General features: G+C 46.4%; 1 protein-coding gene across 2 annotated transcripts; it reads left to right on the forward strand.

Annotated features, from left to right (window-relative positions):
• Positions 1–26,798: 26,798 nt before the first annotated feature.
• Positions 26,799–107,751, forward strand: PYGM (glycogen phosphorylase, muscle associated). 2 transcript variants are annotated; one of them, XM_088442538.1, is made up of 20 exons: positions 26,799–27,246; positions 32,450–32,551; positions 34,189–34,267; positions 38,872–38,975; positions 66,194–66,325; positions 69,445–69,556; positions 79,654–79,736; positions 80,555–80,698; positions 80,787–80,879; positions 89,418–89,564; positions 89,755–89,918; positions 90,004–90,118; positions 93,580–93,681; positions 95,119–95,266; positions 97,260–97,318; positions 102,351–102,492; positions 103,092–103,299; positions 106,040–106,174; positions 106,313–106,379; positions 106,734–107,751. In XM_088442538.1, exons 1-20 carry the CDS (start codon positions 27,004–27,006, stop codon positions 106,884–106,886), a joined length of 2,532 nt encoding a protein of 843 aa, XP_088298664.1. In that variant the 5' UTR covers positions 26,799–27,003; the 3' UTR covers positions 106,887–107,751. The 2 variants fall into 2 exon arrangements, with proteins under 2 accessions (XP_088298664.1, XP_088298665.1); XM_088442539.1 differs by lacking the exon at positions 26,799–27,246 and adding an exon at positions 30,154–30,269.
• Positions 107,752–144,179: the final 36,428 nt, after the last annotated feature.

The following is a 144,179-nucleotide window of genomic DNA, read 5'->3' on the forward strand; positions in this document are numbered from 1 at the left end:
AGCCCCGCTAGTCCCCCAGCCCCACAGGTGTAAGGTAGACCGCAGTAAGAGAGGTCTGCCCTACACAGTAACAAACACACACAGTCGCTAGCGGTTATGGTGTGTTTTTTATAGCAGTCAGCCAATGAGAGTCAGACAGACTCTCATTGGCTGCTGCATCCACGGAGGGAGCCGGCAGGAGCTCACTCATGAGCTCCGCCTTTCGCAGCGGGTAATGGGAGAGACGTCATTGTGTCTCTCCCATCCCATAGTGCAGAACGAGAGCGGGCCCAGAGGATTGGACAGAGGCAGACATCGGCAGGAGTGGGGATCAGGTAAGTTGCTATTTTTTTTTTCTGTGTGTGTGTGTTTTAATTTCTGGCACAGCACAGGGGGGGAGTGTGACTATTAGGGGGCACTGTATAGGGGGTGGCCACTACTGGGGGCACTGTACAGGCGGGGCCGCTACTAGGGGCATGTTAAGGGGTGTGGTGGCCGCTACTGGGGGCACTGTATAGGGGGGCCTCTACTGGTGGCATGTTATAGAGGGGCTGGCCGCCATTGGGAGCACTGTATAGGGGGGGCTGCCACTGAGGGCACATTATGGGGGGGTGGCCGCTACTGGGGGCAATGCATAAGGGGGACTACTATTGGGGGCAATGTATAGGGGGGACTACTACTGGGGGCAATGCATAAGGGGGACTACTATTGGGGGCACTGCATAGAGGCGACTACTACTGGGGGCACTGCATAGAGGGGACTACTACTGGGGGCACTTCCTGAAACTATGGGGGGAGGGGGGCACTAGTCCATTAACTTGCCAGGGGCACTCGGATCCTTAGATACACCCCTGGTAATTCTATACCAAGAACCCATGTTCATCCTTGTTCCTGCTACACCAAGTAACCTAGAAGAGAGCGTGGGGCCCTCAAGCAGTGGGGCTCACTGGGGATTCCCCATGTACAGGGCCGCAACTAGGGGGGGGCTGCATGTACATGTGCACCGGGTGCGCCGCTGTGCCCGGTGCCAGTGACCTCCAGCCCGGCGCTGCAGAGAGGCTCCAAGCCGGACGACCACTGGTAATATTTATTACCAGCAGGCGCCCGGCTCCTTCTCTGCAGTGACGCAGTGCAGCCGGAGCCGGAGGCTGGAGTTCTCTCCCGAACTCCAGGTTCCGGCTCTGCCCACGGGCACTATGGGAGAGACGTTATGACATCTCCCCCATAGTTCCAAGGAGCAGCCGGCGGACCGGGCGTGACGCTGGATGCAGGAGCAGGGTTCAAGGTAAGTATTTTTTTTTAATAAGCTGCACTACAGGGCAGGGCCGGACTGGGACTAAAAATAGGCCCTGGCATTTTAAAGCACACAGGCCCATCTTGGGGGTCAAGCTTATTAGCTGCGATGATCTCGCCATTGCGAGTACTCACGGCAGTGGCCGCACTTTACGGCAGCCCGGATTCACTTAATATTGCTCGGAGCCCAATATTGCTCGCAGCCCCATAGGGCTCTGAGCAAAATTATGGGAATCCTGGCTTGGGTAGCGAAGGGTGCAAGCTGCAGTGTCATTTACACGCCGTTGCAATGGCACATCGCACCTAATAGGATTGACCCCTTGGTGTCAGCATCTGGTTCCTGTCACAGACTCCTTCCCTTGCTATTCCTGACTCCTCCCACTGCTTAGTCTATGCTCTTACACATATAATTTGTATTAGAACAACATAAAAGTGTACATAAAAGTATACATTAAAACACACACAACAGTGCACATCCTGCAAGGGATTTAAATATGTGTCATGGTCAGACATTTGGGGCCAAATGTAATAGGGTGAGAGTTCAGAAAATGTGAGAGTTTAGCAGTAAAACTCTCACACTATGGGGCATATGTATCAAAGCTTGATGTGAGATAAAATTGTGAAATATATATCACCAACTAATCAGCTCCAAACTATCATAAGTCACCCATAGTTTTATTATTTTACCATACTTAACTTAAACTTATCCAACTAAAATAAAGACACTGACAACGATATAGATTTGCAAAAAAGAGGTCGCAGCCAAATTTATTGAAATCAGATTAGGAATTGAAATTGTAATGATCGAGCATGGTGGCGAAAAAGCAGTGCTAACTCGACTACAGCCCGTTTAAGAGTATTACTAAGAAGGAGGTGGAGAATCCACCACCCGATGTGAGCTGCCTTGAGTAGTACCATCCCCCCTTAATCTAGCACAGTGCTGATCCCTCCATAAGATGGAGACCTGGTCCTCCCCTAAGGCAGCAACCGACTCACCTCTCTCAAAGGGGGGATGCTAGCCAAGTTCAGCTGCACTAAATTGAGCCGCCGAGGAGCTCTGCTTTCCGCCAAAATGAGGTCCCTAGACAACGAACCGCCACCAGCTAACAGGACCACTAACTTCTACCCATGCCCGACAAAAGAGCCGAAACAAACAATGCCAAACCTTCTCCTGCCAAATGCACTCCATCCTCTCTGTAGAAGTCAACCTCCTCGAAACGTATACGGGGGTGTTTAATGACACGCCCTCCCAGACCCTCTACATGACGAGACACTGCGGCATTCGATTTCCTCCTCACCCTATCCAAAGCCGCGCCACCTTGCTCCCCTCACCAAAACCTACGAGGAATAACCTCCGACCACACCAAATGCACCTGCGGCCAACGATTGGCTATTATTTGAAAATCCCTTTTAATGGCCAGGATAACCTCAACACCCTTACAAGTGCCCAAATCATTGCCGCCTAAATGGATGATCAAGCAATCCGGGGCACCCCATTTCTTCTCTGATTCCCAAAGAAGAGGCAACAGACCACTCCAACGAAAGCCTCGCACCCCAATCCAGCGTACATTACCGGGGCTATCACGAGCAAGGGGGTGCCTGCAAGCCCAAAACACATATGAATGGTCTACAATCCACACCCTATCAAACACCCTACCACAACCTGTAAGGGGAAATTATTTAAAAGAACGTTAGTGTTTAATTCGAATTTCAAGTAACCAACAACAAGGTCGGGGAAACTGAGTTATTTGAGTGACCCAGATGGAGGTGAACAACACCAAAACCTCAATGGAGGGCAAAAGGTGAAAAGAACTCCAACCCCCCCTAGCGGCGGGTAGCTTAAGGCACTGGGTTTCCTAAAAAACAAACTCGCCAGATGCGCTGTCTAATTAGGCAGCATGTCGCCTCTCACGTAACCTTTATAAGCGGAAGACCTCCAACGACCCAACCGTTTGATTGCGTCACTGGAAGAGCCCCCTGCTGCCGCACAAGTAGCTGCGCCAATCCTAAACGAATGTGTGCCGCAAAGCTCAACCGGCAAATCAAGCGCTACCAAACACCGCTTAAAAATTGCAGAAAACTGAAAACGTGTCAGTGGCGAAAGGTCCTCATGAACTCGTCATTGCAAACCGCCTTGCGGACGCTGAGAATTGTAATGCCTAGCTATGCTTACTGGACATATGCTCGGGTCCGGATGCGCAGGGATCGACAGCCAATGCCCCCTACCTAATTGGTCGGTCTTTGATCTTTGAATTTTGAGCAAGATCAAATCCGACTTAACCATCACGTTATTCAAAAGAATCCCCGAGCTTGTTGCTCTCTTGCTAGCGGCCGCCAACTCGCCTACCCGCAGCACTCCGAAAAATGCCAACACAAAAGCTAATTGAAACAAAAAGGCTTCATACTGCCCCAAGGCTACTCCTGCTACTGCCACCAGATTTCTCAACAAACCGGTGTCAACCGGCCTCCGAGAGTCACCTGGCCCTGCCTGCTCTCTAGCCCAACCTTTTAAAGCCTTGGCCAGAAGGAACGACTTGGTTGGGTCTACCAAGCCACGCAAGTGCGAAAAATACGAGATGCCGGACATTGCGGCCTTAGACCGGCCCCACTCGTGCCACATCCAAACAAATTGCAACATGCTATCTTCAATATTCTTACCCCGATCTACTTCAGCTAAGAAAGCCAGCCACGAATCCCACGCTGCCGTATATGACTTTAAGGTGCTCGGTGCCAAAGCTCTCAACGCGAGTCCATCGATGCCGGCCCGATGATCTGCCAGACATGAGCGGGACAAGGTAAGCCCTGGGCGCTGGCTGCAGGCGCCAATGCCCTGAACCTAGTCCATTGAAAACGAGACAAAGCATCCGCTATCTCGTTCTCAACGCCAGGGACGTGCCGAGCCCTGAAATCAATGTTCCCCTTTAGACACAAAAGTATCAGATGCCTCAGTAAACTGAGAGCCTGAGGGCAGACTGACCTTTGATTGTTAATGGCCTGGACTACCCCCAAGTTATCGCACCAGAAACCTATGCTACGATTGCTAAGCTGCGTAGCCCAAATCTCTACTGCCACCACAATCGGGAAAAGCTCCAAAAGGAGCATATTAGATGTCAAACCGGCGTCCTGCCAGCTTTTCGGCCATGGCTCCGCACACCACTGCCCCTCGAAAAAGACCCCAAAACCGCAAGCTCCGGACGCATCCTTATAAAGCTGGAGTTCAGAGTTGGCCACCAATTCGGGTAACCAAATCCTCACACCATTGAAATCCCGTAAAAAAGCACACCACAAACGCACGTCCTCCTTAAGCTCACTAGTCAAACGAATTAAATGGTGCGCCTTTTTAACGCCCGCCGTGGCCCTCTCCAACCGACGGCAGAAGATCCTACCCATAGGAATCACTCGGCAAGAAAAATTAAGTAGGCCGAGTAACGATTGCAACTGCCTCAATGAAATTTTCTTTGCAGAGAGGCAGAGCCCTAAATACTCCCGCATCTTACCGACTTTATCCTGGGGCAATCGACATAAACCATCACGGTATCAATCTCGATACCTAAATAGGACAAAACTGTGGTAGGCCCTTCTGTCTTCTTCGTCGCAATGGGCACGCCCATAACGCGAAAAAGAGCCTGCACTGATAAAAGCAGCTCGCTGCAGACACCGCTATCAGCTGGACCAACTAATAAAAAATCATCTAAGTAATGGGCTATCCCAGTTTTTCCCGAACCCACTCGAATGCACCATTGCAAAAATGAGCTAAAGCACTCGAAAAAGGCACAGGAAATGGAACAACCCATTGGCAAACATTTGTCCACGAAATATGAACCCTCGAACTTAAAACCCATGAACCGAAAAGAGTCGGGGTGCAATGGAAGTAACCTGAAAGCCGACTCTATGTCTATTTTTGCCAATAGCGCTCCCCTACCAAACCCCTGCACTATCCGGAGGGCGTCCTCAAAAGATTGGTAAGTGACGCTGCAGTCCCTCGGGTCCAGAGCGTCGTTAACTGATCCTCCCTCCGGGTAGGACAGGTGCTGAATCAACCGAAATTTACCCACCTCCTTCTTGGGCACAACTCCCAAGGGAGCAATGCACAAATCCACTAAAGGAGGAGATGAGAAAGGGCCAACCATGCGGCCCAATTCCACCTCCACCATTACTTTGGCCCTCACAATATCAGGATAATCCCTAGCCGATTTAAGGTTCCTTTTTGCTAACGCCGCAACTGACCTAACTATTGGCAAACGAAAACCCTCCTGAAAACCTTGCAATAAAAAGGCTGCTTCCGCCCTAAACGGATAGCGGCCCAACCACCGCTCCAACACATCTAACTGTATTGGTGAAGCGGCTCTATTTAGCAGTTCGCTGCTCGCCCTGTCCCGCTGCCTGCCCGCCTGTGCACTTGCACTCTTTAACTGCGTGATTGCCTCCACACGACAGACAGACATGCTTAAAACGGCAGCTTGCTCCTCTGCTACACTGCCCGTTATTAAAGGCAAAGCACTTTCCCTTTCCTGCCGTGTTGAAACCTGGGCGGGCAACAAAGGGCTGCTTACGGCCCACTGGTGCTTCCGTGGTGGGTTTGTTCTGCTGAGTGACCTCAAGCCAGACCTCCACGTCCTTATAGCCGAAGCTAAGAATTTTCTGGCCATCCTGCTTCTTACGGAAAGCCTCGTCATATTGCCGCCACACATTATGCCTAGCGGACAACTGAATGCTGTGAACGAGGTGTAAGTACTTCAGGATGTTCAGAAACTCGGCAGGCCTAGTCTCAGTGTAGCAAGCCGCAAATATATACATCCCGCAAAGCCAATTGGCGTAGCTGCGCCGCGCCTCCTCCGCCGCTGCCCCCCCAGATTTAGCTGTATCCAAAGCTTTTTTGGCATCATGAGTAATGGCAAACATGTCTACGTATTTGCCCTTTCTAATACGCTCCCTCACCTTCGACCTAACGCCTCTTAAAATGGCAGTGTTAGAGCAGTGTACGGTATCACCCGTCGCATCCGGAACCGAGCTGCCTGCAGAACTACGCGCTCTATTCGGGCTTTTACGCTTCCCTTTCAATTGCTGAACGAAATAGCGCATTAGCTTACGCGGTTTATCTACTGAACTGGAAGAGTCGGAGGAATCCTCCGAGTGTGACAAATCAATGTGGCTGTGGTGCAATGGTATCTCACCTGCTCCGGAAGTCGACGGGGTAGCTGACGCCACGGCGGAAACCGCCTCCTGACTTGCGCCGCGTGGCATGTCCATCACGTTCGGGGTTGACGACGGCTGGGCATCCTCTGTAGACACAGCATCACCAGCAATGACGGCCGAAGTAGATGGACCCTGTGGACTTGTAACAACAGTGTTAGACACAATCTCGTGTGCAACAGAGGCCGCTGCGGGGGCTTGGGTCGGGACCACTGCGGACGGGGAAGCCCTCGCCTGCGCATGGCTTGAGCATGGGGGGGTGGGTGGCCTAACCGGAGGAGGGGCCGCCGGCAGAGGGTTTGCTGAATTGGGTCCTGCCTGACAACATAGTCTGGCGCCTGGTGGGAAACCGGATGCTGCAAGCGGAACCATGAAGGGGCAGAATAAAATTGCTGTCCCGCATAGGGCGGCATCACCTGGTGCATGAACTGACCCGCCGCCTGAGACAGCCGCGGGTCGAAGCACTGCTGCGGAAACGCTGGAGGGATGGTTGGGAGAACCTGCTGCGCTAAGCCCTGAGCAAAATAAGGGGACCACTGCGCCCCCAATGCCGGGCTGTGCAAAGGCAAATTATGCTGTGCAGGGCCATAAAACGCAACGCTGGGCGCCTGCGGCAATGGCGCCGCGAGAGGTAGCACATACTGCGGCATAATGGGGGTGCTACGAGCGGAGACACTGCCGTGTCCATCCGCAGCAGCACTACGCCTAATAGGGGAAGCCTGCAACCCTGCCGGGCTGGAGAAAAGCACATTATCCGAGGGGGTTTGCGCTCTGCTAGGGGTGTTGCACCCCGTACTCCCTGCCCCTAAAGCAGTGGAGGTAGTTGAAAAAGGGCTGCGCAAACGCTGTGGCTCTGCAGGCGCCTGGGTATCAATGCATGCGGGGCCGGGTACTGGGGTCAGCGAACCCGCCCTCCCCAAGTCCCGACAGCCGGCGGCCATTAACGCAGGGCTCTGCAAGCCCTGCACATCTAAAATGGCCGCTGCCGTAATGTGGGCGGGGCCAACGACGGGAGCCGCGACTACCGCAGCGATGCTCCCGCCGCCAGCCCTTGTTATATTAAAGGTATGGGGGGAAGGGCCCCCCCGGCAGGCCAGCCAGACCTGGGGGCCCGGCGGTGAGGGCGCAAAGCCTCTTATCCCCGCGCTGCCAGCCGAGTCCTGGCGGCCGGCGGCCATTAACGCAGGGCTCTGCAGGCCCTGCGCACCTAAAATGGCCGCCGCCATCTGAGCGGGGCCAGCGACGGGAGCCGCGATTGCCGTGGCAACGCTCCCGCCGCCAACACCTGGTGACTGTGATGGGCTCGGGGAAGGGCCCCCACCGCGGGCCAGCCAGACTTGCAGGCCCGACGGTGAGGGCGCGAGGACGCCGGTGCCCGTGCTGGAAGCGGGCGCCGCCCGCGCCCGTGATGACACACGCACGGGCGCAGTGCGCGCACCGCGCATGTAAGGGGAAGCGGCGGCCACTGCAAGCGGCCTGGCTGCATCGGCCAACCGCTGGGGGGGGGCATTGCGGCGCGGGCGCGGCATGATGGATTGGCAAAAGATGGTGGGGGGGTGTAATAAGAGCAGACAGGGAGGTGAGGAGCGTGTAGGAAGGGGGGGGGTACACTATGAGACAGATAAATGAAGGAGAAACAATAGAGAAGAGGAAGGAATTATATGGTAGAAAATTGTAGGTAAAACAACAATAGCAGGAATAATAGATTAGTCTTATGACACTGAGGTACTTATCCAGAGGAGATCACAACTGGAAAAGAGAAAGCTGACTCCTCCCAGCGCCCTAATATTCATAAACAGAGCCCGCCCAAACAGGTCCCTGACAGGCTGTCACTACTGATTGACCCACTAACCTAACCTATGACGAGACTGCAACCCCCAAACCAGTTTTAACCAGTATTAGCACAATAAAAAACAGGGTGCTTATGTCCTCTCATGCTTATTCTAGCATTCGCGTGCTTTTTCTTGAACACAGCCTGCAAAATGTAAGTTAGAAACTGATTGGTTGGTGATATATATCTCACAATTTTATCTCACATCAAGCTTTGATACATAAGCCCCAAAGTGAAATAAGATAAGGTACCAGCCAATCAGCTACCAACTGTCATTTTATAAACACAGCCTGTGACATGGCAGTGAGGAGCTGATTGGCTGGTACCTTATATCATTTCACTTGATCACCTAACACTACTTAGTAAATAGACCCCTAAATCTTGAGAGTTGTTTGAGTCTGAAACACATGCTAGTTTGCATGTTCTGTGACTTTAATACATCGGCTGAGTTTAGATAATGTGAAAGAAAACTCTAAAATTTTTGAACTCTCACCCCATTACATTTAGCCCATGGCATTTGGTTGGTTCGGTTAGGTAAAGCTGGCACCACATTGGTGTAAATCAGACCCAAAGAAAAGGGAAGGCATTTTCCCAATTGACCAAGCAGTAGTATAGCAGTTGTAGAGCATTAGTGATCACTGTACATTTTTTTAGGACAGGGGTGCTGAGAAGGACACATCTGTGTACACCAATGCAGAGCTGTTACTACTCATTTTGGTGACCTGTGTACATAAAGAGCATTGGTGCCGCTCCCCATAATAGAAGCACGGAGGGTGCGCACCAAAGGCGAGCACTGAAAAAAAAAACAGGTGTTTGCTCGCTGGGAAGGGGCATGACCACACAATAGTACCCCCAATCCAAATTATGCCACACAGTAGTTGTCTCATTACAACCGACAGTGGTGCCCTTATAGGAAGGTAAAAGGAGGGTGAGGACGGGGACACTGATTTGGGGTTACAGGGAGGGTGAGGGAAAGCACACTGAGGGGGAGTTACAGGCAGTGGGGGCTGGGACACTGATTCAGTGATCGTGCTGAGCAAAAAAAAATGTGGGTCCCAGGGACCCCTCACTGGGTAAAAATGGGATCCTACTTCGTTTCTGGGTCCCATTGCAATTTATGCTTTTGAGCACCCATATGCCTCCCCACATCACAACAGACCACTCCACATTGCCTGCACATACACTGCTTATAAAAACAGTTCTGTAGTAGTGCTGGTGGTTGAGACAGGGATCAGTTGGGGTAAAGGAGGGTGCAGGCAGTGCTAGAGAGGGGGGTAAGGTAAGGTAAGCATTACTGTGCTGGCGGTAGGTAAGGGCAGCTAGCAGTTTGGAATACATATATACAGTAGTAAAATGGAGTGCAATTTGTGCTGGCGCCCCCAGATATGCAGCCTATACATTCTCACGTTGGTTCCCTGCCACCAGAAATACACAATGATAACAATAAAAGGGAGAAAACGTTCTTTGGTGCTTCTGGTAGTCCCACCCAGAATATAAAAGAAAACTTCCCTTAGGGATCGTATCATTCAAAAGGTCTCATTCACATGGATAAGTCCACTTTTTCTTTCTTAGTTTGATGTGCAGTACCCACACCATTGTTCTCTTTTTTTCGGGGGCTAAAATCCAACAAATGAATCACCGCAAGATTTTTACCCAAAAGAAAATAAAAAATATATATATGCTGCAGAGTGTTCCTAACATGTAAAAGTATTTATTCATAAAACAAAATCTCATATACTGTATGTAAAAATGATGACATACATAAAACAAATAATGCAGTAACACTTGTAGCACCCCGAGTACAGATAATTGTGTGGAACCGTACAGTGATAGCTTCTGTATAAGGAGTGAAGAAGTAGGGGTGAGCGGGTTCGGATTTCTGAAATCCGAAGCCCCCCGAGCCCCCCCGATCTGAGGCAGATCCGAGTCAGGCTCGACATTTCCCGCCTGACTCGGATCTGAAATCGAGGCAAAACGTCATCATCCCGCCTTCCGAGTCTCGCGGGTTTTGGAACCTATATAAGGTACCCGCGTCGGCGCCATTTTCTCACTCGGCTGTGGACAGTAAAGAGGGAGGGTGGGAGTTAGGGCTGGCTGGGCTGTGTAGTGTAGTGTAGTGCAGAGTAGTGTTGTGCTGTGCTGCGCTGTGCTGCTGTTGTCCACTACTTCAAAGTCCATAGGGGCTGGCTGTGTTGTGCTGTGCTGCTGTTGTTAATAGGGGCTGTGTCCACTACTTCAAAGTCCATAGGGGCTGGCTGGACTGTGTTGTGCAGTCAGTTCTCCATAGGGGCTGTGTCCACTCCAAAGTCCTGTGCAGTGTCCCACTCCTAAAGGGGTGCTGTAGTGTTGTCCAGGGGGTGCTCTGTCCATCAGGGGTGCTCCCCCCAAGTGCTAAAAAAATTATATTTTTTGTGTGTTTGTGAATTGTGTGCGCAGTAGCCGCACGTGCATCAACAAAGTAGTGCCAAGCGTACGCCTGTGTCATAAGTAAAGGGCCGGCTGGCTTGACCGTTAAAGGGTGCTGTAACCCCCAAAGTACACTCCAGTCCAAACCAAAAAAAAAATTATTTTCTGTGTTTGTGAATTGTGGCCCTCATTCAGACCCACTCGCAAGCGGGCGCACGTACGTTAGGCGTACGTACAAAAATATTTAAATTCAATGGCTCGCTCGTATTTTCGTTCGCATCTAAAATTCCTCCCTAAACTCTGACGACCCCTCCTCTAACTAACGAGCGTACGAAATAGCGAGCGTACATCCCCGAAATGGCTTGAAAGGAACGCACGCACAAGTAAAAACAGGAAGTGGCCTTGTCAGATGTCGATTACCTGCTCCTTTATTCTGCCTACCTCCATCAATCGTATCATGCCAATCAATGTATCAATTAGCTTAATTGTTTGTTTTTTTTCAACACAATGCAAGAAACTTTACTCTTGTCCGTGTTTGTGTTTACCCGCAGAATACGTACGGATGAAACATTCGCTTTTATTGTTCAAAAAACATGTGAACCACAATTAAACAATTGTTCTATTGCTGTGGATCCCCGCATATTTCCCTGGGTTCATTTCTTTATTTAAATTTGCTTACGCATGTCACTGCATCAAGCCTATCATAACTCTCCAGAGATTTCTGGCCCTGTCGAACACATGACTCATACACTAACCAATAAAATTGCTCCTGTTAATTTCCAAAATACATTAGCCAATCAGAAAATTTTTACACACTTTATCAAAAATGATTTTTAAGAAAAACACCATTGCCATCATGAGAGCCTCCGCATTCACCAGGCGCGAGCTGCTGGTGCTTACGGAGGTCATGGATCGCCGGATCACCAGCCAACCTCAACCCATCACCAACCGGCAGAAGCGCTCCGCGTATGCGGAGGCACGGTCCCGCCTGCGGTCCTTCGGCTCACGCCGCAACATCGGGCAGCTGGAGCGCAGGTGGTCCGACCTGCAATGGCGAACGCCCCGCTTGCTGGCATGCTTTCGCATGGAGATCCTGGAAAGTAAGTGTTATGTATTGTGGTTTTAATGTTTGTGTTTGTGGGGCAAACTGCGTGTGCATGTTTTCCTGTCTGTCCTATTTATTATTTGTACTCATATCTGCGTGTGCATGTTTTCCTGTCTGTCCTATTTATTATTTGTACTCATATCTGCGTGTGCATGTTTTCCTGTCTGTCCTATTTATTATTTGTACTCATATCTGCGTGTGCCTGTTTTCCTGTCTGTCCTATTTATTATTTGTACTCATATCTGCGTGTGCATGTTTTCCTGTCTGTCCTATTTATTATTTGTACTCATATCTGCGTGTGCATGTTTTCCTGTCTGTCCTATTTATTATTTGTACTCATATCTGCGTGTGCATGTTTTCCTGTCTGTCCTATTTATTATTTGTACTCATATCTGCGTGTGCATGTTTTCCTGTCTGTCCTATTTATTATTTGTACTCATATCTGCGTGTGCCTGTTTTCCTGTCTGTCCTATTTATTATTTGTACTCATATCTGCGTGTGCATGTTTTCCCTCTATTTCAGATTTATTCATTCTACTCCTATTTGGCTTATTTTTTGGGTTGTTTTTTTTTTTAGTTTTGGTCCCCGGATTTGTCCATAAACTAACCGCAATTTCTTTGACATATTTTAGGGGGACAGCCAAGACTCCGCCGTCACCGTCCGTCCAGACGGCGTTCCCGGCCACTATCCCCAACCCCCAGCCAACACTCCACCCCAAATCTTTCCCCTATTCCCCACTCCTCCCCATCCTTCCCAGACCCTCTCCCGGAAATGTCGGGCCTCCTTCCCCTCCGTCCCACTTCCCCCTCTCCTCCACCCACCCCTCTTCCAATTACCCCCTCCCCGGAGTCCATCATAACTCCTCCCCATTCTTTGGGGAATGACGGATCCTCCGAGGAGGATCATGGAGGCATTTCCGGAGCTCCCGTTTTGGCTCCCGGTATGTTTTTATTTTGTTTTTTTTTAAAGCACAAACTGTTTGTATGTAATCATGTGTCGTGCCTTTCTTCGTGTTTTTGTGGCTTGACTTTTGGTGATTTTGCAGTTTGCCTTTACCTCTTCCTGGTGATTTCAACATACACATATCACACCTGTGGGAATTTGTACATAGGCCTTGTATTTTTGGCAGCACCCCCTTTTTTTTTTTTTTGGCGGTTTAGGAGTGATTTCGTTGTGTTTTTGTTTTTTTAATGTGGATTCCCTATTGTTGTATTAACCCACACACTTTTCTCACCCACAGAGGAACAGAGGCGTCGGCAAGAGGTGGCGGATTGTGTTGGCCAGATGCGCCAACATGTAATTGGCATTCTGGTGGCCCTCGACCGGCTGTCTGGCCTCCTTCGCCAGTAGTTTTTTTATTTTTGTTAACGTTTCAAAATAAATTTATTCAGACAAATATACGTTCTGGCTCATTTTTTAAATCCAAAACCAAGATAGTTTAGCATGACATAAGTAGACTGTTCCTGCAAGGATTTCCCTTTTTTAAAAGTTAGATTGTGTTTTGTCTTTGTATGTCAAACAGACACAAGAAACACATAACAGTAACAATGTCATTTCCCTTTTTGGGTGTAGTGTCAATTACATATTTCTACATTTTACAGGTTCCTAGTTGGTGCGCAAGCTGCTTAGGCCAATCTTACAAATCCCAAGGTTGGGCCAGGCTTCCTTTTGGTGTGGGTTGGGAAGCTGAAAACATATTTCAGTTTAGCTCAACTGGCGTCAGTACTGGATTACCCCTTAGTCAAATGTAACTTGTGTTAACCTGGTTACACTTGCTGTTAACGTCCCAAAAAAGGAAGACCATTTCACTCTCCAAACATTTATTCACAACATAACAGAGAAAACAAAGTGGTCACTCCCAAAAAAAGAACACAGTGATAAATTCAAATACAACACATACCAAGAAATAATTAAATAAAAACAAAAAATCAAGAACTGGTTGACGAAGGACCATGCCAACATGATTCCACAAACATGGCGTTGCAATATGGGTTCCAGAATATATGCCCAAAAGGACCAGATCCAGGTTTGGTAAGGGTAGCAGGAAGTAGTGAGCGTTGGAGTGCCAAAGATTATGTGAACAAACAGAAGATGGTGAGAAAAAAAACACAAAATTAGATGTTCGCAAACAAACACAAACACATTAGGTATAAACACTGTAGTTTTGTTACAACTTACCTAAAAAATCTGGCCACCACATCATCGCGTATGGCCCCCCCACATACTGACCTCCGACCAACCTCGGGGGGGCCATCCTCAGGTAAGGCATCCTCTGGCTGCATTGGGACACCACTCCTTATGGCAATGTTGTGAAATATCCCACACAGGACCACAATTTTAGACACCATATCCGGCACATACATGAGCTCGCCACCAGAGCGGTGGAGGCATCTGAATCGGCCTTTTAAAAGGCCGATACAGCGCTCCACCACTTGCCTGGTGGCTGTAAGTGCGGAATTATACGCACTTTGTGGCCCTGGTGTGGGAGCCAAATAAGGAGTGAGCAGCCAGGACATGCAAGGGTATCCACTGTCTCCTGTGAAAAAAAATAGACAACATCAGGAACACTGTGTATCAAGCTTAACATTGTTATGTACTAAAGGTCTCCACTTACCCAGAAGCCACGCATCACCAGCTTGTAGGTTGGTTAATTTCTGCCATATCCCTGATTGCCGGATGACGAAGGAGTCATGAGCACTTCCTGGTAATTTAGCATTCAGGGACAGGATCTGGAGGGAGGCATCACATACCACCATTACATTCAGGGAGTGATAGTGTTTCCTGTTTCTAAATATTGCCTCCAGCCGTGCTGGAGGCTGAAGTGGTATGTGAGTACCATCCACAACCCCTATGATGTGTGGGAAGCCAGCTATTTGGTAAAAATTGGCCTTGGCCACACTAAGGGCACCCATATCCAAAGGCATTTTAATAAAATGATGGAGGTGCTTGAAAAGTGCCTCCATCACTGCCCTCAGGATCCGGGAAAAGGAGGATTGGGAGATGCCCGCCACTATTCCCACCGTTGTTTGAAACGATCCTGAGGCACAGAAATGTAACACCGCCATAAATTGCGTCAGTGGTGGTATTGCTGTTGGACTGTCAATTTGCCGCTCAAGATCACTTTCTATTAATGAGAGAGTGTCTATGATGATTTTGGGAGGTAGACGGTAGCGTCTTAAAACCTCATCATCGGGCATTCCAAAAAGGGTGACACGTGTTCGAAATATCTGGGGCCTTGCATGCCTACGATGCCTACGCCTGGGACGAGTTTGAGGTTGGTCGTCTTCCGGGAGCAGGGCCAGAACAATTCGCCCCAGATCTACCTGAAATTCAAAGTTTACAATGTAAGGCTTTTGAGCCACCCCAAAAGTAACATAAAACAACTTAGCTTTATGATACCATCCATAGCTGCTTACATGCCGGGGTATTGTCATGATACGTAGAAACTGTAAAAAAGCCAAAAATGAGACATCAAAAATTTAGAGGGTGATTTTATGTTTGTCAAATTGGTGCAAGCCAACACATAAAATAGGCGAAACACACATTTGGCCATCGATGAAAACGACATTGCACACCGTACGTCAAATAGGGGTCAAATGGACTCCAAAAATGGAAAAGGGAAAAGCAAAACTGGTTTACATGATGAATAAGCCTCGAAAAATGCGTTAATTAGTTCGCAAATGCAAGTCACTACACCAACAGTCAAAAATGCGTTAATTAGTTCGCAAATGCAAGTCACTACACCAACAGTCAAAAATGCGTTAATTAGTTCGCAAATGCAAGTCACTACACCAACAGTCAAAAATGCGTTAATTAGTTCGCAAATGCAAGAAAAATAATGGACTTACCAAAATCCAATATATAAGATTTCCAACAAAAAGGTCTTTGGGTCCGAAAGCCAAAACAAACTAAAATATATGAAATTAGTGTTAAAAAAAATATATAAAACAAAAAACCAGAAGTAGACACCAATTGGCCACAAATTAGACTGCACAAAACTTACCAAATCAGGAAACGATGGCAAAAAATAAACCAAAAAAATGCGAACGGAAAACCAAAACAACTGTAGCAAAACAAAAAAAATACAAACACCGCCAAATCCTCCAACCGCAAACAACCAAATCCAACCAACTTAACCGCCAACAATCCAACAACGCAACCTCGACTCCACACACACCAAGCCATAAATAGTGTTTATTTTCCCGCACAAATTAAGGATGAATCATAGGGACGCACAATCAATGATGCGGCCGCAAACTAAGGACGCATGTATAAATAAATACGTCACGAAATCACATTTAATTTCTGGTTGATTTCATTCTGGAAGCAGAGACATGGCTTCAGACCAGGGAAACAATGGCCAAAATTCCGGCGGTAAGGCCTTCATGCATTTTGTCTCAATGATTCTTTTAAAACATAATATTGTGCAAGTTGTGAAGTGGCTAAATCTGCATATTTACCCAAATAGGTGAGGAGAATGACATGGAAGAGACTGCTGGCCCCAGTCAACCCGCCAAAGCTGCCAAAAAAAAAAGGCAGCCACATTTCACAAGCAAGGAGATGGAGGTTTTGATCCAGAAGTGCGTTGACATCCTGCCCCAGGCAGCCAGGAATATGAGCCAAAGCCAGAAGTGGAGAATGTGGGAGGAGGTCGCCGTTGCTGTCAATAGGGTGGGTGATTATGTCCGTCTAGCCCGGGATGTCAAACGGCGGTAAGTAAACACTTTCCCATCCTATAAACAAACCCCATTGTAAAAAAAGGATAATGGTTCCAATTTCATTCCACAGATGGGCAGACTTCAAATATCGTCTCAAGCAAAAACTTGCCGACAGGGCTAGGCATGCAAGGGGGACAGGTGGGGGTCCCACCCCTGTGTCATTGGAGTTGACAGACTTAGAAGAGCTGGCACAGGGGTGTGTGCAGGCTGTGGAGGTGTTTGGCGTGTCCAACATGGATACGGACATGCCAGACTTTGCGGCTCCTCATGTTGGCCAAGGTAAGTCTTGTGATGTCACCAACTCTGAAATGCTATTGTGCCAATATGTAGATTCTAATGTGAGTCTTTTCGCATTTTTCCTAACAGAGACAGAGGCGGATGAGTCTGCTCCAGAGGGGAGCCTTGGCCGCAGAATTTCTGCTGGCTCTGCAGGGGAGGAACCAGTACATCCGGCTGAGGACCCTGCAGAAGCCAGTCCAGGGCGTGCCCCCTCGCAGGCAGTGGGCCTCCTCACAGAACTCAATTTTAAATCGGATTTCCATACGGAGATTCTGCAGAGGATGGACGCCAGTCTGATACGGGTGGCTGAGGCCCTGGAGCAAAATGCTGCGGCCAACGTGACCATTGCTCAGGCCCTGGCGGAAAATACCAGGGCCAACATCCGCATCGCCCATGCCCTGGAGCAGCTCGTTCGCCAGCACATGGTGGAGCCGACCTCCCTTCCTGCCGGAACATCCGGATCCTCCACCTCTGGCACAACATCAGCCAATCCTCCAAATGTGCCTAGCCCTGTGCCTAGTCCAGAGGCCACAACATCTGCCTCTGGACAGGCCAGCCCGATGGCATCCCGGACCCGGTCTGGCGCCCACCCTCACCCAGCCAAACGGGCGAGAAAACGGTGACAGCAATGGCGACTTTTCCCACACTCCTTCTGTGCTTGGCTCATATTCCTTTCTGGTCAAAACTTCCCTCTCCTTTCTTGTGAAATTTTTTTAAATTTGGTATTTACGTTTATGTTACCAGTTATGGCTTTTTTTTTTTTTTTAACAAATATCTTTGCCACAAAAAAAAGCCAACCAAATATTAGGCCAATTTGTTTGTGTTTAAACAATAAATTTAAAACAAAAAACTGACATTGTATTGTGACATTATTGTACAAATGGGTTACATTTAATCCTGGCCCTAAAGGCAAAAACTGACCCTCTTAAAAAAAAAAAAAGGCCTCTTTAAGGAACGTTTAAAAAATCACATAGCGATGCAAATTCCACAGTAAACCAAAAAAAAGGGGAGCTAATTAAAACATGATGACATTATTGTTACAATAGGCCATAACCAACAAATTGTGGCCAAAATAAAACACCAAAAATGAACGCTAATTGATTGTGTAATCATGACATTAGCAGCTCTGATTTCCACCTGCGTACGCTTTTGTGCTATCCCAATAAACTGCTTTCCAAACACATACCAAGCCGGTTTTCAATCCAACACTAATTACTTTACTGACCAGCCGCGATTAATCGCAGCACCATCCTTGAGTCCCGGGACGGAGGAGAAGGCCATCGCCAATGTGGTCGAGTAATCCTGACCCTAAGCTGTGCGAGCATTTTGAAGGGAAAGCGGATGTTCCAGTGACGTATGAGACGGTCCGAACACATTTGACGTTCGCATCTGCTAATGTATGTACGCCCCAAAAACGCCTCGCCACGCCTGCGTTTTTTCATCTCCACCCCCGTCAACACCCAAAAACGCCCTGTTCTGTCAATCACATTTGACATGTCACTTCCTGTACGCTATTTTAGGAACGAGAGAAAAAAAACTCGCAATCTGCCGTACGCACATGCGCAGTGTAACACCGACGCATGCGCGGTTAGTCAACATCGGAACGCAACGAGCGTACTGTTGTTAACGTGCGGCTCTGAATGAGGGCCTGTGTGCGCAGTAGCCGCACGTGCATCAACAAAGTAGTGCCAAGTATGCGCCTGTGTCATAAGTAAAGGGCCGGCTGGCTTGACCGTTAAAGGGAGCTGTAACCCCCAAAGTACACTCCAGTCCAAACCAAAAAAAAATATATTTTCTGTGTTTGTGAATTGTGTGCGCAGTAGCCGCACGTGCATCAACAAAGTAGTGCCAAGCGTGCGCCTGTGTCATAAGTAAAGGGCCAGCTGGCTTTACCGTTAAAGGGTGCTGTAACCCCCAAAGTACACTCCAAACCAAAAAAATATATATTTTCTGTGTTTGTGAATTGTGTGCGCAGTAGCCGCACTTGCATCCTCAAAGCAGCAGCGACAAGCGTGCATCTGTCTGTTAAAGGGTGGTGACACCCTCAAAGTGTGCTACACAAACAATAAAAATATTCTTCTTTTTTCTATCTTTGTGAATTGTGTGGGCTGTAGCCGCACTTGCATCCTCAAAGCAGCAGCGACAAGCGTGCGTCTGTCTGTTAAAGGGTGGTGTAACCCTCAAAGTGCTCCAAAAAATAAAAAACTATTTTTTTAATGTGTTTGTGACTTGTGTACGATGTAGCCGCACGTGCATCAACATAGTAGCAGCGCCAAGCGTGCGCCTGTGTCATAAGTCAAGGGCTGGTTTGGACATCTGGTCCGGACTGAAGGACGTGCCAACAATTTCTGACAAGTCTACTGTCACTGCATATGATACTGTCCTCAAAGCAGCAGCGACAAGCGTGCGTCTGTCTGTTAAAGGGTGGTGACACCCTCAAAGTGTGCTACACAAACAATAAAAATATTGTTCCTTTTTTTTCTGTCTTTGTGAATTGTGTGGGCTGTAGCCGCACTTGCATCCTCAAAGTAGCAGCGACAAGCATGCGTCTGTCTGTTAAAGGGTGGTGTAACTCTCAAAGTGCTCCAAAAAATAAAAAACTAGTTTTTTAATGTGTTTGTGACTTGTGTGCGATGTAGCCGCACTTGCATCTTCAAAGCAGCAGCGACAAGCGTGCGTCTGTCTGTTAAAGGGTGGTGACACCCTCAAAGTGTGCTACACAAACAATAAAAATATTCTTCTTTTTTCTGTCTTTGTGAATTGTGTGGGCTGTAGCCGCACTTGCATCCTCAAAGCAGCAGCGACAAGCGTGCGTCTGTCTGTTAAAGGGTGGTGTAACCCTCAAAGTGCTCCAAAAAATAAAAAACTATTTTGTTAATGTGTTTGTGACTTGTGTGCGATGTAGCCGCACGTGCATCAACATAGTAGCAGCGCCAAGCGTGCGCCTGTGTCAAAAGTCAAGGGCTGGTTTGGACATCTGGTCCGGACTGAAGGACGTGCCAACAATTTCTGACAAGTCTACTGTCACTGCATATGATACTGTCCTCAAAGCTGCAGCGACAAGCGTGCGTCTGTCTATTAAAGGGTGGTGACACCCTCAAAGTGTGCTACACAAACAATAAAAATATTGTTCTTTTTTCTGTCTTTGTGAATTGTGTGGGCTGTAGCCGCACTTGCATCCTCAAAGCAGCAGCGACAAGCGTGCGTCTGTCTGTTAAAGGGTGGTGTAACTCTCAAAGTGCTCCAAAAAATAAAAAACTATTTTTTTAATGTGTTTGTGACTTGTGTGCGATGTAGCCGCACTTGCATCTTCAAAGCAGCAGCGACAAGCGTGCGTCTGTCTGTTAAAGGGTGGTGACACCCTCAAAGTGTGCTACACAAACAATAAAAATATTCTTCTTTTTTTTTCTGTCTTTGTGAATTGTGTGGGCTGTAGCTGCACTTGCATCCTCAAAGCAGCAGCGACAAGCGTGCGTCTGTCTGTTAAAGGATTACATCGGTGACAGCATCCAAGTAGGCATGTCAGACAGTCCGTACCTGTACTGGCAGGAAAAAGAAGCAATTTGGAGGTCCCTGTACAAACTGGCTCTATTTTACCTGAGTTGCCCCCCTCCAGTGTGTACTCCGAAAGAGTGTTTAGTGCAGCCGGGAACCTTGTCAGCGAAAGGCGTAGGAGGTTGCTTCCACAAAATGTGGAGAAGATGATGTTCATAAAAGAATGATCAACTCTTCCAGGGAGACCAGCCTCCAGAACATACAGAGGGACCTGTGGTTGTGGATTCCAGCGGGGACGAATTAATACTCTGTGAGGATGAGGATGTACACACTGAAGAGGGTGAGGAATCGGTGGATGAGGAGGATGAGGACGACATCTTGCCTCCGTAGAGCCAGTTTGTGCAGGGACAGATTAATTGCCAGCTTGTTTTGTGGGGGCCCAAACGAACCAATCATTTCAGCCACAGTTGTGTGGCAGACCCTGGCGCTGAAATGATTGGTTTGTTAAAGTGTGCATGTCCTGTTTATACAACATAAGGGTGGGTGCGAGGGCCCAAGGACAATTCCATCTTGCACCTCTTTTTTTTCTTTGCATTATGTACAGTTTGGGGCCTAGTTTTTCAAACTGCCATCCTGTCTGCCACTGCAGTTTCACGCCTAGATGGGTCACGTGTTTGTGCCGCCCACTCGTGTCGCTTAGCATAGTAATCCAGCTACCTCGGTGCAACCTTTTGGACATAAAAACACTATTGTGAGGTGTGAGGTGTTCAGAATAGACTGGAAATGAGTGGAAATTAAGGTTATTGAGGTTAATAATAGCATAGGAGCAGAAAAACCTACAAATTCTGTGATTTTAGCTGTTTTTATGCTTTTTTTCAAAAAAATACAGATCCAAAACACAAAACCCAGAACCCAAAACACGGAAGGGTGGTTTTGGCAAAACCAATCCAGATCCAAAACACGAAGAAAGATCCAGATCCAAAACCAAAACACGAAAAGTGGCCGGTGCACACCCCTATGAAGAAGTGCGCTCAAATGTGGGAGTACCAAAATCTCCCTCCCTACCATATCTTAGTGCACTTCTTCGCTCCTTTTACAGAAGCTATCACGATACGGTTCCGCACAATTATCTGTACACTAAGTGCTACAAGTGTTACTGCGTTATTTCTTTTTATGTCATCATTTTTACAGATGAGATTTTTTTATGAATAAATACCTTTTGCATGTTTGGAATGTTCTGCACCATATATATATATTTTCTTCTCTTTTGGGTAAAAATCTTGCGGAGATTCATTTGTTGGATCAGATCTGGAAATAAAAGAGAACACTGGTGTGGTCACTGCAGATAAATACATCAAACTTGGAGTAAGACAATGTGGACTTCTCCATGTGAATTTGACTTTTCAGCAGTTTGGGCAATGCTTGGGGCAGACACCAGTTGAGGTAGAGTTAGGGGTTGAGCCCGGTCAGCAGTGATAGCGGTTAGACAGCCTTGGTTCCCAGCTACTCTTTGCTCTGCAGCAGCTCAAGTGACAGAGCACACGCTGCTTGTAACTGTGTGATGTCGGCGGCTGAAGGTGTGCCGCATGGGGCTGCCCTATTTCCCAGTCTGAGATCATGGAGAGGAGATCACAAGGCGACAAGGGCAGCCGAGGGAGGTGTCACTTGGAGGGTTACCCTGGCCGGAAGCACTGTAGTCCCGTATTGTGCCCTTGAACCTCGGGGCCTGGGACGGAGGTATCCTTTGTACCCCCTGTCACTGGGCCTGGCTCCTCGAAGCTGTATACGAAGCTCTCTCCTTGCCACTGGAGCCACCTTCTTCAATCCACTGGGTACCGCAGGCTCATTCCAGAAGTGAAGGCACCAACGGGAGGCTGGCTCCTCCCTAAAATCTTATAGGTATCGTAGCAGAACCCAGGAGACCTCAGAGGCGCCACAGGATTGGCCGCGCGGCCCGGCATGGATACAGAAGCCTCAGGATTGGCTGCAGAAGACCGTGTCCCCAGGGACCCACACACTTTGTAATAGCGAGTCCCCAGTCCTCAATTTAGGGTAAAATACGCGCTATAGCGCGTATTTGCGATCACTGCTGATTGGGGGTTAAAGAGAGGGTGAGGACCCCCGGGGACACTGAGGTGAGTTACAGGGAGGACGGGGACACTGAGGTGAGTTACAGGGAGGATAGGGACACTGAGGGGGAGATACAGGGAGGGTCAGGGCTGGGACACTGATTGGGGGTTACAGGGAGGGTGGGAGGTGGGACACTGATCGGGGTTTAAAGGGAGGCAGGGGCTGGGACACTAGGGGAAAAAGGGAGGGTGATGACAGGGACATTGAAGGGAGTTACAGTGGGGGAGAAGGCAGGGACACTGAGGGGGTGAGGATGGGGACACTGGGGGTTAAAGGGATAGTGAGGACGGGGACACTGAAGGGAGTTACAGTTGGGTAAGGGCTGTGACACTGAGGGGGAGATACAGGGAGGGTGTGGGGGCTGTGACACTCAGGGGGGTTACAGGGAGGGTGTGGGGGCTGTGACACTGAGGGGGGTTACAGGGAGGGTATGGGGGCTGTGACACTGAGGGGGGTTACAGGGAAGGTGGGGGCTGTGACACTGAGGGGGGTTACAGGGAGGGGGGCTGGGACACTGAGGGGGGCTACAGGGAGGGTAAGGGAAAGGACACTGAGGAGGAGATACAGGGAGGGTGGGGCTGTAACAGGGAGGGGGGTTACAGAGAGAGTGAGGGAAAGGACATTGATTGGGAGTTACAGAGAGGGTGATGGCTGAGACACTGAGGGGAGTTTACAGGGAGGGTGAGAGAAGGGACACTGAGGGGCAGATACAAAGAGTGTAAGGGCTGGGATACTGAGGGGGAGATACAGTGATTATACATTTAAGTAAATAAGGTGCACTCACTTACCTGATAGTGTTTGTAGTGCCCCCTCTCCTCTTCAGGGTCCAGGAGATGCAGCTGTCGCATTGGGTCTCCTCCTGCGCTGCTGCTCCTCTTCAGCACTTCCAGGTATTCCCTTCAGGTTGCTGCTATTTCCAAGTTGGAGAAAGGACCTTTGTGACGTAGACACCACGTGACCGCTGCAGGAGGCTGGACCGCTCCTGCGTTACCATCCACTAGGGCATAGAGGGGGAATATATATTTGTGGCGAGCGCAGCGAGCCACCGTGCCCGAAGCGTGGCGAGCGTAGCGAGCCCACAAGGGGACACTTTTGGTCCCCCGTTACCATCCCCGCCCCTCCCCCTTTCAGGCCGAGTCACGTGGGTGTGACGTCACAGGGCCATCAGCCCTGTACAGTCTAGACCTAACCATTCCCTTCACACACAGCAGGCAGGCAGGGGGGCGTGTCAGACAGTAGCTGTTACTAGAGGTCCCGTTGGTCCTCTAGTGTCTGCTGGCAGAACATGGCCAGTGGACACTAGAGGACAAGGAAGACCTCTAGTAGCATTACTTTTCTTAATGTGAAAATGTCTTCTCTCTGGCGGCGGCCATTTTGGGAAAGACATTTTGTACACTAGCATCCAAACGGACGGCCAGACCAGCCCACTTAACCATCGGCCCTTCTGGCATTTGTCAGAAATGCCCGATGGCCAGTCCGGCCCTGCTACAGGGGCATTATTATGGGGGCATGGACATTACCACAGGGGCATTACTATGGGGGCATGGACAATAAGCGGAATTACTAATGGGGCATGAGCACTACAGGGGCATTACTATTGGGGCATGGGCATTACAGAGGCATTACCACAGGGGCATTACTTTGGGGCATACTTGCCGACATCTCGGCAGGGGAATCCGGGAGGGGGCTGGCAGGTCCGTCCAGCAGGGAGGATGGGGGCGGGTCAAAGAGGCGGAGCAGGGGCGTGCCGACGTGTCATAGTGGCCCCGCCCCCGCGTTATAATGCCAATATTACTGGCATTATAAGGCAGGGGGCGGGGCTACGATGATGCGATTCGCGCTGAATCGTGTCATCACACCCCCGCACCGCCCACTTTTGCGGTTGGTGCGGGGGTTAGTGGGGAGCCGGCATCTATTCCGGGGGACTTGCCTAGTCTTGCGGGGTGTCGGGAGCGGCACCCGATTTTCGGGAGGCTCCCGACAGTCCCGGGAGAGTAGGCAAGTATGCTGTGGGGGCATGAGCACTACAGGGGCATTACTGTATGGGCACTACAGGGATATTACTATGGGGGCATGGGCACTACAGGGGCATTACTATGAAAGTATGGGCACTACAGAGGCATTACCACAAGGGTATTAATATGGGAGCATGGGCACTACAGGGGCATTACTGTATGGTGGGCACTATAGGGGCATTACTATGGGGGTATTAACATATGGGCATTACTATGGGGGCAATACAATATGGGCACTACTACAGGGGTATTACTATATGGGCACTACTACAGGGGCATTGCTATGGGGGCATTATCATATGGGCACTACTACAGGGGCATTACCTCAGGGGGCATTACTATAGGGGCACTGCTGCAGGGGGGGCGCCAAATTACTGTCTTGCCCCCTGGTGACAAAAATCCTAGTTTCGGCCCTGCCATGTACCCCTGTAGGCCAGTCCTACCCTGGCTGTGGATTTGTTGTGGACGTGTACAATGAACTGCAGGTTATTCAGAGGTGAGCGTACACAAAGATACTGTAATATCAGATGGGTCTTTTACACCATGGCTATTGCTGGTGCACATGCTGATAATGATGACGGCTATTCTCACAAGTAAACATAACTGTTGTACAGCCACATAGCTGTCATTGATTCTGAATACACTACAGGAGGAATTCCGCAGTTATTGCGGCTGCTTTGTTTGCGACTCTCAGCCCAAATACTTGTACGCTCCCATCATAGCCGTCTCTAGACTTCTTGGTGCCCTGCGCCAGAGAGAGCATTGGCGCCCCCCTCCCCCACCCATTTTTTAAATAGGGATATAAGATAGTGCACCTTAGAAAGGACCATGGCCTCATGGGGAAGGGCCAGGGAAGAGATAAGGAAGGCCAGGAGATGCTGGGGATAAAAGAAGAGGAAGCTACAAGTAAGAATGAAATTAACCAAGAAAATTTACAGCCCGAACAGCGCCCCCTGCCCTGCGGTGCCCTGTGCCATGGCACAGGTCGCACTACCCTAGTTACGGCCATGGCTCCCATTTACCTTTAACAGAAAGTATGTTCTGCTTATAATAGAAACAGAGAACAGTTGGTGAAGTTAGTATGTACCTTTATAATGTATTTTTGCATTATTATTCATAAATCATCAAATATTTTCCTAATATCTAATTTGTCTGATCTGATCTGTCTCTCTAATGATAATACATCAGAAACCCTGGTGGGGGCTAGTTGTGTTGTCCCAGGAGTCATCTCTGACCTTTCCTGAGTAGCAGCTTTACCTGTCAGTCACCAGCTCCCCAATCTCTCACTCCCATCCATGGGAGGTATTTATAGTCCCCTCCACGTAGGCCAGAGCAGCTGTCATGACATGTACTGTATGTCTACTACACTCACAGTAATCTAACACACATATAGTATCTGTCTGTAAATGTTTTTTCCTTGTCCTTGGTTTTGCTCTATCCTCCTCTTTCTTGCACCTTAAATCACCTTACGGTCTCTCATCAGTCTGTCCATTCTTATACACAGTATTACTTCCTAGTATATCTCTGAGCTTCTTCCCATCTCCGACAACAGCTGTAGTATCCTGATTCCATGGCCCCCTCCTTCCCACAGAAGGTGTCACTTCTCTGCTCTCAGTGACCTTTGGGTAGGCAAGTGTTCTACATACCGTGTCGGTCACTGCAACCTCTACCTAAATATGGAAGCTAGAATTTAGGCAAAAGAAGGGTTAAGCTTTTTAATAGATGGCAATAGGAGAGTACTGATGTCAGACAGAGAGGGAAACAAGCCGAGCTATGCAATGCTCTGCAGGATTCTCAATAATAAAAGTAATTTAGTTTTAGTGTTGCTGGTGTGAACCTGGGTGATGCTGTGAATACACCTGATTGCAAAAGTACAAAGGCTTCTATTGCTATACTGACAGGTTACAAGGGATAGTAATGTTTTATTGTCCACGTAAATTAACTTATCTGTTTTTTTGTCACGGTCAAAAAATAGTGTCCTTGGCGTTTGAGAGTTACATGGGGATGTATCACCCCTGCTCTCTGCCCTGTAATACATATATCCTACTGCTTGAAGGTCACCGCTATATTTAAACAGCAGAGGGACAGACTAAATATGATCTGCAGAATCTGAATTAACCCCTCTGTTGCTCATTACTACAGGACCACTGATCTCTCGTAGTCTGGGTCACTAAGCAATCTGCACATCAATCTTCCGTCGAAGCAATAATTCTGTTCAACTTTTCTGCTGTGATACTGCCTCAGAGGACTACTATAACCTTCACAGACCCATGTCAGAGTATTGAGTTGCATTAGGGGGACTAGTACATTTTGGCTTGTCTTACAGTCCCAATCCGCTCAACTCCCACCTTCTGCATAACCTGCCTCCTGTGGCCCTGCCCTTTGACTATGTTGTTATGTAAGAGGGGCAGAAGCAATGTGTGCCTTCTGGAACAGATGAGTTGAGTTAGTGAGACACTCAGAGGTCTCTGCTCCACACTCTGGTCCACACCAGCGCAGCATTCCTACTTTCCTCACTCACTCTCTTCTGTATTCCACCTTTCAAAGTTTTACCTCTACCATGTCTCGCCCACTTACTGACCAGGAGAAGCGAAAGCAGATCAGTGTCCGGGGTTTGGCCGGAGCAGAAAATGTCTCTGACCTGAAGAAAAACTTCAACCGTCATTTACATTTCACACTTGTGAAGGATCGTAACGTTGCCAATCCCCGTGACTACTACTTTGCCCTCGCACACACAGTGCGTGATCACCTGGTGGGGCGATGGATCCGAACCCAGCAGCATTACTATGAGCATGACCCTAAGGTAAGTTGTATAGTGAGTGATCAATTCAAACATTCAAAAATATCCTACACAAAGTTACAAGAGGATAGTAGTTTGGTCTCCTGCATACACATTTACATAGGCATGCAATTTACATTATGTTTTGTGTAGAATTGTTGGCAGATTCATGTTTAAGGTTAAACTATATTAGTATTACATTTTACATGCATGTTTTACCAAGGTTCTCAGTGTGCAAAATCTGGGCCTGATTCAGAGATGGACGGAATGGCGATGTTTATGCACCTGAGCGATTATCTGTGATCTGCGCATGCGTAGGAGTCGCACTTTATTCGCAAAGTTATTGACAGGCAGACACCGATTGTGGGTGGCGTATCTCTGCCTGCGACTGCGATCCCAGACACACTGAAAATGGCTCCAGCGTCTCAGTTCCTGCAGCCATTCTGATTCTAAGCCTTTCCATGTGGCTGTGAATGCTTACTACATTATACTAATATATGAATCCTGCTGTGTATACTAAAGAGTCATGCGAATGCATATGTCCGCCTATCGCGCTGTGTTCTTATGTCCGCACCCATCATCATTACTATCAGGACTTACACCTGCCCCATGCTGGGTGCAAAAGATCCACCTGAAACAGACGTCCCCACTCTCTCACTGCGAATGAGCACTGAAGTCGCCTGGCAGATTGGTCCATGTCATTGCATAGTCGCTGCCCAGAATCACCCATTTCAGGGATTGTGTGGTCCGCCGATAGATGGATCAGTTCATATGCACTTCCAAACTCCTTCTGTGCGCTCAAGTCTGATTGGTGCATGTGCAGTCGCTGACTTATTTCTTTGGTACATGTGCAGTCGCTGACTTATTTCTTTGGTACATGTGCAGTCGCTGACTTATTTCTTTGGTACATGTGCAGTCGCTGACTTATTTCTTTGGTACATGTGCAGTCGCTGACTTATTTCTTTGGTACATGTGCAGTCGCTGACTTATTTCTTTGGTACATGTGCAGTCGCTGACTTATTTCTTTGGTACATGTGCAGTCGCTGACTTATTTCTTTGGTGCATGTGCAGTCACTGACTTATTTCTTTGGTACATGTGCAATCGCTGACTTATTTCTTTGGCACATGTGCAGTCGCTGACTTATTTCTTTGGTACATGTGCAGTCGCTGACTTATTTCTTTGGCACATGTGCAGACGCTGACTTATTTCTTTGGTACATGTGCAGTCGCTGACTTATTTTTTTGGTACATGTGCAATCGCTGACTTATTTCTTTGGTGCATGTGCAGTCGCTGACTTATTTCTTTGGCACATGTGCAGACGCTGACTTATTTCTTTGGTACATGTGCAGTCGCTGACTTATTTCTTTGGTACATGTGCAATCGCTGACTTATTTCTTTGGTGCATGTGCAGTCGCTGACTTATTTCTTTGGCACATGTGCAGACGCTGACTTATTTCTTTGGTACATGTGCAATCGCTGACTTATTTCTTTGGCGCATGTGCAGTCGCTGACTTATTTCTTTGGTGCATGTGCCGTGAGCTGAAATCCGCGTAATCTGTGTGCATTGTGATATACGTCCGTCTCAGGACCCTGACTTATGTTTATCATTTGAACTGCCTGTACAGAAGCATTGCCAAACTCACTCAATGTTCACAAAATGTTAAATAAGTGTGAATGACTAAATTGTTTACCATATTCTGTCAGAGCAAAGATTCCTGGAGATTGGTCAATAATTTGATAATGTATCAAAATGTCTCCTCAAAGGAGAAAGTGTTTTATATGCAACTACCTGTGAATAAATGATCTGACGTGTGTTGTGGTAGGATACAACCTTTACTGGCAATGATATTGCAATCAAGTAATATTAGTTGGGTTGTTACTAGAAGATGCCAGAAGAATCCTACATGTGTAATAAAGAACAATCTACAAGACAAGTATTAGGGTAATATTTAATAAAGTGGTGGTGTTGCCCATAACAACCAATCAGATGATGTCTATAATTTTCTAGGATACAAGAGAAATGATGGCTACAATGTGATTGGTTGCTATGAGCACACTTTTAGAAGCTTTAGTAATTTTCCCCTTAGACTCTAATACGCATGGTGATGCTGCTGGACGTTTTACTAGAAATCTGTGTAACGCACAACTGACAAGCGTACTTCCATTATAGTTTATCACCAAGACCTCAGATCCTGAGATTTGCTGTGACTGAATTAAGTGAATCTTACAAGTGTTTTTAGAAGTCTTAGCTCTCTAGATGACTTGTCAGGGTAATTCATCATTTTCACACTAGAGTTTGATCAGAGCTTTGTATGTGATGGCGAACAGAGAACTGGGATTAAGCAGTGACTACTTAAGCCAGGCAAAGGTTCATTCGAAGAAAATAATTTGTGTTATCACAGCTTAGTGTTTAGGAATCAGGGTTTATTTTACTTCAAAATGACAGTCACCATTTTTTCTTTTTTTAATGATTAATGACATACCACATCAAATAATGGACATTTAAGAGGGGCGTATCTTCCTATTGGCCAGGATGGCACTCGCCAGGAGCGCTGGCTGGTTGGGGGGCGCCGGCGCCTCCCGGCAGTGCCACCCGTGGCCAGTTCTGTCTGCAGGACCATAACTAAGGGTGGCCCCACAGCCGGAACCCACCGATCTCACCCCCCGCTGCTGCAAACTATATTGCCGGAGCCTGCTGCGATGTTATGCTAGCCAATTATCTCCAGGCTCCTCACAGTGGGACAGCTATCCAGCAAGCAGCAGGGCCCCTCGGGATTTGTAGTTGCTGAGGCTGTCATGCTTCCTAGTGCAGTGCTCCAGCAGACTACAATTCCCAGTATGCAGTGCACCACAAGCTCCTGGGCACCCAGGGTGAGGAAAGTAGTGGTGCAGCTGACAGTCCTTCCCCCCAGCAATCTGTCTTGCAAAGAGTCCTGCCACAGCCAGTGTGTTGCCCAGGGATGGGGCATTCTGTGGCAGATACATCTAATTCTCATTGGACCCCAGCGCTCCCCATTATCTCAGCTACCTGCTGCTGTTCATTCTGGTAAGGGGCTAACCTGTCATATACATACAGTATATGGTGAAATAAATAAATATATAGTATGTATATATAAATATGGGGGGCAGGCTATATGTGGCAGTGCAAGGGAGAGGAAGGCTCTATAAGGGGGATACAGGGGGCAGTAATGCTGTGGATGGGGGTGTGGATGGCAGAGTGATATCAGTGTCTCCTGTGCTAGGCTGTATTTGGGGGTATGGGGTGAGATGCAGGCTGTGTATGGGGTACAGGTGGGATTCAGGCTATAGAGAGTGGTACAGGGGAGATGATGGCTGTATAGAGGGATTATTGCGGGTGAGAGCCTGGTGCGCATCTATGGAACGTGACTAATGTCCCTTTTTAAAAAAAATGGGGAGGGGAGAGCGCTGATACTTTATCTGGCATATGGCACCAAAATCTAGTTACGGCTCGGTCTGTTAAAAGTCTGTGCTGCTGATCTCTAAAGGTGCCCACACACATACCGATGAGCTCACAATCCAACGATGTGTCCAATTTCCCTTGAAACTCTCCCCGTCAGCTGTGAACACGATATGCATACGATATGCTGTCCAATCTTCATCCGATCTCCTGCAGCCAGAGCTTTTAACAGTGCGTTTGTGTCTAGATTGTCAGATTTGCCGTACTGCATGGCAGATCTGAAGATGCGATGTGCGACCTGCGTGGTAGCGCATCGTGATCCTGAGTGTGGACTCACGATTTGGGCATTTTTTACCTGATCTGTCGTTCCAATGTGTCGGAATCGGCCAGATCGGGAAAAAAATCGCTATGTGTGTGGGCACCTTTAGTCAGAAATATCAGCGCCGGACGACAAGGGAGGAGAGGGGAGAGGAGGTGAGAGGGCGATCGCCGTCTGTACAGTCACCACGTTGTCTGTTTACTAACTGCCAATAGGGGGGGCGCCAGTCCCTTACTTGCCAGGGGCGCTTGGACCCCTAGATCACCCCTGCGTTTAAGTCTGATTGGTCCTATAGGGATCTGTAGCGGCCTTTTGTAACCTGCAGACCGTAGTAATTTCTGTAAAAAACTGTTTCACAGAGAGCTTGGTGACTAGTGCTGTTTATTTGTCACTGTCCCCCCACCTGGCGATAACTAACACTAGCTATAGCAGGTACAGTAGTAGCCTTCACTGGGGCTTCACCTGGCACAGCCTCAAACTCGTGCAAGGGCCAAACATGTTCATTACATTTTTCTCAGGCATCAGATAATGATGAAACCCTGAAAAAAAATATTTTATTTTACTATTGAAACTCTGAAAATTAAATTAGTTATTGACTTCTACAACTGGCAAAAAGCTTTATTTAGTGTAGTGTATCTCAGTTATGTCTTCACACCCCAGACTAGTGTTTATGAGAATGTCATATTGAGAACAGATGAAATGATTAGTTTATCTGTGCTATAACAGAAGCCTAGTTACATAGGTGCTAGCTCTGTGGGTGTTGTAGCTCCCCCAATATATGTGTTGTAGCCAGGGTCAGACTGGCCAACAGGGGTACAGGGGAAACCCCTGTACTGAGGGCCCACCCCCCTCTATCGATCAGGTCTCAGACTGTGCACTTTAATTATACATATGTTACACTATACTGCACAGGACTATGGTGTATTATCTATAATGCAGTGCTGTTATTATTAGTATCTGGTACATTACCATGCATGCACTAGTAGTATTAAAATAAATATATTTTTAAAGTGGTCCAGACTATGTCCTCTCTAATGGTTAGCCAAGCCTTTGTGGATGCTCGCCACACCCCCTCTGGAAGGTGGCCACACCCCTAAGTATGGGCCTCTATCACTGCATTCCCCCGGTGAGCCCGTCATGCCCCAGTCCAACACTTGTTGTAGCACCCCTATCATTTGGCTCCTATGTCTGGTAAAGTAAACATTGGAAGAAACAGAGGATTAGTTGTCATCTTTGCTCATAGGTACAAACTTGCACTAGAACTATAGCAGTCGTTCAGCAATTAACTATCTGTCTAATGCAAATTAGACATTGTCTGATTAGATGCTATATTTTGAATGTAGATTTGCACCCTACTAAATAACCTTTAGATACTGAATGTGTACACAGCAGATCTCATGTACACAGTGTCATGCTTGGCACCTGTGTGGTTGTTGTAACATGTTCAATAATTATATGTCTCTTAATGACAGTTCTTTTTTACTTACAGAGGATTTATTACCTCTCCCTGGAGTTCTATATGGGCCGGACACTCCAGAACACCATGGTAAATCTGGGTCTTCAAAACGCTTGTGATGAGGCTATATACCAGGTAATTATCATGATTAAATCAAACGTACATTCTTGCTCTACATCATAACAATATACAGTAGTGTCATATAATATTATATAGTAGCACTATGCCATGGGTGTTGCAAATTCACACCATGCATTGCCCAGAAAGTGAACACAGACGAAGGCATGCTTGCAGAACATGGAGGAATCCTTACATCATGATCTAGAAAGGTAGAACGGGGACGGTATATTCTCACATAGACTGAGTACAATAAAGGTGTGTTCATGCAAATGCAAATACTTGGATACTGTGGAAATTATGCAAATACCCCTGAGAAAGCCATATTATTTATTTGTGGGTGATCAAGGCAGGTGCAAATAGTAGATGATGATTGCAATCTCCACTTGTGATTACCTGTTGGGAACACTCCCTTGATACTAAATAACAAATAAGTAGAATACCACCCTGGGATTGGCGCTGGACATATATATAAACATAGGGAAATTTTCAAATCAAAAGAAAAAATGGCAAATTTTCATACATAAAATATGAAGACACAGAGAATAATCTCCTCCACAATAATAAATAGTATATACTTAGTCCTTTATCAGTCCAATATACGCAAATTTCCACAGATTAAATATCTAGTGAAGTTCCTCCACTCTTTATTCTTCTGAGTCGTATTCCTCAAACATGGATAACCGAAAAAGAAAAGCCAGAAGATATATTCATAGTGCAGTATGGAGCCCGTCCTTGTGATGTGTAAGAAAAAGTACCAGGAGAGGGATCCCTCCCCATCACTCTCCACTCGCACATGTGTGGTCAGCAGACTACGCATGCGCAGTAGTGCGCATGGCATCTGAAGAAATAGTGAAGGGATAGCATTTGCAATCACTTTAGTTCCACTTCAATCGCCATGCGCACTGCTGGGCATGCGTAGTCTGCTGACCACACATGGGGAGGGATCCTGCGAATCTATTTCCCAGAATTTTTTGCAATATGTAGCCCATAGGTTACAATAGCTAATGCCATCTTCAGATGGTGTTAGGTATAGGGGCCGCTCTGTATTTTTGAGCAAAAACTGGAGACTCTACATACATTTGGGGGATATTCATTATTTTCAAAACACACGCCAAAAATTGGGGTTTTGGGTGATATCCTGCACATAATAATTGATAAATAGGCCCCATAATAGCGAATGCATTTGTTGATCATGAGAAAAATGGTTTACATGGGTACAAGTGGGTTGTTGTCAGTGTCAGTGATGTGTATCCAGCGTAAACCAGACAAATATGCTCTTGAGGACTGGAACGCAGATTTACTAAAGCTTCTAAAATAGTCAAGTGGAGTATTTTTTCCTATAGCAACCAGATTCTGTCTAGAATGCAATAGAGAAATAAAATAATAGCTAAAATCTGATTGCAACCCCTCTACTTTTCATTTTTAGAAACTTTAGTAAATCTACCCCATTCAGTTATCCACATATCCACATGGAAATAGAGTCAATCCTCAATGGTCCCCATATCTGATTCCCAGATAGACTTGATGTTATACCTATTGTAAAGTACTTACAATAATATTTTCCCATGGCTTACTGTGATCTCCTGTGTAGACATATCAGAAATGATTTCATGCTGCAGTAACAGTTATCTTAATCCCATTACATCTCTTAGCTTGGACTAGACATGGAAGACCTAGAGGAGATTGAAGAAGATGCTGGTCTGGGAAACGGTGGTCTGGGAAGACTAGCAGGTATGTCTGGGCATAGAGATCTGTGTTTCCATTAATAACATTTCTGTTTCTGTGGGGCCTATTTATTAAACGTGTACATATGGCGACAATCATTTTTATATTGCCACTTATAAATTCTCAGTTGCCGTGGCAAAACCTCTCCAGAGCCATAAGAATTCCTTATTACTGTGGGGGCCCCCTGTCCATACTAGGGCCCTGATTCAGACCCACTCGCAAGCGGCTGTGCGCTCGCAAGTGGGTCGATGGTGCGCATGCGCCAGATGCGACGAGTGAAGGACTTTCCTTCGCTCGTTGTGTCTGATCAAAGGGGGCGTGCTGTGGATGTTGATTGACAGCACGCCCCCTTTGGTGGGCGTGCCGGGGGCGTTCCTCCCAGACAGGGGCGTTCCCAAGGGAACGCCTACCGTCAGAAGCCGGCCCACTGACATCACTAGTGATGTCAGTGGGAGTGATTTTGGCTCAACCGCAGGCTCCGGCTCGCAGTGGCGATGGTCGCGATGGTCAAGACCATCGCGGTCATCAACCTGCACGCTCGTATAGGCTGTGGGTGGTGACCCACAGCTATACGAGCGTCCAGGAGGACACTCCATAATTATGGAGGACGGCCCTCATTCAGAGCGTGCGCTCTGCTCAGAGCGTCCGGCTCTGAATGAGGGCCTAGGTTCATTGGAAAGAGCAACAGTGGTAATACAATGATGGTAACAGTGGTAATACAATGATGGTAACAGTGGTAATACAATGATGGTAACAGAGGTACACAGTGGTACACAGCAGTGGTAGTACAATGATGGTAACAGAGGTACTCAGTGGTACACAGCAGTGGTAATATAATGATGGTAACAGAGGTACACAGTGGTAGACAGCAGTGGTAATACAATGATGGTAACAGTGGTAATACAATGATGGTAACAGAGGTACACAGTGGTAGACAGCAGTGGTAGTACAATGATGGTAACAGTGGTAATACAATGATGGTAACAGAGGTACACAGCGGTAGACAGCAGTGGTAATACAATGATGGTAACAGAGGTACACAGTGGTAGACAGCAGTGGTAGTACAATGATGGTAACAGTGGTAATACAATGATGGTAACAGAGGTACACAGTGGTACACAGCAGTGGTAATACAATGATGGTTACAGTGGTAATACAATGATGGTAACAGTGGTAATACAATGATGGTAACAGTGGTAATACAATGATGGTAACAATGGTAATACAATGATGGTAACAGAGGTACTCAGTGGTACACAGCAGTGGTAATACAATGATGGTAACAGAGGTACTCAATGGTACACAGCAGTGGTAATACAATGATGGTAATAGAGGTACACAGGAGTGGTTACAACAGCAGTAATTGCAAGTAATCGGGGTCTTACACCTGGGAGCTAAGTACTGTACGTCCGTACAGTAATGTGACACTCTACACAGTGGCACACACTAGACTGCGCAATTATGTCACTGAGTCAGGGTTCGGTCCTCCTGGTGACTCTGAGTCCTAGCCTGGATGTATGCAGGAGACAGTGCCGGAAGGAACTTTTCTCTAAGAAGAGAGCTGCACTATTTTTGGTTTCTCAATGTACCTAGGGAAGTCATCTATATGCAGAACAGACTATTGCTGTGTGACATTGTGATAGCATTACACCACCTGCAGATTTCCCTATTACAGCCTAGTGCCTATAGCCAGTGCCGATGTAAGGCTCTGTGCTGACCGCCAAACATGTCACGTCATGATGTCATGCGTAGGTAGGGGGGGGTCGGGCGCTATCAGGAAAGGGTGTTTGCAGAGCTGCAGGGATCAGTTTCAGCGATGGTGCCCTGAAAGGGATCCCTGCAGCTCCGTTTCAGGGCACCATCGCTGAAACAAGGTCCCCTTGCTGTTCATCTCCATGCAAGTGCCACTTCCAGTCCAGGCTTTGGTTGGTACTGGGAGCAGTTTTCAAGAGGGCAACCCCAATTATTTCTAAATACAACGCACAGTATACAACTAGCCTATGACACACACACAGTAACTACCACACTCATACTGGGAATTACAAACCAACTGCTGTGTATATTGTACATCAAACCACAAAGTGACACAACGTTACATCATATTGGCACAGGTAACCTACGTCGGCAGTGAGATTCACCATTTTCCAGAGGTGATAGCTTCCCCATTCTTTGCTGCATCAGGGTGGGATGCAGCAACACCAAAAATGCGGTCAACCTCAGAAATTGCCATTTTTGGAGGTTCTACCACATGTATGTGTATGCACCAAGCTCTGGAAAGCAAAACTTTCCAGAACCTGGACCCGATTAGCAATGCCATCTATAGATAGCGTTGTCTAATGGAAGCCGAATGTTTTTTTTCTGAGACTTCCCTGAGAGGGATCCATTAGTATCCCTTCCAGGGTCCCCCGCAGCTCACACAGACGCTGGCCGTACATGCACAGCAGGACTCCCGGGTCATAAACCAAGAAGTCACCACACTGCAAAGGACGGCTCTCATAGGGAGAGCTGTTCTTTGCTTAAATGTACATGCATATGGTGTTAATAAACACCACTATACAGTGGCGGAATGCATTGCATCCAAAATTAGATATTTAAAGCAATCCCGTGTTTAGGGAGATTTTAATGGTGATAGCAAATCTTCCATTACTGCAATAAATGGGAATAGACAATCATAGTTATTGCGTATATTGATAACTAGGTTCATAACTGTACAAAAACAAGCATGAACAATTCCTACACTAACTTTACAGCATTCAGAAACACTATCATCATTGCAGTCATCCCCTCATCATCCTCCTTTTCTCTGCTCTTCCCCTCGCATGTTGGACCAGCTATCCACATCACTCCATTGTCCAGCTCTGTACAGACCACTTGCTCTGTGACTTGGGAGAGATGTATAAAACCTTCTACAGAGTGGACAAGTTCTCCATAGAAAGCAGTCAGCTTCTACCTTTAATTTTACAGAATGTACTATATAAATGCTAGCTAGAAGCTGATTGGTTGGATTTGGAACCATAGAATGCCGGCCCTCACTATGGAGTCACTTGTCAAGTATTGTGCTCTCATTCCAGTGCTGCAAATCAGCATAGTGCTGGAAGCAGAGGAGGCAGCGTTGGTTGCTTGCTTTGTGACTAAACTGCATCTCTCCTCCCTGTATACAATCGGGAAACCGGCTGCCTTACTACCAACAGCCGGCTTCCCGACTGTCATATCCCGGCGAGGGTGAAATGCTGGGCGTCTAGATGCCATTTTCCCGATGCAGGGAGACAGGCGCCCGCCAACCCGATCGAAGGGATGCCGGGCACCGCGAGCAGATAGCCGCGGGGGGGGGGGTAGGATTAGGTTTAGGGCACCCGGGGGGACTTAGGGTTAGGCACCCCCCGGGAGGGTTAGGGATAGGCTAGGGGGAGGGAGGGTTAGGGTTAGGCACCCCCGGGGGGGACTTAGGTTTAGGCAGCGGGGAGGGGGGGGTTAGGGTTAGGCACTTAGAGGGGGGATTAAGGTTAGGCACTTGGGGGGGAGGTTAGGGTTAGGCATCCCTAAGGAGGGTTAGGGTTAGGGGGTTAGGTTAGTTTATACTTACCTTAGCGACGATCGGGATTTCCAGCGCTGTCGGGCTTCCGCTGCCGGGAACTCTGCTTTTGTCGGCCAGGCGCTGCCGAGAATCGAACCATGCGGCCGGCGGTATTTCATACCGATTCCCTCCTCCCAATGCTACATGTGACAGGGGAAGGAAGAGGGGAGAGCATGGGGCAGCACCAAGGAAAGCAGGACAGTATTGCCTCGTGTGCACTATGTGTATCTACAATGTGTTCCCATGGCACTTGTCCAATTCACATATTAAAAGGATGGCCCTTATGATCTTATACACCTCTGATAAACCTACCTGTTATATAAAAGTGAACTATTTATGTGGAAACATCCATTTACATATGAATACTGGGGGGGAAGATATAGATAAATAGGCTTTTATAATCTGCTGATAACTCAAGCGTGGGCCTCATTTCTAAGTCTTTAGGGAGTACTGTAAACATTTCTCTCATTGTACCAGCGTTACCAAACTTTCTTAGGGTTATATTTAGTAATGGGCAGTTTGTGAAGAGACATATCAATGGTGGTGTTGACCGATCATTTTAAAATGGCAACAGGAATTAATGTTAAACAAGGAGCGCGCATATCATGGGTACACACTGGACAATGTACCTGATATGTTGCTCCGATCTGTGGGATCGGATGACATATTGTGTATTGTGTACCCAGCTTTTGTCTTACACCCATAATAAAATTTCTGGACTCGCTCATCACACATATGCTTATAAAAAATGAATTGATAACACATCACCTCAAAAATGTTTATTATCTTCTTAAGACATAATACATAATACAAATTAATAATAAATAAAACAACATTTTTTCAGCTATAGCCTTTCATCTCAAAATGGGAGCTATAAGTTAGGGGCCATAGAAAAACTGTAACTAACAGAAAGTTCTTCTCTAAGTTTGATTTGTTTTTCTCTTTTGCATCAGAGATGTGTTCTGTAATATGATGTAGTCTAATTACATCTCTCCTTTTTGTTTCTTTCTCCCCTCCATAACTTCATCTCTCACAGCCTGTTTTTTGGACTCCATGGCCACTCTTGGGCTGGCTGCATATGGTTATGGAATCCGATATGAGTTTGGCATCTTCAATCAAAAGATTAGCAATGGCTGGCAGGTTTGTTAGTAAAATAATATAATAATAACAATCATCATATGTAGCCGGTTTTATTCCTCTAGGACTCAAAGCACTTTTCATTTATAGAATAAAAATACAACATGAAATAAACATATAAAAGACCTAGGGGTATATTTACTAATTTTTGATTTTAGTGTGATTTGTCATTCAATGGTGAGAACCGTGAGGTAACCTTTAGTAACCTCGCTGTTCTAATCATTGAAATCAATGGTGGGAACCGCTCATTGGCTGAAAGGCGAAAAGGCTCGCCTCTATCAGCCAATGAACACTCAGCCCCGGCATTTCTAAGGGAAATGCCGCGGCAGAGCCCGTCATTCGGGAAGTACCGCCCTTAGAGCACAGGTTCTCAAACTCGGTCCTCAGGACCCCAAACAGTGCATGTTTTCCATGTCTCCACACTGAATCAAGTGAAATAATTAGCTCCACCTGTGGACCTTTTAAAATGTGTCACTGAGTAATGATTACACCTGTGCACCTGCTGGGTGACTTACAAAACGTGAACTGTGTGGGGTCCTGAGGACTAAGTTGAGAACCACTGCCTTAGAGGATGGTACAGTTTGTGGTTCGGGTCTACTCATTTTTTTTGTTTTTAGAAGACTGTGGATGCCTACATGGAGAAAAGGACCGGTCCAGGTACTGTAGGTGAGTATGTGTGAGTGTGTAATAAACTTATACTGTCACAGTGTGTGTGTCTTGTCTATATTTTAACATTTCTTTACAGGTGAACTAGAGGTACCAGCGGGCACTTAATGCCCCGCATGCTGGTACTTGTGGTTCACTAAGTACCAGCATGCGGGGAGGCTTGCAGAGACCTGTAGTTCTACTGTTAAAGACAATGTTATCACTTCTATTTTCACACCACACTTTACACTATCAACCCGGCACCCACCGCCCAGGAGTGCCGGGGACAGCCCTGGGCTATAAGCCTAGGCCTAGATTGCCCTGGAGAGTGGGACCCCTTTATTGGGGGGTCCCCCCCTCAGAGATCCCCGGCCTGGGCCGACTAGTGGTCATGCGTAATGCATTGGCCGAGGGACCCGGTGAAAGGGTTTCCCTGGCTGTCGCATTCCACCCCCCCCCCACTAGAAGAAGGAGTTTGGTGCCGGTTATGGCAAATACAGGGGACCCCTACTCATTTTGTCTCCTGTATTTCAAGGACTGGATCGCTTAGCCCTGTGCTGGTTGTGCTAAATACTGGGGACCCTACATTTTTTGTCCCCTGTATTTTCACAACCAGGACTGGCTCTAAAAAGCCTGGGGCTGTTTGTGCTTTTAGGGGGGGACCCCACATCCTTTTATTAAATTATTTTAACACTTTAAGCTTTTTACATACAAGTGCATGCATGAAGCTCACTAATCTGTGCATGCATCTGTGTCAATCAGACCTGCTCATGCTAAAATCGAAATGCATGAAGCAGTTCTATCGATTTGGGGATTTGAAGTTCCATTTTGAGTGGGATTTGGTGTTCGATTTGTACATGGGCATGCATCAAATCACTGTTCCCTGGGTGAACTCATCAGTTCCTTTATCCTCTAGTATAACTTCTATGCCGACAACACTCAACTCTCCCTCTCTTCTCCTGATCTCTCCCCCTCCACCTCTCTCATGTGTCCAGTTGCCTCCCTGCCATCTCCTCCTGGATGTCTGTGCACTTTCTCAATCTCAACATGGCCCGAGGGTCATTCTTGATTCGTCCTTCTCTTTCACCCCCATATTCAATGTCTTGCCCAATCCTGTCATTTCCAGCTCTGCAACATCGCTCACATCAGACCCTACCTCTCCCAGGATGCCGCTAAGACTATCATCAACTCACTAATCATTTCTCGTCTCGACTGCTGCAACCTTTTTCTTACTGGCTCCTGTCTCACTACTCTCCTATCTGTACTTAACGCTGTAGTTAGTCTTTCTCTACTGCCTCTCCACGTCTGCCTGCCCTCTCTGCCAAGGCCAACCCTGGCTCACCCTCTTCAAACCCCTCACTCTCACATATAAGAACCTCTCCAACTCCACTGCTCCCTACATTTCTAACCTCATCTCCCTACATACTCCCTCCCGCCCACTCCGATCGCCTGTCCTCTCCTCTGGTTACTAGCTCTCACTCCCGAATCCAATATTTCTTGCGTGCTGCCCCCCCATTACTGCAATTTTCTCACTCATTCTATCAAACCATCCCCTAGCCCTCAAAGTATCAAATGGGTGCTGAAAACCCACCTGTTTATAAAAGCATACCAGCCTACTGCTTAACCGCTTTGCCACAAAGTTCACCATACCCTCTTTCATCTTCCATCTCCCCCACTATTGCTACCTGCCCTCAACTCCCGTTTGTCATCTGTTTGTCTTGCCGACCCTTTAGTATGTAAGCTCCTATGAGTAGGGCGCTGTCTCATCATCTACTACTCTTGCGCACCAGCTACACTCGTTTACCACCTTCTTGGACTCTCTGAGTGGAACTGCACTTCATCTTAGTCTTTCCTCTTGCAGTGGCTCTAAACCTGTTAGTTGCGCCCTAGTATATGGGTACAGGATTCAGCTTGTAATGAATATTCCCCTTACCCCACTGATATCAGTAGCTGTATTGAGAGTTGTAGTGTTAATTGTTAATTGTATACTGTATTGCTTATTGTATTGTACTGTGTTACCATATACTGTCTTGTAATTTGCCCTCTGAAAGACGCTGCGCACCATATGTGGCGCTTTATAAATAAATAATAATAATATGATGATGAAGGAAGTCACTATCACAATTCCTAATGTGTTTTATATATTAGATTGTAAGCTTGCGAGCAGGGCCTTTCTACCTATATATCTGTCTGTTATTACCCAGTTTTGTTCTATTAATTATACAATTGTAAAGCGCAACGGAATATGCTGCGCTATGTAAGAAACTGTTAATAAATAAAATAAATAAATAAATATATATATATATATATATAGTGGTTCACCGTATATCATTATCCCGCGCTGGGATACACAAAGATTAAAGCTGCTCCTCCAGCGTGAAATTGACTTTCATTTGCACGGGGTCACCTTGTCCGATTATTTCAGGGACAAAAAAATGCCCAGGGGATTCAGAATCAGAAACGTGCCGACTATAGGCCGTTATAATCCAGATTTTTGCAGGAAGTGGGCAGCAATACTAAACAAATGTTCGTTTGATCTAATGCTGCTAGTTATTTCTGAATCCTCCAGAGAGATCGCTGTCGTTAAAGAAAAGATTGTAGCTTTTGAAGGGACACACATTGATCAGTTTAAAGCGGACACAAGTAACGACTGGCTGAATAAATTATCCACACAATTGGACAAATACAGAGCCGACTTGATAAAATTCAGGTATACAGCTGGGTGAACAAGAGAGGTCAACAACCCAGCAGAAAACCCCGTCTAAGACCAGCCCACAGACACCGCATAGACACTGAAACGTCCAGTGGAGGTGCATCGTCAAGTGACATAGAATGTGTTGGTGGCATTTCAAAAATGGCTGCACAAAAGTACCCTTTAGGCGTGACCACCAGGGCCCTGGTTGGGACCCCAAAAACGTCCGCACTCGGAGGGGGGGACAATGGACGAGGACGTGGAGGAAAAGGGCGCAAAGGGAGGACATAGTTTTTAATCTCTCCTCCCGTAATATAACATCAGATGAGTTAAAAGTTCTCAATAGGGGGCTTTCCTTTGTCCCCACCAATACCCCAGATGCGTTCACAGCTAAAGTGGACCTATACAAATTCCATCGCAGACTAAAACTCAAAGAGCACTTTGGTATGGACAGTATGACACACACAAAAAATCCACCATTTTTCAAACGCTCCACCTTTGAACCGACATCTACGAATCAAGCTATTAAATTTTTCAAAGATTGACAAAATACATACAGAGTTTAGTCCGGGTCCCTCGAATCTGTCCTTCAATGAACGCAAGGCATTGAAGGATCTATCTGGTTATCAAGATATTGTAATACGCCCCGCCGACAAAGGTGGTGGCGTGGTTATCCAGAACTTAGATGTATACAAAAAAGAGGTCTATGGGCAATTGTGTGATGTTACTGTCTATGAAGTACTTCCCATTGATCCTACCATGAGATACAAATCTGAGCTGGACACTATTCTGCATAAAGCCGTCATTGACGGGATTATTTCACAGAAGACCAAGGATTCCCTGGTCACTGACTTTCCAAAAGTACCAGTACTGTAATGTATCCCAAAATTACATAAAAATCCCTCTAATCCCCCTGGTAGGCCAATCATTGCGGCCAGGGATGCATTATACTATATCGTTTCACAATTTTTGGATTTTTTTCCTTCAGCCGGTAGTGCAGCAGGAACCCACCTGCCTGAAAGATACCACGACATTTTTATTAAAATTACAATCTCTGTCCCCATTGTCCACGCGACATCTGATGTGTACCATTGACGTGGTAAACCTATACATGTGTATACTGCACAACAGAGGACTGGAATCCATCAGGCGCATTTTGAGCAATAATTCAGCATACACGGGTCCGGACATTGATTTTTTCATCACCCTGTTAGAGTTGACCCTTGCTAGGAACTATTTTATTTTTGATAATAAATTTTACAATCAACGGTCCGGATGCGCAATGGGATCATGTGTAGCTCCATCGTTTGCCAATCTCTTTATGGTGCAAGTAGATAGAGACATCTTCTTTTCAGATCCCCATATAGGACAGCACATTAAATTTTATTGTCGCTATATCGACGACATCTTTATGTTGTAGTCCAATGGAGAGGAATCGTTTCTGAAAGTTATGAACAACATCAATGAGAGAGATCCGGCTGTCAAATTCACGTTTGACCACAGCTTTCAGGAAGTACATTACCTGGATGTAGCGGTTAGGCTCAACAATCACCTTGAAATTGAGACCTCAATTTACACAAAGAGGACTGATAGGAACAAATATCTGGATGCCTCTAGCTATAATCCCTTAGCGTCCAAAAAGGGCCTTCCATTTTCCCAATATCTGCGGATCATCAGAATATGCAGCAATAGGGGTGATGCCATCACACAGATGGATTTGATGACCAACAAATTCCTTGCTAGAGGATATCACCCTAAAACCTTAAGATCAGCGATAAGCCCTGTCAATCGGCAGAACTGATGCATTAAAACCTGCCGCTCACATTAAGAACAGTAAGCAACGCATCGTTTGGACTCAAGACTATACGGCATTAAGTGGCAAACTGATGAAAACCGCGAAAGAACTTTGGCCTATTGTGACTTGGGGATGATTCTTTACCTGGTCTTTAACACTCCTCTATCATGCCCGCGTTCAGACGAGGCAGTAACATCAAAGATCTGGTAGTGCACAATGACATCTCCTCCTTCAAATCCTCCAAGAGGAGTCATTTCCTTACCCGTAAAGCGGGGAATTATAGATGTATTGGTTGCATTATATGCAGCTACCTAGAGGTTGGGGACACATTTGTGCACCCCAGATCGGGCAAAAAGTTCCAGATCCAGTTTCCCCTTACGTGCTCAAGCAAATTTGTGGTGTACTACATAAGGTGTCCATGCGGGCTCCTCTATGTAGGTAAAACCACGAGGCAATTAAAGGAGCGCATGGCGCTCCACAGGTCCAACATAAGAGCAGCGATCGATGGTAACCCTTCCAAGCAACCAGTGGCTAGGCACTTTCGGAATGCCAAGCATGGTTTAAGCACCTTGAGATATAAAATTATAGATTGGGTCCCCCCCAGCGTAAGGGGAGGGGACAGAGGTCGCATTTTGTTACAAAAAGAGGCAAGGTGGATTCACATTCTCAATACAGTGCATCCATCAGGTCTCAATGAGATGTTGTCCCTTTCGTGCTTTCTGTAGTAGCCCTATGTTACACTTATGTGTTGGCTTGGGTTGTAGAGCCAGCCAAACCACTGTGGGCACATCCTTGGTACATGACCCACGTACATTCCATTACCCCCGTTTGAGTCTTAGCCTATATGTGCACATTAGATTCAACAGTGCAGCCTGGCATGGTCATTGTACTTATGCCGTTGGAAGCCGCGGTTCTCTTTGATCCATTTATATATTTGTCTTCAAGCGATCAGTGCGTACTGGTTGCCGTATCTATGCCTCAGCGCCTTGTTGTTGTTGTGTGTTTTGTTGTCTTGGTGATGGGCACGTCAGTCCAGCCACGCCCCCCACAGGTAGCCGTGACGCCAGCGGGTTGCCACGATTGATGACGTCATCTGCGCCTGGACGGGGTGCGAGGCAGAGAGATGCACGTTGGTGAGTGACTATTTATTGTCTGTATGTTATGTATTTGCTTATAAGGTCTTGATAAAAGAGGTCACGCCTCTGAAACGTTGACTACCACTATTGAGTGCCCTGATTTATTATTTCTACACTGGAGTGCCATCCGTCTCTACTTTGCTATTTATAATATATATATATTATATATATATATATATATATATATATATATAGTAGTTCACCGTATATCATTATCCCGCGCTGGGATACACAAAGATTAAAGCTGCTCCTCCAGTGGTACAACTGTTAGTGGAAACCTAGCAATAGACAATATAACTATAGTAAACCCAGAGGGCACTAGGTACTGTAATGTTCATTCCGAATGTGCACTGTAAATTTACCCTCAGGTATTGCTCTTGGGGAAGTTATATAATATAATATAATTACAACACTTCCCACAATTTCATTATCTATTGATGGCACAACTATCTCCTCTAGCCCCAAAGTGCACTATCTTGGAGTTATCCTAGACTCCTCCCTCTCCCTTAAACCGCACATTCAGCACCTCTCGCAGTCCTGCCATTTTCACCTAAAAAATATCTCCAGGATTAGACCCTTCCTCACCCAGGATGCCACTAAAACCCTCATCCACTCACTGGTCATCTCCAGATTGGACTACTGTAACCTTCTCCTAGCTGGCCTCCCAGTCTCTCACCTCTCTCCACTACAATCGGTTCTCAATGCTGCTGCTCGGCTCTTCTTCCTCTCCAGACGTTCTACATCTGCTTCCCCTCTCCTTCAAGCCCTACACTGGCTCCCCTTCCCCTTCAGATGCCAATTCAAGGTTCTTACATTCGCCTACAAAGCCATCACCAAATCCTCTCCCGCATACATTTCTGACCTTCTCTCCCCTCACGCTCCCGCCCGTCCACTTCACTCAACTAATGCATGCCGCCTCTCTTGCCAACTGATTACTTCCTTCCACTCCCGCATCCGAGATTTTGCCCGTGCTGCTCCCTACCTATGGAATGCTCTCCCTCTCAGACTCTCCACCTCTCTACAAATCTTCAAACGGGCTCTCAAGACCCACTACTTCATCAAGGCCTTTCAGCACTCATCCTAACCCACCTCATGCTCTTTCCTTCCTATCTTCCCCTTCTGTGTCACGCCTGTCTGTCTGCCCCTGCCCTTTAGAATGTAAGCTCTTATGAGCAGGGACCTCTTCCCTCATGTGCTTCTCTTTACATTTTCTTCTACTCTCTACTCCCCATTAGGGCACCTAAAACGGCACTGCCAACTCCCGGCAGCTTATTGTGAGTGCTTTAATCACTGTTTCAGTAATGTATATAAGTCGTGTCCTTGTCCTGCACTGTAATGTACTGTAAGTTACTTGTTTCTTGTTTACCTATTAGTTCTATGTACGGCGCTGCGGAACAATTGTGGCGCCATATAAATAAAGTATAATAATAATAATATATAATATAAAAAAGAAATGGCTTACTGAATATAATTGCAAAACAGTTTCTTTGAAATGAGCAGAAATACATACAGAAAACCAAACATTCACATCTCATCTTTTCTGCACCGGTGCGGTGTTTGGACGTTTTATCAATGTATGTACCATTTGATGCACTGATCCAGACTGATATTGTCTGCATGTTTTAACTCTATGGTTTGGAAATTACACGGCTATGTTTGAATTTCCATTTGGATAATAAATTATTCTCATTTACATAGTAGTTTTCCATTTGTTGTAATTTATTATCATTGATAGCACAGCTGTGTTGTCACTATAGTCTGTTAAAATTACACATATTTAATTGTGATGTACTATAAATCTATTTTCCAATAATTAAACATCTCACACAAGGTGTAGCACTTGAGAATACCCCCATCGTCTCTAGTTTTGAACATAGAAAGTTGGATATCTCTATTTCTCTAAGCAGCTCCTATTTACATATAAACAGTACTAGCGGCGTGATGCTATGTCATACCTGTGCAAGGACAACAATATGGGCACCTCTACAATGGCTGATTGACCCCCAAGAAATGAGCATGTCTACAGGCTTTTCATTAGCTTTAAACACAATTTAATTTAGTTTCACCCCCCTTCTTGTGATCTCACTTAGAGGTCAGGTGATAAAGCTTTTATGACACAGAGGTACATATAATAGCATGTGAGATGCAGACAGTAGTGAGGTTTCAGCAATTTAGCCGCTATAAGACAATTATAAAAGCAAAACCAGACTGTTACATATAGCCCTGTGTTCAAACACATTCCTTTTGCTAAACTCTATAAATATGACATCGTTCCATGGGGAATACCAGAAACATCTTTTTAAATTCAATAAACAAGACTTCACACATGGTTGCATATGAAACATGACAATATAAGATATTCTATTTAGGAATATAATTTATTACTATAGTTGGCCTTTGGAAATGGCCTTTATGCTCAGCATATTTGGTATAGTTTGTCCTGGTTATGAATATGTGCTGGAGCCTTCTCGTATATGAATTATAATAGGAGTTTCTTTGGTGTATTACATCTACATATAGGAAACATTGTCTAAAGTTACAATACTATTATTCTTCCAAGCCTCCATACATAGGGCACTAGAGACGGGTTGGGTATGAGATCCCAGCGGTCGGGATGCCGCTGGTCAGAAGACCCCCTAAACCTAACCCTCCCTCCCCGGTGCCTAAACCTCACCTCCCCCCATAGTGCCTAAAACTTACCTCCACCTCCCCACACCCTAAACCTAACCTTCCCCCTTAGTGCCTAACCCTCCCCCCTAATGCATAACCCTAACCCCTAACAGTATATCCTGCAGTTATGGCAGCATAGGGTCACACCAGTGTTGCAATTGTGCTATTTCTCATGCTTCAAAAACCAAATCTGGGCTTGTCTCCAATAGATAACGCCATCTTGCTATGGAAAAAGCTATTGGAATGTGACAATGGATAATTTAATTTAGTGTGCCTGCATAACCTGGGTACACACTAAACGACGTGTGTACACAGCGATGTGATCGACACCCCCCGAGCTGATGAGCCGACATATTGATGTGTCGGCCCCTGCCACATCCTGCTGATGACCTGACTATGCGGCTGACGTCCCCACGGGAGTGCGCACCGCATGCCATAGTATGTACACACTAGACAATTTTGAGGATTTATCGTTCTGATCTGTCAGAATCGGGCAAATAGCACAAAAAATCGGCTAGTGCAGGCTTGGCCAACCTGTGGCTCTCCAGCTGTTGTGAAACTACAAGTCCCAGCATGCCTTGCTACAGTTTTAGCCATCCCTAATAGCAAAACTGTAGCAGGACATGCTGGTACTTGTAGTTTCACAACAGCTGCAGAGCCACAGGTTGGCCAGGCCTGGGCTAGTGTGTATGCACCTTAAGGCTGGCCATACAGTTTAAGACTATCTTTCCAATCATTCAACTAGTTGGCTGGTTGGTACAAAAAGCTGGAAATGTATAGAATAAATGACAAACATCAATTTGCTACAAAATACCAGAAAACGAACTAAAATGATCGATCAGACAAATTGGTTAAATTAAACAGATTTGTCTATTTGACCGTTTTTGTCTGTTTTCCAGTGTTTGGGAGCAAATGGCTGATTGTGATTTGCTCCCATACAGTACATTACCAGATTTTCATCCCAACCAGCCGGCCGGTGGCTGCGGGAGAGAGATCAGAAGATCTCTCTCTTGATCATACGCCTCCATAGGCCTTAAAATGGTGTAAACTATTGGGGCTAAACTCTGAAAAACTTTGCTTTTTGGAGTTTGGTACATAGGGATGAGATCGTAGTCCCCATTGATAATAATGGGGACTGCGTTCTGCAGTGCTAATTAGCATTCTGCCTGAGATTTATGTGAAATCTCCTGCATTGTGCAATTAGTACATATAAATAATTAATAAAATTATGCAGAAACTGCAGTTTCTACATCAAGTGCATGCAACCATCGGTAACATTGAGTACCATCGGATGTATACACAGGGCTTGTGGTTGACCATATCCTACCGTAAGCAATGCGAGTGGTTCAGTGTAAAATACAGCCAAGTGACATGTACTATGACACTGCCTGTTAATTATGCATGCCTCTGAAACAGCATAGAGACGCTCAGGCACGCCTGCATTCGCACCTCCACTCATTTCTAGCGGCCAGCCCCTGTCACCACCCACAAACGGCTTCTCCTGTCACTCATTCAGCTGGGTTGTCTATGCGCAGCGAGCGTACGCTTCCCGATCGCTTGCTCTGGTTCGTGCACACGCATTGCAATGCGTACGCATGCGCAGAATGCAAACAATCGGCTGGCTGCGTGCGAGCACATCCTAGCGAGCTGGTCTGAATCAGGCCCACTATTCGAAAAACAATTAGAACCAAGGTTTTAAAAACTATAGAACGATTATATATAAGTTTACAAGCTGTTTTACATGTTGTATACTTTTTGTATATTGTATGTTATTAGGGTCAACACTTTTATTGTTTATGATATTCCGACTGATGTTTAATATTTTTTTTAATTAAACTATTTGGCAATATTATTCTGTAGATAGGGATTTACACTATTGCAATTCCACCTCCTGCCTACCTGGACTTATCTCTCACTGGTCACTGAGTTCAGAGTCGGCACTGTACAACTCGTATTTCCTCTTCAACCGTGAGTCATAACGCGGCCAGCAACACACATTGCGCTGCTCCTCAGCTCCTTCCATACTGCATGCCAGGGAGACCAATTATATTTATGTTAACAAGATGTTTATAAATACAGTCTTGTCAGCAAGAGCGGTTTAAAAGAGGAGGGGACCTGTGTGCAGGCTCCGTACAGGCCCACTCCTCTCTGCAGTGCAGTAGCCACCGTGACATTATACTGGTGATTTCTGCTGCTGCTGCTGCAGCACCGACACTGTACTCCAGAGATTTGAGTATAAATATGGGTTCAGGATGGACACCAATGCTTCTCAGGTTGTCTCCACCTGTAACTGGATAATTTTGTGTATCTTGTTCAGTATATGGAATTGGAGAGGTTGGGGCACTCCTATAATTTTTGCACACGGTGCTAGTAGACCTGGGGACAGCCCTGCAGTAAGGAATACTTAGCTGGGTGCCTTCACATGGGCATCTCACATATATCACAAGTAGTGCTGCACTCCAAGCAGGATAATGAGCTCACTGTAGCGGCATTGTAATCATCAACGTTTAAGTGCATTTATTTTTATAGCACTTTCATCAGGAGAAAGAATATAGTAAACAATCTTACCCTTAAGAAGTAACACTGAAAGAGGTAAATAGCCTTTGAAATAGAGTGCAGCTCAAAATAATGTGAAAAGAGTGTACATCCACATAAACACTCAAAATAACATAATTCAAAAAAGATATGCCACAAACAATGGGCGCTCTCTAATTACCATGTTTTCCAATACACCACTTTAAATATATGAAAGACCTCGGTACTTAGAAAAGGATGGGTCAGATTTCCGGACAAGTGATCCACCGCTCAGGGGTACTTCTGCACAATCAGCTGTTTTCCTGGGGTTCAAGTATATAAAAGCCACACTTAATGCGTTTCCGACCTTAATGGGTCCTTCATCAGAAGCGTGATGATGAAGGACCCATTAAGGTCTGAAACAAGTTAAGCGTAGCTCTTATATACTTGAACTCCAGGAAACCAGCTGATTGTGACCGGTGGATCATTTGTCCGAAAAATCTTAAACCAATCCTGTCCCTATTTTACAACTGGGACTGCAGTGACTTTGCCATCTGAAGCTGTTTGGCTTAATGCAGAGATGTATATGTGCATGTGTATCTACTGTCTATTATAAGTGCATTAATGTATTAAATTCTTGTTTTTAAAAGGATTACTGCACTGTCTTCTACATTTTCTGTCTTCCCTATACCCATTTGTTCAAGGGAGGGAAGACATTTGTATTTACAGATTCACAGAGAGAGAGCAATTTTATCTGCATAATATATATTATCAAGTTGTGATCTCTACATCATCTGAAATACTGTATATTATGGTGATTATTCAGATGTTTTTTTCTAAGCATTGAGGTGTTTCATGTATTTAATGTGGTGTATTGGAAAACATGGTAATTAGAGAGCGCCCATTGTTTGTGGCATATCTTTTTCACATTACCTCAAGCAGTGACAATAATCCAGTGGGACACCATGCACCGGAAGTGGGGCGGCCACACCCAGCCAGCGGCGCTTTCCTAGTCACGTCATGGAGGGCGCGTCCAGTGCGCACGGCGATGAGTCATTTGTGTTGACCTTCATAACAAAGCACTATGGAAATAACAATTAAACACCTGAAGAATAAACATATTTAAAAACAGTGTTTAAATTAGGCATGTTATGAAAAATGAATCTAAAGACATAGGGGCTAATTCAACATTGCACATAAGTGCAATACTGAACGGGAATCTGCGCATGCACAGGATCCGTACTAAGAATGTGCAGGATGGGTCCTGTGTGATCGCATGCAGCCCCTGCTATTCCTCTGCCTGATTGACTTGCGGGGGCAGGGACAGCTGGCGTTCCCGGAAATGGGGGAATGTCAGCCCCGATTTTTTTGGGAGTAGCAAGTTGTGGGGCTGCATCCACAGACACAGTTTCTTGGCCTTGCACTGCGTAAGTTGAGGCTTACTCAACTGACTGGCATCATCCACCATCGCGACTGATGGTCACGATGGTTATCTCAGCCTGCAACCTCAGTCGCAGTGCTGGGATCGCAAATGCAGCAGGGAGTGTCATACACCTCCTGCTGCATTGGCATATTTGCAAGGACGGAATTGCAAAGCTGCTTGCGTGCAACTTTGCAATTACGTCCTCTGTTGAATTAGCCCTATAATGCTAACAAAGCATAGGGTAAAATAACCTACATTGTGTATGCTAATTATCCTTAAGATATCAAATATGGTACATCCAAAGTTTGCATAAATTAATGAAAATCCAACTATTGCCAACTAGTAGTGGTAAACAATGCACCTCAGCCTAAATAAGGACATTTAATAAGAGGCAAGAATAATGTTATACAAAGTACATCATAAAAGGTAATATACTGTATGCATTTAGGAGTATAAGATGTATAATATATTCCAAAGATGCATCTTTTAGACAGATATTCTGTGGACAAGACCTAATAGGGCTAATAAGTAAAGGGAATCAATAAACAATCTATGTAAAACAATTAAGACCAATGTGGTAATTGAGTCCCTTGGAAACATGGGTACCTACCCAGTCTATGGATCCAGCTAGTTTCACATTGTAGCAGCTTCAAAGATCGGTTGCCTTCACGCAGTGTTATAGCTATATGATTTATCATGCAATATCTAAGTGAGGCCAATGTATGTGGTATCATGCAGAAATGTCTAACTACAGGCTGTTCACCTTTACCAGAGCTCAGGGCAGCTTTGATCGCTGTTCTATGTGCAGCCATCTTTTCTTTAAAAGTTCTTTCTGTGTTTGTATGTATGAAAGGCCACAGGGGCAAATAATCTGGTCTACAACAAAGCTAGCATTACAGATCCATTACAGATCCAAAACCAAACACAAAGATGAATCCGGATCCAAAACATGGTGGTCAGCGTACATCTCTACTTACTAATAGGGTTTGGTTTTGGACCTGTATTTTAAAAAAAACTAAAATTACGTCATTACGGAGTTCCAAACCGCGGGAAGATCCGTACCGCTACTCAGTTCGACTTGGTAACCCAAAGTGATTCCGAACTCAGACTCTGTTCAACTTGGAACCCCTAAATTCAGTTGTCTGTTCTCCGAGAACCAGACCCACACATCTCTATTAGTAAGTAGACAATACACCTTAGTGTCACTAAATTTCAATTTCTTGTTTGTATTGACCAAAGTCCTGTATGAGTAGTGTACCACCATTGGCGGCTGGCCTGAATATTAAATTGGTGTTCTGAGATAGCGAATGAAGTGATTGTTGTTTCTCTTTAGTAAGGTTGTGTCTCATAGGCGGCAGTAACTGGACAACATCACTAGTAACATGATGATCTTTCTATGAGCTGTTTACGTTGCATAATTGGGATGGAGCTGTATGGAACTTATTGGACTGCAGAAAAGTAATGGGACATCCATAGGGTGACCCTCTGGTGAAATTGATTATTCACACAGTCACTGAACTTTGGACTAAATACTGCTGTGGCCAGTAGCTGTACAACATGGGTTTGGTATATAAGATACAGTAGACAAGAATAAGATATACAACAGATGTTAGATAGGCAAAAGGTCAACATGTATGAAGGTCGTCAGGTACAAAAGGTTCACAGGGTGAAAAGGTTGACCCCAAAAAAATGGTCGACATGTGTTTTTTTTTTCTAACCCTAATCTTCACCCTAACCCTCCCCTTGGTGCCTAACCCTACCCCTCCCTCCTGGTGCCTAACCCTAAGCATCGGGGTAAGTGTCTAAACCTAACCGACCCTTCTAATGCCTAACCCTAACCCTCCGGTAAGTGTCTAACCATCCCTTTTAGTGCCTAACTCTAACCCTCTGATAAGGGCCTAACCCTAACACTGAAAAATATGAAAAAATAAATGTCAACCTTTTGACCCTGTCGACCATCATCCATGTTGACATATTCTGTGTCGACATGTGTGTCCCTGTCAACCATATGTCCCTGTCTAATATCTGTTGCCTGTCTAGACATTATCAACCTTTTTCATTTTTATCAATTGACTGGAACCCGTACAATATTTAAAACTATTACTGTATATACTGGAATCATGACTTAGTGTTCTGCAGTCAAGTGTTTTGTGATATGCAGAGCCTATTAAATCACATATTCTGCTTTACCGTTTTCTTTGGACTATTTTATACTTCTCTATAAGCAACAGAAATCATTTAATGAACTATGTATTATTTGTATCCAGCGCAGATTGGAATGGGGCCAAGTGTTCCTAACTTATGCTTCATGTCTTCCAGCTCTCAATTAACCTATTCAAGTACAATTTTCCACTATTAAGCACTGTGATCCTGACATAATTGGGATTTGATGTTACTTATTTATCTATTGTAACCCGCAGTGTTTCAGTAAAGTATAATATAATGTTTATTGGTGCTGATTTGCATTATTGAGCTTCAGGATTCCCATATAAATCCACAAGCTGTTACAAGAATGTCACTGATGTTCCCATTGTGACTTTGAAAATTATATTGATTTTATGTCTGTTCCTTAGAAACTAGTTTATAGTTGTAATAAATTTGTTTAATTCAACAAAACATATATTTTAAGGGATCCCACTGCATCGCCGGTGGTGTATTGTTAGTTGTTCTTTTTTTTATGAATCTTTTTATTGAGTCTTATCATAAATACAGTGAATAATCATATATAACATTAAACTGAGTCGTTGAAGGAACCCACAACCAGCATACAGTGGAAAAGAACATCACACATCATACAGGTAATGAATTGAAATAACCCCTCAGACCTGCCAGGTGGATGTTCGGAGCAGAGAACACAGTAGCATAAAGTAAAAGGACCTTATGAGCACTTTCTAAGCGAATCATGTGGTGTTATGGTTGCCCTGATTGAGTAGTACGAGTTAGTCTAATGGCGACATTTATTAGATTACATCCCAACTCATAGAAAAAAGCATAGACAGTACAAAGTAATCAACGTCCTGCAGTTGTTACTTACTAGACGAACACACATAAGGAAAGGGGGAAAGGGAACTTAGTTTTCATATGTACCTCTGAGCAGCTTTCAGGCAATTTTTGTGGTCATTATCACAACCAATACTCATGAAATGAACCCCTTTAAGAGATTACAATAAGGAAGACAGTCAAGGTGCTAACCCAATTTCCTGTTGGCAAAAAGTTGGAAGTTATTGTTTCGCATATCATCATCAAGGGTATCAATATATTGTCCCCAACAATGATAAAAGTAAATGACCCCTTCTTTGATGTCTGGGAGGGTGGACTGTCTATAGTAGTATAATACTCGTAGTAGCACCTGTGGGACTGCTTGGACAGTAGGTCTCCATTTGGGTGTCCAATGTTGCAATATAACTTTTCTTGAAACAGTGACCACTATTGTGAGAAAAGGTATTAATGTGCGTTGTCCTTCATTTAGGCTCCATGCTTTAAAATTTGCACATATAAGGGCTAAAGAGTCTAAAGTAAGATGCTAATTAAATGAGTTAAGATGAACCAGCAATTTATTCCAATTTTTTAAAAATAATTCCACACTCAGAAACTGTGGGCAAAGAGGCACGTCTATACCCACGCTGACGACAAGCTCCAGTCTCAGTAACTGTCATATGCCTACATTGAGACGGAGTAGTGTAAGCCCTATTGATAACTTTGATATGCACTTATTGCAGAATAGCTGATTGCAGTGTGCAGAGGGACAAATCAAATTATGAAGGGGTTCCTGATATACAGCTATATGTGGGAAATCTGTCTGCCATGCCTGTGACATAAGTTTCTATACTTTAACCAGGTCAGGTCAGGTCAGAGGTTTTGAAGGAAAGAGTAAGGGGTTGTTTTTCTGGGCGCACAAAGAGAAATTGATAACATAAAATATAACTTTTATTTCATAATATATTAAAATCACCCCAATTCAGGGGGATTACACAGTGAAAAATAAATGATTAAAAAGATGTTATTATACAAAACATATATCTTGTGTGAAAAAAAACTGTATTCCAAATAATGTGAATAAACACAATTAAAAAAAGAGAAAATCAGGTCCACTAATGAATTGTTGATAATACAGGGTAATGCCGTATATCCAGATGGAATCAAAGTATATAGATAATACGTAATGAAAAAGCTGCGATGAAGACAAGGTAACAATAAATTTTATTCGTTATCTCAAAATTTGCCAAATATTGGCTTCTAATTATTGTCTGTACCACCAGTGGAGTCTAATTTAATCCTAAACTCCACAATAGATCATAAGTGTATATAGTATGGAGCGGCCCAGAGAATTAAATTATTACTAATGGGGAAAGCAAATTTATTGGGAATACGTAGTTATTAACTCATCACGGATATTAACATTGACAGAACCATATCTTAGTATTTCTGCATTAACATAATCAATATTGAGAGATTTAATTAAACAGCACTCACAAATATAGGGAATTTGATATTATGTCTATTATCTCCCAGTAAGGTGCATATGTGCATAGTCTTCTTTGATTGTTAGTATTGCAACATAATACAAAATGTTGCAAAAGTATTGCTAGTACAGAGTGGTTACTAATCAGTGGCAACTATTCTTTGACTGCTGCCAGCATGTGCTAATAACCGGGCAGAAGTTTATTATAATTCAAGGTTCATTTTAAACCTATAAATAGTGCAGCTGATCACAAAGTTTAGCAGTTATTCCAGTATTAATATTATAACCCTACTTGATATAAGGGTATATAAGGGACACTTACCAAGTTATTATACTCTAAAGTAATCAGATGTATATTAGCATCTGTCCCCAATTTCATTACACCATATGTGTGTGCCGTCATGATGTAAAAATCATGGATGATGAAACTATTGAAAATATTGGGCAAAATAAGTATTACCACAGTCAATATAAGGTTAAATGTAGAAGACTTCCCAGATTGTTATGCTCTATAAAGTCTTGTATTCATTTAGTTTGGCTGATTTGCAACGAAGTTAACATCATCTAATGAAATGCCGTTTGACTAAATGTATGCTTGCTTTATGGCAGTCTCCCCTGCTCAATAGTGTATTTCACAATAAGAGCCGCTACATTTTGCACTTGTATCTCACTAGTGTAGGCAGCATTTTGCCCCAACAACAAAGCTGTTAATCACAGTGAAACAAACGTGTCAACATTTTTAGCGGGTCCACTATGTTTGTTGTTGGGGCAAAATACTGCCTACACTAGTGATATACAAGTGCAAGTGTCAAACAAGATTTTGCCACTAAGGGTAGTCACATAAATTGTTAAGGATCTTATATATAAAATTAATTGGTCTGTTTGTTTGTTTGTCCGGTTATGCATTCGGACACCCTTGCACCGATGTTGGGATGAAACCAACACAAGGTGGCCTAGTTGGATCCTGGCCAGGCTTTAGGAGGGTTATGGTCCTAGTAGGACCTCCTGTTGGTGTACACTGGGCAGAACTTTGACCCAGGGAGCCTGTTCTGAGCCTTCCACTGGATGGATTTGAACGACATAACATAAATGTAATAACCTGAAGATTTAAACCCAAGAAACACAGAGTACTTCAGCTGGTATGTAAATAATTATAAGTCATTTTTTTTAATCAATTATAACATGATTGTATATGACTGGTGTCTCTACTTCTCTATGGAGGCCCACATTTTTGGCTCAATAAATAGAATTTCTTATTGACGCATATTGTGGCAATAAGGAATTATTTTTAGAATCGAAGAGGTGAGTGGATGAAGGTGTTACAGTTTGTAACAATTTCCTAAAAAACTTTTTTTAATGGATGAAGGTGTTATGATCATAGCAACAATGTTAGTTTAAATGTTAGTAGTCTATTTACTGATATATTTTGTGGATAAAAATGTTATGTCCAATATATGTCAAATGTCAAATGTATCTTTAACTGTAAATATCTCATTGTCTTGTAAATGTATAGTAACACCTCCATCTACTAGCCTCTTCAGTCATTTTTATTACATGGACATGGCTCCAATAAGAGCTTGCCCCTGCGGAGACTAAATGCAATCACTTTATGTACTGGGTTCGGACTCAGCAGTGGTACTGAGCATACGCTGCCATCGGATCACATATATTCTAGCATTAGGGGAAAAAATGTGTTATTGTAGCAGATAGACTACAGTGGCTATCACCATGTACAAAGGATTTTGGCTTTTGGAGGCCAAACTCCAAAAACATAATCTTTTATAAACAATCAATTATGTCCCTTTTTGCATAAAAAATAACATTCACTAATGATTTTTCTAATTTGGCATATATGCTATCAGCGATGAGCTGAGACAGCCACGTACCCTATTGTGATTCATTCACTTGCAAAGACCTATGATGTTCAGGTTTTGCTATAATCTATGACCACCCTGGGGCTGACGTAGAGTTGGAAGTAAATCGGGTGTATGTTACTCCAAAGATGTGTGTACAGTAAAAATGTGCAAATTCACCTGCATTAATATAGATGATACTGTATGCATCTCGAGATGTGACTGCTCCTATGTGTATGCCTGGTTTGTTAGTCATCTTCATCAATATAATACATTATAGGCGCAAAAGATACACTTTATAGTAAGCGCATCTACGCTTAGCTACAGTTAGATATGCCCTTACTAACCTTTGCCCAGTAGCATATTGCCCAGAGGCAATGGAAGCATTTGCCTCTGGCCAACTGGTATGGAGGGTGACAACAGTGGAGGTGCTTGGGGGGCAATTGCTAAGTCTTAAGGTCATTGACAACTTTGCACAGTATGCAGTGCTGTAGCAACCTTCACCAGGACTCATGTCTCAACTCCTGGATCACTGGGGATGAAGTTAGGACACAGTAACTGCTAGCGTGACAGATGGTGAGTCTATTACTGGTGAGAGGGGATAGATGGATCCTGCTGCTCGGATCGAACTTCACCATTGCCTTTGCCTTTCCAGCACATGAGTAGTGCAAGGACATACAAGATATGCGCAACAAACAGCTCTGTGACAGCCCCTCTTTGTATAACATTCTGTCAGTGAACTACACATGCTGGCTAAAGTAAATATGAGTGAATTAGTCAGATAGGTAAAAGATGTTAAGGGGTCAAGATGGACCCGATATCTAATGTAATCAGTAAAGATAGTAGCTTAGTGGCTAAATACAACCATTATACTTTAGTAGCCTTGGCTAATTATATATTGAGGTATAAGTAATTACAAGGGATATATCCCCGTTAGAAGTGATGAGTGATAATACAATTCTAATCACATTGTCCTGAGATGAAGTACAAAGGCAGGAAATAATTCAATCCATAAATCAAACTACACAACATACGAATACATATACAACCTGAGATGTGTATTGCTTGCTTAGAGCAGATATATAGTTATCCTTGGAAATCCAATGATCCCAGGATGTCAGGGTGGTTTTGCAGTGTATAATCTTAAAAAGATAAATATTAATTTAATACAGAGATGGTACCCACTCTATATAACTATTAAGAGTAAAGCTGGGTACACATTAGACGATATGTCGCCTGATCCGGCGGATCGGGCCAACATATCATCGACATCGGCGTGTACGCATTATGTGGCCCATGCGCGCACCCACAGGGTCGGTCATTGCATCGACAGATCTGCAGTACATGTTGGTCAATCTGTCAATGTGATGACCGACCCCATGCATTTGGGTGTGGCTGTTGAACGACATATTGTGCGGTCGGTCACCAGATTGTGTGGTCACATATGTCGTCCTTCGCATCAAATGTCGTCTAATGTGTACCCACCTTAAGGAAACACCACAACCCAAATCTTCCTTTCTACTTCAGGGTCCATAGGGTATCCACAGGATACCTTGGGTATAGGTGTGACGTCAGTCGCAGGGCACCAAAGAGTTAAGCTTTCAGCCTCCCAGGATGCACTAGGTCCCCCTCCTATACCCCGCCCCCGGGCCAAGGCACCTCAGTTTAGTTTGGTGCCCGGCCGGAGTCGGGTGCACCTGTTGGAGTGGGGGCTAGAAGAGCCCCTGAAGCTTTTTCTTCATGCAGCTGTGGCTGCACATCTGGATGAACAGCATGGACAGTCAGTCCTGACGTCCATGCTGTCTTCCCTACACCCCGCCGGTACCAGAACGCCGGTACTGATCCGGGGATGCTGGTGGGCGTCTGGGGTCACAGCTAGCGGTGACCCCAGATGTTCCGGACCATGGCCGGATTCAAGGGGGACAGAGGTAAGCAGCGGGGTCCCGCGGTGGGTCCCCGCTGATCACATGGTCCTAAGTCCCCAGGCAGGGGGCTCCCTGGGGACTGGCTGCAGCGTGGAGCCAGGCGACCAACCTGCGCTTCCACTACCCCCTGGGACAGCGGACCGCAGCAGAGCGGTAGCGCTGCGGCGTCCCAGGGGTTAAATGCATGCCAGGGGAGCGCGCCTTCCCTGTCTCACAGCCGGCGCCTCCCCCGCTGCACACAGCCCTCTCTGCACTGTGCTGACTGGTCCTGTGTCAGCGCTCCTCCCCCAGGCCAGCTTCTCTCTGCTCCTCGGCGGCCATCTTCTCTGCAACGCATGGTGAACGCTGCTGGAAGTCTGGAAGGAAGCATCGTGGTCTGGGTCCCCCCGCATACCTCTCCTCCGCTGTGGCTCAGGTCTGTGTATGCAGCGCTGTGTCCTACCAGGCCCTGTGTCTGTGTAGTTGAGTGATCAGCGCTGTTAGTGCAGGAATTGTTATTTCTCTGCATTGTATGTGACTGTGCTAGCGCTGCCTGTAACTTTTCTTCTCTAAACTGTCAGCTTTATTACTGTCCCTGTTCTTTCTGCTAAAGCCCTTGCGGTGCGGTGCTGCAGGGTGGTCTCTCGCCTATTTAATACTTAATTGGTGAGAGAGGTCACATACGTGGTGCCATCATGTCTGAAAGTGATTTTCCCCTCCGGCTACAGTGTACCACGTGCAAAGTACCGTTAGCGGAGGGGGAGGGTAGCGCGGAGGGCCTTTGCCGGCAGTGTTTGTCCATGGCGCGGCCTATTACGGTTACAGCACCGGTACAGGAGCCGCCCTGGGCTTGTTTCGCTCAGGCGTTAACAGCTTTAGTGGGCCAGTTAGCTCCACAGCCCGCGTTTACTCCGATGGGTTTGTCCCAGCAGTCTGTGGTGTCGTCACCCATGCAGGGGTTCCCACGACAATTGGTGGTACCCCACAGTCTCCCTATTTCCCCGCTCCCGGGTTCTCAGGAGCCAGCGTGGGTTAACTCCCTGACGAGTTCTGTACAGCACTTGTCGGATGTGTTGCAAGGGGAGTCTGTGATGCGGCCTCATAAAAGGCCGGTGGCGTCTCTGTCCGCTCCTTATGAGGATGACGAAGGGACGTCTGATGATGGGGAGATTCTGGATCCTTACGATCAGGAACCTTTCCATACTAAGGACGCTGATGCTAAGTCCAAAGTATATATTCCTGGACTTATTCGGGCGGTCCGCACAGCCTTGGTGATTGAGGACGAAGTTCCCCCAGCGGCTAAATCTAAGTATGCCTTTTTCAAAGATGTGAAGGGCGATGCCACAGTCTTTCCTCTTTCGGGTCAGTTGGTGGACCATTTAGAGGAGACGTGGAAACAACCTGGCAAAAGATACCAACCGCAGAGACGCCTGGCGGTGGCTTATCCGTTCGCGGATAATTATTTTGCTAAGTGTGAATCCCCTCCACAGGTGGATTCTCACGTGACCCGTCTTGTCCGTAGTGCCACATTGCCGATGCCATCCACGTCCTCCCTTAAGGATGCTACGGACCGCAAGGTAGAAATCTGCCTGAAGTCCGCTTATTCCCTTGCAGGGGGGGCAGCACGGCCGGCTATGGCCATTTGCTGGGTTGCCAGAGCGATGGAGCGCTGGGCGGATTCATTAGAGGCTTCTTTTGAATCCGACTGTCCGGCCGAACAGGCGGAGTTGATTGGCAATCTCCGTGATTCGGCCACCTACATCAACGAGGCGGCTCTAGACATTAGTACTCTGGTGTCTAGAATTTCTTCAGCAGCGGTAGCTGCTCGTCGCACCTTGTGGCTGCGATCCTGGAAGGCGGACGCAGATCCAAGAAAGGTCTGGAAGCGTTGCCGTTTACCGGAGAAGTTCTCTTCGGTCCGGATCTGGATAAGATTGTGGCCACGCTGGCGGCAGCCAAATCTGCTTGTCTCCCGTCGGCCGCTGCTCCTTCTGGTTCTGGACCATCGTCCTTTCGGTCATCTAGGGCCCAGGGCAGGCCCAAACCACAGTCGTTTCCTCGACAGGCTGGCCCTAAGAAATCGGTCAAGCCCCGGAAACAGGCATGGAGTACCAGACATCCGGCCCCCAAGCCTGCGGCCTGACGGTCCGGGTCTCCCCTTGGGGGATCCCAGGGTGGGAGGCCGCCTGCTGCAGTTCTCCCGGTGTTGGTCGTTCACTACGACAGACACTTGGGTTCTGGAGGTGGTCTCTCACGGGTACGCCCTCTCCTTCCGGCACAGACCCCCGGCTCGATTCTTCACCACGGGTCTACCATCAGACCGGAACAAGGCTACGGAGCTGCGGAAGGTATTGCACACTATGCTCCAGGCTGGAGTTATAGTGCCTGTTCCATTCTCCCAGAGGGGCCAGGGTTTCTATTCAAATCTATTTTTGGTACAGAAACCCAATGGGTCATATCGTCCGATTCTCAACCTCAAAGCACTCAACAAGTCTTTGCGGGTCCCGAAGTTTCGGATGGAGACCCTACGGTCCATCATTCTGGCGCTGGAACCTGGGGACTACATGGTGTCATTGAACTTACAGGACGCTATGGCGGTCATGGCGGCTTCTCTGCGGCTGCAAGGAGTCCGCATGTTGCCGTACTTGGACGACCTGTTATTGGTGGCAGGATCTCCAGAGCTCCTGTTACACCACTTGGACCTGACCATTGCACTGCTGCAATGGCACGGCTGGCTAATCAACTGGCAGAAGTCCACTCTAATCCCGTCTCGGAGGATTCTGCATCTTGGAGCCTTATTGGACTCGGGACAGCAAAGGATCTTCGTGACGGAGGACAAGATCTCTGCTTTACAGTCAAGGGTGCGCAGTTGTCTGCACAGCCGCCGGGTGTCCTTACACTCGGCGATGAGGTTACTGGGCTCCATGGTGTTGGTGTTCGACATGGTGGAATACGCCCAGTTTCACTCCAGACCTCTGCAGCACCTGATCCTGTCCAAGTGGAACGGGCTGCCTCAGTCTCTGAAGTTCCAGACGATTGTGCTCACCCCGGAGGTTCGCCTGTCCCTTGCGTGGTGGTTAAAGACGACCCACCTCAACAAGGGACGTCCGTTCTGGGTTCCAAATTGGGTCCTGTTGACAACGGACGCCAGTCTTCGGGGCTGGGGAGCAGTTTCGGGTCCACACTTGTTCCAGGGCAGGTGGACACCGACAGAAGCGGAGCTTCCAATAAATATCTTGGAACTCCGTGCGGTCTTCAATGCTCTCCTGCAGGCACAGCGGTTTCTCCAGGGTCACCCGGTGCAGGTCCAGTCGGACAATGCTACCACCGTGGCCTACATAAACAGGCAAGGAGGAACTCGCAGTCGGGCGGCTCTCGTAGAGGTCTCTCGGATCCTGGTTTGGGCGGAGTGCAATCTTCCGGCCATATCAGCGGTCTTCATCCCGGGAGTGCTAAATTGGGAGGCGGACTTTCTAAGTCGCCAGGACGTTCATCCAGGGGAATGGTCCCTGCACCCGGACGTTTTTCAACTACTGGTGGACAGGTGGGGTCTTCCAGAAATCGACCTCATGGCGTCCTGGCACAACAACAAGTTGCCGGTGTACGGGTCTCGCACAAGAGACGAAGGGGCGTCTCTGGTGGATGCTCTGTCCGTCCGGTGGACGTTCAGGTTCGCATACCTGTTCCCTCCGGTCTCCCTTCTTCCACGGGTAATCCGGAAATTCAAACAGGAAGGAGGGACGCTCCTGTTGATAGCTCCCGCGTGGACCAGACGGCACTGGTTCTCAGACCTTCAGGGTCTGTCCGTGGACAGTCCTCTGCGGTTGCCGCTACGACCGGACCTTCTGTCTCAGGGTCCTTGTCTTCACCCGGACCTGACTCGGCTGTCTTTGGCGGCGTGGCTGTTGAGACGGCCATGCTGAGGTCCTGGGGGTTTTCCAGCTCTGTGGTGCGTACCATGTTACGAGCTCGGAAACCGTCTTCCGCGAGGATATACCATCGCGTGTGGCATACGTTCTTCCAGTGGTGTCGACCGAGAGGTTATGCACCGCGGGAGTTTCGTCTGTCTCGGATTCTCGCCTTCCTGCAAGCTGGACTAGATCATGGGCTTCGCCTTGCTTCTTTGAAGGTACAGGTTTCGGCCCTATCTGTCTGGTTTCACCGTAGGATTGCTACAATCCCGGATGTGCGCACCTTTATGCAAGGTGTTCTCCGTATTCAGCCGCCCTTTGTTCCACCTGTGGCGCCTTGGGATTTGGCTGTGGTCCTGAGGGCTCTCCAAGGACCGCCGTTTGAACCACTGGGCTCAGTGGATATTAAATGGCTAACAGCTAAGACTGTTTTCCTTCTGGCCGTTGCTTCAGCCAGACGTGTTTCTGAGTTAGGGGCTCTTTCTTGTAGACCCCCTTTCTTGGTTTTTCATGGGAACAGGGCAGTGCTCCGCACTCGGCCCGAGTTTCCACCCAAAGTTGTTTCCCAGTTTCATGTTAACGAGGAAATAGTTGTTCCGGCCTTTAACTCACCGGGTCTTTCCGTGGGTGAGGCCTCTTTGGATGTTGTGCGGGCCTTAAGGACTTATGTTGACCGCACTTCTTTGTTTAGGAAGTCGGACGCTTTGTTGTCCTCTATGGCTTCTGTAAAAAGGGTTGGCCTGCTTCAAAGCAAACTTTGGCAGCCTGGATCCGTATGGCTATTTCTGAAGCTTATCTTCATGAAGGCCTACCGGTCCCTCCTTCTCTGAAGGCTCATTCCACTAGGTCTGTGGGTCCTTCGTGGGCAGCTCGACGTGGTGCCTCGGCAGTTCAGATCTGCAAGGCTGCTACGTGGTCTTCTGTCCATACCTTCGTGAGGTATTACAGGTTTGACACCTTCGCCTCTCAGGATGCTTCCTTCGGGCGGCGGATTCTCCTTTCTGCACAGGAGCGTCCCCACCCTTAAAGGATACTGCTTTGGGACATCCCCAAGGTATCCTGTGGATACCCTATGGACCCTGAAGTAGAAAATATGAGATATGGTAAGAACTTACCCTTGTTATCTCTATTTCTACGAAGTCCATAGGGTTCCACAGGACTCCCGCCCTGTCGCACCTGTGCTGCAGATGGGCTTTGCTCTGGTCACCGGTTTTCCGTCTCCCTCTGGTGAGAATGTGATTCTTGTATGTGTCCAGATCTTTGTTCTCTCTCTTCCTTCTCCTCCTCCGGCCTATGGCTTGGTAACTAACTGAGGTGCCTTGGCCCGGGGGCGGGGTATAGGAGGGGGACCTAGTGCATCCTGGGAGGCTGAAAGCTTAACTCTTTGGTGCCCTGCGACTGATGTCACACCTATACCCAAGGTATCCTGTGGAACCCTATGGACTTCGTAGAAATAGAGATAACAAGGGTAAGTTCTTACCATATCTCATATTTTATCCCTTAAGTCTATTTATAAGTTGGCACAATCATTAAACAAGCCGGTCACACTCTTCTAAACAGCATGTATCCCTGCTCTTAATTCAGTCTATTGGCAGTCAGGCATATCTGTCACATGGAAGAATGCATACATGGGTATATGAATGAACGTATGCTCTGAAAAGTATCTAGATGACGCAAAACCATCCAATTTAATGTGCAGCTTTGAAAACACCCACTTAGTAAATATAGGCTATAGCCCCTATTTTTTTGCATCTGTTAACATAATCAGGTGCATAATGATGGGTAACATGCAATCCTCATGGTTTACCCAGGCTGTACCTGACCATTTATGGCTAGCTCATTTCATTGTATATAGAGCAAATATTTGCCCTCACACCATCATGCAGAACTAACTTGAGAAGGTGTCTTTTGGCACTGGTGCAAAAGTAGTATTAATGGGCCTGATTCAGCAAGGATCGCAACTGCGATTGCAATAGCGATTACGCACGCAGTCTCACTGCGAAGATATGCTAATACATACCGTTGCATGCGCATAATGCAACAATCGGCCAATTGCATGCGTAATCGCAGTTGCGATCTTTGCTGAATCAGGCCAAAGTCAGAAAAGATTGAATTTGGACCTCCTGCATTAGTTCCTGTTCTGCGCTTCATTACTGGTAACTCTTCCCATTGCCCTCTTCTTAATTGTTCTGACACTATCCAATCCCTCTTTTAAGATGGAGGAGGCAGATGACTGGCTGAGGTACGGAAACCCATGGGAAAAAGCAAGGCCAGAATATATGATTCCGGTCCATTTTTTTGGCAAAGTCCATCACACCCCACATGGAAGTGAGTGGGTGGATACCCAGGTGAGTGTAATGTTGTAGTATGTTTGTTTTTTTTATCACTATGACAGTATGTACTCTGGGGCAGCTAAGCACACATATACAATATTCAAATGTATTTTTCTTATGAAATCAGGCTATATTTATCATATGGCCTAAGTACATGTGAAATGAGGCACCATCATGTAGCAATACCCAGTGGTCCCACCCCTTTATATCCCCACAGAAATGCCATATGTCAGATAAAATAAGTATCAGAGTCCTATTAAGTGAACAAAACAAAGTACTATTACAAGTCTCACCAATAAGCAAAATTAAGATACAAGAGTGAACAGTTCACAAGTCCTTTTTACATTATAGATCAGGGGTTCCCAAACTCGGTACTCAAGCACCTTACAGGTCCAGGTTTTAAGGATATCCATGGTCGAGCACAGATAGTTAAATCAAAAGTCTGAGGTACTCACCTGTGCTCAAGCATGGTTAGCCTTAAAACCTGGCCCGTTAAGGTGCCTTGAGGACCGAGTTTAGGAACCTCTGGAATAGACAATTGAAGCATCATTCAGGATGGGAAAAGAACGCTGATAAGTCCTCCGCCACACAAGTGATGAACTAATTATGTATACTGTATATTGGAAGGTGCTGTCAGGAGAATGGGTTTAGATTAATAGAATATATTCAAAAGCACTTCTATTTTATTTATTGTTATTCTTTATTTATATGGCAGGGCCAGAAAGGTTTGGTAGAGCCATACATAGGGCACAGAACATACAACAAATGACATCACTACAAAGATGACTAAATTAGATAGAACAAAGTCACAAAGTTACAGAAGTCCATAATTACTATTGCAGCCTCAATTGCATCTTTTGCAGCAGCATGACTGCGTCTTTATGCTAATGCCGATGGTATTCCTACTGAGGTGCCCACCAGCTGCGACTCTAATCTGCCACTATGCGTATTAAGACACATTACTGGTAGCACCATTGAACCTTGCACCAGCCCTATGGAGGTGCAGATTATCCGTCATCACATGGCTGCCTCTGTAAGTACAAATGTGTCTTTAGATGCAGTCTCTGACTGCGATATGCCCGCGTCTGCTCAGCCACCCCCTATTACCTCCCAGAAAAGCCCACTAAAATCCCCAGCTCTTGCAACCAAATTTGTTTGTCTCCCAGAGGTAACCATCGGGCGCATGCACAGTGCGACTTAGACGCATGGGAAGACTGAGAACATACTTTACTGAGAATATTTCAGTCATTCACAGCAGTCCCTGCCCCAGTTGAGCTTACAATCTATATTCCCTACAACGTATACACACCATCACACTAGGGTTAATTTTAGACAGAAGCCAATTAATTTACCAGTGTGTTTTCAGAGTGTGGGAAAAAAAATATTTTTTTTCCGGAACAAACCCACGCAAACACAGGGAGAACATACAAGCTCCCCACATATAGTGCATTGGTCAGACATTGAGCTCATGAGCTCAGGGCTGCGAGGCAATGCTAACCACTGTGCCAAGTTGCCCAATATACCAATATATATAGTGTAAATCTGTAAATATTAGCAAATAAGAAATAGCGATGTAAGTATCGCACTCCCCCTTTTTCGGTGAGTGTGTAGCGTTGGACCTAATAATCACCGTGGTCCTACGGTAGTTGCCGATTGCAACAATGACATCACAGATGGTTTCACTGGATATCTTCAAACGGTTATCACTATTTCTTATTTGCTAATATTTATGGATTTACACTATATATATTTTTTCTCTCTTTATCCCATGAGGGGAACACCAAGATATTCATAGATCCTACGGAAGCACCGGAACCAACACCCTTTTTTTTCTATCGTCTGTTTGAGGAGCTCTGTTGAAAAGCCCCTGCTGTTCATGGCTGCATATCCAATTGGATCCCTTTTTGTATGAAACTCAGCGCCAGTCACACATCCCCAAATCACAATATACCAATAGTTAACGGAGAACACACTGAGGAGGTAAACAGCCCGTGACATCCATTACATGATGATACACGGATGCACTTTGCAATCACCAGGACAAAAACATGATCTATCAACTTATTGAATGTGAATGTGTTCTCCTATTTTTATTTTCCAATATTACCTGGATACTCAGATTAGCAATAGCAGATAGGAGATGAAAAAAAATAGTATTCAATATTTTAACACAAACACAATGTATGTCCATGCTATAAATTAGGGCCCTGGTGTGGGTGTTTCCGGAGGAAGGAGGCAATATGCTGCACTATTTTGATGACATTACTACATTCCCCTTAAGCTGGCCATACACCAGACCAACTTTCCTCCAACCTTCCATCTAGTTGGTTGGTTGGAATGAAAATTTGGTAATGCATGGGAGCAAATGACAATCAGCAATTTGCTCCCAAACACCAGAAAACACAAAAAAAGGTCGTTCAGGCAAGTTGGTTGAATCTGTTTGATTTAGAAAAGCCTGTCTGAACAAGAGCTTTCATCCACTTTCTGGTGTTTGGGAAAGTTCTAGGAAAGTCTAGACCCGGGTACTCTGTACCCATCTCACCATCTTGGCATCCCTACAAAGTGCTTTAAAGATAATATTTAGAATTTTACATTAGTCCCTGCCTGTGACCATGTTAATTATTTGATGTTGTTTTTCCCTCCAATTATTTACACAGGTGTTTTGTTTATTTCAGCCTGAATTCTGAGTGGCAAATTTGCACACAGGAGGCATAATTGGAAAAGTTCTAGTTGTCCTATGTAGTGGCTGGGCGTCCGTATCCCTTCTGGCACACATTGGGGCCTATTAGTGCAGTTGGGAGATTATTGGCTGCATGGTACTGACTGCATTTTCACAATGACTGCACATGTTCAAGATATTTTGGTCCAGTCATTGTTGTGTATGTTGGTAAATGCAGTAAGAAAATTTTAATTTTGCAGCACTTGCGTCTGGCTGTCGTGATGCAATGGGCCAGTGGACATATATTTCTGTAAAATAGCATTATAGACAAAATTATATTGCCTGTAAGTTCGAAACTAGCAGTAATTAAAGTATAGCAAAAGCATCCTTGCTCTATGTATAACATGTTTCTATTGTGTCAGGTCCTGTAGTAAATGTATCACCTGACTTCCTCTCTACTTTCCTTTAATTTCAGGTTGTTCTTGCTCTTCCTTACGATACCCCAGTACCTGGATATAAAAATAACACAGTTAATACCATGAGGTTGTGGTCAGCAAAAGCTCCCAATGATTTCAACTTGAAGGATTGTGAGTCTTTAATGCTGTGTTATCGCACTCTGTTATTTTTTATTGCACTCTTTGTTATTTTTAAACCACCTGTTCACACTGCTCAAGGACGACTACAAAGAGTTGTATGAAAATAATGGTTTCCTTTCCACTTGAGATGCCCAATTTAGTTTGTTACTTAGAATGGTTAAAAAAAGACACAAGTCGTTCAGATTCAGGGGCCTATTCATTAAACCTAACAATTCTCTGGAGATAATTAGCTAGAACTCTCATGGAGTTCTAGCTAATTATAGGTGGAATTCATCATTCCACCTCTCCATAAGTATCTATTCCGAAAAGCTGTCATTTTTGCGATGACAGCTTTTCGGGAAATAGATACTTTTCCCTGCCTACACTACCTTATCGCATCTGGAAACAGTGCTGCGCATGCGCTGTTACATCTGTAAAACCAGCGCATGTGCAGCACTGCCTACAGATGCCTCACAGTGCCTACTGCCTACTGTCTACAGATGCCTCACAGTGCCTACTGCCTACTGTCTACAGATGCCTCACAGTGCCTACTGCCTACTGTCTACAGATGCCTCACAGTGCCTACTGCCTACTGTCTACAGATGCCTCACAGTGCCTACTGCCTACAGATGCCTCACAGTGCCTACTGCCTACAGATGCCTCACAGTGCCTACTGCCTACAGATGCCTCACAGTGCCTACTGCCTACTGTCTACAGATGCTTCACAGTGCCTACTGCCTACTGTCTACAGATGCCTCACAGTGCCTACTGCCTACTGTCTACAGATGCCTCACAGTGCCTACTGCCTACTGTCTACAGATGCCTCACAGTGCCTACTGCCTACAGATGCCTCACAGTGCCTACTGCCTACAGATGCCTCACAGTGCCTACTGCCTACAGATGCCTCACAGTGGCGAATAGTAACTGCATCAAATTCCGAAAATTGATAATTTTCGGAATTTGATGAATACCACAATTTCCACATCCCCATACTAATGTATGGGGAGTGTGGAAATTAACCCAGGGGAACTTAGCAAGGAGATATCTGTGATATCTCCTGTGTTAAGTGGCTACATGAATACCAAAATAACGTTATTTAAGGAAAATGTCCTTAAAAACGTTATTTTAGTGTTGATGAATAGGCCCCATAACCTTCAAAAATTCTAATTAGGTTGAACAAGAGGTAGGAAAAGCATTACTAGGCGGCCAAAGTGTACAATACATAGCCCATTGTCAGGTGGCCAAGTATAACATATAAAGGGCAGTGGCATAACGTGGGGGTTCGAACGGGGCACGTGCCGAGGGCGCCGCCGACAGCAGTCCAGGGCATATGCGGTCAACGGCACTACACATTAAAACAAACAGCGTTGTTGTTTTAGCACTGCAGCCAATAAGAGTCAGGCAGACTTATTGGCTGCTGCACCCAGGGCCAGAGCCGGGTTGGAGCTCCGCCTTTTGGCTCCTGTACTGGGTGAAGAGAGAGACGTCCTATAGTGTCAAGCGGGATGGGAGCAGCGGACAGCGGCGGGCGCAGGAGCAAGGATTCCGGTAAGTATAATTTTGTCTGTCTTTGTGTTTTATGCGTAAAAAGCACTACTACTGGGGGCACTGTATATTGGGCACTGCATAGGGGGTACAATATAAGGGACACTACTGAAGGCACTGCAGAATGTGCACTACAACAGGGGGCATTGCATAATTGGCACTGCTACTGGCGGCACTGCATAATGTGCACTACATCAGGGGGCATTGCATAAGGGGCACAACTACTGGGGGCACTGCATAAGGAGCACTACTACAGGGGGCACTGCATAATGTGCACTACAATAGGGGGCATTGCATAAGGGGCACTGCTACTGGGGGCACTGCATAAGGAGCACTACTACAGGGGGTACTGCATAATGTGCACTACAACAGGGAGCATTGCATAAGGGGCACTGCTACTGGGGCACTGCATAATGTGCACTACATCAGGGGGCATTGCATAAGGGGCACAACTACTGGGGGCACTGCATAATGTGCACTACAACAGGGGGCATTGCATAAGGAGCACTACTACAGGGGGTACTGCATAATGTGCACTACAACAGGGAGCATTGCATAAGGGGCACTGCTACTGGGGCACTGCATAATGTGCACTACAACAGGGGGCATTGCATAAGGGGCACTGCTACTGGCGGCACTGCATAATGTGCAGGGCTGCCATCAGAAATTGTGGGACCCGGGACTGACAGAATAGGCAGGACCCCCCCCACCTCCGTTATTGAATGCAGTCTGTGCGCCCTACCTTTTTATTTGTATTACCTCACCCCCCCTTATTGAATGTAGTCTGTGCACAGCAGGCCCTGCATTTTCATCACCTCAAACACCCCCCCCCCCCTGGTTTGTGCATATATTCTGCGCGTGGCAGGCCCTGCATTTTTATTTTTATTATCTCACCCCCCCCATTAGTGAATTTAGTGAGCTAGTGAGCGCGGCAGGCCCTGCATTTTTATCACCTCTCCCCCTCCTGCCCCCCTGGTAGTGAAGTCTGTGAGCGGCAGACATCTCCCCCACCCCTCAGCCCCCCGGGTAGTGACATGTGTCCGTGGCAGGCCCTGCATTTTTATCACCTCACTCTCACCCACTCCCCCATCCCCCTGCTGACCAGACATTCCCCCACTTACCTTATGGACCAGGCAGCGGCTACTTCCTCCACGGTCCACCAGCAGTGCAGAGTTGCAAATGCGCTCCTCTTCATCCGCGGCTCACCCTACACTGGCGCGCCATTACATCATGCGCGCTGACTCCAAAACAAGCTCGTGGACCAGCAGCCAATCAGGAGCAGCCGCTACGGCCGCTCCTGATTGGCTGCCGTTCCGCGACCTCAGGCTGGCTTGCGGCCGCACTGCTTCTATTTGCTGCTGCAGCGGCGCTGCTACCCTTGCCCCCCTCCCTCTTCCCTCCCTCCGGGCGGAATGGTTCGATTCCCATCAGCGGCAGGCCGACATCAGCAGAGTTCCGAGCAGCGGAAGCTCGACAGCGCTGGAAATCCCGATGGTAGATAGGTGAGTATCTACTAACCTAACCTAACCCCCCTAACCCTCCTTAGGGGTGCCTAACCCTAACTTCCCCCCCAAGTGCCTAACCCTAATCCCCCCTCCCCCCCTGCCTAAACCTAAGTCCCCCGGGGGGGTGCGTAACCCTAAGTCCCCCCCGGGGGTGCCTAATCCTAACTCTCCCTCCCCCTAACCTAACCCTCCCGGGGGGGTGCCTAACCCTAAGTCCCCCCGGGAACCCTAAACCTAACCCACCCCCCCTGCGGCTGTCCGCTCGCGGCGCCCGGCATCTCTATGATCGGGATGCCGGGCACCGGTCTCCCGGCGTCGGGGAAATGCGGGCGTCTACATCTAGACGCCCGGCATTTCACCCTTGCCAGGATATGACAGTCGGGAAGCCGGCTGCCGGTATTTAGGCAGTCGGCTTCCCGATTGCTTCCCCTCCGGGCCCGGGACTCGAGGCCCGGCGGTCCCTCCCTGATGGCGGCCCTGATAATGTGCACTATATCAGGGGGCATTGCATAAGGGGCACAACTACTGGGGGCACTGTATAAGGAGCACTACAACAGGGAGCATTGCATAAGGGGCACTGCTACTGGGGCACTGCATAATGTGCACTACATTGCATAAGGTGCACTACTACTGGGGGCACTGCACTACATAAGAGACACTACTACTGGGGTACTGCATAAGGGGCACTACTACAGGGGGCATTGCATAAGGGGCACTACTGGGGCATGGCTTAAGGGACATTACTGGGAGCACTGTATAAGGGGCACTCATGAGCTCCACCTTTCGGTCCTGCACTGGGTTAAGGGAGAGACGTCTCTTGACTTCTCTCCTATAGTGCTGAGCGGAACAGGAGCAGCGGACAGCGGAATTGCCATAGCATTCATATTTTCACAGCAAATGCTGCGTGCGATTACAGAGCTGCTATCGCAATAGTGATCCTTAATGAATCAGGCCCAAAGTCCATTCCCTGTTGACCTATTGTAAAATATTGGGGCTTGGTTCTTGTTCGTCCAATATTAAAAACAGATCATTCACCCAAAAGGAAATTATATCACTAGATGAAGTGCTCCGAACTTGCTGCCTCAGTTAAACTCCAGCAAAAGTAGACAATTTGCTAAAAGGAATCTCTAGAACAAGCATAGGCAACCTGCGGCACTCCATGCAAAACCCACTCAAGATATTGAAAGCAATATCAAATATATATATCTTAAATAATGCAGTGTTTCCCAATCTTTCTTGAATCACGGTGACACACACAGCAGTCACCCATTCTCTCTCACACACAGCAGTCACCCATTCTATCTCTCACACACAACAGTCACCCATTCTCTCTCTCACACACAACAGTCACCCATTCTCTCTCACACACAGCAGTCACCCATTCTATCTCTCACACACAACAGTCACCCATTCTATCTCTCACACACAACAGTCACCCATTCTCTCTCACACACAGCAGTCACCCATTCTATCTCTCACACACAGCAGTCACCCATTCTATCTCTCACACACAACAGTCACCCAGTCTCTCTCACACACAGCAGTCACCCATTCTCTCTCACACAGAAGTCACCCATTCTCTCTCACACACAGAAGTCACCCAGTCTCTCTCACACACAGCAGTCACCCATTCTCTCTCACACACAGAAGTCACTCAGTCTCTCTCTCACACACAGCAGTCACCCAGTCTCTCTCTCACACACAGCAGTCACCCATTCTCTCTCACACACAGCAGTCACCCAGTCTCTCTCACACACAGAAGTCACCCAGTCTCTCTCTCACACACAGCAGTCACCCATTCTCTCTCACACACAGAAGTCACCTATTCTCTCTCACACACAGCAGTCACCCATTCTGTCTCTCACATGCAGCCGTCACCCATTCTCTCTCACACAGCAAGTCACCCATTCTCTCTCACACACAGCAGTCACCCATGCTCTCTCACACACAGCAGTCACCCATTCTGTCTCTCACATGCAGCCGTCACCCATTCTCTCTCACACAGCAGTCACCCATTCTCTCTCACACACAGCAGTCACCCATGCTCTCTCACACACAGCAGTCACCCATTCTGTCTCTCACATGCAGCCGTCACCCATTCTCTCTCACGCAGAAGTCACCCATTCTTTCTCTCACACACATCAGTCACTCATTCTCTCTCACACACATCAGTCACCTATTCTCTCTCACACACAGCAGTCACCCATTCTCTCTCTCACACCCAGCAGTCACCCATTCTCTCTCACACACACAGCAGTCATATTCTCTCTCACACACACAGCAGTCACCCATTCTCTCTCACACACACAGCAGTCATATTCTCTCTCACACACACAGCAGTCATATTCTCTCTCACATACCCAGAAGCCACCCATTTTCTCTCTCACATGCAGAAGTCACCAATTCTCTCTCTCACACACAGCAGTCACCCATTCTCTCACACACAGCAGTCACCCATTCTCTCTCACACACACAGCAGTCATATTCTCTCTCACACACACAGCAGTCACCCATTCTCTCACACACAGCAGTCACCCATTCTCTCTCACACACAGCAGTCACCCATTCTCTCTCACACACACAGCAGTCATATTCTCTCTCACACACACAGCAGTCACCCATTCTCTCAAACACAGGAGTCACCCATTCTCTCTCACACACACAGCAGTCACCCATTCTCTCTCACACAGCAGTCACCAACTATTTCTCTCACACACAGCAAGTCACCCATTCTCTCACACACACAGCAGTCACCCATTCTCTCTCTCACACACAGAAGTCACCCATTCTCTCTCTAACATGCAGCAGTCACCCATTCTCTCTCACAAACACAGCAGTCACCCATTCTCTCTCACACACACAGCAGTCACCCATTCTCTCACAAACACAGCAGTCACCCATTCTCTCTCACACATACAGCAGTCACCCATTCTATCTCTCACACACAGCAGTCACCCATTCTCTCTCACACACAGCAGTCACCCATTCTCTCTCACAAACACAGCAGTCACCCATTCTCTCTCACACACACAGCAGTCACCCATTCTATCTCTCACACACAGCAGTCACCCATTCTCTCTCACACACAGCAGTCACCCATTCTCTCTCACAAACACAGCAGTCACCCATTCTCTCTCACACACACAGCAGTCACCCATTCTCTCACACACACAGCAGTCACCCATTCTCTCTCTAACACGCAGCAGTCACCCATTCTCTCACTAATGGTGCATACACACGATCAGATTTTTCCTTCAGATATGAACGATAACGATTTAAAAATCGTTCAGTCGTTCATATCTGAAGGAAAATCGTTCATATCTGACATGCCTGAACGATGGACGATCAACGATGCGCGTTCCCGTTTGTCAGATAACGATATCTGACATCTGATGGGTTTGCAGTCAGACTTGGACGATTCCATTCATTTTAATGCAGTCAAAAATCGTTCAATCGTTCAAATCGTTCAAAACTTTGGTAAAATCGTTCAAATCGTTCAGTCGTTCATCTGACAAATCTGACAAGTCTGACAAATCTGACCGTGTGTACGCTCCATTACACGCAGCAGTCACCCACTCTCTCTCACAAACACAGCAGTCACCCATTCTCTCTCACACACACAGCAGTCACCCATTCTCTCTCACACACACAGCAGTCACCCATTCTCTCTCACACACACAGCAGTCACCCATTCTCCCTCCTCGGCTGTGTATCATGCGTAATTATAGAAGCGGCCCTGACCACTCTCCATGTGTCTCTGCCTCATGTGCCCCGCCCTGATAGCACTGTCATCAACCCTGAGCTCCCACACCCCCATATTACTGCCTCCACCTCCTTCCCATAGTGTCATCAGTCCTCTGAGCCCCCACTCCCCATATGTATCTGCCTGCTACTCCCTTATCCTTGTCATCAGCCCCCTGAGCCCCTACTTCCCATCTGTATCTGCCTCCCCCTCATCCAGCTCTTACCTTTATCCTAAATGGCTGGGTCTTGCAGCTCCACAAGCGTTGCCTGGCTTACCTTGCAGCTGTTCACAGTGCGTTCCCAGTGCTCAGCATGTGAGTCTGAGCACCGCTCTGTGTTCTGCTGCTGCAGCCTCAGTCCTGACATCTCCTCCTGGCTGGCTGGGATCGCTGAGATAGCAATCAGTGCCAGAGCCAGCTGAAAGGAATAAAAAAATCTACCACCCTAGGCTTGGGATGCCCCTAGGTATTCCAGGTACCCCTAGGTATTTGCCTATTATGCCTATGCTTAGGGCCGGCCCTGGCTCAGAAGATCGAGCTTTAGCCGGTCTCATCTTGTTCTGCAGTACCTGCGTTCAAAGTAGTTGTTAACAGTTTCCTGAGCCTGCCTTCCTGATCAGAATTCGCCCTGATTTCAGCTGCTGTTATTCTACCTGCTCACGTCCCCGGAGCAGCGACTTCTGCAGCAGCGACCTACCTGTCCTCAGCCCGCTGCATTTTCACACTACATCCTAATCAGCGTCAGTCAGTGATCAGCCACTTCAAGCCAGCAGTGCTTTCCATCTCACTGCCTCCAGCCTGCACTCTAAGCCGTACCTGTGATCATCTACATACCTCAAACGGTGACTTGTCGTACCGCACACCTTAGTCAGCTACATCAGCCAGTGGCCCAGCCACATTATTGTGCTTATCCTGTTGTTCCTCAGCCTGCGGCGTATGCGGTGTCACCGTTCATGAACCAGTTGCTGCAGTCTAAGCCACACCAAGGATCACCTGTCGATCATACCTCAACCGGTGGCATAGCCGCATCTCATACCCTAGTCAGCTACATCAGCCAATGACCCAACCACCCTATTGTACTCAGTCCAGTTAGTTGTACCACAGTCCGCAGCATTGGCCACATCACCGTCTTCGGGCCAGCCCGTCACAACCCTCACTCCTGTCACTCTGCCAGACCACAAATCAGTCGCTCCACAGCCCGCAGCTCAGCCGCATCGAAATTCATAGACAGTCATTCCATAGCCGGAGACCATGCTGTACTACAGTCCCAGTCGCTCCTGTCTGGGGTTTTGTCACTGTATGCTTTATTACCCAGTCGTACTTTAGTCCTTAGATGTACCTTAAGCCATTACCACTTGTCGCTGGTTGTGTACAAGTTACATTCTACCTGCAGTTTCACACCAGCTAGTTTCTGCAGAGGTAGGACTGCCACTTCATAGCTGTACCTTGTTTCCAGTCAGCAGTCCTGCGGTCTTCCGTCAGTTGCGTAAGCCTCTACTGCTGGAGGTTTAAGTCCAAAAGGCCACCTAAGTATCACTGTGAACATCTATCACTAAGGGTACAGCGGGTGGCTGTTATTGGTGGAAGATCCTCTCCTTGGTTCTAGAGGCCTTACACAACTGCACAGGATTCCATAACATTTTGTCTATCACATTGACCATAAATAATTGGATTTGGTCCTGGACCACCAAGCCATGGCATTCCTGCAAGTGCTCCACAGCACACCATAGTGCCACGGACCCAGATTGGGAACCACTGTCTTAATGTAATGTAATGAAGTGAAACAGTCCAGGGGCATATACTTAGTTAGAAAACTGTGGGCTATGAACTAACCCTATGGTTACTCAGAGTGGCCGACGGAACTATAACACCTTCATCAGTGAAGTTACGTACAAAGATGCAGTCATTAGATCCCACATTACTATAAAACGGTTGCGTGACGCCCGCGTTTTTCTAACCACCCCTTCATTACCACCCTTTTCCACCACATATGACCCATAACTGTCAGTCACTCTGCATCTAAAACCTTTGTGAGCGTCATCGAAGAGGTCTCGGAATATATGCGCTGTGCGACTTAGATGCATGCGCTGTAATAAAAACTGTGTAAATATCTGCATAGCGTACAACTCTGAATCAGGCCGTATATAGCAGAAATTAAACATTTCATATCAAAGTGAATTTGGCTATATGATGCAGCATTTTGCAATTAGCACCCCCATTATTATTTAAGTCTTAAATCAAAATATTGATACTGATTGTGATTTTGCTTTAAATGTAGGAAAATTGCAATTGAGCACATTATAAAATCAGTTAAAATCTACTGCCACAATTTTACAATAATTTAATGTTACCTCTCTTTCTAACTTCCGTTTTCCCACAATGGTGTTTGCTTATTGTGATATCATTCATCTGCACTTCTACATCCAGTATACAGTGTGCTGGCTCCTGATCTTACTGCACTATGCTTTGCTGGATATAGAGTTTTTAGGAAGCATTGCATGATACTCTGCTGCCCCCTTGCTTGAAGCCAGGCACGTAACTTATTATATCTTTTCTTTAACTTGATCTGGCATAATGGAAATTCAGAAGGCTTAAATGTACTTTACAATGCCAGAGAGCACTTTGCTTTACATAATAGCTTAGCAAACTACCATTGACTTCTACATTCTTTTCAATCTACAGCTTTCTTTTACTCGATACATCTAATCAGTGCTTAAAGTGGTTCTAGAGATGTGGTGGAACTCAAGTAGTAATGCCACCTGTAATAATGCCCCCAGTAGAAGTACCAGCAGTGGTAGTACCCCAGTGGTAATGACCCCATTAGTAGTGCCCCTTACACAAAAATAAACAGTAACACACAATACGTGCCTTAAGCCCCGCTCCTGCGTCTGCTACCGTCTGACTGGCTTCTCCTCGGAACAATGGGGTCTCTCCCATAGTGCCCACTGCGGGAGTCGGAAGCCGGAGCTCACGAGTGAACTCTAGCCTCCGGGTGCTGCTGTAGGGAAGGAGCCGGGCGCCTGCTGGTAACAAAATCTCAGCAGGCGCCCGGCAACTCCATGCGGCACAGGGCTGACTGGTTGGTTAAGGTGGGCTTGAGGAGGCGGAACTGGTTCCGCCTCCAAATAGAACTGACAGAACGCAGTTCCACCCCATTCCGGCCCACTTTAACCCCTGCATCTAATAGTATTTTGTGCCTCTGCTTCTGGTTAATGTTGTTTCTAGAATTGTTTCCCTTTATATATTGTGCTGGATCCAATATTATTGTACAAGCCTCATAAGCAATTAATCTAAAATTCTCTCCTTCCATTTTCAGTCAATGTTGGTGGTTACATCCAGGCCGTATTAGATCGGAACCTTGCTGAAAACATCTCACGTGTCCTATATCCAAATGATAACGTGAGTAACAATTCTTTATTTTATTTATTAAAGATGAACTTGTATATAAACTGTGTATTCTCTGAATGCCACAAGCTCCTTGGTTTAACCTGTATAAAAATCATTATAATATATTGCAGTCCTCCTGGAGCTCTCACAACTATCAGGGAGATGTATCAAACCTTCTAAAGAGTGGAGAAGAACAGAAGTTACCTATAGCATACATATACATAATATAAAATAAAAGGTAGAAGCTGATTGGTTGCTATGGTCAATTTGGCCACTTGTATGCTTCTACAGTCTTTAGAAGCTTTGATATAATTCCCCCTAAAGCAGTGGTTCCCAAACATAGGTTCCGTGGGGCACTTGTAGGTTCATGGTGCAGGATCAAATTTAAATTATTTATGGTCAATGTACAGGTAAAACCAGTGTTGGTGGCTGCCAGTCATAAAATATGTGGACAAATAAAAGCACAACCCTGTCCACCTCCGCATAGCAGAACCTAAGGATGACAGGTTATCACAATTTATTTAATTGAAACATTTTTTCTGAATTTCTCAATAAGAAACCTTTGGCCTAGAGGCACCATGAAAAAAATGGTGATATTCTAGGGTGCAAGTGAATTGACACACCCACATATTAAATCTGGATTACTAACAGGCTCCAAACCCATGGCAGCTGGGCATTAATAGTCCAGCCACATGAAACATTTCTACGATGAGATTTTAATTCTGCCATCAGAGGAAACTAATTCTTATCAGTTTAGGATGTGCTGAAATGTTGAACTTCTGTTTTTTTGTTTTCATTCACACTTCTACCATTATACTCCCTCTTCCCAGTTTTTTGAAGGTAAAGAGTTGCGTCTGAAGCAGGAGTATTTTGCGGTGGCTGCCACACTGCAAGATATAGTCAGACGCTTCAAGTCCTCTAAGTTTGGGTGCCGTGATGCAGTCCGTACATCCTTTGAAACATTTCCTGACAAGGTAATATTTTCCTCTCCTGTACACGTCTTCCCCATCATCACCAATGTATCCTTTCCAATGTTTTCTAATGCTTAGTTATCTTCCTTAGGTGGCCATACAGCTCAACGACACTCACCCATCTCTTGCTATTCCTGAACTCATGAGACTGTTTCTGGATGTTGAAAAATTGGATTGGGATACGGTAATGTGACATTGTTGACATTGTTCAGCTTCTAGCATCATCTCTGAATGTCTTTTCTTCAGTTACAGCAAGTACCATATACTCAGGCAGGGATGCAAGTCAGTCTCTATCACATAAGAAAGCTAGCAGTACAGCAGCACATAATGGTGGGATCATTTACCCTTGTCCCAAGAACAGTGCTTGTAGAAAGCTTAGGAGCCAGCTCTGCGGGTGCTGTTGGTGGTTGAGCAGCCCAATATTTGTTATGCTTCTATCAATGTCTATGCATGCCATTTTTCAGTCACAAGGAGGGGCACCCCCAATTATTTTGAAAATCTGGCTCCGTTGGTAGAAATAAACTTTCAGGGAAAGCTGATGCTTATTTGAGTCTTGAACGGCGCAGCAAATATGTATGGGTGTAGATTATGTTTATGTTCCGTGATGGGGTATAAACGGAGGAAGTGTGCAATATTTGGTGTATATCTGTGTGGTACAGAGATATGGTCTGAAGAAAAAGTTACAACAAATTTATTTCTAAGAAATGAAATAAAATAAAACAAAAACTAGTAAAAAGGACTCTCTAGCATAAATATGTGCATGGATAAGATACGTAAGATATTACAAACATCTAATATACATAAGACAGAAAAGAATGTGCAACACCCTGTCACTGCGCTCTCCTTATGGTCACAATATGAGTGATGTATTAATACTCAAGGTTATATACAATGAGGTAGATAATAAGCAAGAAAAAGGCCTCTCACATAACCAATACATTTCATACAATAATCTACTGACTGTTGGCTGCGGGTGTCTGACAAGCTGGGCACAAGCTGTGTGTGTGTGTGTGTGTGTGCGGAACATAAACCGTAAAACACAATAAAACACAGTAAAATCATAAATAGTATAAAACTGCATATGTCCCAGAGAAGAACACTAAACCACTCTGTTATAGTCACTTCGCTCGCTATGCTGCGGGATGGTGGCTCGCTTCGCTCGCCACAGGAATATATTCCCCCTTTATGCCCACTTGGATGGTAGGGATTTACGTTGGACACTGGCTGATGATGTCATCGTACACAAACGGAAGGGGATCTATCTCATTCCATGTTTTTAGAACGGAGATAATGTTGCATGTGTGGCAACATTGTATCATAGCTATTGAAATTGATCACAGTCCAGGTCCTGAAACTTGCTGCTTCTCTAATGGGCAGTGTTGCAACAGTCAAAAGCTGCCCATCCACTAGGCCATAGGTTTTTAACCGCTGTGCCACAGACGGTTGTGAAGTGTGCCACAGCGCTAGAGCCACCAGTCACATTAAAGAACTGCGGACCGGGCCACGCACGCCGCGTTGCCTGTCTGGCCTGCCTGCCCGCCCCAACAGAGTCTCAGCCAGCCCTTCCCTCCCGCTCATAGCTAGCCAGTACTACCTACCCGCCCGCGGCCAGCCACCCCTTCTCTTCCTCCCACCTGCGGCCAGCCAGTACCACTGCCACCGCCCGCGGCCAGCCACCCAGCCAGCCCTTCTCTTCCTCCCGCCTGCGGCCAGTGAGTACTACCCTCCTGTCCTCGGCCAGCCAACCCAGCCAGCCCTTCTCTCCCACCCGACCGTTGCCAGCCAGTACATCTCTCCCTCCCGCGGTCAGCCAGCCCTTTCCTCCTAGCTGCCCGCGACCAGACAGCCACTGCTGACAGCTCTACACCGTGGGAACCTGTAGCCGAAGACAGAAAGGTAAGTCTAGAAAAATGTAAATTTATTTTTGATGTGGTAGCCAGTATGATTTGATTTTGTGTGGAGCAATGTGGGTTTTTTTTGTTGTTGTTTGTTTCTGTGGGAGCCTATGTTATTTTTTTTCTATGAGGGCCTATGTTATTTTTTTTCTATGGGGGCCAATGTTATTTTTTTTTGTGGGGGCCAATGTTATTTTTTTTTGTGGGGGCCAATGTATGTGTGTGTTATTTCTTTGGGTCTATTGTATGTGTGTTTTATTCCTGTGGAGGCCAATGGGTGTGTTTTCTTATGTGAGAGCCAATGTGTATGTTTTTGCATAGGTCGCTCACACCGGAATCTGTATGATTTACCGGGTTGGAATCCCGACAGAGGCTGCCCGACATGGGTGAAAATCCCGATCATCCCTAAGGTAAGTATATACTAACCTAATGTCCTCCCTTCCCCCCGCGGTCTCCCGGCGTCGGTAAAATGACAGGCGCCTAGATTTGGGTGCGCGCACCTCCTACCTCCGTGTCTCCTGTGGTGGGACGCCGGGTGTCCGATTCTATGAACTGATTTGTGCCTCCATTTGCTTGCTTGCTGGGAACCCCTTATGGAGATAGACGTGCACACTCACCGCCGGCTCTTCATCACCCACAGCAGCCAAAGACTGTCACCTGCCCAGCCGCTGCACTATGGGATCTGAACCAGACTGATCTCCGGCAAGCAAGCAAACTGAGGCACAAATCAGTTCATAGAATCAGACATCTTCTTCTGGGTATCGCTCTGCAAAGGGGGCGTGGCCAATGCTATACTGTGCCGGACTTTGTCAGGGCTGCTTGTATGGTGTACCTATAAGTCTTTTTAAGTGCTGCTCCTCCTCTTGGGGAAGAGTTGACTCCAATGTTGCGGGGATAATATGGTAATTGGTGATAATTGAAAGAAAGTCCCAATACTGGTATATTGACTTATACATATGTACATATTGATAAGTAGTGAGTTTAGCCTGAGAAAAAAAAATGATAGCAATGATGTTGTATGTTGCATATAGAATTCATTAGGTCCATAGCATGGGGGTACTGCAAAGTGTCAGTCGTGAATCTCTATCTCTTGCAATATGTGAGATAAGCTAATTGACCTGTTCCTAGTTTATGTAACTGTATGTCCTAATTTTAGCTTAAACAATTAAAGTTGTCCCTTTATCATGATTCTGTCTGTTATGTACTGATGTTTTGGTTTGTTATTAGTATGTTTTTGGGGAATAGGCATTCCATATTTGGTCGCTCGACGTCCAATGTTCTTGATGATATGTCTCTTCTGATCTTGATGGTATGATTCATGTGGTCATTAACCCCAGATTTAAAAGAGAGAGAGTGTGGCCATTCATTTGGTATGCTACATAACCAAAGATTCCAGAGAGGTCCCCCTCCTCAGTACTGGTCTGGCCCTTACTTGCTGAGCTTCCAAGTTCGGAAGTGGTTGGGTGTGGCCAGGGTGGTGTGTATGTAGCTACCACTAGCAACGGTTCTGTTCTCTCTCATAGGGGTAAGATGTATTAAACTTTTAGGAATTCTGAGAATTCAAAGTCGATGTTAAGGCCCTTCGGCACTAGGGTTTTCAATTTATAGATCCATTTAGATTCTTCTTGTGACATGGATTTCCTATGGTTCCCTCCTCTCCATGATGTTTCTACTTTCTTGATGACTGTGAAGGTAATTTCGCTTGGGTCGCCATTATGTACTTTATTAAAATGACCAGAGACACTGTGTGTGTCTACTTTATTTTTAATATTTCTTATGTGTTCGCCTATTTGTAGGCTGAGTTTCCTAGTAGTAGATAGTAGGGGCATACATGGCTACCCTAAGGCCACAGAATGTTATGCGACTGATAGTGGACTGGACAAGGTGAGGTATCTTCAACCAGGTCTTCAAGGTAGAGCTTGAAGAATTAGAAGTGTGGCTTTGAGAGTCGCGTTGCGGCTGAAAGCCGGTTGGAATATAAGTTGTGAGATGCAGCCTAGATGGCCGAGGTACCGCCTTGAGGGCTGAGGTGTGGCCTTGAGACCAAGGTGCGGCTTGGACAGCTGAAATGCGGCTAGAGAGCCAAGATATAGACAGGCTGAGATGCGACCTTGAGAGCCGAGGTGCAGCCAATGAGCTGGTAGATATTCAGACTGTGATGCGGCCTTGAGGGCTGAGATGTGGCCTTGAGGGCCGAGGTGCAGCTATGACAGGCGAGAGCTGAGGTGTAAATCGGCTGTGATGCGGCCTAGCGGGCCGGTGTGCGGCTGGTACAGACGGGTTGCAACTTTGAGAGCTGAGGTGTTGACAAGCTGTGATGCAGTCTTGCAGGGTGGGGTGTGGCTGGAACAGCCAGGATGCGGGTTTGAGATCCAAGGTGTTGACAATCTGTGAGATGGAAACTGATGGCCGAATGACCAGCGAGGCCTCAAGGACAGCACGACCCGGAGAACTCCGTAGACGGCAGTATATGAGTACGCTAGATGGAGGAATGAGAGTTAGACAAGAGTCCATGAGGCAATGGCTGAACTGACACAGACAAGTAGGAACACGACTGACAGGAACTGGAAGGACACGTGCAAACACGCTATACCTGGCAAGCCGGCCATGAACCAGCAGGCTTAAGAAAGGTAATGAACCAATGGACTAACAGGGCAGGTGAGTAATGAAATCCACAGGAGAGGAGGAAAAATTATCCAGAATTCCCAGTATCATGTGCCACAAGTCTGGCGTCCCAATCTAGCAACTAAAGGTACCGTCACAGTATGGCGTGTACGTTGCACAGGAGCCAAATTACGGGTGTGTGACTGGCAACCCGGAGAAGGAGAGACCACCAGAGAACAGGTATGTAACAAGGCGCGCTGGCGACTTGTGACATATACATTGTAAGGAAAGTAAGAAAACAAGAAAACACTGGATGGACAAAAAAAAAACGATAGCCAAAATCACTGAACATTGGATCCATACCATAGATGGTTCCAATGTTTTATCATTCGATCCCCATCCCTACTTCCAATATGTCCTTCATTGCCATCATCAGTACAGGGCAAGTTGTTATGGTAAGAGCTAAAAGAGTAACCTCACAAGAAACATGAATAACCATGGGGAGAATTTCAGGTAATGCTCTTATTCACATAAACCTAAAGGAGAAGGGAGAGTCTTGAAATCCCTTTACATGGCTGCTGTGTGAATTAATGACCCACCCACTGTGTATGTACAGTAAGAACTAGGCTTGTGCTGACACAGAGCATCCATCAGGGGAGCACGCCTGGACCCCAGTTCTTCTGTTCATTCACTGTTTTGTGCATATTGCCACACAGTCTGTATAAAGGAATGATGGTAGATCAATTTTATAAGGCAAATGGCTTAGTTAAGTGCACATATAAACATCCATATAAATGTTTTTAATTGTGTAATAGGCATTATAACAATATTGTTTATCAGGTAGAATGCTGCAAAAGCTCCTTTTTGTTCCTTTGTGCTTCTATAAATTCTTCACACCGGCATCTCTTCCTCTGGAGAACTTTATCTTGGTTATTATCTTGCTGTGTTGCCATACAATTTATTAATTTTGCTGTACATTTTTCCCCTTGGTTTTGTATGGTGATTGTCTTTTGTCATCATTAGCTACCTGCTGTTTTTTTCCATTTCAATAGCTCTTTCTTCCGCAGCATGCCCTCCTTAATTCCTCTAGTTACATTAATCAAATCAGCTACACCTAATAATAAGCAGTGACATGTAGAACTGCAACATCTTGTGACATTTCATATGGAGATGAAATACTAACGGCAATTCACACAAGTAGTCAACAACCTTTAATAACATCCACTCTGCTTTCTTTTGTGTTAGTTTGTACAATATCAAGCAGTTTGTAGTATATTGTCACTATAACTAACAGCTATAGAGCCTGATCAGAGATTTACGTACAGTAAATCCAATATTTATGCAAATCTCTGATGTTTAATTATCTGGGCATGCGCAGGAGCTGTACTGCACATGTGCAAATCTGGCCCTGCAACATAAGTAGCAGTGATTGACATGCTGCTGGTGTTTGGGGGCGCTGACAGGGAGCGTTCCTGAAACAAGAGGGGGTATAGGCCCCATTGTGTGATTTTGCCGGACATCCTGAGTAACCGGAGGATTACGTAGATGTCCAATGTTCACACAGAGAATCTGATGCTGTGTCTTTTGGATGCAGACATCGGATCACAGAAGCCAGTAGTGGGCATCTTTTTACTTAGACGGCTCCTGCGGCTTTTACATATATTAGCACAGCCACAGCGTACAAAGACGCAGCATCGGTGCCACTTACATAAATCTATTAATCAGGCCAGGGGCAATTTAAGAGAGGAGGGGGCCCATGTGTAGCTTCCGTGTGGGCCCCTCTGGAAGTGCAGTAAACTTTGGCGTAGTGCCAGAATCTACTACACATATGCAAGTCTCTGGGAATATGGGGCCCTCGCTATGTTCCCAGAGACTTTTCAATTGCGCATGTACAAATCTCTAGTATTATGGCCACAGCACCATTATTCCGGTGATTTCTGTCTGTGGTGCCAGATGATGTGGGACTCCGGAGGGGTAAGCATAATATAATATGGGTGCAAGGTGTGACTCTGGAGAGGTAAGCATAATATAATATGGGTGCAAGGTGTGACTCCAGATAGGTAAGCGTAATATAATATGGGTGCAAGGTGTGACTCCGGAGGAATAAGCATAATATAATATAGGTGCAAGGTGTGACTCCGGATAGGTAAGCGTATTATAATATGGGTGCAAGGTGTGACTCTGGGGAGGTAAGCATAATATAATATTTGTGCAAGGTGTGACTCTGGATAGGTAAGCGTAATATAACATGGGTGCAAGATGTGACTCTGGAGGGATAAGCATAATATAGGTGCAAGGTGTGACTCCGGATAGGTAAGCGTATTATAATATGGGTGCAAGGTGTGACTCCGGATAGGTAGGCGTAATATAATATGGGTGCAAGGTGTGACTCCGTAGAGGTAAGCGTAATATAATATGGGTGCAAGGTGTGACTCCGGAGAGGTAAGCATAATATAATATGGGTGCAAGGTGTGACTCCGGAGAGGTAAGCATAATATAATATCGGTGCAGGGTGTGACTCCGGAGAGGTAAGCGTAATATAATATGGGTGCAAGGTGTGACTCCGGAGAGGTAAGTGTAATATAATATGGGTGCAAGGTGTGACTCCGGAGGGGTAAGCATAAAATAATATAGGTGCAAGGTGTGACTCCGGAGAGGTAAGCGTAATATAACATGGGTGCAAGGTGTGACTCCGGAGAGGTAAGCATAATATGGGTGCAGGGTGTGACTCCGGAGAGGTAAGCGTAATATAATATGGGTGCAAGGTGTGACTCCGGAGAGGTAAGCATAATATAATATGGGTGCAGGGTGTGCATTGTGGGCCTGTGCGCACTGCACACCTATTAGATAAGCCAATGAATCAAGCCTATAATTGGAGCCGTGAGGAATTTACAACTTTTGGAATCAATGATGAGGATAAACCTAAAGGGATCTTTTCTTTGCTATATAAGACAGGAGCATGTGGAAAGACAAACGATCACTATTACCTTTTTAGTATATACAATGGGCCTGATTTAGAGGTGGATGCAAATCATGTGTGGCTGCAAAATATGCAAATGTCAGCTTGAGCATTCCTCTTGTATACTTTTCCTGCAAGGACTTGAGCAAACCCTTCAAAGCCCACTTTGCATATCTGAGCAATGGTAACTGCGCTGGTGGTTCAGATCACTCCACCACTGACGCACCATCATCTGCAACATCCACTCCACCAGCAGCCGCTGCCTGGCGCAGAGCCTCCCTGGAACAATTTTAAACTAATGGCCTCTGTTACTGCGGTGCTGGACCATGCCGAAACACAGCCATAAAACGCACCTGGACACCTCATCTTTTTGTGATCACTTCAGAACACCTTCCAGTCTCCACCCTGAAATGCCCATGGATCGCATACATGTACTCAAATCATATAGATGTTGTATGCAAATGAGCACGCCTTCGTACACATTGGTTCGCACGAGTGCAGTAAGTGTTTCCTAGACTTTTTGTGCATGTGCATTAGCAAATAATCACTGAAGTGCACAATCATCGGCACTGCGTGCATCTCTGACTCAGGCCCAATGTGTCTTTTATTTTCCTGAAAAGTTGCCACTTTACTCAGAGGCGGTTTAAGAGAAAAGGGGGCCCGAGTACAGACATTGTGTGGGCCCCCTACTCTCTGTTGTGCAGCCAGAGGATACTGCACATGTGCAGGTCTCCAGTAACATTGGTCCTGGAAACTTCTATACTGTGCATGCATAGATCTCCAGTAAAATGGCCGCAGCGTCATATTCCAGTTGATTAGAGAGTTAAGTGTTAAAAATGGGTGCAGGGTGTGCAGTGTGGGCCCCCCTTGGACCCAGGGCCCATGTGCACCACACTCTATGCACCCATTACAGTTACACCAACGACTTTACTGTGCTGCCAGTGGTTTCATCTGATTCCATATATAGTGACACATTGGCACAGTATCTAATTCCATTTTTTATTTTTATCTTTGTGCTTTTTCTGACCCATACTAATATAAGAAGATATTAACTCCAGTACTTAATGAACTTAAAAAGAGTGCAGCAATTTTACAGGCCATTAGATGATCAGTCACATAGGTCAACAGTGGATATCTGCTGTTGGACGTTTGGGATTGTCTGGAACTGATTAAATCCATATGTATTTGCACTTGTTACTTAACATATCAACCAGCTAGATAGTCAGTCCACTGTAATAATTCTCTGTTTCTGTCTGTCACTCAGGCCTGGGATCTGACGGTCCGTACATGTGCTTACACCAATCACACAGTGTTACCTGAGGCCTTAGAGCGGTGGCCGGTTCATCTGCTGCAGAATTTGCTCCCAAGACATTTGGAAATCATCTATGAAATTAATCTGAGACACCTCAATGTACAGTCAAAATTCTAATATCTATATAAGTCTGTCATTGGCTTAGCAACTGATTTTTATTTCTACCCCACCTCTCGTTTCTACTTTTCTCTACACTTGCCTGTCACATTACCTTGCTATTTCTCATGCATTGCTTTAATTCACCTCTCTCTCATTCATTGAATCACACCTTTTCCTCTTCCCCATGTAGCGCGTCTCAGCCATGTTCCCTGGAGACATGGACCGTCTACGTAGGATGTCCCTTGTTGAAGAGGGCTCAGTTAAGCGCATTAATATGGCTCATTTGTGCATTGTTGGTGCCCATGCTGTGAATGGTGTTGCTCAGATCCACTCTGATATCATAAAAGACACTGTGTAAGTATGTGATGCCTGCACAAGGTGCTTAGCCTCTGCCTTCTGTTTCTTCATTTTTATAGCACACTTTTTTCCATATTTGTAGTTTCCATGATTTCTATGAAATGGACCCTCACAAGTTCCAGAACAAGACTAATGGCATCACCCCACGGCGCTGGCTGGTGCTGTGTAATCCAGGCCTGGCAGAAGTCATAGCAGAGGTAGGAGAAGTTGTATGCGTTTAATACAATTTAAGGCTTAAAGCACCATCCTAAGGCCTTGTACGCACTGGCGTTTCTAATGCTAAAAAAAACTATGGTAAAAACAAATTGGACATATGTTCTTGGGTGTTGGGTATGCGATCCCGGTACTGATAATGCCGGCATTTAGAATCCCGGCAGCGGAATCCCGACGGTGGAAATCTCCAATGCATGCAGGTAAGTATTCTAACCCTTCCCCTAACCCACCCCTCCCAAGCCTAACCTTCCCCTTCAACAGCCTAACCCTGCACCTCTTCCCCGCAGCCTAACCCTAACCCTCCCCCTAGTGCCTAATTCTAAACCTAACCCTAAGCCTCCCCCGAACCCCAATACTCACTGTCTGGATCACAGCTGTCAGGATATTCTGACCGCTGGCATTGTGTGCGCTGGGATGCCAACTACATTCCAGTCCGGGTAGTGTTTTATTAGTAACGGCATATTACTGCTGGTTTCCGCAATACATTTACATGGTGCAACATAAAACATTGGGTTCTATTTTCAGACCCTTTTACATGAGTTACACTAGCATTAAAAATCATGTCAGTCAGTGGACATAATGGACAAGGCAACTCACAAGGTACCTTTAGCAAATAGTTAGATTTAAGCTATACGTTTACAGAATGTACTAGATAAATGATAGTTACAATGATTGGTTGCAATTGGCAACACCTCCACTTATCCTCTTTAGAGGTTTGATATATCTCCACCTTGGTTTCTAAGGAGACCTCCTCAATTGTCAACAGTAACAATGTTTAAACAATCCACAGATGATGTGGAAAAGTTATGTCTTAATGAACAAAAAAGATTGCTATGCATCAACTAATTGCCTCTTTTTCTACTGTACAACAAGCACCACATGCCGCAACATATGGCATATTTGCCATGTGCTCTCTTTCCCTTGTCCAATAAATGATGCTGCATGGATAAAATCAGTGTTTCTAGCTGTATTAGAATAAATAACACTTAAAGGGTCTGATTCAGAGATGGATGCTATAGCAGTGGCTGTGCTAAAAGATGCAGAAGCCGCAGGAGGCGTCTTAAGTAATAAGACGTCCACTGTCGCCTTCTCTGATCTGCTGCTGCATCTGAAGACACAGCATTGGATCAACTGCATGAACATCGGAACCTCAGGTTACTCAGGATGTCCAGCAAAATCATGTGCTAGGATCAGTGAAGCTACGTCCAAGGACACAGCCACTGGTTTCGGGACACGCCCAGAAACTGGAGCCGACAAACGCCCTTTTTTCTGAAACACTCCCCGTCGCCAGCCCCAAACCCCAACAGCATGTGAAGCATGTTATGGCTTTGGGAACTGCGGCTGACGTTGCAGAAATAGATCTGCACATGCGCAGTGCATATCATTAAACAATGGAGATTTACATAAATCAAATTTACCTAAATTTCTAAATTTGCGCCAAAGTTACCTATGTCTGACTAGGGCTACATCTTATACATAAAAGCAGTAGAAGTACTTGCACAACAGCAATAGCAAATATGAGTTGTGTCTTGTCACGTTTTCACTTGTCAAGTTGGTATAAAAAATAAAGCACAATCATAATCCCACTGTATTGGCAGGATAGCATTTCATGATAAATAACAAACAAATAGCAACAATGATTTCCATAGATTACTGAAATAAAGCAGCCAAATGCCCAGTGTGGCATGTTGCAGGGTATGTCAAATAATAGTCAACTAGTTGGTTATAATACCAGGATCTCTTCTTGTGATGGGGGATGGATACAGGATCCCGGCGGTCAAAATCCCGACACTTGGCATCCCAACAGGGTTAGGATACCGACACCTGTTGGTCACTATCCCAACCCTCTCCCTACACTAACCCTAACTCTCCCTCCCTGGTGCATAAACCTAACCTCGCCCTCCCCGCACCCTAAACCTAACCCTCCCCATTAATACCTCACCCTAATCCTCCGCCTAGTGCCTAACCCTAACCCTCCCGCTACTTACCTTCGGGATGCCGGCGCCGGGTTTCTGACATGTGTCGGGATTCTGGTGCTGGTATTCTAAGCGCCAGCATCCCCTGTGCCGGGATATTGAACGTATCCTGTGATGGGAGTGAGATAAGCAATCTCTGGTCTTGTATCTGGTGTTATAAATATTTATTCTTATTCTATAAACCTGACTGGCAAAGAGGAGACCTGCTGTTATATGCCCCAACATTACACAGTGTTGTTATATTGTGTAGAGGTCCCTCCCCAGCAAGAGGACAAGTATCTCTAACTCTCAAAAAGTTTTCTATGAAAGTGTTTTCACTTCTATAGAGTTTGTATGACCTTATCTAGGATAAGCAGGCATATGTCCTTCTTATTATAAGTACAGATATGCAGAATAACATGGGCCTGATTCATTGCGGATCGCTATTGTGATCTCAGCTGCCATTACGCACGCAATTCTGCTGTGAAAATATGCTAATGTTTGCACCCGCTCAGTCAGCATAGAGACGCCCACTACCGCTTTCTCACATCCGTAAGACCTCGCTGTCCTGTGTATACATCGGTAACATCGGTCCCTCACGCAATATTACAGCAGGTCTGACCTGTCTCAGAAAGTGCATGTCTCATTGCACGCAGAGTACTCATGCTGCATATGCCGTTGCACTGGCTAATTTCTGCACGCCCAGGAAACGGCGTCCACGGACATGCATGCCTGCGTTTCTCCGACCACTCGCCCGTAATCACCCCCAAATGCTGACGTCCTGCCACTCACTCTGCAATGGCTTTCTGAGTGCGCAATTGCTATGCTGACCTGCGCACACACAGTACGCGCCATCGGACAGTCTGCGTACGCTGTTGCAATTACGATCCGTGATGAAACAGGCCCTCTGTGCAGAACCACTTATGTCAGTTAATTGTACTTGATATTAGAAGGAGGACAAAGTGACTCTATTGACCCATTGCAACCAATCAGATTCTACTTAACATTTTACTAGCACGTTCTAGAAGATAATTGCTATAATCTGATTGGTTGCTATGGTTGCTCCACTTCTATAAACTCTCACTTTAGTAAATGTACCCCTATGAGTGTTAGGGGGAGAGAAACGGTTTGTAGCACCCCTAAAGCTGGGCACACACTAGGATGACTGATCGGCCGTCCTATCTGACGATCGGTAAGTGCATACACATGGCAGGCTCTGGCTCAGATTGAGCCCTTGTGTTTGTTGTGATGAGTGTGCCCTTCTCTGTTTTACTTTTTACAGAATATTTTCAAGTTCAATCAAAATGGCTGTAGAGACGCAATGCAAGGTTCAGATGATTTTACATATTGCATCCAATGTGTCAGAATTTTCCACCATTTCATCTCATTGATGTCCTCAGTGAAAAAAAAAACCTTATTGGGATGCTTAGCTGCAAAAACCAGCCAGTACTAAGTGCTGTTATTTAATACAAGTCATTCTGTACTCACAGCGCATTGGAGAGGATTATATCACTGATCTGGACCAGCTGAAGAAGCTACTTAACTTTGTGAACGATGAGGGTTTCATCAGAGATGTTGCAAAAGTCAAACAGGTATGGTATAGCATCGACAATCACTGTTCTAAGCATCTTTCTGTATTGGTGTTATAGAGACAAAGTTCAGTGCAACATATCCATCAATCTACTCCACCTGTGACAGCAACCACATCATAGACACATAATTTACCTGTTATGTTATTAACTATGCCTCCTTTATAAAGAGCAAAGCAGCCAGGGCAAGGAGCAAGATACTAATTGGCAGTGCTTTCTGTCTCGATTTGTGCATGTGCTCCTGGATGTCCACCAACGTACAGTGGCTTGCAGAGCAAGATATGTGCCGAGAAGAAAAAGGCTGTACCAGGCAATAGCAAATGTTGTACAGAGCAAGAGTGTTCTGCACTTCCTAGGTATGGAGCAGTTCACAGGTTCTCAAACTCGGTCCTCAGGACCCCAAACATTGCATGTTTTCCAGGCCTCCTCACAGAATCACAGTGAAATAATTAGCTCTACCTGTGGATCTTTTAAAATGTGTCAGTGAGTAATGATAACACCTGTGCACCTGCTGGGTGACCTGCAAAACCGAGTTTGAGAACCACAGGAGTAGTTGCATCGGTGCGCTTAGTTTTGCGGAGCAAGATTTTTATTTTGCAGATTAAGATAATTGTAATGAGCTAAAAGGCAGAGAGAAACATCTCTAGTCATATGAAAGGGTGCACTGTTATTTATAGTCATCTTGTTGAACCATTAATTGAAATTGCACTTAAGAAGGGCCACCATGATATCTATAGGGTACCAGTACTAGCTACAAGTTCAGCAGCTTTCACCATCAGTGAGGCATAGCCATGGCAGCTTGAGGGAGTAGTTATACCTCCCTGGCAGGCCTGATACCGCGCTGGGGAGTAGCTCTAAAGTAGACTTTGGTGTTGGACATTGATGAGACATTTTTACTTTTGCACAGTGCACCTCTCTAGATCTCTCCGCCTCACTGTAAACCTAAATGCGTTTTTAGTGTGCTGATCTGCCTCCTGGGAAGAGCTGTGTACTGCGAAATGTAATGTGCATCCAATATGCTTCATAAATTTAGTCAACTGCAGTTTGACCTATCACTTCCATCCTTAACACCAGATGATCCAAATCTATTTCTCCAACATGTAGTTCTCAGAAGGTTTTATTCTGTGTTTAAGAATTTTCCTAAATAAGCTCAAGTTCGTTCATCATCTGCTTAGTTGTTTTAATGAGACACTTTTACTGAATCAGAGAAAATTGACTAAATCATTGTGAAGACACAACATAATTAACTAATTCCCTATCTACTGGTAAAGCGTCTTTGTAATCTGGGTTTTTCTACACAACTCAGCTTTCATTGTGACAGAGAAGGAGTGGTACAAACGTTTGGTACCTGTAAGGAGCCTGCCATTGATGTACTGTATATATAAAAGGAAAATCTGTAGGCTAATCCACCACCCCTGACAATTACTTCTGTCTCATTAGGAAAACAAGCTAAAATTCTCGCGGTATTTGGAGAGTGAATATAAAGTGAAGATTAACCCAAACTCCATGTTTGACATCCATGTGAAGAGAATACATGAGTACAAGCGCCAGTTACTGAACTGTCTACATGTGATTACCCTATACAACCGTAAGTATATTGGGGAAGAGCAAAACAAAGTGAAACATGAAAAATTACTCTACAGTATATAAAATGAAAAGGGAGGAACGCATTTTTAGTTGTTTTGACTGGTCTCCAGGAAGAGGCAGCCAGCTCGGCACAGCGAGGGGGGCGTGCCGTGGTTATGTGGTGATCGCGTCATTGTGTTCCCGCCCCCACTACACAATGCCGTCACATCATCAGTTCCCCCCGATCCCGGCCACCTATGCAAGGTGAAAGCGGACTTGCCCACTCTTCCAGGGGCCCAGGAGCGACACCCAATTTTCAGAAGGCTCCTATCCATTTCGGGAGAGTAGGCAAGTATGGTACACATCGTCTAATGTGTACCCAGCTTTAGATATATTGGCTGCATTGTCCTTAAATGGTTTTACTAACAGGAAGATTGGTGTGAATAGAAACAAATATGCAGTGATGAGCACCTTATCTCAAGTAGCACATTCTAATGCTGGGTACACACTACAGATATATTTGCTGCACGTCGGCCAGTGTGTACCAGCGAATGGACAGATATATCTGCAGACCACCCGGTCACAGCGGCAGCCGCGAGGAGGGGTTGGGACCCGCCCCCGGCACCTGCTGCAGCATGCAGATGATGGTTATTCAGTCTGTATGAACGACCATCATCTGCAGATATATCGCTTAGGTGTGTACCCAGCTTAAAACTGCTAATAAGTGCTATAAGTGGCTGTTTTATATAAAGCAACTTGCATTTTAGTTTTAGTGATTCTTGGGGGTATATTTACTAAAGTGTGAGTTTGTAGAAGTGGAGATGTTGCCCATAGCAACCAATCAGATTCTAGCTTCTCTGTGAGCCTCAGAAGTCACGATCATGTGACGGGAGCTGACTGGAAACGGTGCAAATAAAACACCACTAAGAGGGAGACCAATATGTGAATATATATAATAATTTATTAGTGATTTGCATGGCAATTTGCTAATTACGAAATCTGTCGAAGGCAAATTGATCTAAAGATCACCAGGTTTCCAGATATCAAAAAAGAAAAAGACAATTAGCAAAGCAATGACATCTCATATTATTTAATGATAAGCATTAAACAGGTGAATCTAGGTTTAGACTGTACAAACCAAGTGAAAGCATTGAAATGTATGGAGTCATTAATTTCAGTGGGATAGCCACAGGTGTGCTATTAAAGTCATTGAAATGAATGGGCACAGAAAATGAAAAATGTTATAGATGGAGGCAGGGGCGTTTCTAGAGAGGAGGGGGTCCGTATGCAGTCTCCAACACGGGCCCCTCCTCTCCGCCCGATGGCTGGCAGCGCACTGAGCAGTGCGCGGCCAGCGCCAGAGTTATAGACTCTGAGCACTAGAGTGTGCCCAGAGTCTAAAATGAATGCACAGATCACCAGAAAAATGGCAGCGGCCATTTTCCAGTCGTTTTACAGCGCCGGACCCCTACGCCGACGTGGGACTCCGGAGAGGTAATATTATGGGTGCAGGGTGTGCGGTGTGGGGCCCCCCTGGGCCCAGGGGCCGTGTTCCCCGCACACCCTGCACCCATTATATATACGCCCCTGGCTGGAGGATTTCACAATGTGTGCCGTACAGTGATATCATTGTGAAATCCTCTATCTATAGAGTATTCCCTTACTAGCCAAATGGAGTACTCTGACTTTGGGGTCTGACTTTCCCCACACTGAGGGTATTCCCTGATTCCATAACAATTAATGTGGCATTTTCACAAAGTCAACCTAGTCTTCAGATGTAATTTCACAGTTTATGTAACGAGCAGGCAAACATACCTGTGATAATGTCATGACTGACCGCATGCAATGAACTGATGACTGGGAATTTGGTAAGAATCCCAGCCTGATGATCACTGTAACAATGGTTGTAGTCCGTTAAATAGGGTTTAATGCATAGATGATCACAATTCTGAACCAAAGCTCAGGCATAAAATGCATAAATAAGGATTGTATGTCTTATTCTCTGTGTTTCTCAGGTATAAAGAAGGATCCCAGCAAACAGTATGTACCAAGAACAGTGATGATTGGAGGAAAGGTGAGTACACAAAGATCAAGTTAGGGGAGCCCTCTCCTGGAGTAGAAGGTCACTTCCAAACACACAGCAGCCAGGAAACAGCACACCAGTCCAGGGTTTTCGTGAAATTAGCCGAAGCTAGGTAATTGTGCAGAAAAAGAAAAACATAAAATAAAATCCTAACCCGTCTGAGCTTTAATTAAACATAGAGATTCCCTCTCTCATCAGTAGTAGGACCTAATGCCTCTACCACAAACATAGGCATATGTACAGCACTCACTGTCATAAATCACAATGGGCTCTATTTACTACAATCCGCATATTGAATGCGGATTGTAGTGTGATATTACCGAGTGAATTCGCATTGCGAATTCAGGCAATATCACAGGGATTTACTATAAATCCCTTGCAGGGACAGAGCTTGTAATAAAGCTCTGTCCCTGCGGATCCCATCCGCACTCTATTCACGGTATTTTCGGGTAAAATTCCGCGACTAAGAGCCCGCGCATGCGCCGACCCACTGTCGCTGCTACCCCCCACCGACGCTAAGCCCCGCCCCCATGAATGCAGACCCCCGCGACCCCCCCTCCCTTCATTACACTTACCTGTATCCTCCTGGCCTCCGGTAATCTTCTCCGGGCTTCCCGATCAGGTGATCTCCCATACTGCACTGGGACCCGATCACCTGATGACCGGGCCGCAGTGCACTATGGGAGACCAGCTGACCGGAGAGGAGCCATCACCGGAGGCCCGATCACCGGTCCCTGGATTCAGGTAAGTAAAAAAAAAATGTTTCAATTTTTTTTTTTACAGCAATCAGCTTGCGGTCTGTTTAGACCACATAGCTGATTACTGGCTCCCGCCTCTGCTCTCCCCGTTAGAGCAGAGTGGGAGCCCGGTAACCGGGGGAGACCCTGGATAACGCCAGGTGGCGTTATTATCACATGGCTTCCCCCGGTATTTTTTTACAATTTATTTTTAGTAACTCTGGTCGGATCACATTTCCCATTACAATTATGGAAAATGCGATCTGCTTTACTAAAAATAAGTGATATTAGGGGTTGGAGTAGAATTTTACTAATTCTACTCCAATTGCCCTGTAATAACTACAGGTGAAACTAAAATAATGTGAAAAGGGTGTGAAAACACCCTTTTTCACTTTATTTTAGTAAAAATAATGTTAATAAATAGAGCCCAATGTCTCTTAACAGGCCTGCTGCCTTATTCCCCAGGTAGTGAGACAATGAGTAAAACCCGAGACACTTTTATCAGCCTCTTACAGGTGCTAATTAGCCTGTTCTCAGGCTGAAGACCTGAAATGGGCCTAATGGATGGAGCCCACCCTCACTCTCCCTCCATAACCCCAGGAACCCCTTATCAGACTTTTACTAAAGCTCAAACACTATCAAGTATGTATCGCAATCACAGACATTTTCCTAGGGTTTTTTAATACATATAGGTCTGAAACCTGGGACTAATATATCTCTTGTGTATGACCTTACCAGTGTTTTTGTCACTATATATATATATGAATAGTGTTAACCATTGCAAAAGTAGTGATGCAGATGCCACATCCTACCTGCTACCATCCAGCAGATCCCACCTCCTCTACGGCACCATCTTCCTAATGATATTCGGTAAGATGAGGCATGCACACAAGATAGTGTAGGCTCTGCCACAGTGCTGTTTGCATCAATAAGAAATTCATATTCCACCGAATGTACTAAAAGTCACATGTAGGTACAGGGGTCTGAAAGGAGCCCCCCTGCGATGTGTAAAGAAGTGAAAAAAGCTCGAAAGCAATCATTTCCCTTCGATATCGGGAGCTGGGGCCGTTCTCCACATGTACGGTCAGCAGACCATGCATGTGTGGCGGCCATTGCTGGGAGCGTTCCAGATGAGCCCTCTGCCGGTAATTTTTGCAGAATAGTTGCCCATAGGCTACTATAGATTAATGCTATCTGGAGATGGCGTTATCCTATTGGTAAATCTGACAGCTTCGCAGTCCTCATAGACACCTACTGTATGTGGGCTACGACTGCTGTTAGAAATGGAGGGACCACAGCAGATTTCGTAGATATCTATTGCGCAGGGGTATATCTATAATGGGTGCGGGGAACACGGGCCCCTGGGTCCAGGGGGGGCCCGCTCCGCACCGCACACCCTGCACCCATAATAATACTTACCTCTCCGGAGTCCCATGTCGGCGCGGGCGTCCGGCGCTGTAAAACGACTGGAAAAATGGCCGCGATGGCCATTTTCCCATCGTATGCGCAGTACAGGGAAAATGCCCGCCACGGCCATTTTCCCGGTGACCTGTGCATACACTATAGACTCTGGGCCCACTCTAGTGCCCAGAGTCTATAACTCCGGCGCTGGCCGCATACTGCTCAGTGCGCTGCCAGACGCCGGGCGGAGAGGAGGGGGCCCATGTTGGAGACTGCACACGGGCCCCCTCCTCTCTAGAAATGCCCCTGCTACTGCGGTCCCTCCTTCATACATTTGGGGATACATTAGGTTTATCCTGCAAATATTATTTGATAAATAGGCCCCTAAATGCACTAGCTTTTCATCTTTTCAGAATGGTAGGCCTACCATATTATTCCTATACATTGTTTGCTTTTATTTGACGACTGCAAAAACTAGCAAAACAAATAAATAATAAAAATGCATTATCATGTTCAAGTGCAGATTTTATTATAAAAATACTTATATAGAATTCAAATTTTTGCTATTTTGGATTTTAATCCACTTTCTTGCAATTGCAATAATAAAAAACCAATTGGGGCAGTTCTTATTTGCTGTATGAGAAGTTATAAGCAAATGATGGGTATATTCTGATAATTAAGGGCCTGATTCAGACCCACTCGCAAGCGGCTGTCCGCTCGCAAGTGGGTCAATGTTGTGCACTGCGCATGCGCACGACGGCGGGAGCTCCGTCGTGCGCATGCGCCAGACGCGACGAGCGAAGGACTTTCCTTCGCTCGTTGTGTCTGATCAAAGGGGGCGTGCTGTCGATGTTGATTGACAGCACGCCCCCTTTGGTGGGCGTGCTGGGGGCGTGCCTCCCAGACGGGGGCGTTCCCAAGGGAACGCCTACCGTCAGAAGCCGGCCCACTGACATCACTAGTGATGTCAGTGGGAGTGATTTTGGCTCTGATAGAGCCAAAATCACTCCGGGCCTTGCGGATGAAAAACTCAACCGCAGGCTCCGTCTCGCAGTGGCGATGGTCAAGACCATCGCGGCCATCAAACTGCACGCTCGTATAGGCTGTGGGTGGTGACCCACAGCTATACGAGCGTCCAGGAGGACGCTCCATAGTTATGGAGAACGGCCCTCATTCAGAGCGTGCGCTCTGCTCAGAGCGTACGGCTCTGAATGAGGGCCTAAGTCTTATGGAAGAAAAAAAAAAGAGCAAGGTAGAATTTGTGCGGGTAGTGATTAAAAAAGTACTAATATTGATGGTTAAATGTGACCATTGCAGAAAAAGACACAACACTGGGGTGAGAAAAGCCTTAGGAGAGAAAGGGTTATAACGTAGATTTATAAGAAATAATGTATCTCTATTGTGAGAAATGTATAATAATAAATTGAGTTTATAGACCTCTGTAAATGCCCTCACTCTCTGACTTTGCACTTTAAAAAGCTCATAGAACTTCTTGGTGATTTTTGATAAGTAGCGTAACTTCCAGAGGCATCGGAACCGTTAGACTGCAGGCGCCATGTGGTGGGGGGGAAAGACGCCTTACCTCCAAATATTTCACTGTAGGGGTATATTATTCCAGTTGTGTATGATATGGTCCATGAGAATATGGCGATATGTTACATAGGACATACAGTAGATTACATGTATTGTGTTTTGTTGTGTATACAGCTAATACAATATAGGGTTTCTCACTTTTAATTAATTGACTTAGGCCCTGATTCAGAGATGGTTGGTAATGCAGCCGTGTTCACAATAGCATATGCAGGAAAATGCAAATGCTCATCTCAGCCTTCCCTTTGTACTGCACTGTGTGATGGAGTGTACGAGCGCTGAGACACCCACTATCAGGCTGCATGGTCTGTGCATTTGTCATGGAGTTTGTAAACACACCAACATCAACGTAACATTGGACGCACCATCAACATTTGCTGTAGCCTAGGGTCTACCGTAACTACTCTCCTCAAATCCAACTAAGCATGGCATCTGTAGTATTGCATTTGCGTTTGGGAATGCAGCAGCGCTACAAGACACGCTCGTGATACGACCATGAAATGGTACCTTTTTACACAATCACTTCAGGTCACCTTCCAGTTGCCACCGATACGCCCAGGGATCGCAAACCCCTTCTCAAATGTTAGTGATTCCATGCGTAATGGCAAACAGCATAGGATACGTGTGCTCGAACGTGCACTAGCAAAACATCACTCAACTGTGAGAGCATCGGAATAGCGTCCGTCTCTTAATCATGCCTTAAATACCAAAGGGAATCATACACATGGAGATTTGCTTGTTGGAAAAGGTGATCCTTCTAAAACTATTGGGTAGCATCTGATATCAGTAAGATAGAATATCACTTCTTGCTGTCAGTCTAGACTCACTAAAAATTCTGTTTGTCAAAATCGTGTAGCACATTCAGTACCAAGAATCATTGGGGTTTCACCCGTTTTTGGGCATAACCCACACAGACAGAAAAGGCAATCGATAGACAGAATTATCTATTTTTAATAATTCATTATGGCGCTGAGTCAGTCTTTACCTGACTTCATGCGCCAGTTAGATAAAAAAAAACATGACAGTGCAGACCAGTGGTGTCTGTGCGTGTACCGAGCTTTTCTAACACAAGGTATAAAAAGATGTTGGCATATGATAAAGCAGAGAGCGACACAATTACAGATGTGTACATTTATTATTACTATCCATTTCTTTGTTTACGCTTCCACTCTCTGGCAATATATCACTGTCTATCCATCATTGTCATATTTATTCTCTCTCTGTCTCTCTGTTCTACTGCATTCTGTTTCCTTTTTCCTTCTTGTAATATTGCTCTCTCTGTCACTCCTTGATAGGCTGCTCCTGGGTATCATATGGCTAAGATGATCATCAAGCTGATCACTTCTGTGGGAGATGTTATCAATAACGACCCAGCAGTTGGAGACAGGCTGAAACTCATATTCTTGGAGAACTATCGCGTTTCTCTTGCAGAAAAAGGTATTTTCTGTAAATTATAATCTCAAATCTATAGATCAGATGAAGATATTTCTTTGTAATCAAGATCGAACATCCAAAATATGTAAGCAACATAACATTATAGTTTATATAGTATATAAAATATATTTTTTTTATTAAGCTGTGTATTAAAAATTTCTTGAACTTACTAGATACTAATAAATTAATTTTGCTAGTTCCAGCAAGCCAAAATGAAAGCGTTTACAACAAATTAATTAAATGGGCCCCATTTGGCTGCTAAACTTGTCTGAATAACTTGATGCTCTGGATTCATCTAATGTGACCACAGATATGTCCATATTGGGCAAAGCTCTAGTTGTATGGGCAACTTTTATATAGAACATCTGTTCTAATACTTTTGCAAACCGTCCACCCTTCCTCCCTTTTTTTTCATAGGTCAGAACAGGGTTGCTAGTTAAAGGGAGTACTGTATCTAATGGTAAATAATTAGGACAAAAAACAGTATGTGTAATATAGGACTAGCAGGCGAGTAAATACATAATGTTGTTTAGTTGCTGAGTCCGAAAATTGGTGATTAAAAAATAAACACTTGTTGACCTTTAGTTTTGTTTTTTTCTCAGTGGTCCCTGCTGCTGACCTCTCTGAGCAAATCTCCACTGCCGGCACAGAGGCGTCTGGCACAGGAAACATGAAGTTCATGCTGAATGGTGCTCTTACAATTGGCACCATGGATGGAGCTAATGTGGAAATGGCTGAAGAAGCAGGAGAAGATAACCTCTTCATCTTTGGCATGAGAGTGCCCGATGTAGACCGTATGGACCGTGACGGGTAAGAAATGGCCATTTCCAGTTATTACCTGGGGCTGCTTTCTTCTACGATAAACCTGCATGTGCTTCATCTCTGACACCTGGAATGCTTTTTATTAAAGGACAGAGGTTTATGGGGTCAATTCAATTAGACGCGAGAGGGGCGATTTAATTTTGTAATGGCGTGGAAACGCCCCCATCGGCCCTGCAACACGCCTCTCTCTTGGCCTTATCTCACCCCGGAATTGTGGATTGTTATACACAGCCCTATGGTGCTGCAAACAAAAATCCATGAGTCCGGCGTTACTATGTTGCATCTAAATTGAATTGACCTCTATGAGTATGATGACAAAGGAGCATGGAAATCATATGTAATTCACCCTTTACATTCTGGTCTCTTTTTTTGCTTCCATCTTCTAACTTAACTGACTTCAGTGGGTCAATACACCAGCAGCCAATAAGACGCCAATAACTGTGCCAGACGCTCTGGTATAGGAGTTATGGGGGAGATGTATCAAAGCCAAAGCACATAAAGAATAGAGAGGTAGACATGTTGCCTATAGCAACCAATCAGCTTCTTCCTATCACTTTATAGAATGTACTTGATAAATGCTAGTTAGTGTCACAAGCCGCCGCACTGTGAATGCTGTGCAAAGCGAACGCCGGGGGAGCGTTTGCTGAAACTCCTATCTGCTGTCCACCATTCTGCGGTCAATCCGGATTGGCTCCTGCATATATGTCCTTCTGCTGTGAATGCTGCCCTGGTGCCGGTGATAGCGTTTCACGTGTTTCTGGTTCTGGCATTGTCTCCTGTAAACCAGTCGAGTATCCAGTCCTCCTTTCTGTCTTGTATTCATGCCGTTTGTGTCATCTAGGCGACACGGTTCGCATACCATCTATCTGCCGTTTGTGTCATCCAGGTGGCACAGTCCGCGCTCCAGCGTTCTCAGTACGCAAGCCAGCCTACTCGCGCTTGTGTCAACCCAGTGGCACAAGCCGCACTCCAGTGTCAGCTGCTTGTGTCAACCCGGCGGCACAGGCCACACTCCAGCGTCCTCAGTACGCAAGCTAGCGTACTCGCGATGGTGTCAACCCAGCGGCACAGGCCACACTCCTGCGCCTACTGCTTGTGTCAACCCGGCGGCACAGGCCGCACTCCAGCGTCAGCCGCTTGTGTCAACCTGGCGGCACAAGTCGCATTCCAGCGTCCTTAGTATGCAAGCCAGCGTACTCACGCCTGTGTCAACCCGGTGGCACAGGCCACACTTCAGCTTCAGCCAGCCAAGGCACTTCCAGCCCTCAAGGCTGCTACATGGCCCAAAGGCAGCATCTCATCTTAAGGCCCACAGGCCACAGCCAGCCAAGGCACTTCCAGCCCTCAAGACTGCTGCACGGCCCAAAGGCCGCATCTCATCTTAAGGCCCACAGGCCACAGCCAGCCAAGTTATCTCGGCTCTCAAAGCTGCTCCACGGCCGCATCTAGCCAAGACCATACCAGCCCTCAAGGATGTTGCGGGACGGGAAGCAATCGGGAAGCCGACTGCCTATATACCGGCAGCCGGCTTCCCGACTGTCTCATCCCAGCAAGGGTGAAATGCCGGGCGTCTAGATGTAGACACCCGCATTTCTCCGATGCCGGGAGACCGGCGCCCGGCATCACGATCGTAGTGATGCCGGGCGCCGCGAGCGGACAGCCGCGGGGGGGTGGGTTAGGTTTAGGGCTCCCGGGGGGGCCTCAGGGTTAGGCACCCCCCCCGGGGGGACTTAGGGTTAGGCACCCCCCCGGGGGGACTTAGGGTTAGGCAGTGGGGAAGGGGGTGGTTAGGGTTAGGCACTTAGAGGGGGGATTAGGGTTAGGCATTTGGGGGGGAAGTTAGTGTTAGGCACCCCTAAGGAGGGTTAGGGGGGTTAGGTTAGTGGAGACTTACCTATCCACGATCGGGATTTCCAGCGCTGTCGGGCTTCCGCTGCGTCGCACTCTGCTCCTGTCGGGCTGCCGCTGACGGGAATGCAGCCGGCGGTATTTCATATCCATTCCTGCGGGACTAATACCCTGTAGAGTCATATCTGAGGCATAACAGTTAGAAGCTGATTAGTGCTATGGGCCACTTCTCCACTTTACAAGCTTTGATACATCTCTCCAATATTCTAATATTGACCCCTTTCTTTCATTTGCAATTCCGCTAGTTGAGGAGTAGGTAACAACCTAACTGCTATGGAACTACACATCCTAGCATACCCTGCCACAGTTTTAGCATTTCCTAGTAGCAAAGTTGTGTCAGGTTATGCTGAGATTTGTAGTTCTACAGCAGGTGGAGTGTGCACATTGCCTATCCCTGTGCTAGGTCCATGTTCTCATGTCTTTATTTTTTTTTCCTATTGGATTACTTCAGGACAAGAATACAGAAGATTGTAATTGTAAATTAGGTGATTTGGGTCTGTCAGTTAATGGAAAATTAAATTCCTTCTGCTCCTCCGCAATCTCGTTCAATTCGAGGTGCCCAGCGGACAAAAGCCGATATTGTACATCTGTCATTTTGCACATTATAAATGACTTCCATCGTTTTACATTAAAACATCTTCAGTACATCACTTCTGACACCTCTGAATACTATCTGAAATGGAAAACGCCATTAAGACTGTACACTCCAAAGGGTTAATGTGCTTTCAGACAAGCTGCATTATTATAATATCACTTTAGAAATACAAATATTTATTTGAATGCTAAATATAATGGTAGAATGTATGTGATTTCTGTGCAGTTACAATGCCCGATCTTACTATGAGAGGATCCCTGAGCTCAGACAAATGATTGATCAGCTTAATTCAGGATATTTCTCCCCCAAACAACCTGACCTCTTCAAGGACATTGTCAACATGTTGATGAATCACGACAGGTAACAATTTCTTCTTCTTACACTCTGTTATTCCTCATGCCTGATATTTTCTCATCGTCTTTCCAGCTCATCACATCCCTTTCTGTCCACTTGCTCATCCTTCATCCTATTTTACCAATACGGTCTTATTCTCTGCAGGTTCAAAGTATTTGCAGATTATGAAGATTACATCAGATGCCAGGATTCTGTCAGTGCCCTTTACAAGGTGAACTGTCACAGTACAGACTGACACAGTGACACACATACAGTAGCAAGGAGATAACGGTTTCCTCCTTGCTAACAGTCTGACACATGGACGAAGCAGACTTAATGAAGCCATAATTCTACACTCCTCCTGCAGAATGACAATAGCTGCCACCAAGATGCGATGATCCCTGCCTCTTTTCAGCAGTTTTACTTATGACAAATGTGACAGACACAATAGAAAGCAAGTGACACTTAGCTATAGAGATGGAAAAGTGACTTAAGGCTGTTTACTTTGTTACAATAAATTACTCATACAGTGTATTAATGGCATTTCTTCACCTTTTCACCCTACTCTTTCATCCCTCCCATGTAGAACCCAAAAGAATGGACTCGCAAGGTGATCCACAACATTGCTGGTTCCGGAAAGTTCTCCAGTGACCGGACCATCGCCCAGTATGCTCGGGAAATATGGGGTGTGGAACCCAGCACCTTGAAAATCCCTCCACCTGATGTTCCACGTGATTGACTTCTTTCAACTCTGTTACTTGATGTTTTCCAAAGACAAGCACCTCCGCCCTGCCAAGGCATTACCCCCGGCTCACACAATGTGAATTATGCAGACAACCCTCTTCTACCTGCCTCAGTGATTAGTAATGCATCACTGCCTGTCCCACCACCCCGTAGGAAGCACAAAAATAAGCACCTTTCTTTACCTATTGGGGATCCCTGTTTTCTCAATTTTACACTAATCCCAGTCCCGCCTCCACGCAGCAAAAGTTTCTCCTTACATCCAACAAGGTAGTTAGAGACCCACACATATCTCCTTTGTAATAAAACCCACTGCACATAGCTGTGTTACCAGCAATACCTGCTTTTCTGGGCTATCCAACATCAGAATATCTCATAAAGCTGCTAGTTAGACCATGCTGGCTTTCACATCCCCAATGAAGGAGAGAACAGCACATGTAGCATGTAGCAATTGCAGCTGACCCCTGGGCCCAGCAGTGCCTGCTGCCTCTATTGCTCTGACTCTGCTCACACCACAGTCTCTCTGTACTGGATGCTTTGAATTCTTATGTCCTAGATAATCACTGAGTTATAACTCTAATATATAATGCTAAACATGTATAGTATATTTATGTTGGATTCCAATTTCTTCATATACAAGATTATGAAACGTAACCCTAAAAGGACTTTTCTATGACCCACAACATCTTCAAGAACATCAGTAACCTGTGTTGTATAACATCATCTAAATGGGAAGCATGTATTTATACATATGGCCTAACTGGAAGAGTTAAATAATATTGGATAGCACTAAGACCCTTGGCATAGGATTGTCATCAGTTAGAATTGTCTCCTGTTATTTAATAAAGTTATAGTATAATCTATCTTTGTGTCTGGTCTATTGTGAAATAGGTATATAGAAATGTTGCTGTAACTCACTCTACATCCTGCCCACTGTCCTCATGCATTTTTCTCTCTCTCGTTTCCTCATTCTGTCTCTCTTCTTATCGCTTTCCCACAGGCTTCCCCTCCTCTTCCTTTTGGGACCAAAGTGAATATCCGATTCTAGCTGTCTTTTTTTCTTCTGTCAATCTAAAGAACATCACTTAACCCGTTTCCTTCTAGAGTCTCTTTTACAACGTGACTTTCCATTTCTCCCGAAATAAATCTTCAGTCCTGTTTTACCATAGCAGACTATACTTGATTAGCATCACAATGATGAGATCATTTAACCCGTCTGCAGAATATCACTTATTCCCTCTGTCTTTCCATGCCCCCTGCACTGTAACTTGCAGAAGTCTGCACATAACCTGTCTTCTGCCATGTTCCTCTCTCCTTCTGGATGCATGCACAGCTTGTTTAACCCATCTATATCCAGAGCCCATGGCTTAACAGCGAGACAAAGTTAAAGATCAGAGAAACAAATTCCATATCTGACCTTTCCCATGAGCTATTAATACTGTCACTTCCCACACAGTGAAGGACGGAGAAGTTGCAGTGATTCCTCCCCTTGCTGATATCCAAAATAGTACGAAAAACTATACATTAAAGAATAAAGTAATCAACCTGAATAGAGAGAGAATTAGAATTCAAAAGAAGAGTGCAAGGGAATTATACATGGTAGATTGAGGGGAACAGAAGAGCGATACAACAATATGTATAAAACTCATTATATTTACAGTTAGAAAGTTTGTGTGTTTTGTAATGTTATTTTTTTTATTTCTTTTTTTATTTATTATTCTGTAATGACAATATAGCCCCTGTTTAATCCTACCAGATCTGAATACCAATTCTGAATTTTACCCCATCACATAGTACAAGTAAAAGTATTTTTACGAGGGCTAATTGAAAAGTAATGAGACTGCCTTTGTTTTTCTGTCCCATTGGTAGATGTGGTAACGCTATGCTGGTTATTGTGAAGCTCATACATCGATGTGTCTGAACTTGTGGTTGGACTGCCGTAGTCTTCTTTGTTTGGTCACAGCGAGAGGAAGATCTTGGTATGTTTCGTCATGGCGGGTGAAGAAGACGTGTCTGTGAGATTACGTCAGAGATGTGTGATTGAAAAAGCGTAAATGAAACTCACAAAATGTTACGGCAAGCATATGGTGGAGAAACAATTAGCCGTGCTGCAGTATTTCTGTGCTGGAAGCACTTCAAAGAGGCTAATACACGAGTGACTGACAAAGCGCGTTCTGGGAGACCATCCACCGCAATTACAGATGTCAACATTGCCCAAGCTGCGGGGATGTTGCAAAATGACAGAAGGTTAAAGTTATGCGAACTTTCGGCATCTCATTTGAATAGGTTTAGCATATTGTGACAAAGGAACTGAAAATGCATTGCGTGTGTGCCTGGTGGGTACACAGAAATCTCACAGAAGAGCAGATGTGATGACGAGTTGAATTGTGCAAGAACACCGTTCAAATGTAGGAGAGAATGCCCGATTTCCTGACATTGATTCTGGTGTGTGACGAATCGTGGATTCGTCATTATGATCTGGAATCCAAATAACTGTCGAGTGTATGGAAACACCTGAATTCGCCTCTGACCAAAAAATTCTGTGTGAATCCTGCGGCGTGTAAAGTCATGCTTCTGATGTTCTCTGATGTGCACGGTATAATCCTACAGCAGTGGGTTCCCCATAGACAGACAATTAATTGTGACTACTAAGCAAACATCCTGAAAAACCATTGTGTGGAGCCACGAGGAAGAAAAGACCACAATGGCAGAAGAAACAGTGGTTTTTGCTCCAGGAAAATGCCCGACCACATGTTGCTGCTGTTGCATTGGCAGAACTGACTGAAATTAATGAGACAGCTCTGGAACACCCTCCGTATAGCCCAGACTTAGCGCCCTGTGATTTCTGGGCATTTCCAACCCTGAAAACACAACTGCGTGGAAAGAAGTTCTCAGATGTTGAGGTGAAAAATGCCACAGCTGCAACACTAAGGGGTCTATTCATCATCCCTTAATTTCTACAAAAGTGGGTGAAAATTAAAAGTTTCCCCAGAGCTATTCATTAAGCATGTAATGCAGAAGTTATCACAGATATCTCCTGCTTACAATTCTCCACCAATAATTTGCACAGTCCCCATACTTTAGTATGGGGACATAGAAATGATGCAATTCATCAAGTTCCAGAAAAGCTTTTTTTTCTGAACTTGTGTGTGATACTGTACGCCACTCTGAGATGATGCACAGCACTCCATACCATGCACAAGCTGCCATTTACACTATCCAGATCCCTCCAGTTGTTTGCTTACCTCCTGCAGCTCTGGGCTGTCACAGGTTCCCTCCTCAGGTACTCTTGTGCTACTAAGCAGTGGCAGATGTGGGGTGGCCCTTATCTCAATGGGATCCATAGTGTTGGGCAGCGGGTGACAGTGGACGCATGCCGGTGGGCAATTACCAAGCATACAGAGTCTGCATGAGTTATTGCCTGACACGCACTGAACCACAGTCTCAGCTCCCAGTCCTGGCTGCTACCATACACAATGCGTCCTACTGTGGCACTGCCGACACACACTGCTGCTGCTACTGGGCTGTGCTATAATTATTAGTGCACAGCGGGGGGCTGGGATGGACACTGGCGACCAAGTGCGGGGGGGGGGGGGGTCTGGGGTGAAAGAGAGGGGGGAATAGAGGAATAGAAAGGGGAGGCAGATGCAGTGTGGGGAAATCCGTATGGATACCTCTGCTGCAGGGGAAAAGTTTCACTTTTTCTTCAGGGTCCACAGAATCTACCTTGAGGTATGTAGTTGGAGAGATCCATTGCACCAAACAGCTACCGCTTTAAAGCTCCCGCATGCACTGGTCCTCCTCCCTATATACCCCGCCTCCAACACAGGCATTCGGTTTTTAGGGGAGATACTTGCTCCCTCGGCAGCTCCTCCCCAGACCCAGATGCAACTTCTGGTGACTGATTCCCGCCTCTGGGTTGCTACTTCTGACCACCTCGTGGGTGAGACGCTCGTAGTTTGCAGTTGTGCGTACTGCTGCAGGCTGGTTGTCTCAGAGGTTGGTCTGTCTCCCTGTATAAAAGTCTCCTCTGGGTCTGGTATATAGCGCTCTATATCCTGCCAATACCCTGGCAGGTCAGTTGATTCAGAGTCAGTTTGCAATAGCAATGTTTGTATTTATGCATTGTATGTGACTTTCATGCTAGCTGCTGTATATATTGTCTTTTTATTTTCAAACTGTCAGTTATATCTATCACTGTGTACAATAAGAGTTGTAGATAGTCTTATAAGTGAGGAAGTCACTTGGAGTATGACACTTTTGCCACTGACGTTCTACTTTATGTGACAGTTTTTGTAGATGCCTTGTTAAGTTAGAATGCCACGGTTGACGTCTAAGTCTATGTGGTGTGTGATGGGTAGCTGGAGCCACTTCATAAAGGGCTTTTTCTAGAATCTGGTTAAGATGTCATACAGCAGTCTCAGGAGCAGTGAATGCATAAATTGGTGAGTGTTGTATTTGTAGAGCGGTAGATAGTTGTTGAAAGTTAATAACATTAATATTTCTGCGGGTTTTAGGAGGTTTGGTTGATTTCAATAACATTGAGGATGATGTAATGGAGGAGAGTGTGCGGGTGATAAGGTTGTGATCTGAGAGAGGGAAAAGGAGCATTAGTGAAATCAGAAACTGAGCATAGTCTGGTAAATACAAGATCAAGTCAGTGGCCCTTCTGATGAGTAGAGGAGTCAGTCCATTGGGAGAGGCCAAGAGAGGAGGTTACAGAGAGTACTCTGGAGGCATGAGGACATTGTGGACTGTAAATGGGGATATTGAAATCACCCATAATGATGGTGGAGATGTCTGAGGATAGGAAGTGAGGGAGCCAGGCAGAAAAATGTCCCAGAAATTGTTGGAGTGGCCCAGGTGGGCGATCGATAGCAGCAACTCGTAGAGAGAAAGGGGTGAAAGTCCTGATAGATTGTACTTCAAATGATGTAAAAGAGAGTGAGGGTACCTGTGGGAGAACGGTGTATGTCAAAGATTGGGAAAGTAATATTCCTACCCCACCTCCTTTACAATTACCAGGCATGGAGGTGTGTGAGAAGTGTAGGTTACCATGTGAAAGTGCAGCTGTCGATACCCTAGAAGCTAAGTGTCAGCTTCAGTTGCAGCTCGAAGAACCCTTTGGCTAAAAACCTGGAAGGCGGACCAGAGCTGGATGACATAGTGTCTTCTCTGGCGACATCTTAATCTGCGGGGTTGCCATCTACAACTACACCTAAGTATAGGCAGTCGTCAGCTCGGTCCTTTCGCCAGACGGTAAGCCCACAGCCTGATGGGGCGGGCCTCCCCCTGGTTGGGTCTCAGGGTTGGAGGCCAACTCCTACAGTTTTTTCAGGTCTGGAATCAGACCACGAGAGATGCTCAGGTTCAGGAGGTGGTCTCTCATTGTTACGCCATCACGTCCCTGAGGCATCCACCTCAAAGGTTTGTTGGTACAACCCTGCCTTTAAAACTGGTCAGCCTTCCGGGAGTCTATTAGGGCCTTCTGAGGTCAGGAGTCATAACCACATTTCTGTGATGCAAAAGGGAAAGGGTTATTATTCAAATTTGTTTTTGATTCAGAAACCAAATTGGTCAAGTCGCCCTATCCTGAATCTGAAGTCTCTCAACAGATTCATCCATGTGCCCAAATTCCTTATGGAAACCCTACAGTCAATTATGCTGGCAATGGAGCCTGGAGATTTTATGGTCTCCCTTGACATACAGGATGCATATCTACAAGTTCCGATTGCACAATCCCACCAAAGATTTCTAAGATTGGCGGTAGATCAGTACCATTACCAATTTCAGGCTCTACCCTTCGGACTGGCCACAGCCTCTTGGGTATTTACCAAGATAAGGGCAGTGATGACGGCTCATCTCAGAGACAAGGGATCAGAATTCTGCCATATTTGGATGACCTCCTGATATTAGCACAATCGCAGGAGTTGTTACAATGACATCTTCAGATGACCATTGTCTGCTTACAAGAGCACGACTGGATAATAAATTGGAAAAAGTCCTCTCTTTTCCAACAGCGGATGGTGCACTTGGGGGTGCTGCTGGACTCTCTGGGCCAGAGGATTATCCTACCAGAGGACAAGATTGCGGCACTACAGTCTCATGTGCGCAGTCCACTCTGCAAACAGAGGGTGTCAGTTCACTTGGCAATGCAGGTGCTGAGCTCCATGGTATCCACATTCGATATGGTGGCGTATGCCCAGTTCCCCTCCAGGTCTCTGCAGCAATGGATTCTGTCTCATTGGGATGGTCAGTATCATCGAATACAGTCACAGATGATCCGCATCTCGCCAGAGGTTTGGCTCTCACTCGCTTGGTGGCTGGAGACGACTCATTTAGACAAGGGTCATCCGTTATGGGTCCCGGATTGGGTACTCCTCACCACAGATGCAAGTCTGCGAGGATGGGGAGCAGTGACAGGTCATCACACCTTTCAGGGAAAGTAGACGACCCAGGGAAGTCACCTACTGATAAATATCTTGGAGCTTCGTGCAGTGCACAGAGCGCTCAGTCTGGCACAGGACCTTCTTCACAGCAGGCCTGTCCAGATTCAGTCTGACAATGCGACACAGTGGCCTACATAAATCATAAGGGAGGCACATGAAGTCCAGCAGCCATGAGGGAAGTAGCGAACATTCTTCTGTGGGCATGTGGGAATGCCATCTTTCAGCAATCTCGGAGTCCTTCATCCCAGGAGTCCTCAACTGGGAAGCGGACTTCCTAAGTCATCAGGACATACACGCCGGAAAATGGGCTCTTCATCCGGACATCTTTCAACTCCTGGTGGACAAGTGGGGGCTACCGGGCGTAGACCTCATGGCGTCATGCCACAACCACAAGGTCCCCAGGTGCGTCTCCAGAATGAGGGACACCTCAGCCGCCTTCTTAGACACTCTGCCGGTGAGGTGGAACTTCATGTTGGCATACCTATTTCCTCGGATATCCCTCCTCCCAAGAGTCATCAGAAAGTTCAAGCAGGAAGGCCTAGCCCAGGAGACATTGGTTCACCGATCTGACATGTCTATCCATAGATAGGCCACTTCCACTGCCTCTACAGCCGGATTTGCTAGTGCAGGGTCCCTGCCTATATCCAAATTTACCTCCACTGGCTTTGACGACGTGGGTACTGAGGCTTCCATCTTAAAGGCCAAAGGCTTCTCTGCTTCTGTGATCCAGACTGAGATGAGATCAAGGAAGCCAGCTTCAACCACATCTATCACAGGATTTGGCCTTTATATTTTCGTTGGTGCTCCCAAACAAAATATGACCCTAAGGTTTTCAAGGTTTCAAGAGTACTTGCATTTCTGCAGGCTTGGCTAGACTTAGGTCTGCGCCTGACTACCTTGAGTGTACAGGTTTCTGCTTTGCCATGTTTGTTCCAGCGCAGAATTATGCCCCTGACAGATGTAAGAACATTTTTGCAGAGGGTTCTCCGACTGCAACCTCTGTTTGTCCCACTGGTAGCACCATGGGATTTATCCTTGGTTCTCAGGGCGCTGCCAGCTCCCTCCTTTGAACCCTTGGATAAGGTGGACTTGAGATGGTTGACAGCAAAGACACTTTTTCTCCTCGCTATCTCCTCAGCTTGTAGAGTTTCTGACTTGGCAGCACTGTCATTGTCGCACTCCATATTTGATCTTTCATCAAAATAGAGCTGTCCTTCGTACTAAGGCAGGTTACCTTCCGAAGGTAATATTCCATTTCCATATGAATGAGGAAATTGTAGTCCCGGCTTTTCAGTCTTCAAACCTGTCTACAGGTGAAGCTTCCCCGGATTTGGTCTACGTGGATCGTACCAGTTCCATCAGGAAATCAGATTCGCTCTTTGTGTTATATGGGTTTCACAAACGAGAGTGGCCAGCTAACAAACGGACTTTGGCTCATTGGCTGCGTATGACTATTGCTCAAGCCTATATACAGGCTGATCTCCCTGTTCCTAACAAGGAGACAGCACATTCTACTCGGTCTGTAGGACCGTCATGGGCGGTTAGAAATGGTGCTTCGGCTGGACAGCTGTGCAAGGCAGCCACTTGGTCCTCCGTCCATACTTTTATCAAATTCTATGCATTTGATACTTTTGCCTCCCAGGATGCTTCCTTTGGGTGGTGGATGCTCCTTTCTGCTCAGGAGCGTCCCCACCCGTAAGGGAACTGCTTTAGGACATCCCCAAGGTAGATTATGTGGACCCTATGGACCCTGAAGAAGAAAATAAGAGTTATGGTATAACATACCTTAGATAACTCTTTGTCTTCGAGCTCCATAGGGTCCACAGAGCACCCATCCTGACGCACCTGGTCTCAGTTGGGATCTATTCTTTGCTTTTTTATATCACTGATTCCCTCTTTGTATTTTTAGAGTGTTTCGAGTACATTGTATTTTTAGAGTGAACGAGTACATTGTACTTCGTTCTCCACTTTCCGTCTCTTGCCATTAGGCTTGTTTACAAACTGAATGCCTGTGGCAGGAGGCGGGGTATATAGGGAGGAGGACCAGTGCATGCTGGGAGTTATAAAGCTGTAGCTATTTGGTGCAATGGATCTCCCCAACTACATACCCCAAGGTAGATTCTGTGGACCCTATGAACTTCGAAGAGTGAGTTATCTATAGTATGTTATACCATGACTCTGATTTTTCAAAAAGCTGACTCCACAACAAGAGCAGCTCTTGGAAGTGATACTTTTATTAGTGAAGCATGATGAACACCTCCAAAATATTTTTAAACTTGCAGCGAGTTTAAATCATAATTATCACTAGTGATAATTATGTCACTAGTGATGTCACAAAGCAATCTACTGCACGACTTTGAATCGTTGTTGAAATGCTGCAAAAAATATATTGAATATGAGGGATTATAGCAGGGCCAGCAACAGAAAACTTCAGGCTCAGTACAAGCACACAGACCGGGTCCGAACACACATGATTACAGATAGAAAAATGTGTGTATATATACAGTCAGGTGCATAAATATTGGGACATTGACAGAATTTTCACATTTTGGCCTCTATTCACCACCACAATGGCTTTGAAATGAAACAAACAAGATGTGCTTTAACTGCAGACTTTCAGATTTAATTTGAGGGTAATTGCATCCAAATCAGGTGAACGGTGTAGGAATTACAACGGTTTCTATATGTGCCTCTCACTTTTTAAGGGGCCAAAAGCAATGGGACAAACTAAACAATCCGAAATCTAACTTTCACTTTTTAATACTTTGTTGCAAATCCTTTGCAGGCAATTACAGCCTGAAGTCTGGAATGCATAGACCTCACCAGACGCTGGGTTTCATCCCTAGTGATGCTCTGCCAGGCCACTACTGTTCTTGGGGCATAGGGGTCCCTCTCCTGGGTAGATGGGTTCCCTCCTTCACACACAGCAGCCAGAGAAACAGGACACAATTCTGGGGTTCTCGTACAAGCTGGTCGGAGCCAGTCTTTATTGTACAGGGCACATAAATAAAACAAAACACAAACAAAATCCTAACCCATCTGGGCTTTAACTAGACAGTAGATTCCCTCACTATTAGGAGACCAAATAAGTTCACGTCCACAGTACTTACAGGTTGTATCAAACAGTGTCTCAGAGCAAGCTAGGCTTTGGGCCTGCTCTCCCAGGTGTGAGAGACTCAGCCACAACTAAACCTAGCTTATCACAGCATTTCCAGGTGCAAGCCCTAATGACCCTGCTACCAGGCTGAAGGCCCAACACCCAGAGTGGCCTGTGGATGGAGCCCTCCCTCTCCTCACATGCACACCCCCAGGACTCATTCAGGCTTTTCACTAAAGCCGACATTTCTAGTCTGTTTTTCCAAACAGACTTCTTCTGGGGGTTTTAAAACCCATAGGACAGGAATCTGAGACAGACATAGAAGCCATTCAAAACTGTTCCAGTGCTTCTATCACATACCTCCCCCCCTTTGTTTCGACCTGTGGGGCAGAACAACTGCAGCCCCCAAGCAATGAACGCGTGACAAAGCATCTGCATTGGCCAGCTGACTTCCTGGCCTGTGTTCTACCAAAAATTTAAAGTTTTGTAATGCCAAAAACCACCTTGTTATTCTCCTATTGGTCTCCTTGTTTTCTGACATCCACTTCAATGGGGCATGGTCAGTGATCAGCCTGAATTTCCTTCCAACCAAATAGTACCTGAGAGTTTCCAACGCCCATTTTATGGTCAATGCTTCCTTCTCATCTGTAGCATACCGAATATACTCGAGTATAAGCCGACCCGAATATAAGCCGAGGTACCTACTTTTACCCCAAAAAACTGGGAAAACTTATTGACTCGAGTATAAGCCTAGTGTGGGAAATGGCAGCAGCTGGTAGTGCCCCCAGTAGTAATTCCCCCTGGTTGTGCCCCCAGTAGTAATCCCTCCTGGTAGTGCACCCAGTGGTAATCCCCCCTTTCAGTGCCTCCAGTGGTAATCCCCCATTTTAGTGCCCCCAGTAGTAATCCCCCCCTGGTAGTACCCCCAGTGGTAATCCCCCCCTGGTAGTGCCCCCAGTGGTAATCCCCCCCTGGTAGTTCCCCCAGTGGTAATCCCCCCTTTTAGTGCCCCCTGTAGTAATCGCCCCCTGGTAGTGCCCCCTGTAGTCCCCCCCCAGTAGAGAGACGTGATAAGAATAAAAAAAAAAAATTACTTACCTGAAACTCCCGCTCCTGGTCCCGCCGCTATCCGCTCCTCTGGCCGCTTTGCATGGGAGAGACGTCGTCATGACGACGTGTCTCCCATTACCCAATGCGGGAGCCGGAAGATGGCTCCCCCAGTGGCAGCAGCAGCAGCCGCTGAGAGTCTGACAGACTCTCAGCAGCTGCTGATTACACCAAACACGCAGCTGCCAGCTCCGGCGGCTGTGTGTTTGGCAGTGTGTAGCGCTGACCGAACTCCGTCCGGTCAGCGCTACACTTCACTCGAGTATAAGCCGAGGGGGTACTTTTTCAGCACAAAAAATGTGCTGAAAAAGTCGGCTTATACTCGAGTATATACGGTAGTTTCTCTCATGTACATTTAATTTCCTGCTTAGGTAAAAAATAGGGTGTTCCTCACCTTCCTTGCTCTGGGACAGGACTGCTCCTATATTTACTTCTGATGCATCAGTTTGCATAACAAACTCCCTGTCAAAATCAGGAGTCATCAGAACTGGTTGGGAACACAACGCTATTTTCAACTCCTGAAAAGCCTTCTCTGCTTCAGGACTCCATTCCACCATGACTTTCTGTTTGCCTTTGGTAAGGTCAGTCAGTGGGACTGCAATGGTGGCAAAATTGGGTATAAACCTCCTATAATACCCAGTAATCCCTAAGAAGGCTCTCACCTGCTTCTTATTAAGGGGTCGTGGCCAGTTTTGTATTGCCGCAATCTTATTAAGCTGTGGATTTATCAAACCTCTGCCAATGGTCTATCAAGATACTTTACTTCTTCCATCCCTAGATAACACTTTTTTGGGTTGGTTGTCAAACCTGCCTTATAGATGGAGTCCAACACTGCTTGTACTCTGTGCAAGTGAGACTGCCAATCAGGACTATGAATGACTACATCATCAAGATAAGCAGCAGAATACTGTCTATGGGGCCTTAGAATCCTATCCATCATTCTTTGAAAGGTAGCAGGTGCCCCATGTAGCCCAAAGGGAAACATCTTGTATTGAAACAACCCCCCTGGTGCAGAAAAAGCTGTCTTTTCTTTGGCATTCTCAGTTAACAGGACTTGCCAATACCCTTTGGTTAAGTCAAGAGTGGTTAAATATCTGGCTGTCCCTAGCCTTTCAATTAGTTCATCCACCCTAGGCATTGGGTATGCATCGAACTTTGACACACTCTTCAAATTTGAACAGGCAGCATAACTCTTTCATTACTTTTTACATAAAGAAATACTGACTGACCAAGGTACCCCATTTAAGTATTCCCAACCTACTAAAGACATGGACTAACTCTCTAGCAATGGACATGGTTGACGTATTGTGCAATGGTATCGCTTCCAGGTACCTGGTAGCGTAATCCATTATCACCAGAATATATTGATGGCCCCGGGCAGACTTCATTAAGGGTCCATCCAAATCCATAGCTATTCTTTCAAACGTCACCTCAATAATGGGTAATGGGACTAGGGGACTTTTAAAATGGGGTCTTGGAGCATGATACTGACATTCAGGGCAGGATGCACAAAAGTCAGATACCTCTTTATGGACCTCAGGCCAGAAAAACCTCTGCAAAAGTCTCTCAGTGGTTTTCTCTACCCCCAGGTGGCCTGCAGTTATATGACCATGAGCCAGATCTAAAACTGTTCTTCTGTATGCTTTGGGAACTATTAATTGTTCCCCAATATCTTCTCCTTTCTTAGTCACCTGATACAAAAAATCCCGACATACTGCCATGTGAGGATATGACAAAGGACAATCGGGGTCTATGGGTTACCATCGATCACTTTGACATTCTCCCTGACTTTTACCAGAGTAGGGTCATTTAACTGGTCCACGGCAAAGACCTCTCTTCTGACCACTAAATCGGGCAGATGATCAACTGGCTCAACAACACTTCCCACCTCAGTGGGAGGCACATCACTTGGCGAGCCACCATCATGCTCCGCATTCTCTAGTTTGCCAATCATACTAGAAAAAGGGAGCATCTCTGACCCTAAAGAAACTTCCTCTGCTACTACATCAGTAACCTTCTCAAATGGGTCAGGGTGGTTTACCTCTGTAAAAAATTGGCTTTCCCACAACTTCCAGAAGTGAACAAAGTCTCTCCCCAATATTGCATCATACATTAAGCCATGTACCAAACCCACAGAGACTACCGCAGAACCACATGGTGTTTCTATGTTCACTTCCGCAGTAACATAATAGCAAGTGTCAACATTTATGCAGGTCACACCAACAGTTTTCTCCTTACGCTTCAAGGAGTTCACCAGTTCAGCTTTCATAAGTGTAACCAGGCTACCAAAATCTAACAAAACCTCTACTCGGTTGCCTTCTACAGTAAGTACACACTTGTGCTTATCTGTCTCAGCCTGCCGGTCAGCAGTACAGGCTGGCTGTGCAAAGAAAGACCCCCTGCAGTTGACATGAGCAGTATCACATTGCATAGTTTCAGCGGTAAGTGAACAATTAGCCGCAATATGGCCGAAACCACCACATCGGAAACACTGAATCACATTAATATCTAGTCTTTTACGGTGTAGAAACCTTCCTGGCCTGGCTGGCCTGTCTCCAGGTTCCACACCCTCAGTCTTAAGTTCATTCCATCGCCCAGCACCCTTCTCCCCTGGAGCAGTCTTACCAGTGTCGATGGGAGTTCGCCGTTGCGCCATCAGGGCTTGTTGGCCAAGAACTCAACAGTTCATCAGCTACCACATACCTCTCCACCAGTTCGACTAACTGGTCTGCAGACTTAGGGTCTGCATGGCTCACCCAGGTAGCAATCGCAGATACCGGTCCATCACGACTCTCTCCACGATCTGTGGTTCTGTCAGCATCTCGGGCTGGAGCCATTTTGTGGTTAGATGGACGAGGTCATGCATCTGTGAGCATGGAGGCTTTTCCATTTGGAACTCCCAGTGGTGGACTCATTGGGCCTGAACAAATGAGGTGACTCCCAAGCAAGGATCTCTCATTTTAGCTTTGCATAGTCCATGGCATCATCCAGGCACAAATCATAGTAGGCCTTTTCTGGTTCTCCAGACACGAAGGGTGCCACAAGTCTTGCCCCCTGTTCCTTGGGCCAACTCTCCTTTTCTGCGGTTCTCTCAAAGGCTGTAAGACATGCCTCCATGTCATCACTCGGGGTCATCTTCTGCAAAAAATGACTGGTGCGTATGGAGCTAGTATGGGTTGGAGGGTCAGTGGAAGCATCTCCAGTCTAGGCTACTAGGTGTTGTACCACCTCTTTTATGGCCTGGCTTTTTTCCGCTAAGGCCTGGCGGGTTTCCTCGATGGTAACTTGTTGTTGCCTCTGTGCTGCCTCCAAGGCCAATAGTTGCACCTGGGTGGATTCCTGCAGAGCTCTGGTAGCTTCTTGCTGAGTGGACGTAGCCTGAAGCAAGGCCTTTACAACATTCTCCATGTTGTCCTTAGGGGTAGGCTGGAAGAAGAACCTGGCCTCTCGGAGCATCTGCTAACGCCACCTTCATGGATTCCACAATTTCGTGCCTGTCCCTTTAAATTTTAAAGGACACATTTTTCCTTGCTGCAATTTCAGTGTGTGCATGCCCGCATTCTCCACCACTTGTGACACAGTCAGGATAGGGGTCCCTCTCCTGGGTAGATGGGCTCCCTCCTTCACACACAGCAGCCAGAGAAACAGAACACAATTCTGGGGTTCTCGTACAAGCTGGTCAGAGCCAGTCTTTATTGTACAGGGCACATAAATAAAACAAAATCCTAACCCATCTGGGCTCTAATTAGACAGTAGATTCCCTCACTATTAGAAGACTAAATAAGTTCACATCCACAGTACTTACAGGTTGTATCAAACAGTGTCTCAGAGCAAGCTAGCCTGCGGGCCTGCTCTCCCAGGTGTGAGACACTCAGCCACAACTAAACCTAGCTTATCACAGCCATTTCCAGGTGCAAGCCCTAATGAGCCTGCTACCAGGCTGAAAGGCCCAACACCCAGAGTGGCCTGTGGATGGAGCCCTCCCTCTCCTCACATCAACACCCCAGGACCCATTCCGTCTTTTCACTAAAGCCGACATTTCTAGTCTGTTTTTCCAAACAGACTTCTCCTGAGGGTTTTAAAACACATAGGACAGGAATCTGGGACAGACAAAGAAGCCATTCAAAACTGTTCCAGTGCTTCTATCACAATATATATGTATAGAACCCCAATATATGTATTGTGATAGAAGCACTGGAGAAGTTGTGGATGGCATTTATGTGTGTCCCAGATTCTTATCATATGTGTTTTAAACCCCCAGGAAAAGTCTGTTCTGCCAAACAGATTAGAGTGTCGGCTTTTGCTAAAAACCGGATGATGGATCCTGGTGGTGTGGATGTGAGAAGAGAAGGGAGGACTCTATCCATAGGCCATTCCAGGTGTTGGGCCTTTCAGTCTGAGAGCAGGCTGATTAGTAGTTGCACCTGGAAGTGGTACATATAAGCTGGATCAAGGTTTGGTTAATTGTCTTATACACCTGGGGTGAACAGACAGTTTGGTTTGTTCAGAGACACTTTGATATACTGGAAAGTGCTGTGTTTGTGCCTAAGTTTTGTGGTGAGGCAGTAGGCCTTGCCACCTTGATAGAGGTAGTTAGTGCCCAGATGGGTTAGGATTTATTTTTATGTTTTGTTTATTTTATTATTTCTATTGCACAATAAAAACTGGTTCCGACCAGCTTGCACGAAAACCCTGGACTGGTGTGCTGTTTCCTGGCTGCTGTTTGTAAGGAGGTGTCCATCTACCCCAGGAGAGGGACCCCTACCCCAATCATATCACAAGTGGTGGAGAATGTGGGCATCACACACGAAAAATTGCAGCAAGAGGAAAAGTTTTACATTGGAAAGTTAAAGGGACAGACACCAATTTGTTGTTTGGATGTCAACTCGTGTTGCATGGAATCCATGAAGGTGGCGTCGACAGATGCTTAGAGAAGCCTGATTCTGCTTTCAACCTACACTGAAAGACAACATGTAGGACATTGTTAAAGCCTTGCTCCAGGCTACGGCTGCTCAGCAAGAATCTACCAGGGCTCAGCAGGAAGCTACCCGAGTTCAGCAGGAATCCACCAATGTGCAACTTTTGGCCTTAGAGACAGCCCAGAGGCAACAACAAGTCGCCATAGAGGAAACCTGCCAGGCCTTAAAAGAGGTGGTACAACAGCTAGTAGTCCGGTCTGGAGATGCTTCCACTGATTTTCCAACTAACACTCGCTCCATACGGGACAGTAATTTTCTGCAAAAGATGACCCAGAATGATGATTTGAAAGCGTATCTTACGGCCTTTGAAAGAACCGCCGAAAGAGAGAATTGGCCATAAAGTGGGCATTAGAAACTCTTAGGTACTACTTGATCGGAAAGAGGAAATTCAAGCTGATCTCTGATCATGCCCCTTTGAAATGGATGTCAGAGAACAAAGACAGCAATGGGAGAATAACGAGGTGGTTCTTGGCATTGCAAAATTTAAAGTTTACAGTAGAATACAGGCCAGGAAGCCAGCTGGCCAATGCAGATGCTTTGTTGCGTGTACATTGTTTGGGGGCTGCAGTTGTTCTGCCCCACAGGTCGAAACAAAGGGGGGGATTATATGATAGAAGCACTGGAGAAGTTGTGGATGGCATATATGTGTGTCCCAGATTCTTATCATATGTGTTTTAAACCCCCAGGAAAAGTCTGTTCTGCCAAACAGATTAGAGTGTCGACTTTTGCTAAAAGCCGGATGATGGGTCCTGGGGATGTGGATGTGAGAAGAGAAAAGAGGGCTCCATCCATAGGCCGTTCCAGGTGTTGGGCCTTTCAGTCTGAGGCCAGGCTGGTTAGTAGTTGCACCTGGAAGTGGTTCTTATAAGCTGGATCAAGGTTTGGTTCATTGTGTCATACACCTGGGGTGAACAGTGAGGTTTGTTCAGAGACACTTTGATATACTGGAAAGTGCTGTGTTTGTGCCTAAGTTTTGTGGTGAGGCAGTAGGCCTTGCCACCTTGAGAGAGGGAGTTATTTGTGTAGTTAGTGCCCAGACGGGCTAGGATTTATTTTTATGTTTTGTTTATTTTATTATTTATATTGCACAATAAAATACCACCTTGCACAAAAACCCTGGACTGTTTCCAGGCTGCTGTGAGTAAGGAGGTGTCCATCTACCCCAGGAGAGGTACCCCTACCCAGATCATATCACAGTATATAGACATACTTAGTAACGTCAATAACATTAATTTCCACTCATTTCCAGTCACAGCTCACAATATTGTTTTCAATATTCAATTTTGCAACTAGGTGAGAGCTGTCATACTTGCTTCCCCTTGCAAAGGATTGTTTCACAGTTAATTGTCACTTGAAACTAGTCTTCTTGGTCCCCTTCTGGGATGAAGATCCATCCCCAGCTGCAGCAGCAGCAGGCCTAGCACTGAAGGATTATTCTGAGGAATAGGGAAGGAGTCACCTATGCTTAACAAATTGGATGCAGGACGACCTCCGATCATTACTGTGAATATTAAGGATGATGGTGTTGACAGTAGAGATGGCAGGTGCTGGGATCTAGTTGAACTTAAGAGCAGGGAGCTTGCTGATGCTGGACTGCATTTGTTATTTTTGTAGCACCAGTTTCTGATGTGGAAAACTTTTCATGAGTTCGCTGCAAATGACGTAACAGGGAGGAGGTTCCTAAAAGGTTAACGTCCCTACCTCTATTTATTGTGGTTTTACAAATGCTACAGATGGCTTGACAATTGTTGTCAGGATTTGGGTAACAATAATTCCACACATAAGAGGTACATTTGTTGGTCCTATGCACAGGCATGACAATGGCCTTCCTCTTATCATGGCCAAGAGTTGCTTCCACTGGTACCTGACTTACACAAACATTATCCTCATCCTTAACATCCTCATTTGTGCCGAAGTCAGCTACATAAATATCCCCCTCATCCTCTTGCACTTCCTCGGTGGCATCCTTAATTTCTATGTTATCAGCTAAATTTGTGCTACTCATCCCCACATTTGCAGAGGGAGCAGAAATGGTGGAAGGCAGCTTCTCTGCAAGTACAACAGTATCAGAAATGTCAGGCTTACACATCGTACTCGTGGATACACTTAGACTCTCCTCAGGGATTTGTACATTTCTGTTTCTGAAAGCAGAGTTTGTTCTACTGCCTTAGTGGTTTTCATTTGATAAGGTCTTACATCATCATGAGAGGCAGATGAAGATGCCTCACTGACACTTGCAGAACCACCACTCATAAATAAAGGCAAAGCCTCAGTCTTTCCTTGCCACTGCATGTGGTGAATCGCATTTTGGCAATTTTATGTTTTTCTGCAACACACTTTCTCTTTATTAGATGTGTTATTTTCTTTAGCACTGTATATTGTTTTTTTATTATTTTAGATGCCCTGATACCCTCTATGCCTGAGCATCGGCTTTAGTAGATCACATTGAAGGACTGGGGTCGTCATTATTACTTGTGACAGCAGCTGCAGCGACAGTATTGGTTGCTCGTCTTCTCTAAACGGAACGTTATCCATTTTCCAATTAGCAAATCACTGCTTGGCTTATATATACACGTGAACAAAACAAAGTGCACCAAACAGTACAATTATTATTATTTTTTTATGGTGCCGCTGTATTCCTGCGTGGACTGGAGCCACAGGGCTTATATATGCACGTGAGCAGAACAAAATGCACCAAACAGTACAAACAATACAATTATTTAATTACATTTTTCGATGTTGCAGACGCAGCTCTATTCAAACTACATGGAGTCACAGGGCTTATATATGCATGTGAATATCTTACTGAAGGAGTCTGGACACTGTACAGCCAATACAGCAGAGTACAGCACAGCATACAACAGCGTGCACCCCCTATGCACACTGACTAAGCAGCACAACCACAAGTGACTTATAAGTGTGGACACAGCCTATACAGCAGAGTACAGCACAGCATACAGCAGTGTGCACCCCCTATCAGTGGCGTAACTAGGGTATTTGTAGCCCAGGGCAAATTTAAAAAGGGAGCCCCCCCCTCATCACTCCGATACGTGCGCGCAAAAAAAAAAATGGGCGTGGTCATTTAAAAACGGGGCGTGTCAACATGACACACCCCTTTATTTTCACACTGAACATTCCTATCCATATGCACCTTAACCCCAGTAGTACCCCTTATACAGTACCCCCAGTATGCAGTTGTGGTCCCTCTTATGCAGGCCCATAGTAGTGCCCCTTATACAGTATCCCCAGTAGTGGTCCCCCTTATACAGCCCCCAATTAGTTCCCCTTACTCAGTGCCCCCAGTAGTGGTCCCCCCAAATGCAGTGCCCTATGTAGTGTTCCCCCTTATGCAGTGCCCCCAGTAGTAGTCCCCATAATGCAGTGCGCCCAGTAGTAGTCCCCCCTATGCAGTGCCCTTTATATAGTGCTCCCAGCAGTAGTCCCCCCCATGCAGTTTTCCCAGTAGTGGTCCCCCTTATGCAGGCACCCAGTAGTGATCCCCCCTATCTAGTGCCCCCTGTAGTGGTCCCCCCAGTGCAGTGCCCCTAGCAGTAAGCCCCTTTTAGTGCCCCCAGCAGTAGTACCCCCGCTCCCATGCAGTGCCCCCAGTAGTGGTCCCCCTGATGCAGGCCCCCAGTAGTGACCCCCCCTATCCAGGGGTCCCTGTAGTGGTCCTTCCTGTTATTGCCCCCAGTAGTGGTCCCCCCAGTGCAGTGCCCCTAGTAGTAGGCCCCTTTTATAATGCCCCCAGTAGTAGTTCCCCCACCTCCCATGCAGTGCCCCCAGTAGTGATCCCCCCTATCCAGTGCCCCCTGTAGTGGTCCTTCCTATTATTGCCCCCAGTTGTGGTCCCCCCAGTGCAGTGCCCCTAGTAGTAGGCCCCTTTTATAATGCCCCCAGTAGTAGTCCCCCCCCCCCCAAGTAGTGGTCCTCAGTTGAGGTTCCCCCCCGATTAAGTGCCCCCAGTAATAGCCCCCCCAGTAGAGGTCCTCCCAATAATGGTGCCCCCAGTAATAGCCCCCCCCCAGTAGAGGTCCTCCCAATAATGGTGCCCCCAGTAGTAGCCACCCCCCCATTGTGCCCCCACCCCCAGTAGAGGTCCCCCCAGTAGTAGCCACCCCCCTCCACCGTTGTGCCCCCAGTAGTGCAGGCAGGTTTTAAAAAAAAAAAAAATATATATATATACACTTACCTGAATCCACGCTGCTGCTCCGGTCCGCGACACCGCTCCCGCCCGCCTGCCCTCCCGGGCTGGCGCGCTCTGCATTATGGGAGAGACGTCATGTCATGACGTCTGTCCCATTACCCATTGCAGGAGCCGGACGGAAGTCCGGCTCTTGCAGTGGGTGCTGCAGCAGTCAATGAGAGTCTATCTGACTCTCATTGGCTACTGTTTAACACACGCATCGCTGCCAGCGCTGGGCTCAGGTGTGCCGCACAGTATCGGCGCTGGAAGCCTAGCGCCGGTCCTGTGTAAATGTGTAGCGCTGACCGTACTCACTGCGGTCGGCGCTACACTGGTGGCTAACTAGGGCAGGCCGGACCGTGGTTGGCGGCGACCCCCCGCGCCGCCGGTCCCACAGCGCCCAAGGCACGCACACCGCTCCCCCTGCCCTAGTTACGCCACTGCCCCCTATACACTAAACAGTGACTAAGAAGCACAGCAACTTGTGAGTCTGGTCACAGCCTATACAGCAGAGTACAGAACAACAGCTTGCACCCCCTACATATAGTTATACACATTAACTAAGCAGCACAGCCTATACAGCAGAATACAGCACAGCAGCATGCACCCCCTATATATAGTTATACCCATTAAACAGCACAGCCTATACAGCAGAGTTAAGCACAGCATACAGCAGCGTGTGTGGCGCCGAGTCCTGTCTGCTGTGTCTTATATAGAATCCAAAACCCGTGAGAACTCGATGCCGCGAGGATGATGTTTTACATCGAAGTGGAATCCGAGTCATGCAGAAAGATCTGAGCCGCTGCTCGGATCTACTTGGATTCCCGATGTTTGGATGAGTTCATCTCTCTCCCCATCCAACCCCCCTCCAAAAAAATACCTGAGAAAAATTATGTACAGTATGTGTATATGGACTTTCTTTGAATATATATGGCAAAAATCATGAGATAGCAGTATGTAAAGGTAATGGTAGGTAGCATCACCGTACTGCGACAACTTGGAAATGCCTAGGCCTGCATATGTTGTAATTTGGCATCTCATGAGTCCGGACACCGGCTAGGCTTCTCATAACAAGATGACGTGAATTATCGGAGTTCGAATAGGGTGCCTGACGAATGGGACATTCCATTTTCGAAGTTGTGCGGACATTCAACATTCATCGATCTACGGTATCACGTATGTACCTACCTCATGGAAGGCATTACCACCCACACATGGGATATGGGAGCAGAAGACCCACCAGAGTGCTCCTGTAAACACTACGACATTGGACACAGCTCCTCACCTGGGCTTGTGATGTCGCTTAGTGGACCCTGGAGGACTGGCAACATGTGGCACCCATGAGTCACGGTTCCAATTGTAGGGTTCGGGTGCAGCACAGACCCCATGAGTCCACTGACCCCAGTTGTCAACAAGGCACATTGCAAGCAGGTGGTGGTTCCATAATGGTATGGGGTGTGTCCACGTGGCATGAGCTGGGTCTGCTGTTTCGCCAGAATATATGCAGGGTTTATACTGATCAGATAATCACCGAGGATCAGAGTGTTTATCTGATCTGCAGAATTTATCTGCTAGTGTGCACCTGGCTTTACACTCAGCAGACATTCACGTAAATAATCTTACTTTAATGTGAACCTATAGCTTAAAATGGTGCAGCCATTTTGTGGGTTGAAGAAATTTCTTGGGATCAGAGCAGGCCCAGACCAATTTGATGCCCTAGAACCCAAGAAGGGGGCATGGCCTCACCAATATTTCCCCCTTGTGTGTCTCCAGCCACCAGATCCTTGTTTGGCTCCCTTTTTGAATCACAGAATGCAAACTGCAAGCAGAGCCAGACTGTCAACAGTGAAGAATAAATAAAAACCACAGAGTCAGTATAAATAAGGGGTTGGGGGTATTCCTTACTGTTTTCCAGGATTACTCTGCTGCCTTCTCATGGAAATCATCTTTGTAATAATTATATTCATTTTATTTATTATTAATTTCAATTTTAACTGATATTTATATAGCACCAACATATTACACACGTGTTTTTACAGAAAATATGTAGTCAGGCACATCAGTCCCTGCCCCAGTGGAGCTTATGGGGGTCATTTAGACCCGCTCGCGAGCAGCAGTACGCTCGCAAGCGGGTCGATGTTCCCCACTGCGCATGCGCACGACGGAGGGAGCTCCGCAGTGCGCATGCGCGACACCCGGGGAGCGACGGGCTTTCCATCGCTCCGGGTCTCGCACCAAAGGGGGCGTGCTGTCAATGTTGATTGGCAGCACGCCCCCTTTGGTGGGCGTGCTGGGGGCGTGCCTGCCAGACGGAGGCGTTCCCATGGGAACGCCTACCGTCTGAAGCCGGCCCCACTGACATCACTAGTGATGTCAGTGGGAGTGATTTTGGCTCTGATAGAGCCAAAATCACTCCAGGGCTTGTGCCAGGGAGACCCTACCACAGGGTCTCCGTCGCAAGTCCGATGGTTGCGATGGTCAAGACCATCGCGACCATCATCATGGACGCTCGCATATGCTGTGGGTGGTCACCCACAGCTATGCGAGCGGCCGGGAAGCCGCTCCATTTTCATGGAGGAGGGCCCTGATTCAGAGCGAGCGCTCTGGTCAGAGCGGCCGGCTCTGAATCAGGCCCTATGATCCATGGGAGCTCATTCAGACCCGTTCGCTAAGATGCAAATGCTCTCTGCTGCCAATGGTATGCAGTGTGTATGCATTGTGCGCATGCGTATACATCATAGTACACGTCACCTGGCTTGTTTTTACACTGAAGTTCTCGCAGTGCTTGCGGCAGGGTATGGTCAACCTCAAGCGCTGCGATAGCATCCGATGTTACCTGAAGTACCGATAGTTGCATACACTTCCTGGACATGACGTGCACAAGTGGGCATCTTAAACGAGGCTGGTGGGTGTCTGTATACACTATGTGATCGCTCTCTAAGAAACACTGGGCGTGCTAATGCATTGATTTGCGGTAGCACTACCTACGCAATTTGCATACACATCGTGCGAGCGATCGCATGTAGCGAGCAGCTCTGAATCAGCTCCCATATTCCCTACCATATGGATACACACAAACTAGGTTTATATTTTTTTTTTGTCAGAAGCAAACTGCTTTGTATTGAGTGCGGAGTGTGAGCAACTGGAGGAAACCCACACAAACACGGGAAGAACATACAAACTTCACACAGCTATTGCCTTGGGGCCTGATTCATTATGCATCGCAACTGCAATTGCGTACGCAGACCCGCTGCGAAATATGCTAATGTTTGCAATCGCAATGCCATCGTAGCCCAACATAAAGACGCCCGCTTCCCTTTACTCACATCAGTAATACCTTGTAAGACTGTGAAACCATCGGTAATATCGAGTACCATTGGAAAATAGGGGTCGGGTGCGCTCTCTTGTAGGTGTTATGTGGGGTATTGTATAGTGTGTGGTTGCTAATGCTGTTTGTTGAAAGGAAAACAGACACCAGAATGGGAGGCAAAACCGTGTATTGAGTAAACACAATGCTTCCCCGGAATGGTTGGGGAGGGTGGATGGGTATGTCCTGAGAGGGGGGGGGGGGGGAATCAGCACTTGGTGGGGTGTGGGAATGGGGTGGCGAGAGGGTGTGCGACTGACTCAAGGGGGAAGGTTGGTAGACCCTTTAAGGGGCTCCTTGCTGTGCGGTTCTGGACCAGCACGTCTCCCCTGCTGTACCCGTGGTCAACAGTCCTGTGAGCATTCTGGGCGGGATGCAATATCAGTAGGTCTTGGTAAAGTTCTGGTGTTGTTGGTGTCCCGCATGGTGTGGATGGCAGTTTATACCTACAGATTGGAGGAGGTTGTGATCAACGCTCAACAAGGGGTATCCCAAAAGGGAGAGAGGGCCCAGTACTGGAGATGTCCTGTCTCCAAAAAACGTATAGTCTTAAACAAGGAAAATGTACTTAGAGCTCACCTGGAGTAGTGGATGATAGGTGCATAGATATTTGTCAATATTATAGATGTGTTGCTAACCAATGTTGTATATTTTTGTTACACACCAAGATAATGGTCTGGTGGGTCAGCTCACAGTGAGCTACAGGAATGCTCCCAAAACCTATGGTAACATGGGTAATAAAAAATTAATAAAATAAGATATGGTGTTGAATAACTTATATTATAGTGTGTATATCGCTTGGTCTGTAGAGACCATTATGGCGATCGGATGTCACAATATTTTGTGGTAGGTGTGTACCAGTATGTAAACCATAAGCACAGAAATGCTACACACAGATAATGATGGCAGGAAATGAATCAATGGTAATGAAAAATATGAGATATGGTAAGAACTTACCCTTGTTATCTCTATTTCTACGAAGTCCATAGGGTTCCACAGGATACCTTGGGTATAGGTGTGACGTCAGTCGCAGGGCACCAAAGAGTTAAGCTTTCAGCCTCCCAGGATGCACTAGGTCCCCCTCCTATACCCCGCCCCCGGGCCAAGGCACCTCAGTTAGTTACCAAGCCATAGGCCGGAGGAGGAGAAGGAAGAGAGAGAACAAAGATCTGGACACATACAAGAATCACATTCTCACCAGAGGGAGACGGAAAACCGGTGACCAGAGCAAAGCCCATCTGCAGCACAGGTGCGACAGGGCGGGAGTCCTGTGGAACCCTATGGACTTCGTAGAAATAGAGATAACAAGGGTAAGTTCTTACCATATCTCATATTTTCTACTTCAGGGTCCATAGGGTATCCACAGGATACCTTGGGGATGTCCCAAAGCAGTATCCTTTAAGGGTGGGGACGCTCCTGTGCAGAAAGGAGAATCCGCCGCCCGAAGGAAGCATCCTGAGAGGCGAAGGTGTCAAACCTGTAGTACCTCACGAAGGTATGGACAGAAGACCACGTAGCAGCCTTGCAGATCTGAACTGCCGAGGCACCACGTCGAGCTGCCCACGAAGGACCCACAGACCTAGTGGAATGAGCCTTCAGAGAAGGAGGGACCGGTAGGCCTTCATGAAGATAAGCTTCAGAAATAGCCATACGGATCCAGGCTGCCAAAGTTTGCTTTGAAGCAGGCCAACCCTTTTTACGGAAGCCATAGAGGACAAACAAAGCGTCCGACTTCCTAAACGAAGAAGTGCGGTCAACATAAGTCCTTAAGGCCCGCACAACATCCAAAGAGGCCTCACCCACGGAAAGACCCGGTGAGTTAAAGGCCGGAACAACTATTTCCTCGTTAACATGAAACTGGGAAACAACTTTGGGAAGAAACTCGGGCCGAGTGCGAAGCACTGCCCTGTTCCCATAAAAAACCAAGAAAGGGGGTCTACAAGAAAGAGCCCCTAACTCAGAAACACGTCTGGCCGAAGCAATGGCCAGAAGGAAAACAGTCTTAGCTGTTAGCCATTTAAGATCCACTGAGCCCAGTGGTTCAAACGGCGGTCCTTGGAGAGCCCTCAGGACCACAGCCAAATCCCAAGGCGCCACAGGTGGAACAAAGGGCGGCTGAATGCGGAGAACACCCTGCATAAAGGTGCGCACATCCGGGATTGTAGCAATCCTACGGTGAAACCAGACAGATAGGGCCGAAACCTGTACCTTCAAAGAAGCAAGGCGAAGCCCATGATCTAGTCCCGCTTGCAGGAAGGCGAGAATCCGAGACAGACGAAACTCCCGCGGTGCATAACCTCTCGGTCGACACCACTGGAAGAACGTATGCCACACGCGATGGTATATCCTCGCGGAAGACGGTTTCCGAGCTCGTAACATGGTACGCACCACAGAGCTGGAAAACCCCCGGGACCTCAGCATGGCCGTCTCAACAGCCACGCCGTCAAAGACAGCCGAGTCAGGTCCGGGTGAAGGCAAGGACCCTGAGACAGAAGGTCCGGTCGTAGCGGCAACCACAGAGGACTGTCCACGGACAGACCCTGAAGGTCTGAGAACCAGTGCCGTCTGGGCCACGCGGGAGCTATCAACAGGAGCGTCCCTCCTTCCTGTTTGAATTTCCGGATTACCCGTGGAAGAAGGGAGACCGGAGGGAACAGGTATGCGAACCGGAACGTCCACCGGACGGACAGAGCATCCACCAGAGACGCCCCTTCGTCTCTTGTGCGAGACCCGTACACCGGCAACTTGTTGTTGTGCCGGGACGCCATGAGGTCGATTTCTGGAAGACCCCACCTGTCCACCAGTAGTTGAAAAACGTCCGGGTGCAGGGACCATTCCCCCGGATGAACGTCCTGGCGACTTAGAAAGTCCGCCTCCCAATTGAGCACTCCCGGGATGAAGACCGCTGATATGGCCGGAAGATTGCGCTCCGCCCAAACCAGGATCCGAGAGACCTCTACGAGAGCCGCCCGACTGCGAGTTCCTCCTTGCCTGTTTATGTAGGCCACGGTGGTAGCGTTGTCCGACTGGACCTGCACCGGGCGACCCTGGAGAAACCGCTGTGCCTGCTGGAGAGCATTGAAGACCGCACGGAGTTCCAAGATATTTATTGGAAGCTCCGCTTCTGTCGGCGTCCACCTGCCCTGGAACAAGTGTGGACCCGAAACTGCTCCCCAGCCCCGAAGACTGGCGTCCGTTGTCAACAGGACCCAATTTGGAACCCAGAACGGACGTCCCTTGTTGAGGTGGGTCGTCTGTAACCACCACGTAAGGGACAGGCGAACCTCCTGGGTGAGCACAATCGTCTGGGACTTCAGAGACTGAGTCAGCCCGTTCCACTTGGACAGGATCAGGTGCTGCAGAGGTCTGGAGTGAAACTGGGCGTATTCCACCATGTCGAACACCGACACCATGGAGCCCAGTAACCTCATCGCCGAGTGTAAGGACACCCGGCGGCTGTGCAGGCAACTGCGCACCCTTGACTGTAAAGCAGAGATCTTGTCCTCCGTCACGAAGATCCTTTGCTGTCCCGAGTCCAATAAGGCTCCAAGATGCAGAATCCTCCCAGACGGGATTAGAGTGGACTTCTGCCAGTTGATTAGCCAGCCGTGCCGTTGCAGCAGTGCAATGGTCAGGTCCAAGTGGCGTAACAGGAGCTCTGGAGATCCTGCCACCAATAACAGGTCGTCCAAATACGGTAACATGCGGACTCCCTGCAGCCGCAGAGAAGCCGCCATGACCGCCATCACCTTGGCGAAAACACGTGGTGCTGTTGCCAGGCCAAAAGGTAACGCCCGAAACTGGAAGTGGTCGCTGTGGATTGCAAACCTGAGGAACTGTTGATGGCGCAAAAGAATAGGGACATGCAGGTAAGCGTCCTGTATGTCCAATGACACCAAGTAGTCCCCAGGTTCCAGCGCCAGAATGATGGACCGTAGGGTCTCCATCCGAAACTTCGGGACCCGCAAAGACTTGTTGAGTGCTTTGAGGTTGAGAATCGGACGATATGACCCATTGGGTTTCTGTACCAAAAATAGATTTGAATAGAAACCCTGGCCCCTCTGGGAGAATGGAACAGGCACTATAACTCCAGCCTGGAGCATAGTGTGCAATACCTTCCGCAGCTCCGTAGCCTTGTTCCGGTCTGATGGGAGACCCGTGGTGAAGAAGCGAGCCGGGGGTCTGTGCCGGAAAGAGGGCGTATCCGTGGGAAACCACCTCCAGAACCCAAGTGTCTGTCGTAGTGGTCGACCAACACTGGGCGAACTGTAGCAGGCGGCCTCCCACCCTGGGATCCCCCAAAGGGAGGCCCGGACCGTCAGGCCGCAGGCTTGTCATCTGGCTTGGGGGCCGGACGTCTGGTACTCCATGCCTGCTTCCGGGGCTTGACCAATTTCTTAGGGCCAGCCTGTCGAGGAAACGACTGTGGTTTGGGCCTGCCCTGGGCCCTAGATGACCGAAAGGACGATGGTCCCGAACCAGAAGGAGCAGCGGCCGACGGGAGACAAGCAGATTTGGCTGCCGCCAGCGTGGCCACAATCTTATCCAGATCCGGACCGAAGAGAACTTCTCCGGTAAACGGCAACGCTTCCAGACCTTTCCTGGAATCTGCGTCCGCCTTCCAGGATCGCAGCCACAAGGTGCGACGAGCAGCTACCGCTGCTGAAGAAAATCTAGACACCAGAGTACAAATGTCTAGAGCCGCCTCGTTGATGTAGGTGGCCGAATCACGGAGATTGCCAATCAACTCCGCCTGTTCAGCCGGACAGTCGGATTCAAAAGAAGCCTCTAATGAATCCGCCCAGCGCTCCATCGCTCTGGCAACCCAGCAAATGGCCATAGCCGGCCGTGCTGCCCCCCCTGCAAGGGAATAAGCGGACTTCAGGCAGATTTCTACCTTGCGGTCCGTAGCATCCTTAAGGGAGGACGTGGATGGCATCGGCAATGTGGCACTACGGTCAACAAGACGGGTCACGTGAGAATCCACCTGTGGAGGGGATTCCCACTTAGCAAAATAATTATCCGCGAACGGATAAGCCACCGCCAGGCGTCTCTGCGGTTGGTATCTTTTGCCAGGTTGTTTCCACGCCTCCTCTAAATGGTCCACCAACTGACCCGAAAGAGGAAAGACTGTGGCATCGCCCTTCACATCTTTGAAAAAGGCATACTTAGATTTAGCCGCTGGGGGAACTTCGTCCTCAATCACCAAGGCTGTGCGGACCGCCCGAATAAGTCCAGGAATATATACTTTGGACTTAGCATCAGCGTCCTTAGTATGGAGAGGTTCCTGATCGTAAGGATCCAGAATCTCCCCATCATCAGACGTCCCTTCGTCATCCTCATAAGGAGCGGACAGAGACGCCACCGGCCTTTTATGAGGCCGCATCACAGACTCCCCTTGCAACACATCCGACAAGTGCTGTACAGAACTCATCAGGGAGTTAACCCACGCTGGCTCCTGAGAACCCGGGAGCGGGGAAATAGGGAGACTGTGGGGTACCACCAATTGTCGTGGGAACCCCTGCATGGGTGACGACACCACAGACTGCTGGGACAAACCCATCGGAGTAAACGCGGGCTGCGGAGCTAACTGGCCCACTAAAGCTGTTAACGCCTGAGCGAAACAAGCCCAGGGCGGCTCCTGTACCGGTGCTGTAACCGTAATAGGCCGCGCCATGGACAAACACTGCCGGCAAAGGCCCTCCGCGCTACCCTCCCCCTCCGCTAACGGTACTTTGCACGTGGTACACTGTAGCCGGAGGGGAAAATCACTTTCAGACATGATGGCACCACGTATGTGACCTCTCTCACCAATTAAGTATTAAATAGGCGAGAGACCACCCTGCAGCACCGCACCGCAAGGGCTTTAGTAGAAGAACAGGGACAGTAATAAAGCTGACAGTTTAGAGAAGAAAAGTTACAGGCAGCGCTAGCACAGTCACATACAATGCAGAGAAATAACAATTCCTGCACTAACAGCGCTGATTACTCAACTACACAGACACAGGGCCTGGTAGGACACAGCGCTGCATACACAGACCTGAGCCACAGCGGAGGAGAGGTATGCGGGGGGACCCAGACCACGATGCTTCCGTCCAGCGCTTCCAGCAGCGTTCACCATGCGTTCTGGAGAAGATGGCCGCCGAGGAGCAGAGAGGAGGCTGGCCTGGGGGAGGAGCGCTGCCACAGGACCATTCGGCAGCATGCAGAGAGGGCTGTGTGCAGCGGGGGAGGCGCCGGCTGTGAGACAGGGAAGGCGCGCTCCCCTGGCATGCATTTAACCCCTGGGACGCCGCAGTGCTACCGCTCTGCTGCGGTCCGCTGTCCCAGGGGGTAGTGGAAGCGCAGGTTGGTCGCCTGGCTCCACGCTGCAGCCAGTCCCCAGGGAGCCCCCTGCCTGGGGACTTAGGACCATGTGATCAGCGGGGACCCACCGCGGGACCCCGCTGCTTACCTCTGTCCCCCTTGAATCCGGCCATGGTCCGGAGCATCTGGGGTCACCGCTAGCTGTGACCCCAGACGCCCACCAGCATCCCCGGATCAGTACCGGCATTCTGGTACCGGCGGGGTGTAGGGAAGACAGCATGGACGTCAGGACTGACTGTCCATGCTGTTCATCCAGATGTGCAGCCACAGCTGCATGAAGAAAAAGCTTCAGGGGCTCTTCTAGCCCCCACTCCAACAGGTGCACCCGACTCCGGCCGGGCACCAAACTAAACTGAGGTGCCTTGGCCCGGGGGCGGGGTATAGGAGGGGGACCTAGTGCATCCTGGGAGGCTGAAAGCTTAACTCTTTGGTGCCCTGCGACTGACGTCACACCTATACCCAAGGTATCCTGTGGATACCCTATGGACCCTGAAGTAGAAATTAAGTGTTTTACTTCAATAGCAGGCCAAAATATACATTGCATACACAAAAAATATATATATATAAAATATCAATATATGTAATAGGTTGTGGCATTCATTGCCCAACTGGTGTATTAGATGCACGTCCCTGGTGTGGTGAATAGTCAGTCTGGCTGTAGAAAATTATGTAAAGTCACGGGAGATGACAAAGTGTTGAAAGTCAATAGGGGGTTGGTGCACATGTGGTGTAGATGTCTCCTCTTCAGTGTGGTGAAGCGGGCAGAGAATGGATAGTGGTGGGTGTGAGCTTCTCTGGATCGTGCCGCACTGTCCTCAGGTCAGGGATCCGATGGCGCACCCTTACAGGGTAGCCCTCAGAGTGATGACCGCGGACTGTGATCTAGGGGGTGGCCATCACGGTTAGGGCTCCAGGGAGTCTGTCGCCGAGTGCCGCGTCCCTTACAGAGGTCAAGTCCGATCCACTTACCATATACTCCGTTGCGCTCACACTAAGCTCCGATGTCTTCTGTCTTCTAGCGCCACTGGTCTGACTTAGCTGTGCTTCCGGGTAGAGCGTGCCACGTGGTAACAAGGGTTCTGCTGCTCGGAGACGTCATCCAATACCTCTTGGGTATTGATGCCGTATGCCGTGGATAGTGGGTGTGCAGGGTCACAACGCGTTTCGGCCAATGATGGCCTTCTTCAAGGTGGGTGTGTGTTAATGCAGGCCTGGTATATATACTGAGGTCAGCCAATCGTCTGCGAGGTGGATGTCTCCATATAACTTGAGTTAACTGGTAGATTGTCATGTTTAAAAATGTTTAAAATTGTGAGACAGTGCTCACTGAGATATTGATTTACATGGGTGAAAGTGTATATGTGGAATGTATACCGTACTAAGTGGTAATCCACATGCTGTAAAATGAATGTGCAAGAGCCATATCTGGAATATCAAGCTGTCAAATGATCAATTAGGTGAAATAAATGAGTGACATCCAAAAACCGAGTGCCAGACTTTTTCTTCATATGGTAGTGTGTCTCAATAAAAACATAAATACGTTTGCTCCTGTTTGTATCTCAAACTTGATGTGTCTGTGAATGGGTCTGTGTATCTGTAATGCAGATGTGATGAATCCGGCCCTTTTATCAGAAATTAATGTAGGAGAAAACAGGTATAGCCAACATGTATAAGTGGCAGGCCGGGAGGGGGGGGGGGGTGGGATGGGAAGGGGGAAAATATACGTGGGGAAAGAAAACCAGATACATGGGTGGCACAGAGTAAGAACCAGGCGAAAGAATGTGGGCAAAGAGGAAAAATGTTAAAAATGTCTAATGAAAACACTGCTGGCATGAGAGGCACCATGGTGCGGAGGGTATAAATCCATTTCATCTCGTTTGTCTATGACCTTTACGTGATCTCCCCGCTCCAATTGACATGTGGCTGTTCAATAACCATGAAAAACAGACTTATGGGATCTGAATTGTGTTCCTCCTTGAAATGTTTAGATACACTGTGGTTTTCATATCCTATTTTGATGTTCCTGACGTGTTCGTATATTATTATTATTATCCTTTATTTATATGGCGCCACAAGGGTTCCGCAGCGCCTTACATAGTACATAAACATAGTGCACAAACATAGTACATAGACATAGTACATAGACAGTTGAGCAGAACAAGAAACAGTGTCATATAGTTTAAGACAATGCAATACAAGTACATGGTATATAAACACTGCTGCAACAGAAGCAGGATGGCAAAAGTCACGGGTTAGGTGCTTTTGAGTATAGAGCAGATAATATAAGTACAGAAAGGATAAGCACAAGAGGAAAGAGGGCCCTGCTCGTGAGAGCTTACATTCTATATACGTGTCTTTAGTGGTCTGATGGTCCAATCTACATATTTGAGGCCACACTCACATCTCAAGAGGTATACGACTCCTCGAGATTCGCTGGACATGTTTTGTTTGATTTTAAAACTTCTGTCAATCGTGGATGAGTGAAGATGTGTCACTTTTTTGCAACTGCGGGATTGTATCACTTTGCAGCCAGCACATTTACCACAATAATGAAAACCTCCCTGTTGTTCTGTGAATGGTATCGTTCGTATATACGTGTCTTTAGTGGTCTGATGGTCCGATCTACAAATTGAACTTCATGTTCGGGGAATGCATTATTCGTAGTACTACCTATTTGTAGAAGTGATCTCCTATCCAAATGTCCTGCGTCTGTGAAGGCCCGTTGTACCAATAGGGGATCATATCTTTTGTCTGTGAATTGTGTGCTCATTTCTAGTCCTTGTTTATGGTAGTCTTCGTATTTTAAGCAATTTCTCCTTATCCTTCTAAATTGTCCCTTTGGTATATTATCCAATCAGCTTGTCACAACTCTCTGATGGCAAATGGACGCAACCCGTATTTGGGGATTGGTGTGACTTATTTCTGAGGCGCGGAGTCTAATGTGCCGGCGGTGTTTACCAGGGACCCTCGCAAGAGGGTATGGGTTTGGCTGCGTCCGACACACAGGTCGCGGCCCTCAGAATAGGTTCCCTTATATAGGTGCTGGTGAATTCTGGATGGAGTGGAGCAGACTTTCAGCATAGTGAACAGGCCGGATCAGAACCAAATGGACAACAAGGTACCAGGGAGCAGACGTGTGCAGGTCGCAGAGGATAGCCAAGGTCAAACCAGATTACCAAACACAGTACCAGGGATTAGACAGAAGCAGGTCAGAAACAAAGCCAGGGTCAGGAACAAAACTTGCAGAGGCTGATTGCAGGAATCCTCTAATCAGTGCAGCTGGTGATTGCACTGAGCTGGATAACAGGCTGAAACTGATGTTTGCTGAATAGGTTCAAAGGAACAGCTTGTGATTCCTAAACTGGAATACAGCAGCACACAGATCAGGATAAGGAACTGTAGATAATGAGGCAGATAGCAGTGATGTTTTCTGCACAAAGGAGCCACAGGTTAGAACTGAACTCTAGGAAGCAACTCTTTGCTCTGACACCAGTTTGAGTTCTCACAGGGGATATGAATCTGCTGCCAGTCCCTGATAGGCTGCTTAGGTCAGCTGAGGCAGGAGCACTCCCACTGGAAGAATGCTAGCAGCTGACATAATGCATGATGGTGATGTCAGTGATGTCATGGTTCTTGAACAAGGTCAGGCAGAAATCCTCACCTGCGGCAAATGGTAATTAAAGTCACACAATTTGAGCAGAGTGTGACACAGGTTTTGTGGTGGCCGCTGGTGGACAGAATGTAGCTGTTGACATCTACATCCTTCTTGTAGGTTTTGATGTATAGTGTGTTATTTTCAATGTAAATCTCAAGATCCAGAAATATTGCTGTATTCTTACTGATGTGTGTCGTAAAATTTCAGATTGCGGTCATTGTTGTTAATGTGATTGATGAAAATCTCAAGTGATGGTAAGGAGCCCTTCCATATAAATATGAGATCGTCTATGTACCTCAGCCACAGGATCAAGTTCGCTCCAAAGTCATGCCCCCTCCATATGTGTTCCTCCTCCCACTTTCCCATAAAGAGGTTGGCATAACTAGGGGCGACCCGTGATCCCATGGCGGTGCCCGTGGTCTGAATGTAAAATGCACCATCGAACCACAGGTAGTTGTGGTGCAATATGAAGTCTATGGCCCCAATGATGAATTCAATCTGGGTTTGTTCTAACGTCCCATCTCTTTCTAGGTAATATTTGCCACTATCTAGACCTTGTGTGTGTTTGATCACGGTATATAGTGAACTGACATCACTCGTAACCAGCCAAAAATCAGGCTGCCAATCAACGGTGCCCAGAGTATTGATAATGTCAGTGGTATCTCTGATGTAAGATGGTAGTGATTTGAAAATGTCCTGTAGAAAGGAATCCGCATATTGTGCTAAATTGGCCATAAGGGATTTGATGCCTGACACTATCGGGCATACAGGTGGATTGATGGGGTGCTTGTGCATTTTGGGGAGATAATAAAATACGGGTATGACTGGGTGTGGGTTCTGTAAAAAATTGTACTTCCGTTTTGTTAGTATGCCCTCGTTGAATCCTTGCCTCAATGTACTGTCCAATTCGTTCTTGTAATGTGATGTACGGTCACCCTTGAGTATCTTGTATGTTTCAGTGTCACTAAGAATTCTATTAGCTTCCTTGGTGTATTGTGTTTTGTCTAGGACCACTATTCCCCCACCCTTATCCACTGGCTTGACAATAATCCCCTTGTTTTGTTCCAAATCCTTCAATTCTCAATACCAGACCATTATCTTGGTGTGTAACAAAAATATACAACATTGGTTAGCAACACATCTATAATATTGACAAATATCTATGCACATATCATCCACTACTCCAGGTGAGCGCTAATTAAATTTTCCTTGTTTAAGACTATGGGTAAAATGTAATAGGGTGAGAGTTTAGAAAATGTGAGAGTTTAGCAGTAAACTCTCACATTGGTTGAGTTTTATCTTCAAAATGGGAAAACATCTGAATGAGATTTTAAATCGTGAGAGCTTTTTAAGTCTAAAAAAACATGCAAGTTCACTCTGTTACTTTGTTTTTGGACACTATTACATTGACAAAGTTTAAAAAGTGTCAGAAACTCTCACTTTTCTAAACTCTCACCCTATTACATTTGGCCCTATACGTTTTTTGGACACAGGACATCTCCAGTACTGGGCCGCTCCCTCCTTTTTGGGATACCCCTTGTTGAGCGCTGATCACAACCTCCTCGCATCTACAATTCCCAGTCCAGAAGTGATTACGCAGCACACTCGGATACCCCAAGGTAATCAGAGACACACATGGGGATTCTAGATATCAGGCACAAAAGGTTAGATAGGGCAGCATCAGAACTAAAACTTTTAGAAGATAACTCTACATCAGTATCGTCCAATCTACACACCACGTTCAGTAATTTAGAAAAATTACTACACAAAGAAACACGCATATGGTGGGATAAGTACATACTTGATTGGCATACCTCTCAGGATATCATCCCCCAGGGTTTAACCATCAAGAAAATACCCACTCACCACATAGACGACCATGATTTTATGACTCAATGGAATAGCATTTTACATAAATGTTCAGTGGAACTCATCAGACTGATTAATCAGAAGCATGAGGAAGATCTGCTCAAATGTGAAATACAAAGTGCAAATGAACAATTGGATCCCTTTAGAAAGACTACACATTATACAGATCTAGAATCCACTACTCAGACGAGATTGATTACTAAAGAAAACAAATTAATACAGACCAAAATCAATAAGATAATTAGAGACAAATCACGTAATATAGACACAAAACAATACCAGAGACCAACAACAAAACCAAGATCACACAAGAGACCTATACGCAAGTACAATAAGACTCCAGTCAAATATAAGAAGCACTCACCCCAAAAATACAAACAGACTGGATTGACTTATCAACAATATATGACCCTACTACATAAAAAAGAACTTCAGAGGCCCCATATTACATCATCCAATCTGTATTGGATTTAGAAGACAATTTATCCAATACATCCAGTTACTCATCTTTTTCAATATATACGATATAGATGATGAATCAGCCTTTAATGAACTGACTAAACTTTTCTATGATAACGTTTGGGTCAATACACAAAGAGGGAACATCCCTAATAAGCCTTTACAACTGATAGAGACACATAAGGACAAACAGGATCATATCCCAAATATACACGGTCAGGACAAACACAAAGATTCAGATCCTACTTCATCTTCAGCACCCACAGATTATGTGGCCCCCATCAGTGGAGCTGAAAATGCACACACATGAGGGGACAGTTTTTTAGATCTGGAGGCAGGCCTAAAGGCCTGCGGCCCAACGACTCCCAACAGACCCAAAACCAAAAGAAAAATCACAGAATCAGACGAGGATGTAGGGGAGGACAACAACCTAAAGATATCCAAAAAACCTAAAACATAGACATAGGATTGAATAAAAATAAAAGTAAAAACAATACCACGCATCTTCAATCTAAGTAGTACACAATTAACGACTCATCATGAACAGGTACTCGCAAAGGGTTTGAAGTTTGCACCATCACGCCAACCCAACAAATTTGATATTTATTGTGATTTACAGACATTTCTGAGAAAACTTACACTCAAAAAATATTTCATGAATAACCCAATAATTAAAAATCAAAGAGACAAATTCACACATACTACATTCAAACCTAAATCAGACTTTTTTCCCAGTCATTTGAAAAATCATTATATCAAGACATTTGAAGCATTAGTCGTCAAGGATCTAGAACTTCTCCAACCCAAGGGCAACAAATACAACAGTACGTAATATCAGATAAACAACATCACGAATAAAGAGAAACAAGCTTTGAAGGATTTGGAACAAAACAAGGGCATTATGGTCAGGGTGGGGGAATAGTGGTCCTAGACAAAACACAATACATCAAGGAAGCTAACAGAATTCTTAGTGTCACTGAAACATACAAAATACTCAAGGGTCGCCCCTACTTATGCCAACCTCTTTATGGAGGAACAGATATGGAGGGGACATGACTTTGGGGCAAACTTGAACCTATGGCCGAGGTACATAGACGATATCATATTTATACGGAAGGGCTTATGGATATCTCAATAAAACCTCTATGCGATCCTGTCTATACCTTCTAAAATCCTGCCTATACCTTCTAAAATTGTCGCTATTTAGCGTAATGAGTCGCACAGTAAATAAATGCTTTCAGACTTTGAGTGTGGTTCCAAAGCACAAAAAGTTATTATTCAATATAAAAACAGATGGTTACACGCTGTGATCTAAAGACAATTAGCGCAAATAAATCATACAGACCCAAGGTACAGTTGTTATATACGCATGCGCTCTGGGCCCAGATACCGGCATCAGCATTAGAAACCTCCGTCAACAGCACAGCAAGAAGACTCAAGACTGGGGTCAGAGAGCGCACATGTATACTCTTACAGGGATAGGCAACACAATAGACAAGTTTGACATGATTCCATTGGTTCTTGCTCGTGGGTGATTTTCTTATTGGGCAGTTCTAGGGGTATGTCCAATATTCTCCAGATTGCATTGCCTCTCTTTAATTGATTTAAATTAACCACAGGCCCAGCATACTGAGGGCCTGATTCAGAGCCGGACACTATTTGCGGACGGTTGTTCCAAAAAAGGGGCCGGCTATTTAAATTGAGCGCTCGCTCATTGCAGTTTGTTGACGCCTCTATGTCTGAGCGAGCGAACGAAA

The sequence above is a fragment of the Taudactylus pleione genome, unplaced genomic scaffold, assembly GCF_031769625.1.
Source record: "Taudactylus pleione unplaced genomic scaffold, aTauple2 ptg000313l, whole genome shotgun sequence".
NCBI lineage: Eukaryota > Metazoa > Chordata > Amphibia > Anura > Myobatrachidae > Taudactylus > Taudactylus pleione.

Bases quoted from the DNA above. Each gene is read 5' to 3' on its own strand.
- PYGM (XM_088442538.1), top strand. From the start codon at position 27,004: ATGTCTCGCCCACTTACTGACCAGGAGAAGCGAAAGCAGATCAGTGTC. The intron at 38,976-66,193 runs GTTTGTTAGTAA...CCCTCTTTTAAG, and splicing joins AGATTAGCAATGGCTGGCAG to ATGGAGGAGGCAGATGACTG. The intron at 80,699-80,786 runs GTAATATTTTCC...TATCTTCCTTAG, and splicing joins TTGAAACATTTCCTGACAAG to GTGGCCATACAGCTCAACGA.